The 128,173-nt window shown below is 32.9% G+C and overlaps 4 protein-coding genes and 1 long non-coding RNA gene across 6 annotated transcripts; 4 read left to right on the top strand and 1 right to left on the bottom strand.

Annotated features, from left to right (window-relative positions):
* The first annotated feature begins 16,009 nt into the window (after positions 1-16,009).
* Positions 16,010-73,785, top strand: LOC127714304 (alpha-N-acetylgalactosaminidase-like). 2 transcript variants are annotated; one of them, XM_052220365.1, is made up of 8 exons: positions 16,010-16,173; positions 26,857-27,034; positions 27,686-27,857; positions 29,376-29,461; positions 31,413-31,574; positions 32,971-33,114; positions 71,083-71,148; positions 72,011-73,785. In XM_052220365.1, the coding sequence occupies exons 1-8, from the start codon at positions 16,022-16,024 to the stop codon at positions 72,290-72,292; spliced, it is 1,242 nt and encodes a 413-aa protein (XP_052076325.1). In that variant the 5' UTR covers positions 16,010-16,021; the 3' UTR covers positions 72,293-73,785. The 2 variants fall into 2 exon arrangements, with proteins under 2 accessions (XP_052076325.1, XP_052076326.1); XM_052220366.1 differs by lacking the exons at positions 16,010-16,173; positions 26,857-27,034; positions 27,686-27,857; ... (1 more) ...; positions 31,413-31,574; positions 32,971-33,114 and adding exons at positions 52,237-52,452; positions 64,066-64,237; positions 64,914-65,085; positions 66,965-67,050; positions 68,730-68,891 and having other exon boundaries at positions 70,939-71,148.
* A 9,282-nt stretch (positions 73,786-83,067) lies between these two features.
* Positions 83,068-88,345, top strand: LOC127713954 (uncharacterized). Its single transcript, XM_052219905.1, has 6 exons — positions 83,068-83,878; positions 84,759-85,221; positions 86,231-86,317; positions 86,981-87,015; positions 87,756-87,846; positions 88,217-88,345. The coding sequence occupies exons 1-6, from the start codon at positions 83,631-83,633 to the stop codon at positions 88,343-88,345; spliced, it is 1,053 nt and encodes a 350-aa protein (XP_052075865.1). The 5' UTR covers positions 83,068-83,630.
* Positions 88,346-88,692: 347 nt separating this feature from the next.
* LOC127714467 (uncharacterized) lies at positions 88,693-90,324 on the top strand. The gene is made up of 4 exons (XR_007987742.1): positions 88,693-88,777; positions 89,537-89,571; positions 89,807-89,894; positions 90,282-90,324. It is a non-coding gene; the product is annotated as an uncharacterized LOC127714467 (long non-coding RNA).
* A 5,144-nt stretch (positions 90,325-95,468) lies between these two features.
* Positions 95,469-103,672, top strand: LOC127714234 (endoplasmic reticulum chaperone BiP-like). The gene is made up of 6 exons (XM_052220276.1): positions 95,469-95,613; positions 96,479-96,587; positions 99,449-99,928; positions 100,343-100,730; positions 101,373-101,522; positions 101,965-103,672. The coding sequence occupies exons 2-6, from the start codon at positions 96,481-96,483 to the stop codon at positions 102,763-102,765; spliced, it is 1,926 nt and encodes a 641-aa protein (XP_052076236.1). The 5' UTR covers positions 95,469-95,613; positions 96,479-96,480; the 3' UTR covers positions 102,766-103,672.
* An 11,065-nt stretch (positions 103,673-114,737) lies between these two features.
* On the bottom strand, positions 114,738-116,455 carry LOC127716336 (uncharacterized). Its single transcript, XM_052222503.1, has one exon. It carries the CDS (start codon positions 116,401-116,403, stop codon positions 114,931-114,933), a length of 1,473 nt encoding a protein of 490 aa, XP_052078463.1. The 5' UTR covers positions 116,404-116,455; the 3' UTR covers positions 114,738-114,930.
* Between the last annotated feature and the right edge of the window lie 11,718 nt (positions 116,456-128,173).

Below are 128,173 nucleotides of genomic sequence, written 5' to 3'. Positions count from 1 at the left end.
AAGGGATAAAGTGTCACTAAATCGCATTTTTAGTAAAAATATTTTTATATTTGTATAGGTTTACCTTGAAAAAAGAATAAATATTTACAATTGATAGTACAACCATTACAGTTGAAACTTTCGTTCATTTCGTAATACAAATGTTTTAAGTAGAGGCTTTAACGGGTTTACAATTATTATATTTACTTTTGCTAAAGTTCATGCTATCATATTTAAAGCGACTTCCTTTGTATAGTTTTCAAAATTTACACAAAAAGTTTAGTTTTAAAGGATCACACAAAGTGTAAACACACTCTTAGAGAACGAAGTATCTTTATTCAGCCAGATTAAGGTGTTAACGAGAATTAACTGCAAAAATGCAAAATACTTTTCCACTTCTTGTTCGAATTGTTTTATACAACATTTTCATGGGTTTCATAGGTAAGTACCAATACTTAATAAAAATTCAAAGAAGGTGGAAAACATGAGAGTGTTCTTAATATATATAGCGATTCGAACGCTCCAAATGTAAAGTGTTAATTTCCTTTTTGCTTTTTTAAGTGTAAACCTCGTATCGAAATTTCTTCAAAAACGTATCTCAAAACGACATAATCATGACCAAAGTTTTAGTTTTTAGGGACAAATTTGGACAAATCAGAAGTATATGCAAATTGGTTTTTTATTGATTGAAGAAAAAGAATTGCATGTTAAAAAAATAATTGATGACCGGTTTTTTTTTTTTTTTTTAACTTTTAAGTTTTTAAGAATTGTTACAATAATCACTACATACAAAACTGCAACCTATAAAATGTTACTATTAAAAACATATGTTCTCATTATATTTCAAAAATTAATTATGTAAATAACTTCAATATTAATAGTCGTATTTAGTAAAAGTATGATACAAGAACGTTTATTTTTGTTCGATTGTCATTTTATTTTGAAACTTTACTTGTTTAATCCATCGCAGATGACACATTAAATGACACGAGTATTATTTATTAAGATTAAATACCAGCACATAATGTTTCTGAAGCATTTTCCAATTAAATCCTATACATGATTTCTTTTTGAAAATGATAAAAAAAAATAAGGTAAAAATAACAGTACAATATTTTCCATCGTGTTGATTAATGGAATCATATATATGGCGAAGAATAAAAGGTACAATTCACAAGAACTAAATAATATGACAGGAATTTATTCCGTATACAAATATAAATTGATATTGATAATAACATTGCATGCATTGGATATTTAAAATTTTGAGATATTCAGATAATGACATGGTTAATTTTCAGGCGCAAGCATAACTATCCGAACGATTGATGGAAGCATAAATTATTTGAAGTTATCAGATTATGGAGCGTTTTCAAAGGCGGATTCCTCTATAACATTTCAAGTTCAAGGTTGTGATAACGCTCTCCTAACGTTGCATGCAAGTTCAAGTTTGTTAGGTCCAAATTATTACACAATAATAGGCGGATGGGGCAATACGCGATCGCAAATAACGAAAACGGTGACCACTGATTAATTAGTGGACAATTTTTACAACAGCAGTGGTCTTTTGGATTGTTATAGTTTTCAGAACTTTTGGATTAGCTGACAGAAGGGCAGGATCAGAGTAGGCAGTGGTAATACACTCAATGATAATGTCTTTTTGCTTTACGACGACAAGTGTGCATTTCCCATTCAAGAAATTGTGATCAGTACAGCATGGTGGACAACACTGGATTGGATATTTCATCCACAAGGTTTGTAATGTTACACTTGTCCTAAAACAAGTTGTGGATAGTTGCATTTGTTTATGGATATTGTTATATGAAACAATGATTTTCAAAATAATTTATTGCGAAAACGCTTCAATTGTTATGTTATTTTTCTCAAAACTAGTATACCAAAGTAACTGTTACGATAAATCTACACGTTTTTAATCTTCAAACTCACTTCCTGTTTGATATCACCACGAGTAAAGGGTTTAAACTCATTTCCTGTTTGCCATCACCACGAGTAAAGGATATAAACCCTCTTTCTGTTTTTCGTCATCTGGAGTAAAGATATAAACTTATTTCCTGTTTTACTTCGATTCATCTGGAGTTAAGGGAATAAACTTAGTTTCTGCTTCCCATCATCCCGACAAAAGAGGTATTAACTTCCTTTTAGTTTCGCATACTCTCGACAAAAAGGAGTAATATTTCTTTTTTTTTTCAACTTCAGATATTTTATTTCACTAATATTATATTTGTTTTAGAGTGATATTTGTTAAGATTATCCTTGAGGCTATGAATACGTTGTAATCTTCCAGTAAGAGCGATGTTATCCGCCAGTGTTGACTAATGAAAGTGTGTCGGATAGACTAAAATATATATGTAAACGTTAGCAGATCATTTGTTTCAGAGATTAGACAACAAAAACATATAGTTTAAACAGACTTATTATGAAGAATACCATTATTAATTTTAGAATGTTTATAGTTTACTCGGGAATATTCACATTGTGCATTATTCATAATCCGCCATAAATGATATTATTCAAACTTAAAATTGTCAGTAAGTATTAAAAAAATAATAAACGAGAAAATCTTAATGTTCAATATAATTTTATTACGAGTTTTCAATGTTTCATTTTGTAGCTTTCACAACACAAGCAGCTAGCAGTCTTAATGGTATGATAGAAGCGTCCTATGTAAAAATATCCGATTGTCCAACGTTTGAAGTTATATTAACTTTTAAAGAACCATTGTCCACAAGATGTGCTGGTAAATGTCGGTTAATTGAGAACTGTAAGGGATATCAATATAACAAAGAGTCTGAAGTGTGTATATTGTCATCAGAGACTGCCATTAATGGGACATTAACGTCCTATTACAGATTAATCGAGTAAAATATCGAGTAAAATATCGAGTAAAATATCTGCGTTTGGTCTTTTTTTATTATTTTAATTTTTTCCTTTGTTTTTCTTTGTTATTTTTTTTCAAATTGTGTTTTTTATTGATCACTTAGTTACATAGTTTGTATAAGTTTTATTCTTTCATTGTGGATTGCACAAAATTGTATAGTTTGGTGTGGTAGATCATGATAGAAGCTTTAGAAAAACCATACATATGTCAGACATATTATGTTAGTGCGCCAAATGTGCGTTTCGTCTACACAAGCCTCATCAATGGCGCTCGAATCAAAACAAGTGGAAGTCCAAATAAATTTTGAAATTGAAAGTGATGATGACGCTCCTATGACAAAAAAAACAGTAATAATTCGCCATTTCCATTGTTATTTACCATAATGACAAAATAAAACTTAAAACCTTCTGTAAGCTCTTTCAACCAACGTGAAATCATAAGTTGAAAGTTTGAAAGCTGTAAATCTAACAGTAGAGTTTGACTATTTTTAATTATATTGGGGTGAAAAAGCTTTGACAGAGACACATTTTGTATGAAGCGCGGAAGAGCTTCATATTAAAAATGTGCGCACGAATCAACGCTTTTACAACCCTTCAAAATTATTAAAAGGAGCATTCAAATCTTTTTATAACATTTTTATGCTACGACCATGAAAATAAGAGTTATATAAAGCTGTTCGTTTGTTTTTCAATGCATTATTTAAACAGTGTCACGGATAGCTTGTGCAGTCATTGCAGTTGTATATATACGGAAATGTAGTATGAAATGGGAGTACCGCACGGTTATCACTAGCTAATCAAAATACTGATTCTAAAGAAACACACATGTGAAATAATTATAAAATAAAACATAATTGTGGAGTGCCTCGCGATTTTTGACGGCCAATCAAAATTACACATTCTAATGAAATAAACATATAATGTAATTATATCAATTTACAAATTAGGTACAACCGGATATAAACGAATATTATAATCGTAGTTTACTACTTCTCAGGTAAAGAAAAAAATAAAAAATACCAATTCATATAATATATAGCAAAAAATCCAAGTTCGTGAATTGGACAGATACGTGAAATGTGAAATCTCGATCAATGGATTAAGAAGAGGTATTTAAAGAAAGAAACAATGCAAAATAGCCAAAGAAAATACTTGAAACTTAATTCTTAATAACTGTATAATTGTTAACAGAAACATAAGTTCGAATACACAATATTATACAGTATCAAAGAATGTTTGTCGTTACAAAACGCAAATTCAATAATCTGTTGATGAATTATCTGCATATGACGCATACAAACACGGTAAATTATTAGTTGTTAAGTCTGAATATGAACTTTTTTTGTCGTGTAAAAGCAACCAAAACGAGTTACAAAAGGCTACCGTTTTGTTAAGTACCTGAAAATTAAGTAATATAAAAGTAAGGAGTGGTATGATTGCCAATGACAACTCTCCAACAGAGACCAAATGACATAGGAGTAACCAACTATAGGTCACCGCATGGCCTTCAACAAAGATAGTTAACTGTAACAATACAATCTGATTAAAATACAAACCCTGTATTCTAAGCAGATTGTTTACAATATCGATATAATGAAAATCAAATATGAATAATCGATCAATCGGATTGTATCTATGTTATTTTCATGATAGAAAACATTTCCTGTTTCACCAGCAAACCGGAAGCGGACTTGATTAGCCATAGTACATATACATATACTGTACATGTCGTAGTCTAAACTGAAACAAAGAATAAAAGAAGATGTTGGGGAAACGCCAATGAGACAAAAGCTGTACGACATGGCGTAACGATAATAAAGAGAATAATCTTGTATCAGTGAACGCCACACACGACTGTAAAACTGCAGTTCTTAGACAGTGCAGTCCGATGTTCATTATTTTATCTGTCACTTTAGTAATAATCACAAAATGACAAACCAAATGACACTTTAAATTAAAATGCTTCAGATTAACCTGCTACATAAAATATACTAGCATGTAATGCTATTGTGGCATTTTCCGATGAAATTCGGAATGTTATTTTTTAAATAAATTTTTACATTTACGTATATCAAAATTGTATTAAGTCACATGACCGTCGCATTTTTGCGCCTGTCCAAAGTCAGGAGCCTTCGGCCTTTGTTCGTCTTGTATGTTTTTTTTATTTTAGTTCATGTATATGTTTTTGGAGTTTAGTGTGACGTCCATTTTCACTGAACTAGCACACAATTTTATTTAGGGGCCAGCTGAGGACCACTTCCGGGTGCGGGATTTTCTCGCTGCATTGAAGACCCATTGGTGGCCTTCGGCTGTTGTCTGCTCTTTGGTTGGGTTTTTGTCTCTTTGGCATATTCCCCATTTCCATTCTCAATTTTATAATATAACAATAGTTAACAAAAAACAATGAACATTACACAGGAAATAAACTTTACAAGAAATTATCAGATTAGTGATATTTTATTTACCCACGTATCCATCAAGTTATACTATAGTATGAATTACATATATCAAACATTTATAGCATACGCTTATTCAGATGATTAGTATCTAATACATAATTAGTTTAGGGGACAAAAATAACTATTCAAACATTTTATGGAACCTTAGAAAATTTGAATCTACCAAATTATGGAGCATTTCTCAAGGAGGTATCTTTTCTCAAATTTCAAGTTAAAGGCTGTAATAACACTTTTGTCGATTTGCATTCAAGTACTATTTTGCAAGTACCTTATTATCACATTGTCATATGTGTCTTATCAAATGTATGATCAACAAGAAAGAAACATATGATTACTGAAAAACAAGTTAACTACTATTTTTATAAAGGAATTATGTGTTGTAATAGCTTCCAGATATATTGGATTAACTGGAAGAAATGCAAGATTAGAGTTGGTACCGGTAATGAAGTTGGGGCTAATGCCTTTTTGTTCTATGGTGACATGTGTGTAATTTTTTATTCAAGGACATTGTAATCAGCACACACTGGGGAGCATACCCGAAGGTATTTAATGTTTCAGTTAATTTAAAGTTGTAATCAAATAGTCAGTTTCGATGTATGTTGACGTTTGTTTTTGTAGCAGTTCAGTGTTTCTGTTGTTCCGTCGTTTTCCTCTTATAGTTGATGTGTTTCCCTCGGATTTGGTTTGTGACCCGGCTTTGTTTTCGCTTAATCGATTCAAGACTATTGAACAGCGGTATACTACTGTTGCCTTTATTTATATTTGTACAACTTTTTTTTCTTCAATTGAATATTATCAAATGTACATATGATTTCTAAACAGATAAAAGCATGGCTCGTGTTAACAAAATAAGTACACTATCAACAAACTGCTAAAATAAACATACATGTTGATTTAATTCAAATTTCTATCCAGTTTTCGTTAGTTTCTACCCGTCTGTTTGATCAAGGTTTTCTTACATCGTGATATTTATGGTCTCCACTTTCTAATAATCTAGATTTGAGATTGCAAGCTTCTTTTTGATTTCATGTCAACAAATAGATGCCTCTAATTAATTCAACTGAGGACGTGCTCTTCTCAAAAAGAACTTCCTTAAGATATCAGGAAGTTATATCACATTAAGAACACGCAGTTTCGATTGCTGATTTGCATTCTTATTCTTTGTTGTACTTGCAAATTTTTTGCAGTTTTCTATTCAGTGTTTTTGCAATGGTGTCGTAGGATCCGTTTTGATTTGATTGTACCTTTGTTACCTTTGGCCTTTGTTTTAGAAGGTAAACTGTGCGAGCGATTATTGTATGTTTAACGTTTTCGAATATGGTTTGATTATGCGAAAGGATGGTTCTTGGCTACATACAACTCGCTCTATTTTGCGCCTGTATCTAATAAGGCTATCTGGATTCTTTGTTGTTCGTTGTTGTTTGCCTTCGTTATCTTACTTCTCTAATTACCATTCGGGTGCTGGTTGTTGATGTAGTCTGTTTTAATCATTCAATTATTTTTGATTGTTCATTCAATCATTTTAAAGTAACATATTAGGAATAATTGAGATTTTCCTAAATTTGAAAAGAGTTAATCAATTTTTTTTCTCATAATAATGCAAAAGGAAATGATGAAATTAACGGAATACGAAGTTTTAAAATGTAATAGTATCTGCTCTATATTCTTACTGTAATTGATAGGCTAAGTAAGCGATCTTTTTTTTTTAACTTTTGACAATTCTAGGGTTTTAACAATTGACCTTCCGCAGTCGAAATTAATATACATCTCCAATACTACAGAGGTGATTTACGAAACGTCTACATTTTATATCAAAAATATATAATTTGAAACAGCACCGTTTAAAGCAGAACAAAATCAACTTAACATATTGCACAAACACTAACCATTCAAAGATGCAATCCAAACATTGATCAACTGCCGTTTTGGAAATCAAATATTTTCTACTTTAATTAGTGTCGGTTAGAGTGTTGAGTATGAATCACGTCTCATTTTAAAGTATGGCCATAACTATATCGGATCATAACTTAAAATGTCAACCGGATGTTACATCGTCCAGAAAACAGAAAATATACTTCGTGCTCCGACCCAAAGGTAACGGAATGATTGATGTCTCACCATGTCATCCATTTTAAGATGTTCGCTACCATTGTTTTAATGCCCAACTTAGGGGCATTATGTTTTTCGGTCTGTGCGTCCGTTTGTTCGTTCGTGTGTCCGTTCGTCTTTCGTCCGTCTGTCCCGATTCATGTTAAAGTTTTTGGTTACAGTTTTTGTTCAAGGTAGTTTTTGATGAAGTTGAAGTCCAATCATTTTGAAACTTAGTACACATTTTTCCTATAATATGATCTTTCTAATTTTAATGCCAAATTATAGTTTTGACCCCAATTTCACGGTCAACTGAACATAGAAAATGATAGTGCTAGTGGGGCATCCGTTTACTATGGACACATTCTTGTTTACTTTTCGTAAGATATTCGGAATCCTCTGATTTATCCATGTAGTGCCCATAAAAACTTATGCCCGCTAAACTCTACATTTCTTTTAATACTTTAAAGGATATAGTATAAAAAGCTTTTTTTACAAAATCTAATTTTATAGTTGTTTATGATTTTACACCTGCAAGTCGTGACTATCCTTTAGAATAGTTACTGACATTTAGTGCAATAGATATTATACAACAAAGAAACTACATTGATTACAATGTGTCCAAAAATCCTATATGAACTATGCAATTATTCCAATAAATGTTCAAATATACAAGGTTAACATATACATTAACGGTATTGACTCTTCCCTTTAAAAATAACAAGATTTATTTGTTCTGAGAAACCAGATAAATGGGGTTTTCTTTTCTAAACTTTATAAAAAAAACTTACACAACGGTACATTTGTTATGTGTTCGCCAACTGTTTGTTTTTCGAGTATGCATATAAATTAGCTTAATAACTAAAACAAAGGGATAAAGGGTAACTAAATAAAAAAACTTTGTGTTTGTATAGTTTTAACTTGAAAAGAATTAATGTTCATAATTAATAATGCAACCATAACAGTTGACATTTTCTTTCATTTAGTAATATAAAGGCTTCAGGTGAAGCTTTTAAGGATATTCCAAATACTTTCAATTATTATATTTACTTTTGTTCAAGTTCATACTATCATATTTAAAGCGACTCCCTTTATATCAGGAAAACGAGGATTTGATATATATATTGTTAAAGTTAAAACAAACATATGGAGTAAAATTTGGAATGGTATGTCGATTATTTATTCAAAGGAATTGTAGGTTTAGTTTTCAAAAATCACACAAAGTGTTTAGTTATAAAACATCACACAAAGTGTAAACACACTCTAAGAGAACGAAGCATCTTTATTCTGCAAGATTAAAGTGTTAACGAGAATTAACTGCGAAATGCAAAATACTGTTCAACTTCTTTTTCGACTTGTCTTTTACCACATTGTCATGGGTTTCATAGGTAAGTACCTTTATTTCTCAAGAATTTATAAAAGGTGGAAAATAAGACGGTATTATTAAAATAAATAGCGATTCGAACGCGTCAAATGTATAGTGTTATTTTCCTTTTCGCTGTTTTAAGAGTAAATTTCATATTTAGATGTCTTCAAATACATAACTCAAAACAAAATAATCATGACCAAAGATTTTAATTACAGATTTGGACAAAACAGAAGATATGTAAATTGCTTTTTATTGATTGAAGAAAAGGATCTCCACGTTAAAAAAATGATGATCAGTTTTTAAACTTTAATTTTTTTTAAATCGTTTTTCATTAATTAGTACATACAAAACTGCAACCTATAATTTTGTAATATTAAAAAAATATGTTTTAAATATACTTCAAAAATTAATTATATAAATAACTTCAATATAAATAGTCGTTTTAAGTAAAGGTATGATTCAAGAACATTTATTTTTGTTCGATTGTCATTATATAAATCACACATAGCTGAGAGGGTGATAGAGCAGATTGTTACCCCGAAGCCAAGGTTGACAATGTGTTTCCGAGGGTTACGAACCTGCTCTATCACCCTCTCAGCTATGTGTTATCTAATTTGTTATTCTGAATGTTCTATCATTATTGTCTTTAACTGTTTAACTATGATGTCACGTACAAAACAACGTTACAGGTATTAGAAAAATCAACAGAAGTGAAGCAAGATGGTTTTTTTTTATTGTGACAGTCTATGAAAAAGTTCTGAGCCAAAACGTAAACTTGAGCATTGTCTTTAATTATTTGATGTAAATTCAATTCATTATTCTTTGAACTATCGATTTTTGATTGGTCTGCACAAGAGGATGACATTACAAAAATTGTCTCCCGCTCAGCCATGGGATAGAGTAAATTATCTCCCTCGTACTAGCCAATCAAAATCTGGCATTTTAACGTGAAGTGTACTAATACATTTCGATCTCTTCTTGTGTAATCCATCGCAGGTGACACATTTAATAAAACGAGTATTATTTATTGTTCATATTAAGATAAAATACCAGCATATAATGATGTTTCTGAAACATTTTCAAAAATTAATCCTATAAATGAATTTTTTTATGAAAATGATAACTAGAGGCTCTAAAGAGCCTGTGTCCCTCACCTTGGTCTATGTGCATATTAAACAAAGGACACAGATGGATTCATGACAAAATTGTGTTTTGATGATGGTGATGTGTTTGTAGATCTTACTTTACTGAACATTCTTGCTCCACACTATTATCTCTATCTATAATGAACTTGGCCCGGTAGTTACAGTGGAAAATATATTGTAAAAATTTACGAAAATTTACAAAATTTATGAAAATTGTAAAAAATTGACTATAAATGGCATTAACTCCTTAAGGGGTCTTGACCTAATGAACAATTTTATCCTCATCAGATTTGCTCTAAATGCTTTGGTTTCAGAGATATGAGCCAAAAACTGCATTTTACCCTATGTACTATTTTTAGCCATGTCGGCCATCTTGGTTCGCGGGCGGGGTCATCGGACCCATTTTTTAAACTAGATACCCTAATGATGATTGTGGACAAGTTTGGTTAAATTTGTCTTACTAGTTTCAGAGGAGAAGATTTTTGTAAAAGATTACAAAAATTTACGAAAAATGGTTAAAAATTGACTATAAAGGGCAATAACTCCTTAAGGGGTCAACTGACCATTTTGGTCAAGTTGACTTATTTGTAGATCTTACTTTGCTGAACATTATTGCTGTTTACAGTTTATCTCTATCTATAATAATATTCAAGATAATAACCAAAAACGGCAAAATTTCCTGGCAGCAACCCAACAACGGGTTGTCCGATTCATCTGAAAATATCAGGGCAGATAGATCTTGACCTGATAAACAATTTTACCCAATGTCAGATTTTACCCCTATGTTCTATTTTTAGCCATGGCGGCCATCTTGGTTGGTTAGCCGGGTCACTGGACACATTTTTTAAACTAGATACCCCAATGATGATTGTGACCAAGTTTGGTCAAATTTGGCCCAGAAGTTTCAGAGGAGAAGATTTTTGTAAAAGTTAACGACGACGGACGACAACGGACGACGACGGACGACGGACGCCAAGTGATGAGAAAAGCTCACTTGGCCCTTTGGGCTCGGTGAGCTAAAAATATAAGGATTAAAAATAACAGTACAATATTTCCCATCGTGTTAATCAAATGAAATCATATACATATGGCAAAACATAAACAACAAAGAATAATAAGTACAATCCACAAGAACTGAAAAACATGCCAGGGAATCATTCCGTATATAAATATAAATTGATATTGTATTACATTGCATGCTATATATATTAAAATTGTTAAGATATTCAGATGATGACATGGTTAATTTTCAGGGGCAAGCATAACTATCCAAACGATTGACGGAACCAAAGATGATTTGAAGTTATCAGATAATGGTGCGTTTTCAAAGGCGGATTCCTCTCTAATATTTCAAGTTTACGGATGTGATAATGCTTTTATCAATTTGCATGCGAGTTCAAGTTTGTTAGGTCCATTTTATAACATAATAATAGGTGGATGGGGTAATACACGATCACAAATATCGAAAACGGTGACCACTGAACAATTAGTTGACCTTTATTACTACAATGATCTTTTGGATTGTTATAGTTTTCAGAACTTTTGGATCAGCTGGCAGAAGGGCAGGATTAGAGTAGGCAGTGGTAATACACTCAACGATAATGTCTTTTTGCTTTACGAGGACATGTGTTCATTTGCCATTCAAGAAGTTGTGATCAGCACAGGATGGGGGACAACACTGTATTGGATATTTCATCCACAAGGTTTGTAATGATAAACGTTTCCTTTTATTTAAACAAGTTGTGGGTAGTTGCATTTTTTAATGATATTGTTATCTGGAACAATGATTTTCAAATTATTTATGCGAAACACTTTAATTGTTATGTCTTTTTTTAAATGAGTACACCAAACTGTTACAATAAATATTCACGTTTTTAATCTTCAAACTCACTTCCTGTTTGCTATCACCACGAGTTAAGGGTATAAACTTACTTCTTGTTTGCCATCAACACGAGTTAAGGTTATAAACTCACTTCCTGTTTTCCTTGATCTGGAGTAAAGGGTATAAACTCACTTCCTGTTTTCTTTCATCTTGAGTAGGGGTTGTAAACCCAATCTGTTTTCCATCATCTCGAGTAAAGGGTATAAACTTTCTTCGAGTTTCGAATACACTCCATCAAAAGGAGAAATCTTTGTTCAGATTATTCTTCATGATAAGAATACGCTGTGATCTTTTTTGAGTTTCCGTTCATCTCAAATAGAGTATCTAAGATTCTTTTAGGTCTTCTGTCATTCCAACACATTTCTTGAAAGAAAGTACTTACGATATCATTCATATTACTAATTTGCATGTTTAGACTTGCGCATGCCCTGTTGACCTTCCATATTGCTAAACAAGTCAATACTTACAGTAGTTTTTGTTTGAATCTACGTTGATCAACATGTACATAATTTAAACATTCCAGTAAAATCGATAATGTTATCCATTCTTGTTGTCTTATGAACATGCGTCGGGTATATTAAAATCTACATTGCAAACGTTAGCATATCGTTTGTTTCAGAGATTGGACAAACAAGACATATAATTTGAACAGAAAATATTCTGAAAAAAACCATTATCAACTTAAAAAATGTTTATAGTTTATTCGTGAATATTAACTTGCATGGGTATTTTTATTTTCATTTATTTTTGCATTGTACATGTAACCTTGTGCATTATTCATAATCCGCCATAAATGATATTTGCAAACTTGAAATTATCAGTAAGTATTCGAAAAAAAACATAATAAACGAAAATATTAAAATTATCAATATATTTCATGACGTTTTTTTAATGTTTTATTTTGTAGCTTTAACAGCACAAGCAACAAGCAGTTCTTATGACATGATAGAAGCATCCTATGTAAAAATTTCCGATTGTCCAACGTTTGAAGTTATATCGACTATAAAAGAACTTGTGTCCACAAGATGTGCTGTTAAATGTCGGTTAATAGAGAACTGTAAGGGTTATCAATACAACAAAGAGTCTGAAGTGTGTATATTGTCATCGGAAACAGCCATTAATGGGACATTAACATCCCTTTACAGACTGATCGAGTGAAACCATTGTCGTTTCGGGTTGTTTTTTTTTTTCTCGTTTTTCATTTTTCCTTCTGTGATAAATTTTGTTTTGAAATTGTATATTTTTATTGATCACACAATTACATATTTACTAAGCTTTTACGAGTCCTTTTGTGAATTGCACAAAATTGTTTACTTTGGTGTGGTAGACCATGATTGCACCTTTAGAAAAACAAACATATGTCAGTCTTTTTGTTTTAGTGCCCCAGATGTGGTGCGTTTTGTCTACACAAGCCTCATCGGTGGAACTTAAATCAAATCAGTTGGAAGTCTTAATAAATTACAAAATTGAAAGTGATGATGACGCTCCTATGTCAAGTTAAAAACTGTTATTCACCATTTCCATTGTTATTTACCATAACGACAATATCCAACTTGAAACCTTCTGTAAGCTCTTTCTATCAATGTGAAATCATAACTTGAAACGCTAAATCTTACATTAAAGCTTGATTTATCATTGAATTCAAATATAAGAAAATATTCAACTCGTGACCGATTAACACAGATCAATAAATTATGCGCTCCGCCCTTTCTCGAATAATGTATGGTTCGGTCAGTCGTTGAATAATTTTCTACATTTTAATTTTTGGATTAGTTATTCTATAACTATCTGAAGAATAAAAATTCTAATTTCAAAGTCACAGTGAGGCCTTCAATATGGAGCAAAACTCCTCCTCACTGGAAGTTCAAGACGGAAAAGTTACTTTTAACTGGTATAAAAAGGGCTGTCATCAATAAATTTCAACAGTTATTTTATAGCAATAAAGTCTGCTTCATGTTTACATAAACTACAAGTTATTTGTTCGCCTTGATGTGTTGTGCTTGTAACTATGCCATTTAAAACCAAAAGAGTCCATTCGTCGATAAAAGTCCATGATACTAGTATTCTAGGCGTAGTTCGTCGAGTGCTTTTTGTGCTTTGAATCGCCGTTCCCAAATCGTACAGTTTGATACGTCCTCTGATTTTGGATTTTGCGATGAAAAAACATGATTACTTTACTTTTACCTGAAAAAACTTGTAAGATACTCCTATTCATGGGAAATGACATACTCAATAGTCAGTAGTTCGGTACTGACATAATTTATAACAAACATTTCTTAAATTGACCGTTCATAAATTTTGAAATTATAAAGAAACTGAGGTTACAACTCCCTCTGGCAAAGTTGACCTTAAATGGATTTGGCTATTTTTGTCATATAGCTCTTCAACTGTTTCGGTTCTTATACATCCTTGACTTTCAAATTTTCGTCTTTGAACATTCCTGGTGAAGGCAAATCCTGAAAAGCGCTTCGGACGCATTCAATTTATAACGTGTTGTTTTCATTTTTATCAATACTAATAAATGTAAATGTTTTATATACTTCCGTGGGATCAGCTCATACCTCAAAAACATGTAGGCGCAACATAAAGTTTTCAACAATAGACAATTTTAAGCTCTAATAATCCCGAGTCTATAATAATGTCAATACATGAAATTGTCAAGAGTCTATATATTTTAAATAACAAATAAAAAAAACATTGAAATATGGCAAAAGAGGAAGTTTTTTTTTTTTTAAGGGGGGGGGGGGGGGGCACGTGAAATGTGACGAAGTTAAAAATAAACTCTTTTTTTTAATTGTTCCTCTTCTAATCTGCATCAATGGGTTTTAAAAAGAGGAACATGTATTTTAAGAAATGCACAATGCACATCATCACAAGAAAAATACTTAAAACTTAACTTTTTTATAACTGCATTATTGATAACAGAAACATAATAACAAACAAAAAGATACTAAACAATATTATTCAGTATCAAAGAATGTTTGCCGCTAACTAACCCAAGTCAAAATACTTAAGCTATTGGTGAATGATCTGAATATGACTCGCATATTAATACTGTTCTGTTAATTCTCAGTTGTTAAGCCTGAATATGAACTTTTTATTCGTGTTAAAGCAAACAAATGTGTTAAAAAGGTTTCCTGTTGTGTTTAGCATCTGATATAAAAATAGGTACATTTAGTATGATTGCCAATGATCATAGACCAGTGACCAGACGACAAAGAAGTAACCAACTCTAGGTCACCGTACGGCCTTTGACACTAATAGTTTACAATATAATCTGATTTAAATACAGGTCATTAGTCTAAACTTGGACACACATGATCTGTATATTAATATTTCAATATAATGAAAATGAAATAAAAATAATCGAGTAATCGGATTGTATCCGTGTTATTTTCATAATAGAAAAGGTTTTCTTTGTTTCACCAGCAAACCGGAAGCAGACTTGATTAGTTCGGATTAATGTTATTAAGGGCAGGTCAACGTTTTTTACGTTTTAAAGGCGTGATGTGCAATTTCTTTAAAACAAAGTGATACATACATGAAGGAGACCAATAAAATATGATGTCATATAAAAATAAGAAAATGTGGTATGATTACCATTGAGAAAACTTTCCACCAGAGACCAATGAGCAAAACCCATACCGCATAGTCAGCTATAAAAGGCCCCAAAAATGACAAATGTAAAACAATTCAAAAGATAAAACTAACGGCCTGATTTATGTACAAAACAATGAACGAAAAAACATAATTATGATATACAGCAACAAACAACAACCACTGAATAACCGTCTCCTGACAGGATCATACAGAATGTGGCGGTTAAACTAGTTTCCTGGCACCAAACCCTTCCCATAACCTTGGACCATACGCTCTAATATCGGTTGCTGTACTTAACAGAACAAACAAAATCAAAAACATGAAAATCGTCGTGATTTTTTGTATGTATTTTAAACGTGAACGGATAACTTGAAAACAGGGTTTAAACTTAAAATGAATAATATATATTCATAAATAGTTTACCTATACTATTTCACAAATACACAACTGATCAACCGTTAACTTATTAAGATGTTGACCACTGTCCACTTCAAAAACCACGTGATAAAATACATCAATACTATTTTTAATACGGATGTAAACACTGGTAAATACCTATAATTTGGTCGTGTACATGTATTTTTTACTGTATTGTACAACAATGATGTGGTCAGTGGTTATACTGTGTGTTTTGCTACCGTTTACTAGTGGTTTAGATAATGGTTTGGCCAGAACTCCACCTATGGGTTGGATGTCTTGGGAAAGGTTTAGATGTAACGTCGACTGTAAAAATGACCCGGACAACTGCATCAGGTAAGATTTTATAATAGCAATCTGGTGCATCTATTGACTAAATCATAATACGTTAGCGCATGATACATATCGTTCACAGGGGAGAGGGAGGAAAGGGTGTCACGCGCAATATGCAAAGAGTTCTCATTAGAAATCTAATTTTACGTCCTCGTAAATATCGGACGTGACTGTGTATTTATACTGCGTCGACATGTATTTCTATTCTAATGATTCTTATATAAAGGTATACACAGACGTGCCACTGTTATGGTGAATCTTTTTGGAATGTCAAATATATGAATGGGTTGTTATTTCATGGAGGTAATATACCGATGGGTTGTTATTTCAAGGAGGTAATATACCAATGGGTTGTTATTTCACGGAGGTAATATACCAATGGGTTGTTATTTCACGGAGGTAATATACCAATGGGTTGTTATTTCACGGAGGTAATATACCAATGGGTTGTTATTTCACGGAGGTAATATACCAATGGGTAGACATGCACAAATGTATATGTCAATATGTCATTAATTTTCATCTACTGTTAAGGTGTCTGTAAAAGAAAACTGTGTTCTGATCATTTTATCTCATGCATTCTATGAATCACGGACTCCATGTTGTCATTGAAATAAGATGTAATGGTAGCTGTGAAATCTATACTTTTAAACGAGAAGACCTCATTTTGTGTGTCACTTCTCGTCCTTCCCCAATAAATTAATCATCATGCCTCTGTGTCCTATAGGTACCATGCATAGACGCATTTGTCATCCATTCTTATGATTATTCACTTTGGGTTATTTTGGAAGAAAAACGAAGAAAAAGGCGTCCGGATATTGTTTCCGTCATCAGACCGACTTTTAAGTCATACCCAAGACTTCCGATTTTAAACTTTAAAAGAGGGGGTAAAGGGTTATTATCGTGCAACGTGTTTTGCAAGTTTTTATTTCACGTGCAGCCGTGAAAAAGGTTCGTTATTCATCGTGTTTCTTGAAATCGATAAAAAGATCAATGTGCAAGAAATTTTTAATTGTTCGCTCATCGTGAAATGGCAATTTTATTTCGCGTTCTTCCCGTGCAGATACTCCCCTTTACTCCCCTCTTTAATCTCAATTTTCATAATTACGCGGGGACAGGACAATTATTTTCGCGTTATTCTGCATGTATACTATGTTTATAATCCTAAAATATATAGAGAATCTCTATATAATATAGCAGTGATCGCCGTGGAGAAGAAACTTAATGATAGTTAATAGCAAACACACTTTATTTATATTATATGTATGTTCATAGTATACAGAAACGCGAAAATCATGGAATTTAACAGAGAGAATAAAAATAACGGACTTTGGAAAAAAGGAAGAGGGCTTAAAATAATTGTCCTGTCTCCAAGTGCCTACATGTATGACTCAGTTTGATACCTTTTCTGAAATTCTCCAGACATAAAATCTTTTACAAAAATTCATCCTACAACAGTTTACATACTTTCAACCAAGCCCTAAATACCCGCGATTTCGCGGGTGTGTTCTAGTACATATATAAATGGGTTGTGATCTACTTAAACATATGTGATTAGGGAGGACTTTTCGCATAAACCAATATGTAAATGGGGGTGTTTTTCAAACCCCAGCCGGAAGTCTGTATCCAAATTTGTAGGTTTAGACCCCCCCCCCCCCCCCTTTCCCCCACACACACCCCGTTCCCTCTCCGTGAACGAGAAACATTTTCAAACGCGTATATTAATAGACATCCTTATAGAAATTTATTATTTAAAAGGGAGAGTTATTCTTTTATGAATTATGATAAGCAGACATTATCTACAAAGTGACACCGCCCCGCCCCCCTCGAGCGTTTTGTTTTAACTAGACAGATTCCCATTGGAAAAGATAGATCATTCCTTTTAAGCATCAATATAGATGTCCATTACGTTTAAAAGAGATAGATTCCTCTCTGGCATGATAATATACAGACATTCTCAGATCTGTACTTAGTGTTATTTGTTGTTGTTAGGAATGAGGGATGGATATATACCCTGCCACGTCCTTTCTGTGTGTTTTTTCATGTTTGTCTTTCTATCGATCTGATGAGTGAAGCCTTTTTCAACAGATTTTTGTAGTTTAATCTTATGTTGTGATATTACACCACTGTACCAGGTTAGGAGAGGGTTGAGCGCTCAAAAACATGTTTAACCCTACCAGATTCTTTATGTGCCTGTGCCAAGTCAGGAGCCTGTAGTTCAGTGGTTGTCGTTGGTTCATGTCTGTCATATCTGTTTTTCGTAAATTGTTTTGTTGTAAATTAGGCCGTTATTTTTCTCAGTTGAAATGTTTCATATTTTTCATGTCTTGGCCTTTTATAGCCGACTATACGGTATGGGTTTTTCTTATTGTTGAAGGCCGTACGGTTGCCTATAATTGCTTGCATCCACTTCATTTGAACTTTTGTTGATAGTTGTCTACTTGTCAATCATATCACATCTCCTTATTTTTATATTATATACACAGACTGAAAGTGAAAACCTAGGGATTTATTGTTTCAAGGCATTATGTAAAGGGAAATCCCCTTTGTGCATCAGTAACTACTCCACACAGAAGAGTTATTTCAATATTCCTCCGCGATTGACAATGGTTCCCTCGGTGAACTTGTGCTTTCATGGAATAAGTCAGCGTAACATACAGTTTCGCGCTATGTTAGCGGACAAAACATTGTCTTAAACTCTCTGTCAAATTATATTTTGAATAAAGCGCGGGTTTAGATCTTTATTGCCTAATACATATGTGATGAAATAAATCAAGAGTGGATATCCTCGTTAGGCTCGTGCAGCGTACTTTACTGGAATGCGGAAGGTTATTGGTTAGATTCCCGTATGTGTCAAACCAACGACTGTAAACTGGTATTTACTGATTCTCAGCTAAGAATGCTACATATGAGTAAAAGCAAAAACTGGTCGGCTCAGAGTCACACTATTGTTTTAGAGTAGGATGAGTTGTCTTTCGTGTGATCTAGCACTTTCTTAATCCGCGCGTCGATCTTGTTTAAAGCAGGGTAAATTCATTTCTCATAAATACGTTATTTTCCTGAAAACGCATGTGATATTTGCCGAAGGACGATAATCAATCAATCAAACAATTAATAATGCGCAAGCGATTATAAAGCAATGAAACAGTTTCGCGTACAAATAGGAAAAGGACATACACAGAACGTATATACGTACGTTTTGTATTACACGAATTAATAACCATATTCTACCCCAAACGGACGGTCTTTTGGAAACAACAACATACACAAACGATAATTTCATATTTATGATATGAGTTCACAGAGTTTAAGGATTGATTACTATTTGAAAATATGCCCTGAATACCCAAAGTTCTCGAAATCTTTTTGTCTGTGGTGGTCCTTGAAGAAAATCTGCTGGTACTCACTATTATTTCTACTGCAAAATACCAAAATATTGTCAGTCCTTTGAAACTTTTGGTATTCAAAACTGTATCTTACGTGAGTATGACTTAATGAGCAACTGAAAGTGTATGTATACCTGTTTGTTCATTGATTCAAAGTTTCCGTACAATTAAAAGCTTATACTGTTAAAAAGATTGAAAATAATATTAACATATTTACATTGCATCAATTTTTGCATCACAATTTACTTTGAAATATGGGTAACATTATTAAAGTGAAAACTCTTCATTTCATATTTTTGTTATCAAAGTTTTGGTATCATTTACGTCCTAGTGAAGAATAAAATAATGTCCCCAATGAAGTATGGTCCGTCGGACAAAAGGTGAAGGTCCGATAAGGGCTAATTTTGGCCTAAAATTTGAAGTACATCGGATGGACAAATATGACATTTTTTAAACACTTAAGTGTCTTCTTCAGTCGATTCAATTAGTTATAGAAAAAAAATTGAACTGACTTTTGGTCATTAAAGACTCTCAAATTCAAGCGTAAATATGAAAAATCTATCAAATGTGCCAAAAAACGTCACTTTATAGATGATTTTTGTCTAAAATGGAAGTGGCCGCATTCGTGTTCAGCCCCAACCTTTATATCTGTTATGTATCATCATCAAATACCACATATATCTAAATAATTATTAAGACTGAATACAAGTGCGGCCACTTCAATTTTAGACAAAAACCGTCTAAAAATTATAGCACAAATGGTAATTAATTTGTGATTTCAGTAATTTTGCATGAATGATTGATGCCAGTACCAGATGCATTTGCAGCGCAATGTCAAAAACAAGTCAATATATATTTATATAACAAAAGTATTTTCCAATGAAAATGCTATATTTTAGGGCAAAAAAGGCCTACTCCTTTCATATAAAATATTGTCCACGGATAATGAAAAACTGTCCAGGACAATATTATTATGAAATAGTGTCCTTGTCCATGGAATTTTGTCACCTCCCTCTGGACAATATTTGGAAAAATCAAAGACAGTATTTCAATGTGAGATTCTGTCCATGACAATATTTCACTCTGAAATACTGTCCCCGAAAATATTTCTTAATATTGTAATGAATGTGATTTGATAGTCTCCCTTTAAAAGTTCCAAATTAGAATTTTCTTAATTAAATGTTTGTTTTATGTTGAATTTGATTAAGACATACTAAAATACAAAGTAGCTTTATCAATTTAACTATAAAAGTATTCAAATTTTATATTACATTATATATTTGATGAATATTAATTTATTCAATTTTTCTTCAATACCACATGTTTACATGTATCTTTATCTTTGATAGACATAAGTTTTTTATCTAGCACATAATCAAGAGTTGCATCATTCGGAAAAAGTTCATTCTCCTATCAAAAAAACTCTCCATATGTATGTATGAGCAGGCAGTATCCTGCCACCTTTCTCACAAAAATTCCACTGAGTTTATTTTCAGCATCTTATTTGACAATTTTTTGGTACGATTGACTAACGTTTAAAACACAACGTGGTCTAGAAGTCTATAGTTACATTTACTATATAAACTAAGTTTTTGAATTACTATTTTATTTGAATTCATTTGACTTGAAATACTTTTCTTTTCAATTTTATTTGGAAACTATTACGTGTTAATTCCCTCTCATTTTTTAACTTAACTGTTCTTTTTCATTTCATCTGACTATGTTTTATTTGAATGTTGTACATTTGTAAATAAATTGTTGAGTTCTATTTGATGTATGTCTTTGTTCAGCCAAAATCTGATATCAGGTATCCCGAGGATCGAGTAGAGACGACGTACTAGCCACTACACGTCCCGGGAGGTGTCACCCCGAACCCCTCCTGTTACAATATAATTATGTCTTCCCTGAGGATTCCTCTGCCATGAAATTGTTAGCGTTTCGGGATATTCTAAAAATATTTTTCATGAAAAGTATGTGTATAATCATAAGTTGCTACATAAAATAATTAAGCAGGTTTGTTTGCTAGCATCAACAAATGATATCATTATACAAAATACTAAATTTCTATAACCTCCCTTTCATGAGACAAAATTTCATGACAATCCATCTATGAAATATTGTCTTAATATACAACCTTGGATAACCTCCCTTTGACAACACAAAATTTCATACGATTCATCTATGAAATATTGTCTGTATATTGACAACATTTTATATAGAAATTGGTCCTTTTCTGGACATAATTTATAGAAAAGGACAAATTTTTTTCATATAAAGTCATGAAATATTGTCTTGAGGGATCTTGGGGACAATATTTCATAGGACAATATTTTGCTTTACACATGCCTGTTTTTTTTAAGTGACTATTTACGTTTATTTATTTACAATAACTGCCATACTAATTTTTTTTTTTCTTGTTGAATTAACGACTAAAAAAGACTATTCATGTCTGCAAGAGAGCCAAATAGTATACCCAACTCTTGTACATATTGTATATGCAATGACTATTTTTCAAATTTCACCTACTATTTTCAACTTGTCATTTTGCACGACTCCTTATAAGTACAAAAATGTATATACAAAATGTAAGGAAACGTGGTATGATTGCCAATGAGACAACTATCCATAAGAGTCAAAATGATATGGATTTAAGCATCTATGGGTCACCATATGGCCTTCAGCAATGAGTACAACCCATACCGTATAGTCAGTTATACAAGACATCAACATGATCAGATGTAAAATAATTCTAACAAAAACACCAACAATTTTTATGACAAAATATAAACGAAAAACAAATGTGACAGAAAGCAACCTTACAGGGGCCTGTTTACCGAAACTGTCCTAAATCGGTCCTAAGAATTTCTTAGGACAGAAGTAAGGATAAAGTTAGGACCGACTTACGACATGTCTCAGCATGCACATCGAAGCTTTCTTAGGATTATCTTAGCTAGGATGTCCTAACCGCTGTCCTAAGTATTGGCGTAAAAGAAAATAACAAATTAAAAATGAAAACATGAAAATATTGTATCAAATTTAACTAATAACTATAATTTTAAATAAAAGATAAATAATTAGAAAATAATTATTAGTTTTAAATAAAAGGCGATAAATACTTTTTATATTATAATTGTACATTTAAACTCATAAAAAAAAATAAGACAAAAAATATAACTACGTTTTATATAAGAATTGAAACAAACGAATTGTAAATAGTTAAAATAAAATATATAATCGGTAAAATCATTATATGCTTTGAGTGAGCTGAATTCGAAGTGTCACGGTTTCATACTTAAAAGTTCAAAGGCAAATCTCGTGCATCTTTCATATAAATACTGAGTCCAACTATTTTATTACTGCAAATATCATGCGATAATACGTGTGAATATAAGAGACGGAACTCGAATTCCACCGATGCAAAACTACAGACTCTCCTGGACGACGTGGACAAGAGTAACACTTTGCTTTTTGGTAAATTGTCAAATGTTGCAACAAATGGTGCTGAAAAGAGCGATAGGGATTTAATATGCATTAAGGGAACTATCATTTGATTTTTATGGGGGGGGGGACTAGGATGAAATTTGAAAAAAGGCAGGACAGGAGTTTGGAGTATAAAAAAAAGGCAGGATGAGCAACTTTACAAAAAAAAAAAGCAAGATGACAATTTATGTAAAAAAAAGTCAGGATAAACTAATAAGATAAAGGCAGGACAGGAGTTTGGGAGTAAAAAAATGCAGGATGAGAAACTTTGCAAAAAAAAAAGCCAGGATGACAATTTACATGTATGTAAAAATAAGTCAGGATAAACTAATAAAAAAAAGGCGGGACCAAATAGAGTGAAAAATAAACAGGAAGGATAGAGATTACAACAACAAATCAAAGTACTGAAGTACTGAACATCGGATGACCGCAGGTTCTTGTGTATGGTCAAAAGCACATGTCACAGAAACAGATCACATCTCTATACCTGAAACTGAGGTTAATTTACAGAGAATTTTTTTTCTGATACAAGTTCCTGCTTGGATGATGAATAAATGACAGGAAATTCAACCTCACCGTAATAACTATTATATTGTAGTGATACAAATCAGTATACCTTAGACTATTATACTAATATAATAATAGTTCCAGAGAATACACTGGTTTGTTGTTATATATTATATTAATATTACGGTTGCATGTATATATAATTTTCATCTATTTGTATATCATTCTATTCTACTATTATTATAGTGCAAGTGCATGGTGGACACTCTTCTGTAAAAAAAATCAAAGCCTTAAAGGCTGTAAAAGCAATTGCTGCCATGTTAATGTTTTGTGGACTTTTATTTTTCATCCATATATATAAGAATTAAACCTGACAGGACAGGAGTGTTGACTAGTGAGAAGCAAGACGGTTTTAACTTTATATCAATAAAAGACTTTAGCAGGAAATCAATTTAAATATGTTTTATATTTCACAAGGAGACAACAAGTTTACCAGGCTAAAGTTGGGGTTAATTATACATGTGCTGAAACATATAACTAAAAAAAATCAATATGGATTGTCCCCTGGTAGTGTTTGTAACTGGGCAATAATTTCCTTTATTGATTTAATTTTAACAATTTTCATAATTAATTTAAATTAACCATTCAATTAAAACATTTCAACTTTCCAGACGCAAATGTTGAAAAACGGGCAAGAAATAAAATATCTTACAAGACATAAACATGTAAAAAATAAATATATATTTCAGCTTACTAAATATATTTTCATAATGTTACTTTGACATCATTTCTTAAAACTAAGTCCCAAACATAATTGCTCAGTTGATATGTGTCATCCTTATGCGATACGAGATAACTATAATTCTGATGCAATCCCGAAAAGGGGGGTCATCACAAACAAACATGACATTAAATTGTCATTATACGAACTAGAACAAACAGCTCTATGTTGCTTTGATATTTATCAATTTTCAGGAAACATGTGAAATAAATTTCAGGTCCATTTCATTATAGTGCCTAACAAGATTGTGTGAGGTAGACGAAATTGACCTTAAAACGATCGTATTGTCTTTTGATGTCCAAAAATAGGCAGATCGGACATATAAGGACTTTATCTAATGACTACATAAATTTGGGATTTATTATTATTATAATATTCTAATGAAACTGAAAATTGTATTTTTTTGTTAGGATAATTAAACAACAATTTTACCTGGCGTAGCCGTGCATAAAATGTTTTTCTGCGAAAAATGGCGTATTTAATGGAATAGAACGTTAATACAGTAAACTTTCTCTTTTTTCTCCGATATAGGCTATCAAAAATAATTTATCTAATGTGTATGTGGAAAATTATGTGAAAAGATAAAAAGTGGCAATTGTTACCTTTCATACCTTAAGTTTCATATGCCGCTATTATTGTTGTTGTTACCAATTATGTAAATCAATTGTATCTGATTTTATGCCCTTTATGGGCCCTGTAATTTGGAAAATACAAAAAAAAAAAATCTATTCATTGATAAAACGTAATATGGACTGGTCCAGTGTCCAGTTTGCAGGTCATTTAATTCACTGTACATATTCATGCACGCTCTGATTTAATCAATATACTCGTACGAAAAAGCATGAACAGTTTGAAGGTAATCTAATAATAACTTAATCCAATCAAATTGCATAAGATTCAATAACAATGTCCAGTCCACATCATAATGAGTAATAGGGGTAAACTTGGTAGGGAGAAAATGACAGATATTTCAAGTTAATATTTATGCAATAACGAATTAAAATTTGTCAACCAAAAGTTTTGCTACAATTTCAAAAACATGTCGTTCTGTATGGGTATAGTTTTCGGATCTTTCATTAGCGTATTTAAGGCTATAAAAAGTTTGGGCTTCAAAAGTTCACACAATTATTGACTTTATACAGAAAATTCGTCCTTGTAAAACATTTAATAGTTCACAAATGATACGCGATTTTAAAGTAAAATTATTTCTTAAAACACTGCAAAAAATTTCATTCATATTGATAAAGTGGTATCGTCATAAAGTGCGTTGAAATGAACAGTGGTATAGCAAACATCGAATTCCCTCACAAAATGTTATCACACACTAAAGTAAGGGGAGTCAGTTAAGTTTGTTTATTTTTAGATTACAGGTAATCATTTGACATTACGTATACAACCTGTGTGACCTGTGTAGTGATTTTGATTTTACGATAAATTCATGAATGAATGAACGATAATTTTATACCGACCGTGCAAGGGCTGTATAGCCAGTCAAGGTCGTTAAAAACTTCCATTTGATAATTTTATGAATGAACATGAGCACCTGACCTCTTTCTTACACACCAATTAAACATATAAAACCGTATTTAAAAGGAGATAATTCAGTCAAATTTTCAGTACTAAATCAACAACTGAAATGATTCTATTTTTTGATGAAACATCGTACGAACGGAAAACGGAATCGCAGGTATAAAAATGCACTTTTTTCCCTTGTAATGACCGCGGATCTATAATTTTTATAGATCGGTTGAAATCCCAAAACTAATTTGCATAATGGAAATTTAGGCGATAGCAATACATCGGAATGACCTGAAGGTCATCCTCTGTAAAAAAGCAGAACAACATTTTTCATCCTAGCCCCCCCCCCCCCCCCAACAAACCCCCGTCATAAAAATCAAATGGTAGTTTCCTAAAGTAAATGCAACCAATACAGGCCATACTTGTTTATAAAATAACCATCCTAAATATATCCTAAAGTTAGGATCATCCTAAGACCGTGTTAAGACACCTAAATTGGTATCCTAAAGTTAGGGCAATTCCTAGGATTTTCCTAAGTTACGACATGTTTGATAAACCCACTTAGGACTAAGATATGTCCTAAGTTGGTCTTAGGACACGTACTTTTCCTAAGACTGCTTCGATAAATAGGCCCCTGGCTCCTAACTTGTGACAGACACATATAGACTGGCGGGGTAAAAGATGTTTGTTGGCGCTCTTACCTGTGCCAATTGTGTAACTGCAGACCATAAGAACAAACTGTAAAAATCCGTCAAAATGGATTCATTCCTCAGGTTGGTACGAAGCACACTGTACAACTAACCTAAAGACAAAATACACAAAGTACCGATCTAAGAGTACTCGGAGTTACTAAATGTACGTTCAAACCCAGTAACAACCTTGTTCATGTTCTTCAGTATACCGGTATATGTTATATGGATGTTTTCGTACCTTGTGTTCCCCAGTGCAGCGTATTTGTTACATAAATAGCGATAGTGTCTGCATTTTAAAAGATATTTTAAACTGTATTTTTAGTGCCAAGCTGCTTATGCAAATGGCAGATAGAATGGCCGCAGATGGCTATCTGGATGCGGGATATGAATATTTATCGGTCGACGACTGCTGGATGGCAAAAGAAAGAAGTCATTTAATGGGAACGCTAGTAGCTGATCCTGAGAGGTTTCCAAATGGTATGAAAGCAGTTATTGATTACGTAAGTCAACCAAGTAGTGTTCATTCTGCTTTGATAATAAATATAATACTGAATTGGAAAGTTTTTCAACAAGTCTTTTGATATTCATTAGAGGGGTATTGCACTTTTTCGCGGTGTTGGATATAGGGGGTAAAATAGTAGAGACGGGGCTAAAGGGGGTACTAAAGAGGGGATGTTATAGTAGTAAAAAAGTTGGATTTGAGGAAACTAATATTCCTGTGTCACTCCCTCATTACTTAATTTTACTATCGATCCAAAACTAATGAATGCAGTATGTACTTTGATAGTATAATAAATGGTGTAATTTCAAATGATACAGGATACGTACTACAGTTTATACTTATATGTAACTAGAAGATAACATTTTTAATAGACAAGCGCCAGGAATTATTCCTGTCATGATCCCTCCAAACCATACTGAAATGAGTAAACAGATTACACATATAGTATGGCATGGTCTAAGTAGGTTTTGCTACCGTTCCCCCGGTAAAGACTCAATATCTAGACTGAAAACACTAAAACATCTAACCCTAGAATATTTTTATCTCTAAATATAATATCATCTGTACAGTAGAAGGAAGGCTAAATGTAATGGCGGAGTATTTTTTATTTCAAATTTGGTTAATCGTTTTTGCTTCTTTTTCAAACCAGGTACACTCAAGAGGTCTCAAGTTTGGTATTTACGGAAGTGTGGGCAATAAGACATGCAAGGGTTACCCTGGAAACAAATATCACATGGAGCGCGATGCCGCAACATATGCTGAATGGGGCGTTGATATGTTGAAACTTGATTGCTGTAACCCAGGGCCAAACTTTGTTACAGGTATAGCGACTTTTGTTATCGAGGCTCCGAGGATATGAGACTGATATAATAGTTTGAAAATATTGTCTTCTATATAAGAGTACAGCAGACAAACAGAATATAAATCGAAAAACGGTTGAATTGATTTTTATTGCTGAAAGTCAATTTTGATATACATGCATTTTCGAAATATGCAAATTCAGAAAAATTAACGGTGACCGTCATAAGATGTTTTTTTTTTGTATGTTTTAGTTTGAATTGGCACTTTGATTGGAAAACAAAAAATGTGTGGTTCGTTAATTTTTATGACAACTATTTATTTTTGAATTGAAATAAAATTTATTTACAAGCGGTTTGGAAAGGTCATCTTTGGTTTTATTCAATATTTTAACTTATTTACTAGTGATCATAACTTACTTATAAATACAAAAAAGAATATGTCTGTGGACACAAATGTTTCCTTTCAAGCTTTGCAATTTTTCAAGTTAAAAAAGACCATAACTCTAGAACGGTAAATGACTCACTGCCCAAACTCGAACGGACGGACAAGGGTAACACTTAATGTCCCGTTGCCTACGGCTGGGGCATAAAAAAGGGTAAATATCTACCGGAAAACCAAATAGCGTTTCCTATGTTTAAAACAATAGAAGATGAAAACCACTTTCTACTGTACTGTCAAAATAAAAAAAAATCCATACAAATCTGTTCATGCTAAATCCCTTAAATCCAAACAAAGGAAACAAAACGGTTCCTTTATAAAATAGAGGTGGAAGATGCCAAAGGGATAGCTAACTTTTAAGTCGAATACGAATCGACGAAGCCCGGGCAGAAAACGAAAAACGACCTAAAGGCAAACAGCAGTCCATACAACAAATAATAGAAAACTGAAGACTTAGTTAGCATAGGCGGATCCAGGGGGACCCGGGGAGGGGGGGGCAAAATTGGGTTAATAATATAGGGAATCACTGAAGTATGACTGTAGCGGACCCACTCTTAAGGTAGTCAGTGCCCCCCCCCCCCCCCCCCCCCCCCCCCCTTCTCCACTCTTTATAAAAAGTTCTGGATCCGCCACTGCTTAGCAACACAAACCAGATCTTGAAAAACTATTTAGAGACGGGGACCGTTAAAGCCATATTAAATGTTATTGTTATACTCATATGCGTACGTCCCTAAATTGGTTTCCGTTCTCTAATTTTATTTTGCTTCAACTAAATGTTATGAAACTTATAAACAACGCTTTTACCACAACACATATCAAGTTCGAATTTGGGTGGCATCACTTTAACCGTTCTCGAGTTACGCCCTTTATAACATAATATGCAAACGGGGGCATCATTTGTGTGTCATGGACACATTCTCCGAATATTTACATATACAAATCCCTACACAAAAAAAATCGCAATGGTTGATTTTTGCTTCCAATTATAAAGCTTCATTTATTGGAGGAGTACACTATCGTTTGAAAAAGGAAACAGGAATAATGAACCTATTTTTTTTGTTTAATGAAGAACATAACTATTTCTAATGTATCGATTTCAGGTTTTGAACAGATGGGATTGTATCTCAACAAGACCGGACGACCAATCTTGTATGGTTGTAGTTTAGCTATCTGTATGGGACCAAAGGTGATTTTAATGTAAAATTACGACCAAATATGGAACTTCAAGCCTCGTTTATTACGATGCGTATATTTTGCGTCTTCTTACAATAAACGCCCCATCATGCGATTGATCGATTGATTGATTGATTGATTGATTGGTTCTTTGATTGATTGGGTTGACTGGGTTACATTGTATCCCCGCAAAGTAAATCGTAGCTATATTTTAACGATTACTCTTTTCATACATTTAAGCAAACGAAAAAATGTTTATAATCAGTCAAAAAATTCGTCAGTTCAAACTGCCGTTTTAGACTACATGTATATTATCTAGAGATAAAACACGATACTTAATCAAATACTAAAACATAAAAACACTATAAACAAAGTTTTATAGCGCGTTTAAGAATTAAAATAAAATTTTAATTTAAAAAAAAACTGGTATCTTTTAAAGCTGATATCATATTTTTAATTGTATGTATAGTTTCATTTGATTATTCCTTCTTTGTTGTATTTTAATGTCAGAAGTTGTTGTTTTTCTTTTCACTTTGAAAAAAGTAACGCTTTATTTTAGTTCATTTCACTTGGATTATGACTGTCAGCAAAGTTTCACAAAAATCTTTATATTCAAACATTATTTTGAAAGTTTAAAATTCTTAACTTTCTCAAACGTATCAAAATGTAAATGTAGATTTGACGTCATTTATTATTTTTTATATAAAAAGGAGAAGGGCAGGAATTTACACATTTTGCAAATCTTTCTTATATTTTCAATTTTGTACATTTTTTATTTTCTGCTTCTCGTTTGGCACAAACAGATATTATTTTCTGTTCTAATCTAACTCAAAATGTTTATCCACCATTGACATATAACCATAGTTGTCATCTAAATCGTCCCCATATTGAGTAAACATGATTTTTATAGTTCGTTCTTATGTTGTACTGTTACACCACTGTTCCAGGTTAGGGGAGGGTTGGGATCCCACTTACACGTTTAACCCCGCCACATTTTGTACGTATGTGCCTGTCCCAAGTAAGAAGCCTGTAATTCAGTGGTTGTCGTTTGTTGCTGTGTTACATATTTGATTTTCGTTCATTTTTTTGTACATTAATTAGGCCGTTAGTTTTCTCGTTTGAATTGTTTTACATTTGTGATTTCGGGGCCTTTTATGGCTGACTATGCGGTATAGGCTTTGCTCATTGTTGAAGGCCGTACGGTGACCTATAGCTGTTAATTTCTGTGTCATTTGGTCTCTTGTGGAGAGTTGTCTCATTGGCAATCATACCAAATCTTCTTTTTTTATATATTTACCAGTAAATATCTTAGATATGCGATCATCACCAAACTCTCCAATAACGAAAAACATTATTATGACAACAATTGCATGATTTGGCAATTTTAAAAAAGATAATAAATATGTTTTGAATACGTCATTTGGGCAGCAATCCAATTAATTTCTTGACCTTGGACACACACATAAAGATGTGACAGGATTGAGCTAGTCTTTTTTTATATATTCTCAACCCTCCCCCTTTTAACCTCGATCAATATATTTACAAAACGTACATGAAGACCGTACTTTGACCGTATCTTGACCTTTAATGGTTTACTTTTATAAATTTTGACTTGGATGGAGAATTGTCTCATTGGCACGTATACCACATCTTCTTATATCTAATTAAAGAAACAAATACAATAACATCCAGTACAGTATAACATAACTGTCAAGTCGTTTAGATAACGGTATAAATGAGGGTGTGGATGGGGCTTACCGAATAAAGAATAATGGGCAACACATATAAAGAATAGAGAAAAATGGACCAAAAATAAAGAAAAGAGAAGAGAAAAATGGGATGCTAAGATTTAAAGAATAAAGAATAATGGGCAAACAGTATAAGGAATACAGAAATGAAGGACCCCATCCAGACCCTTATCAATGGTAACAAAATACATAAATTTAAGTGTCGCCTCCTTTCAGGTCGACTACAATTTAGCCAAAAAATATTGTAATATGTGGCGCAATTATGAAGACGTAGAAGATAGCTGGAAATATGTCTTTAACATCATTGAGTTTTATGGGAAAAACGACAAGAAGTTCCTGGAAATCGCGGGACCTGGTGGATGGAACGATGCAGATGAGGTTAGGTTTATTTACTATCATGGTGTTTGCATGTTTTATTTTTTAAAAAAACGTTATTCATCAAAACAAATAGATAGTTCCTTTCTCTTTTTTTACTGTATATTCCAAACAGGAATCGCTTAAGGATGTACTCAGGTCAGGTTTAGGAATTTTTCAGATGTTCGGACTCCTTGTGTTTTTTCCTACGATACATGGTAAACTATTTTCCCAATATCACCCACTATTCTTTTCATAGAAGACTTCAATAGGTTATTAAAAGGCCATTACCTGAAATTTTTTAGCAGATTCTAGATTTTTTCTTACGATTTGAGACCCAAATAATGCCAATGCTAAATATAAGATTAAAGTCCAAGTCAGTCTTTTTCCACCATTTTTAAAAAATCCAATATCTCAAAAAGGATAGCAATAAAAAAAAAAGAATTCGCAACGCTGTGTAGGTAAAATCTGGATCCGATTCATACGGAGGAATCGGATCCAGATTTTTCTTACCCACCGTTACAAACTTCTCATTAATTTTCCTCGAGGTTCGGATCCCTCAGCGGTTTTAGTTTAGGTGGGCGAGTGGTCCAGAGCGCTCTTCACGGTACAGGCGGTGTTGTCACGATATCCCAATAACATGAGTTCGAATCCCGGCGAGGGAAGATGCAGCAAATTTGCAGATTTTACATGGTTGTGCAATTATTAATATAAAATGTTTTTTCAGTCGTATATCACCTTCACTGGTGATTAAATGGATGGATCTGTCGTAGAGTTGTCACTTGTTTAGAAGTTCTTATATATGGATACTTTGTGTGACACTCAAGTGAATAAAATGCTTGACTGTAATCTATTTACATGAAAATACCGTACATGAAATCTAATCAATTACAATGGTGCGCATGCGTTGCATTTTTTAACAAGTTTAACAATAAGGTTTGATTGTTTAATTTCAGTTCAGTAATGGAAAAAAGTGATACGGTTAAGTAAAATATGACACAATACCTACATGCACTTGATAATACTAAAACCAAACGAAAGGTCTTCAATTGCTGTTTTTCATCTCAAAGTTACATTGATGTTTTTAAAACAGCCATCAACTTACAACGACTCAAAACGGCCCCTAGCACTGGTTATGTGCTTAATGGCTCTTTTTCAACATTTCTCTGATGTTCAATGTTTAAGGATCAATTTATCTCATCATTGATTGGGTGCAAATCTTTTTTCCTTGTTTCTAGCTTTCCTACCGAATTTCGGTGGTTCTCTACGGTCCTCCACCAATAAAAAACTGACAGCCACCAAATAGCTCAAGTTTGAAAGTGGCATTAAACACTAATCAATTAATTAGTTAACTGGTTCTAGTTACATGCATAAAATTTATTTTTCCTGGTGAAATTGATAGTTTTTCCTTCAATTGTAGCTGATAGTTGGTGATTTCTCACTAAGTGCCGGACAGCAGCAGACACAGATGGGATTGTGGGCTATAATGGCGACACCGTTGTTTATGTCGGTAGATCTCAGGAACATTGATGAGTCAGCAAAACAGTTGTTATTAAATAAAAAGGTATTGGCTATACATCAGGACTCACTCGGTATTGCTGGTAGAAGAATTTGGAACATGGATGACTATGTAAGTACATGTATTGTCATGCGAAATGTTATTTGCTTGAATAAGTTTATATTAGGTATTTTGTCACGGTAAAACATTTTCTAAATTCTCTTCATAGGCGGACCCAGGGGGGCCTGGGGGGCCGGGCCCCCCTTTCGTGGGAAAAATTTGGTTGAATATATAGGGAATCACTAAAGCATAGCTGTAGCGGGCCCCCTCTTATGGCAGTCAGTGGGCCCCCGTATAAACAGTTCTGGATCCGCCACTGCTCTTAACAATACTTCTGTATACTTTCATGTAAGTTCTCAATGCACATATCTGGAAAATATCCCTTATCTAGATTTCCTCTTCATATGTTATATATAAAGCACGCCTTTTGCGAATTAACTGATTTAATTCACGAAAAGCGTATCTTTGCGTGGTTAAATATGTTAATGAGTAAGACGTGGCTATATGTGATTTGTAACATTAATGGGCTATGACACATGTCAAAGGTTAAATCCTGACCAATAAAACTAAAATGCACCTTTCGATATGTCAATCAAATAATGGCGTGATATTATATATGATTTCCAGAAAAATAACTCATGCAGCAGATGTCATTTGGATTTGTATGTCCGATAAAGGTACGTTTAAAACTAAAAGAATTGTTGTTGTGAGATTCATACTAAATAGTCATTTATGTGTTATTGAATATTTTTCCCTCCCGAAATTTTTGAAAAAGGGGTGTGGTTGGGAGAGAAAAAAAAGGAGAAAGGGGGGGGGGGGGGGGGGGGGGGGGGCAGACGGGGCAATGCAAAATTTTACTCGATGTTTATTTGCCCTCAAATCCGAAAAAAAGACGTGTAGTTTCAAAGGATGTTGTGATAAAAAGGAAACATTTCCTAATACCAATTATAAAATAATCTTCTTTCATTCCCAAGAACTAAGCAAAGATCGGTTAATTGATTACAATGGTTGCTTGTTGAATGCGTACAAGGTCCAGGGACAAATGTTTGAAGCATGATCAATACACGGAAATAGACCTTCAGAGGCGGAATTAAGGGGGCAGGGAGCCCCCCCCCCTACCCTTTTTTGTGGGATTGATTATATAGGGAATCACTGCAGCATGACTGGAGCGGGCTCCCTCTTATGCAGTCAGTGGGCCCCTCTCATGAAAATTTCTAGATCCGCTACTGACCTTTATAAAATAAAGAAAATTACAGAACATCAAGTGCCATATATCTTTCAGACTATTATTAATTTCGACATGATAAAACAGGTATCCAAGCAAAATAACTGTAGGAAAATGTATAGTCATTTCTATTTCATTTTGTTTTAATCTTTCATTTAATACTACCCCAAAGAGGTGGAGCCAGACTGTGCATCAACAACTTTTGAGATGGAAGTTAATGCACTGGTTAAAGGTCCTCCCATTCTTTGCTATTTAAACAAGAAGCCATCAACGGCGGGATTGTAGAGTGTAATAACTAAACAATCATTCAGTTAACGCGCTCCTCGAAAAATAACAAGTTAACTCACTAAAAGACCAGAGGAAATTCATGTTACAAATTAGTTATACCCCACTCTAAGAGTGTATGCAATTTTCAAATCACCTTGTTCGTCCGTTCTCTGTTCGTCAAAACATATTTTCATCTCACTTTTCTCAAAAACTACTGCATATAATGGCGTTTTATTTAGTCAACAGCTTGAAGATGATGATTTGAAATGTGTAACCTCTTTTTGCTGAAACTTCGAATTGTTTTTGTTTTATTTTAGATTATGAGCAAAAATCTCATTCATTCTGACCTTAAATGTTCTTCTCTTAAACTGAGTTTCACTGTGCGTACTGTTGTACGTTTGTTTTTTTCTACATTGGCTAGAGGATTGAGATTTCAAAAAACATGTTTAACCCCGCCGCATTTTTGCGCCTGTCCCAAGTCAGGAGCCTCTGGCCTTTGTTAGTCTTGTATCATTTTTAATTTTAGTTTCTTGTGTATAATTTGGAGTTTAGTATGACGTCCATTATCACTGTACTAGTATACATATTTGTTTAGGGGCCAGCTGAAGGACGCCTCCGGGTGCGGGAGTTTCTCGCTGCATTGAAGACCCATTGGTGGCCTTCGGCTGTTGTCTGCTCTGTGGTCGGGTTGTTGTCTCTTTGACACATTCCCCATTTCCATTCTCAATTTTATTTATGAATAAAAAGGGTAAAATGAGCACAAAAAGTTTAGCAACAAATACTTTTAATTCTACATTTCAAAAATAAATTATTATGTCTTATATAACAACGTTAGGGCCTCGGTGGCCAAGTGGTCTAAGTAGTTACTACTGTAATCACTAGCCAGTCAACACTGAGATTGTGAGTTCGAACCCCGCTCGTGCGGGTGCACTCGACTCCAATCTTAATTGACTAGGATTGTCATTTTTCCTATCGAAGGTCGGTGGTTTTCTCCGGGCGCTCCGGCTTCCTCCACCAATAAAAACTGGCCGCCACGAAATAGCCCAAAAGCGGTGCTTAAAAGTGGCGTTAAAACACCAAAAATAAAATAATAAATAAATATATAACAACGAAGAAACTACTGAAACCAAGAACATAAACCATAAAATGTAATTTTTAATTTTAAAAATAAAATCAGTATTAAACACTTATTTACACAACTTTGAACTTATTTTATTTATTTTTTTTGTAATTAAAACATATGTTGCTAAACATTTTTTTTCAGTATATTTACTTTTTCAGGCTGTTAAACTGGAAAGTTGGCTCCGACCATTAAGTCCTAAAGGAAGATATGCAGTGGGAATATTTAATAAGAATGTTGGTGGTTTGCCTCAGATGGTCAATCGGACCATGTCGCAACTAGGGCTAACGGATGAAAATGGGTACACCATGAAGGAGGTGTTTACTGGAATATCGTACGGACCATACAAGTTATCAGACTCTCTTGTTATCAAAATACCTGCTACAAATCTATTTCTGGCTGTAGCTACTCCTGTTACAGAAAAGGAACTCATTGTGTCCTGATGTTGAAACACTACAGCCACTAAGTGGTACATGTATCTATCTATACTATTAAATGAGAAGACCTCATTTTGTGTGTCGCTTCTCTTCATTCCACAATAAATTAATCATCATGCCTCTGTGTCCTATAGGTACCATGCATAGTCGCATTTGTCATCCTCGTTTATGATTATTCAGTTTGGGTTATTTTGGGAAGAAAACGAAAATAAAGGCGTCCGGATATTGTTTCCGTCATCGGACGGACTTTTAGGTCATAGACAAGATTTCCATTTAGGACTGTTTTAAAAATAAGCATAATTTTAATATAAATAATGTGTATTTGCTATTTACTATCAATTCCAAGTTTACTATCTACAAATGTACGGCGGTCACTGATATGTTATATAGAGAGCAATGGATAGTAAACTTGGAATTGATAGTAAATACCAAATACACTTTACTTATAGTATATGTTCATAGTATACAGAAAAACGCGAAAATAATTGAAATTAACAGAAAATGCCCGCGATTTCGCGGGTGTGTTCTAGTAAAAGTTGATTTAAGATGAATGTTTTATAAGGCAAGGTGGTCCGTGTAACACTTATCAATTCAAAATTTTAAAAAGTTTTCAAGTTTTAGATTTTTGGAATTTTGATCGAAGTTTTAAAATATCAAAATTCCAAATAATATCTGAAAATTTTAGAAATTTTGAAATGTTCACCAAATAATTAAAAATTTTAAAATTCTAAATATCGTTTTTATATTTGATAGTTTAGATATTTTATTAAACTTTAAAAGTACTAAACTTAACGTGCAGTGTAAAACCATTCAAACGGGAAAACCAACGGTCTAATCTATATAAAAAACGAGAAACGAGTAACACTTATGAAACACATCAACAATCGACAACTACTGAACATCAGATTCCTGACTTAGGACAGGTGCAAACAATTGCAGCGGGTTTAAACGTTTTAATAGTACCAAACCTTCACCCTTATCTGAAACAATAGTGTAACATCACAACATAGAAAGACACACTATAAAATATCAATTGGAATGGCTTAACTCAATCAAAAGACGTAGTGACCAAATGAACATACACTGAACGAATAAATTTGATCTATGATACAATGTAAATACAAAGTTAATTAAAAATAAGGGATGAATAATTATAGTAAAAGTATTATACCGCTGTGCAATGCTAAACCATTTCAGAAAAACATCAGCTTTGAAAAAAATTACGCCATTTGTAATATCAAAATTAAACACAGGTAAATGAAAATAATTTTGCAGATAAGTATACTTCTTCTTCTGTCTGTATAACATTACGTTTAGGAACACCAAGAAGTTTCTTGTATAACAATTAAACTACTAGTATTCTAAAACTTGGTAAATGTGGGGTGAATATCAACAATTAAACTATAATATTGGTGCTCGATTAAACTTCGTGTTCTTCATGTACAGGTGCCGAAAGTGTTATGTATATACAGTATAAAAGGAGAAAGGAAATAATTTTGATGTTCATAGTACGAAGAAGTGAACATTTATAGTAATTCCAAACACTTATCAAAGCTGGAATATAGACCACTCTTAACATTAAATAACAAAAAAGCATTACAAATAGTGTCAACAGGTCAAATTAACAAGTACGATTTGAGAGCACTCGCAGTTACTGACAGCTAGATAAAAGCCAAAACAATTAATAATAAAAATGTATGCATCAGAGACTAATGCACTAAAACCATTTATACACGCCGAATTTAAGAGTAAGATCAAATATTAGTAGCTTGGAGCCAGGATCCTGTTGTAAGGTATCTGCATAAATTCACCATAGATACAAGGATGGAAATTTTGTATTTGCACCAGACGCGCGTTTCGCCTACAAAACACTCATCAGTGACGCTCGAATCAAATAAAGTTAAAAAGGCCATGTAGATAAAGTCAAATAAAATTTAAAAGGCCAAATAAAGTAAACGTTAACATCCAACTCATTTTTAATCTGAAAGTATGTCTGTTGGTTTTTGTTAGTCGTTTGGGTTGCTTTCTCGTTGACTTTAAAAACCTCAAATCTCTCTTTATTCATAAATATACTCTATTACAGATATATCAATGTTAAAGACGCTGTTTTCTGCTTCCGGATTGCTGACCTGTATTCAACTCATTTGAACGAAACTATAAAACTATTTAAAAAAATACACCTCATGCCAAAAGAATATAAATGTTTAGCTTTTAAGGTCCACTAAACTCTATCAGTGATCTCTTGGTAGTAAGTGTGATCGCTTGCCAATGAAACCATTACTTATTATAAAATCTCCCCACTTTAAAACATAAGAAGATGTTGTATGATTGCCAATGAGAAAACTTTCCACAAGAGATATCAATGACGTGGGTGTAGATGTTGTATGATTGCCAATGAGAAAATTTGCCACAAGAGATATCAATGACGTGGGTGTAGATGTTGTATGATTGCCAATGAGAAAATTTGCCACAAGAGATATCAATGACGTGGGTGTAGATGTTGTATGATTGCCAATGAGAAAATTTGCCACAAGAGATATCAATGACGTGGGTGTAGATGTTGTATGATTGCCAATGAGAAAATTTGCCACAAGAGATATCAATGACGTGGGTGTAGATGTTGTATGATTGCCAATGAGAAAATTTGCCACAAGAGATATCAATGACGTGGGTGTAGATATTGTATGATTGCCAATGAGAAAATTTGCCACAAGAGATATCAATGACGTGGGTGTAGATATTGTATGATTGCCAATGAGAAAATTTGCCACAAGAGATATCAATGACGTGGGTGTAGATGTTGTATGATTGCCAATGAGAAAATTTGCCACAAGAGATATCAATGATGTGGTTGTAGATGTACATGTAAACAACTATAATAGTTCATCTTCAAAATATAAAAACAAGTCAAACGAGAAACTCAAAGGCCTGATTAATGTTAAAACAATAAACGGAAAAACAAATATGACAGACAGCAAACAATAACAACCAAGTAATAAAGGGCCACTGACTTGTGATAATCATATTCATAGTGTGCAGGGTTAATCGTTGGGCCTGTTTGCGAGCACTCAACCCTCCAATAACCAGGAACAGTTTTTATTTAGGGGCCAGCTCAGGACCACCTCCTGGTGCGTGGTTTTCTCCTTGCGTTGAAGACCCAATAGTGGCCTTCGGCTATGTTCGGCTGTTATCTACTCTTGATCTGGTCGGGTTGTTGTCTCTTTGACATACAGTATTCCCCATTTCCATTCTCAATTTTATTTAAATAGCAAACAACGTAAGAACAAATTGTAAAACACAGATGGAAAAGGCTCAACTCAAAAAGATCAGCACGGAGTATATAACCAATTAACAAAAAGACGCTGAGTTCTCATAGCTACATGTAGTTCAAAGCTTAGTAATTACAGTTGATGAATAAATACTGTTGGCACCGACCAAAATATAAATAAGTACACATCCGATTAGTAACCAAAGTGAAAAGTGGATTGAGTGTTACAGCCAAGCTTTATTTATATGATGTGTGAGTACTGAGATCTTCGCAAATTACATGAGTAGCTATTTGCTTCGAGAAGCCTTAAATTTTCATTTGTGAAAAAATATTTAACATAAAATCATTTAACACTCATCATTCTTATTTTTTTATGAAACATTGTTGGATTCTTAATCTTAACATGTTTGTTCCAGAAAGTAAATGAAAAAAATATATTGTTTTCTTTCTAAAGTTGTGGAGAAAAAATACATTAAAGACTTTGAATCTTGCAATAACATTTTTTTTATAAAGAACAATACATGTGTTTCTAGAACCCCTCCCCCAACAAAAAATAAACTGTCTGTGCCTTTAACACTCTTTCAAATACCAAGTATGAATGTGACTAAGTTGGTGACTTTAATTCAGTTCAGTTTTCCATTTATTGGTTACTTACCAACACTATTTTTGAGAATTAGATTCTTGGATTGTAAAATAGCAGACCACAATCTCGGTCTATATCTTTATTCAAATATACAAATTTTGAGACAGGAAAGTGATTCATTTGTAATATTATTCTTTTAAATTGTGATAATTATGTATTGTATTGTATTATTTCAACTTATTTAAAAAATACAGAACATTTTTTGTATAATTTTATTGTTTTTCAACTTTGACAAATAAGGGGAAGCAGCTCCTATAACCTTACTTTTACTACAAAACATTTTTATAAATTACACCACTTTCCGCAAAATATATTTTTGTATAATTTTAGTATGTTGTTCAAAGATAGTAACAGACTTGTTTTTCAGAGAAAAACTTTGTGTTGCAATTAGTTGTTCACTAAATTGACTAGACTATATATAACAAATATTTCTAAAATTGTTCGTTTATAAATTTTGAATTATAAAGAAAACGAGGTTTCAACTCCCTCAGGCAAAGTTGACCTTGGATGGATTTGGCTATTTTTTAGGTACTTTTTTGTTTTATAGCTCTTCAACTGTTTCGGATCTTATGCATCCTTGGCTTTCAAATTTTCGGCTTTAAGCGTTTCTGATGAAGGTAAATCCAGAAAAGTTCTTCGAACGCATTACATTTATGACGTGTTGTTTTCATTTTTTATCAATATTAATAAATGTAAATGTTTGATATACTTCCGTGGGCTCAGCTCATCCCCAAAAAACATGTAGGTGCAACATAAAGTTTTCGGCATACACAATTTTAAGCTCTAATAGTCCCGAGTCTATAAATGATGTCAATACATGAAAATTAAGCAAAAGCTGTCAAAAGTCTATATACAACATGTATGTAATAAATAACAAATAAATGAAACATTAAAGTATTGCAAAAGAGGAAGTTCTTTCTTTGGAGAGGCACGTGAAATGTGACTAAGTTATAAAATAACTCTTTTTTTTTTAATTGTTCCTCTTCTACATTGTAATCTGCATCAATGGATTTAAAAAAAGATATATTCAAAGAAATGCACAATGCGAATCGTCACAAGAAAAATACTTGAAACTTAACTTTTAAAAACCGTATTATTGATAACGAAACATAAAAACAAACAAAAAGATACTAAACAATATCATTCAGGATCAAATAATGTTTGTCGCTAACGAACCCAAGTCAAATTACTTAAGCTGTTGGTGATTGATCTGAATATGACTCGCATATTAATACTGTACTGTTAATTATCAGTTGTTAAGTCGAAAAATAATTTTTTTGATCGTGTTCAAGCAAACAAACACGTTAAAAAGGGTTCCTGTTGTGTTTAGCATCTGGTATAAAAATAAGTAGATTTAGTCATTTAGTATGATTGCCAATGATCAGAGACTAGAAACCAGACGACAAAGAAGTAACCAACTCTAGGTCACCGTACGGCCTTTGACACTAATAGTTTACAATATAATCTGATTTAAATACAGGTCATTGGTCTAAACTTGGACACACATGATCTGTATTTTAATATATCAATATAATGAAAATGAAATAAAAATAATCGAGTAATCGGATTGTATCCGTATTATTTTCATAATAGAAAAGGATTTCTTTGTTTCACCAGCAAACCGGAAGCAGATTTGATTAGTACGGATTAATGTTGTTAAGAGCAGGCCAACGTTTGTTTACGTTACAAAGGCGTAATGTGCAATTTCGTTAAAACAAAGTGTTACACACATAAAGAAGATCGATAAAATATAATGTCATATAAAAATAAGAAGATGTGGTATGATAACAAATGAGGAAACTCTCCACCAGAGACCAATGAGCAAAACTCATACCGCATAGTCAGCAATAAAAGGACCTATAATGACAAATGTAAAACAATTCAAATGAGAAAACTAACGGCCTCATTTATGTACAAAACAATGAACGAAAACAAATTATTTAACGTCCAGTGTCAAATATTTCATGCATTGGTTGGTATTGCAGTCATTATAATTTCGAGTACGATTATCAGACTCAACATTCAACCAATCAAAATACTGAACTTGATGTTTCGAGAACATATGTTGTACTCCGATTACTGAATAAAGTCGTATGGCCAAAAGTCCAGGGCGATAATATTTATAAATGTAATGTTGTCATTTTGTTTATTTTCTTTTGTATCTTATTCTGACATCGGACTCGGACTTCTCTTATACTGAGTTTTACTGTACGTACTGTTGTGCGGTTTTTTTTTCTACATTGGCTAGAGGTATAGGGGGAGGGTTGAGATCTCAAACTAGAGGTTCTAAAGAGCCTGTGTCGCTCACCTTGGTCTATGTGCATATTAAACAAAGGACACAGATGGATTCATGACAAAATTGTGTTTTGGTGATGGTGATGTGTTTGTAGATCTTACTTTACTGAACATTCTTGCTCCTTACTATTATCTCTATCTATAATGAACTTGGCCCGGTAGTTACAGTCGAAAAGACTTTGTAAAAATTTACAAAAATTTACAAAATTTATGAAAATTGTAAAAAAATGACTATAAAGGGCAATAATTCCTTAAGGGGTCAATTAACAATTTTGGTCATGTTGCCTTATTTGTAGATCTAACTTTGCTGTACATTATTGCTGTTTACAGTTTATCTCTATCTATAATAATATTCAAGATAATAACCAAAAGCTGCAAAATTTTCTTAAAATTACCAATTCAGGGGCAGCAACCCAACAACGTGTTGCCTGATTGGTCTGAAAATTTCAGGGCAGATAGATCTTGACCAAATGAACAATTTTATCCTCATCAGATTTGCTCTAAATGCTTTGGTTTCAGAGATATGAGCCAAAAGCTGCATTTTACCCTATGTACTATTTTTTAGCCATGTCGGCCATCTTGGTTCGCGGGCAGGGTCATCGGACACATTTTTTAAACTAGACACCCTAATGATGATTGTGGACAAGTTTGGTTAAATTTGTCTTAGTAGTTTCAGAGGGGAAGATTTTTGTAAAAGATTACAAAAATTTACGTAAAATTGTTAAAAATTGACTATAAAGGGCAATAACTCCTTAAGGGGTCAACTGATCATTTTGGTCAAGTTGACTTATTTGTAGATCTTACTTTGCTAAACATTATTGCTGTTTACAGTTTATCTCTATCTATAATAATATTCAAGATAATAACCAAAAACGGCAAAATTTCCTTAAAATTACCAATTCAGGGGCAGCAACCCAACAACGGGTTGTCCGATTCATCTGAAAATTTCAGGGCAGATAGATCTTGATCTGATAAACAATTTTACCCGATGTCAGATTTGCTCTAAATGCTTTGGTATCAGAGATATAAGCCAAAATCTACATTTTACCCCTATGTTCTATTTTTAGCCATGGCGGCCATCTTGGTTGGTTGGCCGGGTCACCGGACACATTTTTTAAACTAGATACCCCAATGATTATTGTAGCCAAGTTTGGTTAAATTTGGCCCAGTAGTTTCAGAGGAGAAGATTTTTGTAAAAGTTAACGACGACGGACGACGGACGCCAAGTGATGAGAAAAGCTCACTTGGCCCTTTGGGCCAGGTGAGCTAAAAACATGTTTAAACCCGCCGCATTTTTGCGCCTGTCCCAAGTCAGGAGCCTCTGGCCTTTGTTAGTCTTGTATCATTTTTAATTTTAGTTTCCTATGTATAATTTGGAGTTTAGTATGACGTCCCTTATCACTGAACTAGTATACATATTTGTTTAGGGGCCAGCTGAAGGACGCCTTCGGGTGCGGGAGTTTCTCGCTACATTGAAGACCCATTGGTGGCCTTCGGCTGTTGTCTGCTCTATGGTCGGGTTGTTGTTCTCTCTGACACATTCCCCATTTCCATTCTCAATTTTATTAATCCAAAAAAGTCGTATTTCCATCTTTTCATTTCTTCTGTATTCCAATCTTTAGGCTTATGTGCATTCACAACCAACTACGATTTATTTATGTTCTTCTTCGCTATACTCATACGAACATAAAGATTGTCTTAATAATACGTAAATAAAACAAAAAGCAATGTGGGATGAGAAATTGTACTGATCAGTTTCGACAAAAACAAAGGAAGGTAGGATCTTCTAATCACAGAATTATAATCCCAAATTTTGAGAAATTTTAAGTCTATTTTCTAAATTTTGTTTAATGTAACCATCTTTAGCCTTGTCTGTCTTCCATCTATCGTGAACTTTCAAAAGCCTGTCGGGAACAGAATTACTAGCAGCTGCTGTAGCACCGCCGCTCCTTAAACTATGTAGGCCAAATAAAGATCTATTTAGGCCTATGTCAGAAAGTGCATCTAAAATAATTTCCCTAGTTCGAGTGTAAGATAAAGGCATATTCTTGAAGGCTAGTTTATGCTTATCAATAGATTTAAAATACGACAGAGCTCTAAAGATGTATTCGTCGCTTCCAACGGGCAAACTTGCAACGCGAAAATGTTTCTGTAGCATAGAAACTGGACAAAGGTCTGTGCCAGTTCTAGAAATTAATATAGTGTTACCCTGTCGATATCTATCCGTCTTACTTTTTTGAATGTTTATTTGTAGATGAGAATCGTTGAACGTTAAATCAGAAGATCGGATGTGTGCCAACTCATCGTATCTTAGAAACCCAGAAAAACCTAACAGCATCATAGCACAGATCCTCAACCCTGGCAAATTGTCATTTTTGTCGAATTTTGCAATTATAATACTCTTCAAAATCGTAGGGGTGATGGGTTCTTTCCTATAAAGGTTTAGATAACAGTCTTATGCCACCTTCTAATACCATGTCTAGTAATTTGTCATTTAATATACTGTCGAATAAATTAAGATCATGTTCCCACTTAATTGAATAGTACGCTGCGGTTAAAACGGCAGTGGAAACTCCATATTGAATTAAGTAGTTAAGATAAATAGCAACAGTACAAACGGTGGTAGGCAAAAACGGCAGATTGTACTTTAAGCACCAGTATTTGAATCTTTTAAAATATCCTTTATATTTCTTCAAAGTATTTTCACTTTTTGAAGCAGTTACTACTGAACATAAAGAAACTGTTAGAGCTTTCAAGTCAAGATTTGAAAATTGCTTTAAGGATTCCAAATGCGAATGTTTGAATCTAGTAAACTGAAAAACAAATTTAAATGAAATTAATTATATCTAAAAAATCATATAGTGAAATACTATATGTAAATGAATTTATTCAAAGATAATCTCGATTTTGATATACAAGTATACTAACAGACTGAATGTGTTTAGATAAAGATAAAACAAAATTAAATTAAATGGTATTTTGAGAGGGCCCAAACGCGACTTATCTTTGTACAATTCGTCAAAACATGATGAAATAAAGTGACGCCCAAACGGGACACTAGTCATGCGTGCTAGAGGCCCAAGCGGGACTTATCTCTGTCGAATCAAACCGAACAAAATAAAACAGAATAATACCCAAACGGGACGTCGGTGCATGCGTGCTAGAGGGCCCAATCGGGACTTATCTCTTCAAAATAAATCAAAACAATGCCCAAACGGGACTTGTGTAAGTGTGTTAGAGGGCCCAAACGGGACTTATCTCTTCACTACAGAACAATTACGGAATAAATCTAAATAATGCCCAAGACGGGACTTATGTATGCATACGAGAGGGCCCAATCGGGACTTATCTCTGAAATAAAAATAAAATACTAAATAAACCGAAACGGGACTTTAGTAAGTGCACAAGACGGTATAAACGGTTTTATTTCTATAAAATGCATATTAAATGCAACTCCAATTCTGATTATGCTCAAGAAGTACGTATCGCAAAACAAATTCTTATAAATGCTATGCCCAAACGGGATTTGTCGCACACTACTAGTATAACACCGACAATGATAATACCAAACGGGACTTTTCACAAATAAACTCAGTATAGCAAAACCATTATGGGCTTTGCCGCAAAAATAATTCAAGAAAAGAAATGTTCAAACGGAACTTGCCGCAAAATAAGCTCTAGGAATAACAATTCTTAAACGACACTTCAAAAATGACAAAACCCGATCTTGTCGCAAATTGAATGATAATATCAGACGGAAAATAATAATTGAGGAAAAAAAAGAAAAAAAAAAATACAAATGGATATGGAGTGATATACTTACTGATTTAACTTTAATCGATTTTTTATACGAGAACGTTGAAAGTTAATGGATGAAAATGCTGTTTTTATCCGAACCTTGACAAAAGAATACAGATGGTTTAACATACTCTACAAAATCCTTTACAAAAGATTTGTATTGGTTGTTCGATGATGACCACAATATAGGCCAAAAACATGACGAAGTCCATTTCGGAACAACGATAGTACCCTTTCTTTTACAAATTAACATATGATTCAATGTTCTACCTACAAGATGAACAGGCGGAACTAACCAACAGTTATAAGTATTCCACGAAAACCCGAAAGCATCAACACCACTTGTATCAGGACACCAATATGCTGAAAAGAAAACAGGTAATTTGTGATTGTTGTAGTCGGCGAAAAAATCGCAATCGAACGGACCCCATAAAGAATTAAAATACTTGAAATACACATCTTTCACATACCAGTCATTAAAGTCAAACAGTTTGCTGTAAAAATCTGCAGTGGTGTTAAGCTCCCGGGGAACCCATTCTACTTCAAGGGATATTCAATTGTGAATACACAAATTAAATATTTTCAAAGCGATTTCTTATAATTCTAATCTCATGCTCCCAGCCTGCACAATTTTAACTTTGATTGTCTGTATAAATTTTCACCAAACGATTTTGAAAGTCAGGCAATAAGGAAAATAGGGTAATAAATACTGCTGAAAGTTCTCTGAATGTAGAGCTTTTCTTCGCCTCGTCGGGAGTCCACATTTTATGTACAATTTTATTTGACGTTTGAACAGCAAACCCCGCACAAGCGAAGCCGCTTGCATCAGTAAAGACAATTCTATCTGGCAGAAATGAGACGGGAAAGAGATATTTCCTGGGAAGTGATCTGTGTGGCACCGTTAAAGTCCACAATTACTCTAAAGTCCACATCACCGCTAAAGTCCACAACAAATTTCCGCTAAAGTCCACAACGCCGTTAAAGTCCACAAACTTTCCGCTAAAGTCCACAAAATGACCTCCGCTAAAGTCCACAAAAAAACACCGTTAAAGTCCACAATAACAAGTTCCGCTAAAGTCCACAAAAAAACACCGTTAAAGTCCACACAACTTTTTTTATTATTATTAAAAAATCAATTCGCTTTTTTTTAATCCCGATGGTATAGATCTAATAAAAAGCATGGACTTCTGTTCTTGGAAAGTATTTCTTATCCGCTTGAATTATATTTTTGATAAATGAAAAGATTCTGATTTTGATCCCCATAAAAGATCTTTGCATGTATTGTGATTTTCTATGAATCAAAGGGACCGTTTTGGCTGCTGTGGAGCATAACAGAAACTGAATGGATTTCGTCTTATGTTTTATAGATATTTGCGAAGATATTTGCAAACGAAATTTCAATGTCAAATATAGGCTCCAAGATAGACTTTAAACCATAAAGTTCTTGTTTGAAATCAAAATAATGATAAATAAAAGAATTCCACACATGAATTTTGTGGTGCTAAGCAGATTTCGATCACTCATTAGTTTGCATGTTTGTTTGGTTTTCAAAAAGGAAAATGTATTTGTTTCAGAATGCTTTGAAGATCAATTGAATAGATTATACGCAGATGCGGTTCTGTATTATGTCTTACCCATGATAAGTACAAGTATAAAAGATTTGCGCACATTTTTAGAATGAAGCGCTTCCGCGCTTCATACAAAGTGTACTTCGGTCAACGCTTTTACACCCAAATGAATTTACAAAAAGAAGCATTCAGTTCTTAAATACAGGCATTTGTTAAAATCTTAAACTTATATTGTTACAATTACATGAATAAAGAGAATAAGCGAAAATTCAATCAATTGAAATGAATTATTTATTTTCTTTTTTGGCACTCTCGCCCACAAGGAACATTAGATTTTTTACATTTACATGTTTTGTTCACGCATATTCCTTTCCATTTACATTTTTTAGTAAAGTTCCTAAATATTCGAAAAACTTTTCTTCCCACATTATGTTTACTTCCAATAACTTCAATTTCAGCGAGCATAATTCAATTTCGTGTATTACAGACATGCTAAATACAGAAGATTACCATATCATATGAACATGACTTCTTTGAATAATTTAAATTTCAAGTTTTTATTTCAATTGCAATTGAACTTTTAGTATTAATTTAAGATTTCAGTTATGTTGATCTGTAATGTACATTTGTATCTAATACACAAAATAAGGCAGACCGTACGCGTACAGTCCGACCGTATGCGTATTTTAAAAAAGTACGCATTCGCTCCAGACCGTACGCGTACAGTCCAAATAATAATATGGTCTGAAACATATATGTTGTAGGTCACTATAAAACAATTTGAAGATGCAAATTTGATAAAAACACTCATAAATAAAATTGACTGAACTTGCATAAACTAGGTTTCAGATTTAGATGTAATCACTTTATTTGAAATACAAATAATGTTGGAAGATAAGTTTTTAGAAAATTTAGGAACTTTACTACATAAACCGTCAAGCCAGCTGTTTACTTGTGAGAAGACTGATAGAACTAAACTGAAATGCTTAATATGTAGTTTTGACAGTTTCTCAGATATTATAAGTGATATTAAAGTCATGTATACATCTTGTGTATTGAATGGATGTAAGATGTTCATGACTGTCTGTCTGGTCTGTGACATATTTCCTTGACCTTCTTTAATGGTTCATTAGTCAAAGTTCTTATTTCTTGATGATGTTTGCTTCCGAGATACTTTAAGCGATAGTTAACTTAATTTGGTATATCATGGGATGAATTTATACGGCCTCCATGTCTGTCTGAAAAGATTTATCTCACCTTGACATCATGTTCATTGATCATTGAATTGATAATTTAATGTATTGCTTGTTGTAAAAAAAATGTTCACTTTCAAATAACTTCAATTATAAGCACTAAAACAGGGAAGACATTTAAGTGTGTCCAGTCTTGTTTTAATAATTCTGTAAACAATGTAGGTTCTTAAATACGTTAATCCGATAGCAATTATCAATACAAAAATATTGGGATGGAGAGTGGTCTCATTGGCAAACATACCACATCTTATTTACACAATACATGGGGTCATGATGATGTACCCTATCCTCCCCTTTTTTACGAGGCAATATTTTGTCAAAGTTCTGATTTCAAGCAATTTATACAAATAACGTTTACCTATCTATTCCTGGTCATCTATACTGATATTTTTACTTATTTGTGCTGTTTTACTATCCAGCTATTTTTATATCGGCAAACTATATAAAAGTTGAAAAAATAGCTGGAGGGGAGTGCAGGATACATTATTATGACCCCATGTCCATGTGCTTATGTTTAGTAAAAATTTATTTAAAACTAGCAAACTCGAATTATTATAATATGTCGAATTTCTTGTCGGTGCTCATGTTTTTAAACATCAACATAAAAAAAAACCATTATTAATAACATGTCCCGAGGCTTTTGCTCTGTACATTTATAGTGACGTAAAAAAGTGATTATATACAAAGAATAAGAAAAAAAAACAGTACTTGAAGAATGCAGTAATTATGTAATAACTAACGAATTTACTATGACTAGATAACTTAGAAATGATGTCCAAATTGGCCTGTTTGATTCATTGATCGGATCATCATAATACAAAGATCAAATTAATGGAACAAAATCTTCTACATATACTGTACTTTTTTTCATTTATCAAACTGATAAAAAATAACTACCAACAACAAAAGCCCATGCTTTGTATTGTACTACCGGGATAAAAAAAAAAAGCGAATTGATTTTCTAATAATAAAAAAAGTTGTGTGGACTTTAACGGTGTTTTTGTGGACTTTAGCGGAACTTGTTATTGTGGACTTTAACGGCGTTTTCTTGTGGACTTTAGCGGAGGTCATTTTGTGGACTTTAGCGGCGTTGTGGACTTTAGCGGAAATTTGTTGTGGACTTTAGCGGTGTTGTGGACTTTAGAGGAATTGTGGACTTTAACGGTGCCACAGATCTGCAATTATTCTTCCAAAAATTTAATTCTAGGATTGCTTCGTTGGTTAACTGAATACGAAAATCCCAATAATCGCTAGCGCCGATAAGGATGAGCATATTCCTGGACATTATCCTGCAAATGTTTCCAAAACTGGGAATAAAAGAAATTATCTTGCCAGTAACTCGTGCTAATTGTCTAGCGGTGATATTATTGATGTTGCTAAAATATCATCTATAGAAGTTTTAAAGCGCTCAATCTTATTTTCAGGTATCTCCAAATTAAAAGTGTCCAAATGCCAACGGAACTAAAGCCAAGTTAAAACTTTTGTGGGGTCCCAAATACTTTTTTCATGATTCGGGAAAAAACCCGCCGACAATAAATCTCGCTTAACACAATCCTCAAAAGAGGACTCAATCCCCCAACCATCATCTAAATATATGATCATACGGTAACCTTGTGATCTCCAGTGCTTAACTAGTGGCCTCAAAACTTTAGAAAACACATGACCAGCTGTAGATAAACCAAACGATAAACATCACTAAACGAAATATCGAATGCCGGTTGGAAAAACCCAACAAAAACCTAAAAACTCTTGATGATCTTCATGTATATTAATATGATGATATCCACATATTAAATCAAATTTTATCATAAATCCTGGATTTGATACAAATTGCAAAGCCTCAGTAATGTGATCTTTCACCTCACGAATCATACCTGTTGACAATAATTCTATAATTGACGATTCAACAAAAGATGTGTGTTTCATAGCTTAACTGTTGTTCTTTAAAAAAGCTGACGTAGGCAATTTGTAAAAAGGTATAAGGTATCCAAATTCGACAACGTTATGAACAAAGGTATTAGCATTTAAAGTATATTTCCAAAAGTCTAAATTTTCTCGTAAGTTATCTACTCTAAACGAGCTAGCTGAGGAGCACTCAAATTCAAAATCTTGATCGTGACTTATAAAAGGAGATAACTTGTACTTAACTGTTTCATCACTTTGCTCCTTAAGAACCAATGGTCTCGGCTGGTTGGAACCTTCGTCTCTTTTGGGCAGTGATAGGCCCAGTGACCCTCGCCTTTGCAGTAGTAGCACCTGTCTGTTGGTTGTGATCTGGTGAAGTAGTCATTCTGGTTGTAGATACCGGTGCGAGATCCTGTGCGGGTTTGTGTTCCTTGTCCAATCGGGTATTTGTAGTTTCTAGGTACTTCTCTTGTAGATGCTGATGAAGTTTTACGAAAAGGCTCATCTTGAATCACTTGAGAGATCTCTGGTTCTGGAATATAAGGAGCAGGACGGGTCCTTACTTTGTCACGTCTCTTAGCTTTAGCCCGGTAGTCGGCTTGTCTTAACTTAGTTGCGTCGTCGGTCCCCTCTGTAATTGGGTCGTCTGTATATTCGTCCACGACGTCCCAACCGTATTTGTCGGCTATTAGAAGAGTCTTATTTCTTTCCTTTAGGGCTTTGATGCTCTTTTCTAGGTACTGAATGGCTAAAGCCGGAGAGTCTTTCTCTATGAGTTTAAGGGTCTTTTCAAGTTCTACTAAACGTTCACCGTTAAAACTAAATTGTTTTTCATTACCGTCGTACCTGAATTTAGGAGTCTGTTTTACCAGAGGTACACTTTCAGCTTCTTTAACACCAATTCTCGTGTCAATCTCCTTGAATAGCTCTTCTTTGTGCTTTCTCAAAGTCAAAGCAAGGCTCTGGGTAAACAGCGATAAAGCATCCTCAGGTGAAAATCGAGTAGACCCTTCACGTTCTTCACTGCGTTCAATTCGTATAGGCGATTCCGGTTCAGGTTCAGGTTCACTCGTATTAGCAAGGTCAGTATACGTGTCGATCTGATCAGTGAATTTTCTCGACAAGAGAAAAGGCGCGAAATCCCAATATATATGTATGAAAACCGAATTACCGAGTCTAAGCGTATGCGAATATTTATACGCCAAATTAAGAAATGAATTTATTTATTCATTTATTAAAACCCACGTGATAAGATACAACAGAAGATTATTACATTTACATGATGCGTCTCTTCATATATCAAATTGATTGACATCTATCCTGAAAATCAATACTATTTTTAACGGATGTAAACACTGGTAAATACCTATGTTGTGATCGTGTACATGTATTTCTTAGTGTATTGTACAATACATGATGTGGTCAGTGGTTATACTGTGTGTTTTGCTACCGTTTACTATTGGTTTAGATAATGGTTTGGCCAGAACTCCACCTATGGGTTGGATGTCTTGGGAAAGGTTTAGATGTAACGTCGACTGTAAAAATGACCCGCACAACTGCATCAGGTAAGGTTTTATGATAGTGATCTGGTGCATCTATTGACTAAATCATATGTAAGCGCATGATACATATTGTTCGAGGAGAGAAAGGGAGGGGAGACGGGGTCCCACGCGCAATATGCAAAGAGTTGTCACTAGACATCTAGTTTTACGTCCTCTTAAACATTAGACGTGGCTGTGTATTTACACTGCGTCGACATCTATTTCCACTGCGTCGACATCTATTTCTATTCTTACGCTTCTTGTATAAAGGTATACACAGACGTGCCGCTGTTACATTTAACCTTTTTGGAATGTCAAATATATCAACAGGGTGCTATTTCACGGAGGTAATATACCAATGGGTAGACATGTACAAATGTTTATGTCAAAAGGTCATAAAGGTTCATCTTCTATTAGAAGTGGGACATTTAAAGACGTATCGTATCCCTATCTGATACGTTGACGTATCTGAACGTATCTATGGGTTAATAGTATATATTTATTTCCCGTGCCGGAGGGAGATATGAAGATTTGTTCACCCAAGAATATTCATATTTCACGAGGGCTCTGCCCGAGGGAAATATGATTTTTCGAGGGTGAGCAAATCTTCATATCTCCCGAGGCAATGGGAAATGAATTTTTTATTCCACTGCCTATGCTTTGTTTACTACCAATACATTAAATATTATTATGCATACATTTTTTTCTTATCCGCTTGTTTTTGTAAGTCAAACTAAACACGACATACTCATTGATAAACAGAAAGAATCAACATTTAATTATAAGTCTTTTTGTTTATCGTCTGAAATAAATTTGAACATGATAATGATTTTTGCTATCGCTATTTTAAGAAGAATAAGAAGTTCAAAACGTTATGTACATTAACCGCGCGTAACGTTGCACGAAGTAATCCCGACATTTCAGAGGGGAATATGATCCTCAGAATGGAATATGAAGATTTGTTCAATGACACGTGGGATAGTCTCAACCAATCAAATATTGATTAAACTATCAATATGTTTAAACAGTGGAATAATACATGTATATGGTTTTTTTTCTATGTTAGATATCTTTCGGTCACCAATACTCTCTTTTTATGACATGATAGTTTTTAATTTATGTATAATCGTTTATATCTGAACAATCGAAATTTAAATAATAATGCAGATGTAGTTAATGATGGAGTCAAAATCGTGGTAAAAATATCGAGAATAGGGAAAAGAATGGGAAAATAGGGAAAGAGTGTTGCAATTTTTTCAGTCTCTTTTATTTTAAATATTTGGAAAAAAGTATTGCCTGCCAATTTACAAATTCATTATTATTGGTATTAGTAATCAATCCGACACAATCCTCATTTATAAGCAATAAAGTACGTGTATAAATATTGTTCACGTTAAGGTTTATGACCCCTTTTGTAGTCCTGTGTAGTACGAAATGTTCAAGGTGAAATAATATCAAAACAGCAAAGACAACGAATAAAAGAGATCTGCCATTTCGTACATAAACCAAAAAGAAAATTCATTCAAAGAAATAGTATTTATGTTTTATTGCATTTTATAGAAAATAGGGATTTTGTGGCAAATAAAGCAGAAAATCTACAGACTTCAATACAGATATTTTCGTTATATAATTATAAATATAGATTACTCACTTGTTTGTCCATGATGTGCTAGCGTTTAATTTTGACAAAAAGTCATAAACAACCTTTACATTCCAAAAATCCTCGTGCTGAGTCACTAAAGTCGAGCGCACACTAGAAGGTGTACTTGAATTGGTCCATATTTATATTTGTTTTAACCAATATCTTTATTGATAAACTTGTTTAAAGAAAATCATTGCTAGTGTGAGCCAAAATTTGTTCCTGTGAAAAAAGTTCCAGTGGAACTAATATCACAGGAAATATGTTCTGGGAGAACTTTTTTCACAGATGATTTCTATATAATTTGTTCCATCTCTATAAAATAAGTTCCACACTTTACCTGGTGAAATATGTACCGGGTTGGTGAAATTTGTTCCTTACCTGGTGAAATAAGTTCCGGATTTATGAGATTTGTTTCTTATCTGGTGAAATAAGTTCTGGGTTTGTGAGATTTGTTCCTCGCCTGGTGAAATAAGTTCCTTGTCTGTGAAATATGTTCCACTGGTTAAACAAGCTATCTTATATACTGAGCATTTGTCATCAGTGAGTTTAAAGTTATCATTCAAGTGCATTATAAAAATAAGTATTATATCAATAATAAAAAAGTAAAAAGTGTAAATCATCCAATTCGGATCTTGTGGAGTATAGCAAATGTTTAGTTATATATTCCGTAAAAAATATCAAAATGACACTTTTCAGCCAGAAAAGAGTAGAATAAGAAAAATCAATTATTCAGAAAAAAAGTATAGTTAAAGATGAACATATGTACTTATTTGAAAAGGACAAAGTGACTGATCAGTCAAAAGACATTTAAAAACAAAAGACACACTCTTTTGAAACTGTGCTATGACCTAAGTACATGTATGACTAGAACACGGGGCCATGACAGTTAATAAAAACCAAGGAGGAATACCACATAAAACATAAATACAAGTTATGATACATTACCATCGCTTTTATTTCTTATCTTCATCCTTTAGTTACAGTCATGCCTTCAATTGCAAATGTATTCCATGCAAGCACACTCAGTACAGCACTCAGCTTGCATTATAATTTAAATGTAACAAGAAAATGTTTCGCTTGCAAAGGTACCCATTTTCTGTGAAAATAGGTTTGAGCGGAACTTATTCGTTGATTTCTATGAAATATGTACACGTTCGTTTAAAACAAATATCATAGGAACCTATTTAACTTTTTAAAACTCTTAATATCAATTGGAACAAAATTCATAGAGCTATGATTTTTGTTCCTGAACTTATTTCACTTTTGGTCATAACAATAGTTCCGGAACAAATTTTACAGTGCTGGAACATATTTTCTGTGATATAAAGTCCGGTGGAACATATTTCCTATGAAATTTGTTCCGGCGGAACAAATGTCACGCCTGAACAAATTTTTTGTTACACTAGCACTACTTGTAATAATCCTCTATCTAACACGCACCGAATTATCAAATATTAGAGGACAAGGGAAAGGCTGTGGATTTTCTATAAAATGTCCATGTTCAGCATTGAAACAACAAAAGGGTACACAATCCTTCACTTTTTGAACTTCACGCCTGGGTAGTTCTAATGATTCAAATATCAATATAGTATATAGATTGACACGAAAATCACGTGATTGTTAAATGTGTGTAAATGTTAGCTTCTGAAGTCGTCAATGTAATGTTTTCATAATTAGGTCTTTCCACCTTTCCGTGGAAAGACCTATTGGTTTTCTTCTGATTATTTTTTTTTTCTTCCGCCTAATTTTTTTCTTGCGGTGTATTTTTGTTTCAAAAGATGTGGCTTAGTTTTTTGGTATATGATATCATACAGTCTATACGCTTTTGAAACTGACCCTGTTTAACCGAACACTTTTCTTTGTAAGAGTTATCTCCCCAAACACTGTTTTTCTTGTTATGAGATCTCCTCCGCAACCGTAAATGAAAGCGACAAATTAATTTTTCCAAATTGCTCGTTATATCCTCAGGATGTTAGGTTTTATTTAGACCGAAGCTTTACGAAGACTCCATATGAGAGTTATTTCCCCTTTTGTATTTGATATATGTGTAATGTATTTGTAACTGGAAAACCATAAGTGATAGAGGCCAAGGGTCTTTTGATTTAAGGTCCTTGGTCCATAAAAATGAAAATGAGGTCGAGGTCAAAGGTCAAGGTCATGTTAAAAATTTTGATTTTGGCTTGTTATCACTAATTTTCAGAAATCTTATAAGATATCGACAAATTTTTTTACAGAATTGTTAGTTGCGACATGTTGTAACACGTAAATTTGAGTTGAAAGGGTACGGAGACATTTAATGGGAATTTTCTCCCCTTTTATATTCAAAATTACATGTATGGTGATATAACTTATTCATCTTATAAAATTGAGACCTAGGGTCTTTTGATTTGAGGCCCTTGTTTCATGACCTTTAAATTGGGGTCAAGGTCAAAGTTTAATTTGACGTTCTATTTTTTTTTTTTTCTTCCGCCTAATTTTTTTCTTGCGGTGTATTTTTGTTTCAAAAGTTGTCGCTTAGTTTTTTGGTATATGATATCATACAGTCTATACGCTTTTGAAACTGACCCTGTTTAACCGAACATTTTTCTTTGTAAGAGTTATCTCTCCAAACACTGTTTTTCTTGTTATGAGATCTCCTCCGCAACCGTAAAAGAAAGCGACAAATTTATTTTTCCAAATTGCTCCTTATATCCTCAGGATGTTAGGTTGTATTTAGACCAAAGCTTTACAAAGACTCCATATGAGAGTTATTTCCCCTTTTGTATTTGATATATGTGAAATGTATTTGTAACTGGAAAACCATTAGTGATAGAGGCCTAGGGTCTTTTGATTTGAGGTCCTTGGTCCATAAAAATGATAATAAGGTCAAGGTCAAAGGTCAAGGTCATGTTAAAAATTTTGATTTTGGCTTGTTATCACTAATTTTCAGAAATCTTATAAGATATCGACAAATTTTTTTACAGAATTGCTAGTTGCGACATGTCATAACACGTAAATTTGAGTTGAAAGGGTACGGAGACATTTAATGGGAGTTTTCTCCCCTTTTATATTCAAAATTACATGTAAGGTGATATAACTCATTCATCTTATATAATTGAGACCTAGGGTCTTTTGATTTGAGGCCCTTGTTTCATGACCTTTAAATTGGGGTCAAGGTCAAAGTTTAATTTGACGTTCAATTTTTTTTTTTTTTTTCTTCCGCCTAATTTTTTTCTTGCGGTGTATTTTTGTTTCAAAAGTTGTCACTTAGTTTTTTGGTATATGATATCATACAGTCTATACGCTTTTGAAACTGACCCTGTTTAACCGAACACTTTTCTTTGTAAGAGTTATCTCCCCAAACACTGTTTTTCTTGTTATGAGATCTCCTCCGCAACCGTAAAAGAAAGCGACAAATTTATTCTTCCAAATTGCTCATTATATCCTCAGGATGTTAGGTTGTATTTAGACCAAAGCTTTACGAAGACTCCATATGAGAGTTATTTCCCCTTTTGTATTTGATATAAGTGAAATGTATTTTTAACTGGTAAACCATAAGTGATAGAGGCCTAAGGCCTTTTGATTTGAAGTCCTTGGTCCATAAAAATGAAAATGAGGTCAAGGTCAAAGGTCAAGGTCATGTTCAAAATTTTGATTTTGGCTTGTTATCACTAATTTTCAGAAATCTTATAAGATATCGACAAAATATTTTACAGAATTGTTAGTTGCGACATGTTGTAACAGGTAAATTTGAGTTGAAAGTGTACGGAGACATTTAATGGGAGTTTTCTCCCCTATTATATTTAAAATTACACGTATGGTGATATAACTCATTTATCATATATAATTAAGACCTAGGGTCTTTTGATTTAAGGTCCTTGGTTTATGACCTTGAAATTGAGCTCAAGGTCATAGGTAAATTCAACGTTCTAGATTTTGACCTTTGCTTTTACCTCATAAGTATACATGATAAAGCCATGGGACTTTTTGCATTAGGTTGCAAGACATTTGAACTTGAAAAAGCCAACCGGAAGTGACCTTTTGTAAACCGGAAGTAGCTATTTTTTGTATTTAATTAATGTAAAAGTATATAGACCAATATATTTTTGGAATCAGTGTCAAGTAAACTATCAAACAATACCAGAAGTGACATTTTTCAAACCGGAAGTAAAAAATTATCTCCCTTATTTATATCTTTTTGTATAGAAACCATATATTTTTGGAATCAGCGTACAATAAGCTGTTATTTGACTCTGGAATTGACATTAAAAACCAAATTTTAATATTTCATATCAAAATAGATCCTTACTGGTGGAAAGACCTTCAATTGTTCTCTGAACAATTGGTTTTTAATTGTATTATAGTTACTGTAAATATATATCGTAGATACATCACTTTAAGGGCAATACATGTTATTAAGTCAGGATTTTGACATACAAGAAGAAGCAAGTATGTAAACATAATACATGCAGATACGTCAACGTATTAGATACGGATACGATACGCCTTTAAATGTCCCACTTCTATTAAGATGTATGCTAAGATTTCTGATAATTTTATCTCATTATATGAATCACGGATCCCATGTGGTTAACAGCTCATTGAAATAAGATGTTAATACATGTATGATAGCTGTGAAATATTTATATAATATAAATGGGTTGTAATCTTCTTAAGACATATGTGAATAGATTCACGCATATGCTTTTCGCATAAACCAATATGAATAGGGGTGTTTTTCAAACCCCAGCCGAACGTCTATATCTGTACCCCCCCCCCCCCCCCCCCCCCCCGCCTTTCCGTGATATTGTTACCACTTGTTCACTGAGTCACATGTCTCTAAAAAAATCATTGTCAACCGCGGATGAGTAATCCCTATAGGCATCATTATAGAATTTCATTATATAAAAGGATGAGTTTTTCTCTTAAGAATCGTGATATGCAGACATTATCTATAAAGTTACTCCCCTCTAGCGTTTTGTTTTAACTAGACCCAATTAGATACCTATTGTCAAAGATAGATCATTCCTTTTTCAGCATCATCATAGATATCCATTACGTATAAAAGATATAGATTCCTCTCAGACATCATGATTCACAGACATTCTCAGATCTGTACTTAGTGTCTTTTTTGTTGTTAGGGATGAGGGATGGATATATACTCTACCACGTCCTGTCTGTGTTTTTGTTTGGTGTTTTTCTTTCTATCGATCTGATGAGTTAAGCCTTTTTCAACTGAGTTTATAGTTTGTTCTTATGTTGTGCTGTAACACAACTGTCCCAGGTTAGGGGGAGGTTGAGCGCTCACAAACTAGTTTTACCCAGCCACATTCTTTATGTGCCTGTCCCAAGTCAGGAACCTGTAGTTCAGTGTTTATCGTTGGTTCATGTCTATCATATTTGTTTTTCGTAAACTGTTTTGTTATAAAATATGCCGTTAGTTTTCTCAATTGAATTGTTTCATATTCATGTACGGGCCTTTTCTAGCAGACGATATGGTATGGGTTTTTCTCATTGTTGAAGGCCGTATGGTTGCCTATAATTGCTAACATTTGAACTTTGGTGGATAGTTGTCTCATTGGCAATCATACCACATCTCCTTATTTTTATACGACCACAAAAAATTTTTGCGGTCGTATATTGGTATGACGTTGGTGTCGTCGTCGTCGTAGTCGTCCGAAGACACATTGGTTTTCGCACAATAACTTTAGTTTAAGTGAATGGATATCTATGAATTTTAAACATAAGGTTTACAACCACAAAAGAAAGGTTAAGATTGATTTTGGGGGTTATGGTCCCAACAGTTTAGGAATAAAGGACCAAAAAGGGGCACAAATAAGCATTTTTCTAGTTTCATGACAATAACTTGTGGAACAGTGTATGGATCTCTCTGAAATTATACCACAAGTTTCCATACCACAAAGGGATGGTTAGGATTGGCTTTGGGGGGGGGGGGGGGGGGGTTATGGCTCAAACCGTTTAGGAATTAGGGGCAAAAAAGTGAGAAAAAACAAGGGTTTCCTGGTTAATGGACAATTACTTAAGTACAAATTACAGTGGAAGGGAGCTCCCTTACACTGCTTTTAAATTATGTATAAAGAATTTTTGTATTGTCTTCAGGTGATTAGCTGTCAATTCATTTTTTAAAGTTACTATTCTAATAATTTAAAAAATGCTGATTAAGGTAAATTGATTTTAACTATGATAATGTACGTCATTTTCTATTTTAAGACTTTTATGATGTATTTAAATGGGTTATTATGGTTGCAAACTCCATTGGAAATTTGAATTGAAATTATGACCATGACTGAGGGAAAGATTTTTTTTTTGGAAAAAGAGGGGGTGGGGGTTAAAAAAAATTGGGGGGGGGGGCAATTTTTCTCCCCTAGATTCCAGAAATTAAAAAGAAAATCGTTCAATTTTTTTTTTTTTTTAAAGGGGGAGGGGGCGGTCAATTCGCAACAGCATAGTGTATTGCACAAAAGCAAAAAATTGAATATAAATTCAAATCATATAACCAATTCTAAGTTCTTTGACTATTTTGACTACAGTTATTCTGTGTCAGAAACCTATTATGTCAAATATTGAGTTTTAATCCAAATTCAGACCTGTATCAAGCACGAATATTGATGATGAGATAAACAACGAGCGAATAGCCTCGTTAGGCTCGTGCAGCGTACTTTACTGGAATGCGGAAGGTCATTGGTTAAATTCCCGTATGTGTCAAACCAACGACTGTAAACTGGTATTTACTGATTCTCAACTAAGAATGCTACATATGAGTAAAAGCAAAATCCGGTCGGCTCAGAGTCACACTATTGGTTCAGAGTAGGATAAGTTGTCTTTCGTGTGAGCTAGCACTTTCTTAATCCGCGCGTTGGTCTTGTACAAAGCAGGGTAAATCAATATGTCATAAAAACGTTATTTTCCTGAATATGCATGTAATATTTGCCGAAGGACGGTAATCAATCAGAAAATCAATAATGCACAAGCGATTAAAAAGCAATGAAACAATTTGGCGTACAAATAGGAAAAGGCCATATACACCATGCACGTTTGGTATTCCAGGAATTTCTTTGCAAACAACAACATATTACATAAACAATAATTTCATATGTATGATATGAATTCACAGCGTTTATGGTTTGATTACTGATTGAAAAAACAATTATCTACAATTTTTGCAATGTAGCAACAAAAGAAAAAATACTTATGTGAGGATGGCTTAAGGATGTACTTAAGTCAGGTTTAGGAATTTTTTGTCAGATGTTCGGACTTCTTGGTTTTTTTCCTACTATACAGGGTAAAATATGTTGTTTGCCCCACAACACCCATTTTTCTTTTCATATAAGAATTCAATAGCTCATAAAAGGTCACTTAACAAAATTTAAGCAGATTCTAGATTTTTTTTCTTCGATTTGAGACCCAAATAGTACCAATGCAAATATAGGGGGGGGGGGGGGGGGTTATGGCTCAAACCGTTTAGGAATTAGGGGCAAAAAAGTGAGAAAAAACAAGGGTTTCCTGGTTAATGGACAATTACTTAAGTACAAATTACAGTGGAAGGGAGCTCCCTTACACTGCTTTTAAATTATGTATAAAGAATTTTTGTATTGTCTTCAGGTGATTAGCTGTCAATTCATTTTTTAAAGTTACTATTCTAATAATTTAAAAAATGCTGATTAAGGTAAATTGATTTTAACTATGATAATGTACGTCATTTTCTATTTTAAGACTTTTATGATGTATTTAAATGGGTTATTATGGTTGCAAACTCCATTGGAAATTTGAATTGAAATTATGACCATGACTGACGGAAAGAATTTTTTTTTGGAAAAAGAGGGGGTGGGGGTTAAAAAAAATTGGGGGGGGGGCAATTTTTCTCCCCTAGATTCCAGAAATTAAAAAGAAAATCGTTCAATTTTTTTTTTTTTTTAAAAGGGGGGGGGGGGGCGGTCAATTCGCAACAGCATAGTGTATTGCACAAAAGCAAAAAATTGAATATAAATTCAAATCATATAACCAATTCTAAGTTCTTTGACTATTTTGACTACAGTTATTCTGTGTCAGAAACCTATTATGTCAAATATTGAGTTTCAATCCAAATTCAGACCTGTATCAAGCACGAATATTGATGATGAGATAAACAACGAGCGAATAGCCTCGTTAGGCTCGTGCAGCGTACTTTACTGGAATGCGGAAGGTCATTGGTTAAATTCCCGTATGTGTCAAACCAACGACTGTAAACTGGTATTTACTGATTCTCAACTAAGAATGCTACATATGAGTAAAAGCAAAATCCGGTCGGCTCAGAGTCACACTATTGGTTCAGAGTAGGATAAGTTGTCTTTCGTGTGAGCTAGCACTTTCTTAATCCGCGCGTTGGTCTTGTACAAAGCAGGGTAAATCAATATGTCATAAAAACGTTATTTTCCTGAATATGCATGTAATATTTGCCGAAGGACGGTAATCAATCAGAAAATCAATAATGCACAAGCGATTAAAAAGCAATGAAACAATTTGGCGTACAAATAGGAAAAGGCCATATACACCATGCACGTTTGGTATTCCAGGAATTTCTTTGCAAACAACAACATATTACATAAACAATAATTTCATATGTATGATATGAATTCACAGCGTTTATGGTTTGATTACTGATTGAAAAAACAATTATCTACAATTTTTGCAATGTAGCAACAAAAGAAAAAATACTTATGTGAGGATGGCTTAAGGATGTACTTAAGTCAGGTTTAGGAATTTTTTGTCAGATGTTCGGACTTCTTGGTTTTTTTCCTACTATACAGGGTAAAATATGTTGTTTGCCCCACAACACCCATTTTTCTTTTCATATAAGAATTCAATAGCTCATAAAAGGTCACTTAACAAAATTTAAGCAGATTCTAGATTTTTTTTCTTCGATTTGAGACCCAAATAGTACCAATGCAAATATAAGGTTAAAGTCCGAGTCAGCCTTTTCCCGCCTTTTTTTTTTTTTAGCTTAAATATCTCAAAAAGTAGCTCCATAACCTATCAATATTTTTAGCTTATTTTATACCATAACTAATGCTCTTCTGGCTGATAGTATCAATCTTAAATTCTAGATTTTTTTTAATTTCACCTAAATACATTGTTAATGAGCAACTGAAAGTTGAGTATATACCTGAGCAACTGAAAGTTTTGTATATACCTGAGCAACTGAAAGTTTTGTATATACCTGAACAACTGAAAGTTTTGTGTGTACCTGGGTTTTCATTGATTCAAAGTTTCAAGACGTTATTCGTACAATTTATAGCTTATACTATTAAGAGGGTTGAAAATAATGTTTTATATTAATATTGTATTAATTTATGCATCACAAGTTTTGGTACCATTTACGTCTTTGTCTGTTTTTTTCATGTTTTACTTTTTACGTTTATTTATTTACAATGACTGCCATCTATATTTTTTTTTCGAGTTGATACGACTAATAATACTCTTTATGTCTGCAAGAGAGCCTTATATTACCCATCTCTTGTACATGTTGTATGCAGAGACTAGCTTTTCAATTTCGCCATATATTTTCAACTTAATTGTCATTTTGCACGACTTCTTACAGTTACAAAAATGTATATACAAAATGTATATGATATGAAATAAGGAGACGTGGTATGATTGCCAATGAGAAAACTATCCACAAGAGTCCAAATGACCTGGATTTTAACGGACATGGGTCACCATATGGCTTTCAACAAAAATCCTATTCCGTATAGTCATCTGTAAAAGGCCTCGACAAGATTAAATGAAAAACAATTCGAACAAAAAATACCAACGGCCCGATTTATGACAAAAAAATAATCGAAAAACAAATGTGACAGACAGCAACCTTACAAGCGTCTGACTCGTGACAGACACATATAGAATGGCGGGATAAAAGATGTTTTCCCCACTGCAGCATATTTGTTACATAAAAGCAAGCGTACTATATATAGCGATAGTGTCTGAATTTTAAAAGATAATTTTACCTGTATTTTTAGTGCCAAGCTGCTTATGCAAATGGCAGATAGAATGACAGAAGATGGTTATCTGCAAGCGGGATATGAATATTTATCGGTCGACGACTGCTGGATGGCAAAAGAAAGAAGAATGAGAACGCTGATAGCTGATCCTGAAAGGTTTCCAAATGGTATGAAAGCAGTTATTGATTATGTAAGTCAACCACGTCGTCTTCAATTGTTTTGATAATAAATATTCCTGAATTGGAAAGTGTTTTTGATATTCATCAGAGGGGGATGACACGTTTTCGGGATGTTGGATATAGGGGGTTAAAAAGGTAGAGATGTGGGCTATAGGGGCTATAGGAGCACAAAAGTTGGGATGTTATAGTGGTAAAAAAATTGGATTTGAGAAAAAATACGCAAAAAAATGGGATTTGGGAAACTAACATCCTTGTGTCACCCTCTCATTATTTGATTTTACTATCGACCCAAAACTAATGAATGCAGTATGTACTTTGATAATAGAATAAATGGTGTAATTTCAAATGATACAGTATACTTACTACAGTTTACACTTATATGTAACAAGAAGATTACATTTTTAATAGACAAGCACCAGGAATTATTCCTGTCATGATCCCTCCAAACCATACTAAAATGAGTAAACAAATTACACATATAGTATGGCATGGTCTAAGTAGGTTTTGCTACCGTTCCCCAGGTAAAGACTCAATATCTAGACTGAAAACACTAAAACATCTAACCCTAGAATATTTTTATCTCTAAATATAATATCATCTGTACAGTAGAAGGAAGGCTAAATGTAATGGCGGAGTATTTTTTTATTCCAAATGTGGTTAATCGTTTTTGCTTTTTGTTCATACCAGGTACACTCAAAAGGTCTCAAGTTTGGTATTTACGGAAGTGTGGGCAATAAGACATGCAAGGGTTACCCTGGAAATAAATATCACATGGAACGCGATGCCGCAACATATGCTGAATGGGGCGTTGATATGTTGAAACTTGATTGCTGTAACCCAGGGCCAAACTTTGTTACAGGTATAGCACCTTTTGTTATCGAGGCTCCGAGGATATGAGAGGAATTGAGACTGATATAATAGTTTGAAAATATTGTCTTCTATATAAGAGTACAGCAGGGCGGACGTTTTTGAAATATTTCATCGGCATTGATCAGTTGGTCAAATGTAAATATTTATCGCCACGACAAACAGAATATAACTCGAATAACGGTTGAATTGAACTTTATTGCTGTAAGTCAATTTTGATATACATGCATCTTCGAAATATGAAATTCAGAAAAATTAACGGTGACCGTCATAAGATGTTTTTTTTTTGTAAGTTTCAGTTAGAAATGGCACTTTGATTGGAAAACACATAATGTGTGTGGTTAATCTTTGGTTTTATTCAATATTTTAACTTATTTACTAGTGGTCATAACTTACTTATAAATAAAAAAATAAGAATATGTCTGCGGACACAAATGTCCCCGTTCAAGCTTTGCAATTTTCCAAGTTAAAAAAAGGCCATAACTGTAGAACGGTAAATGTCTCACTGCCCAAACTCGAACAAACGGACAAGGGTAACACTCAATGACCCGTTGCCGACGGCGGGGGCATAAAAAAGGGCAAATATCTACCATAAAACCAAATAACGTGTAACGTTTCCTATGTGTTGAAAAACAAAGAAGATGAAAACCACTTTCTACTGTTACTGTCAAAATTTAAAAAAAAAATACATATCTGTTTTGTTCATGCTAAATCCCTCAAATCCAAACAAAGTAAACAACAAGTTTCCTTTATAAAATAGAAGCGGAAGATACCAAATGGATAATTAACTCGTAAGTCGAACACGAATCGACGAAGCCCGGGCAAAAAATAAAAACGACCTAAAAGCAAACAGCGTCTATAAAACAAATAATAGATAACTAAAGACTTAGCAAAACGAACCCCACATTGAGAAACTATTAAGAGACGGGGACAATTAAAACCATACTAAATATTATAGTTATACTCATGTGCACATTCACATTTCTACAACATGTCGATCACTAAATTTTGGCATTTCACAAGGTCATGCTTTTCTCTGACTGTTAACCACGTCTATACACTAAATTCATAGGATGTTTGATGTGTACTGATTAATATTCTAATCTTAGATACATATTTTTGAATTATTTGCTATTGGCTTTGAACTAGCTGTCAGTAACTGCAGGTACTCTCAGATCTGTACTTTGTGTCTTTATTTGTTGTAAGGGTGCCATGTCCGGTCTGTGTTTTTGTTAGATGTTTTTCTGTATTGTATCGATCTGATGAGTGAAGCCCTTTTCAACTGACATTGATTGAAACAGGATCTGAATTTTAATCAGATTGGTGTGATTATAAATAATGAAAATTATTAGTATTGTGTAGATTAGTTAAAAAGCACTAGGATAGACGCATTGTGAAATTATGCGTTTAAATTATTGGTGATTGACCATTAATATGCATGTCCCACTGTCAGCGTAGAGGCCATTAAGTGTTACCCGTGCCCGTGTCCGTCCGTACCTACGTCCCTAAATTGGTTTCCGTTCTTTAACTTTAGTTTACTTCAACCAATAGGTTGTGAAAATTATACACAATGCTTATTACGACAACACACAGATCAAGTTCGAATTTGGGTGGCGTCACTTAAACCGTTCTTGAGTTATTCCCCTTTATAACATAATATGCAAGCGGTGGCATCATATGTCCCATGGACACATTCTCCATTTATTTACATCTACAAATGCCTACAAAAAAATAAACCGTAATGGTTGATTTTTCTCTTCCAATTATAATAGTTTTGAAGGAGTACACTATCGATTGACAAAGGAAACAAAGTAATGAGCCTATTTTTTGCTAAATGAAGAATATAATTATTTTTAATATATCGATTTCAGGTTTTGAACAGATGGGATTGTATCTCAACAAGACAGGCCGACCAATCTTATATGGTTGTAGTTTGGCTATCTGTATGGGACCAAAGGTGATTTTAAAGTTAAGTTACGACCAAATATGAACCAGTTAGAAATGAACTTCAATTCTCATTTATTACGATTCGTATATTTTGCGTCGTCTTGAGATTCCCTTCATCAATAGATTTCGTCAGAAACAATAAACGCTCCCATCATGCGATTGATTGATTGATTGGGTTACATGGCATCCCCGCAAAGTAAATCGTAGCTATATTTCAACGATATCTCTTTTCATAAATTTAAGCAACGAATTGTTGTTTAAAACCGGTCGAAAATTCGTCGGTTCTAACTGCTGTTTAAGACTGTTTTATCTAGAGATAAAACGCAATACTTAACCAAACTTGATACTAAAACTTAAAACACTATAAAAAAATTAACAACACGTTTAAGAATTTACATAAAGATTTTAATTTTTGAAAAAATACTTATATCTTTTAAAGTTGATATCATATTTTGAATTGTATGTATAGTTAATTTGATCATTCCTTCTTTGTTGAATTTTAATGTCAGATGTTGGGTTTTTTTTTTTTCTTTTCACTTTGAAAAAGTAAGGCTATATTGTTGTTCATGTCATTTGGATTATGACCGTCAGCAAAGTGTCACAACAATTTTACATTCAAACATCGTTTTGAAAGTTTAAAATTCTAAACTTTCTCTAACGTATCACAATGTAAAGATAGCTTTGACGTCATTTTTTTAAAATTATTTGATGTGGATAACTTTTAACTATAGACAATGTGATATGTTTGGTATACATCAATGGTACAACAACCACAAAACAAAATTAGCCCAAAAGACCCAGATGACTACATGTAGTTTTCAACAATTGACAGGTGTCCAAATAATATGTTAACCTCTCTGGGAACGACCATTGGATATTCTGGGGGAGAGGGGGCAGGATTTTATACCTTTTGCTAGTCTTTCTTATATTTTCAATTTTATACATTTTTATTTCCATCATCTCGTTTGGCACAGACAAGAAAACAATTTTCCGTTCTAATCAGCTCAGAATGTTTATCCATGCACTATTGAAATATTATACCTATAGTCGTTCTCTAATTAAATCGTCCCCATATCGGGTAAATAAATTTACCAGAAAATATATTAGATCTGCGCTCATCACCGAACTCTTCAATAACGAAAAACATTATTATGTCAACAATTGCATGATTTGGCAATTTTAACCAAAACAACCAAATATGTTTGGAATACGTTATTTGAGCAGCAATCCAATAAGGTTCTTGGCCTTGGACAGACACATAAAGATGTGACAAGATTAGGCTAGTCTTTTTTTATTATTTTCAACCCTCCCCCTTTTAACCTCGATCAATAGATTTACAAAACGTACATTAAAGAAACAAATACAATAAAATCCAGTACAGTTTCACATAACTGTCAAGTCACGTAACTATCAGTATAAAAGAGGGTAAGTGTGGATGGGGGTTAACAAAATAGAGAATAATGGACAAAAAGTATAAGGAATAGAGAAAAATGGACCAAAAAATAAAGAATAGAGAATAATGAGGTGCTAAAATATAAAGAATAGAGAAGAATGGGAAAAAATTGCAAAGAATAGAGAAAAATGGCCTAAAATATATATAAAAAAATACAGAAATGAAGGAACCCCATCAGGACCCTTATAAAAGGCCAGTAACAAAATACACAAAATTTAAGAGTCGCCTACTTTCAGGTCAACTACAATTTAGCAAAAAAATATTGTAATATGTGGCGCAATTATGAAGACGTAGAAGATAGCTGGCAATATGTCTTTAACATCATTGAATTTTATGGCAAAAACGACAAGAAGTTCCTGGAAATCGCTGGACCTGGTGGATGGAACGATGCGGATCAGGTTAGATTTATTAACTATTATCATGGTGTTTGGAAATAACGTCATTCATCCAAACAAATCGATAGTTTCTTTCTCATATTTTTTTACTGTTTATTCCCAACGTTTCTAGACAAGAGCCGCTCAAGGGAGCTTTAAAAACTGCATGGTCATATTTCTTACCATTTATCTTTTTTGTTTTGTTTTATTAATATTTTTATTTTACATTTCTCATTTCTTTTTGTTTCAATTTTATTTTTTTTCTGCTTTTTGTGTCAAGCTGCTGCCTCATTGATCCCACAGCATCTTATTTATTGTGTAAAAACTCACATCGTGTATCCAGTTCCAAAATCCGCGGAGGGATCCGAATACCGAGAAGCAATTAACGAAATGTTCGTAACGCTGGGTACTCGGTAAAATCTATATCCGATTCCCACGAGGCATAATTCCTCCGTAGAAATCGGATCAAGATTTTACTTGCCCACCGTTACAAACTTCTCATTAATTTTCCTCGGGAATCGGATCCCTCCGCGGTTTTGTATAGATATATATATATATAAATAATTATGCGGATACACTGTGTGAAACTCGAGTGAATAAAATGTTTGACTGTTATCTATTAACATAACAATGCCGTACATAAAATCAAAACAAATTACAATGTCACGATGGTGCGCATGCGTTGCCTTTTTAAACAAGTTTAACGATAAGGTTCATTTGTTTAATTTTAGTCCAGTAATGAAAAAAAAAAGTGATACGGTTAAGTAAAATATGACACACAATACCTACATGCACTTGATAATACTAAAAGCAAACAAACGGTCTTCAATTGCTGTTTTTCATCTCAAAGTTACATTCAAGTTGATGTTTTTTAAACGGACATTAACTTACAGCGATTCAAAACGGCCCCTAGCACTGGTAATGTGCTCAATTGCTCTTTATTAACATTTCCTTGATGTTCAATGTTTAAAGATCAATTTATCTTATCATTGATTGGGTGCAAATATTTTTTGTCGAGCCTGCGAATTCTGTCACAGAAAGCTCGACATAGGGATAGTGATCCGGCGGAGGCGTCGGTGGTGGCGTTAACTTACTACTTAAAAGCTTTATATTTTAGAAGGTGGAAGACCTTGAGGCTTCATACTTTGTAAATATATGCCTTATGTTATGAAATTTCCGTTTGTCATATGTCCATTGACCTTGACCTCATTGTCATGGTTCAGTGACTACTGAGTTTAAGATGTTTTGTAATGTTAATTTCTCTCTTATAATGAGTAATAGGATAACTATATTTAGTATGTGCGTACCTTGCAAGGTTAAGTTTTCGTGGTCAAGTTCATATATCAGATACTACATGTATAAGCAATAGGTCTACTATATTTGGTGTATGAAATTATTGTAAGGGTGTATATATCTGTCTGGCAGGTATCATCTGACCTTGACCTCATTTTCATGGTTCATTGGTCAATGTTAAGTTATCATAGTTAAGTTGGTTTCTTAGATACTATAAGCAATGTGTCAACTATATTTAATGCATAGATTGATTGTAAGGTGTACATGTCTGTCTGGCTTGGTTCATCTGATCTTGACATCGTTTTCATGGTTCATTGGTCAATGTTAAGTTTTCCTGGTTAAGTTTGATTCTTAGAAATTGTAAGCAATAGTTCAACTAAATTTGGAATATGGAATGATTGATTGTAAGGTGTACATGTATTTCCAGTTTGGTTTATCTAACCTTGACCTCATTTTCTTGGATCATGTTAAGTTTATGTGATTCTCGTAGTAAAGCTTTATTTTTAGGACTATCAACATATTATCAATGGTCAGTAAAGCAGGCGAGACATTTTAGCGTGTGTACTCTTGATTCTTGTTTCTAGCTTTCCTACCGAGTGTCGGTGTACTCTACGGGCACTCCGGCTTCCTCCACCAATAAAATCTGACCGCCACGAAATAGCGCAATGGTGCTGAAAGTGACGTAAATCACCAATCAATAAAGCAATGAACTGTTTCTAGCTACATGCATAAAATTAATTTTTCCTGATGAAATTGATATTTTTTCTTTCAATTGTAGCTGATAGTTGGTGATTTCTCATTAAGCGCCGGACAGCAGCAGACACAGATTGGGTTGTGGGCTATAATGGCGGCACCGTTGTTTATGTCGGTAGATCTCAGGAACATTGATGAGTCAGCAAAACAGTTGTTATTAAATAAAGAGTTACTGGCTATACATCAGGACCCACTCGGTATTGCTGGAAAAAGAATTTGGAACATAGATGGATATGTAAGTGTTTAAATACCAAATCCAAATAAATTTATAAGTATTCTGTCATCGTAGAACATTTTCTTATTTCTCTTAACAATACTTCTGTATACAAATTTTAACTGAGTTCTCAATTAGTTTGAGAATGGAAATGGGGAATGTGTCAAAGAGACAACAACCCGACCAAAGAACAAAAAACAGCCTCAATGCATATACCTGCAAAAAAACCCACTTATCTGGATTTCCTCTTCATACATCAATTATACAACACTATAAGTGTGGAGTATAATTTAAAATCACCTTGTTCGTCCATCCGTCCGTCCGTTCGTCAAAAAAATATTTTCATCTCACTTTTCTCAAAATCTGCTGCATCTTGTTATTATAAAACACCTATAAGGTTGCATGGGTGCTTTATAATAACAAAGTGGTTGCATGGGTGCTTTATAATAACAGAACATGGCTTTTTATTTAGTCAGCAGCTTGACAATGATGAATTGAAATGTGTAACCTCTTTTTACTGAAACTTTGAATTGTTTTTGTTTTATTTTAAATTATAAGCCAAATCTCATTCATTCTCTTATGCTCGTTATTCGTGATACAATGTATAGTATATGCAATTATCTTTTTTAAATGCAACTGACCTTTAATTTTCTTTATGAATCAAAAAGGTATACTGAGTACAAAAAGTTAAGCAACAAATATTTTCAATTCTACATTTCAAAAAGAAATAATATATTAACAATAAATAAATTATTGAAACCAAGAACATTAATCATAAAATACAATTATTAAACATTTATTTCCACAACTTTGGATATTTTTTTTTATTAAAGCATAATTTTATGTTGCTAAACTTTTTTACTTAGTATATTTACTTTTTCAGACAGGTAGACTGGAAAGTTGGCTCCGACCATTAAGTCCTGAAGGAAGATATGCAGTTGGAATATTTAATAAGAATGTTGGTGGTTTGCTTCAGATGGTCAATCGGACCATGTCTCAGCTAGGGCTAACGGATGAAAATGGGTACACCATGAAGGAGGTGTTCACTGGAATATCATACGGACCATACAAATCATCAGACTCTCTTGTTATCTTATTACCTCCTTCAAATCTATTTCTGGCTGTAGCTACCCCTGTAACAGAAAAGGAACTCATTGTGTCCTGATGTTGACACAATAAAGCCACTAAATTATATAAAAATTAACCTTTTTCCCATGACTGGACTAAAATTAAACAAATGAACCTTATTGTTAAACTTGGTAAAAATGCAACGCATGCGCACCATCGTGACAATGTTTTTGGTAGGATTTTATGTTCGGTATTTTCATGTAAATAATTCACAGTCGAACCATATATTCACTCGAGTTATGAATGTTTCATAAGGCATGGTGGTGCATTGAATTTTGAAAAAAACTCTTAAAAGGGTGAGACCTCAATATTACTACCTCCTTCAAATCTATCTCTATCTATAGCTACCCCTGTAACAGAAAAGGAACTCATTGTATCCTGATGTTGACACAATAAAGCCACTAAATTATATAAAAGTTAATTTATGATGAATGTTTTATAAGGCACAGTGGTGCATTAAATATTAAAATACTGACAGAAGAGTGCAACCTCAATATTACTACTTCTTCCAATCTAATCTAGCTATAGCTATTTGTGTGGTTTGCGATCAAGACAATAGTCTGTATTTGATTTACCAACAAAGGTAGACGTTTTAAAAGCAATGTTGACGCCATAATAATATTGGACCCAAACCACTATACTCATTACAAAGCCGTAAGCATTTTATTACCAAAAAATAATCTGGACGATCCGGGTACAGGAAGGCCGCGATACCTCTTACAAAATGTATTATTAAAATATGACTAACTTTATTTTCTCATTTTTACGCAACCAAAAATTACAACAACTCATTCCCTATGTGGTCTCGTGGTAGCATATGCGCCTAAATCGCAAAAATAATGCTTTTGTTTGATTCGTCGCCGAATCAATCCAAAGACTTTGAATTTTGTATTTACTTTTTAACTGTCAACCAAATTATAATCAGAGTAGCAGAAAAAACTCTGTCTGGTTGGCTGAAAGCCAGAATTGTAATAGTCCTAGTGTCACGACTTGCTTTCTAAAGAATAAAACTTTGCCAGCACGCATGTGCAGGTCTACTTCAGTCTAGTATAAACTCGTAATCACACTCTTGTTTTTAAAATGACTATTTTTTTCTTTCAGACTAATAATAGAATGAATCGTGACTGTTGTATTCTCGACTGCTCATACTCAACTTGTTGACATTAGATCATGATCTTTGATGACATAATATCTTGGGATTTAACACGGATGTGTGTTTGTATATGTGTGGGTGGTTGGGTGGTCCAATAAAGTTTTCGGAGAATATCAGTATTGAGATTGTGTGTAGGCGACGTTCCTATGTATTGTTATATTACTCGCAACTGCTTTTTGAAAAAAATATTAACAAAATGAATTCATATACATATATTAACATAAATGTTTTAAGAAATTGTAAAAAAATCTATACTTATCAAATAGAATATTATATTTAAATACCAGGCTTATTTAAATTGTGTGTTATGATTTCATAGTTTATGACAACTTAAAATATATAATAAAAAACATTTGTATATAACAACAAGAATAAAAGAAAAGTTTTAAACTCAAACTACTAAGAAATTGTTGTTTATAGAAATAAGTAGATGGGGTATGAGTGCCAGTGAGATAATATTAGTTACATAGTGTGCTAGTGACCTAATACGGTATATATGGGGTCAGTAAATTCAATATGGGGTGAGAGCGAAGCTCGAATCCCCATATGGAATTTACTGACCTCATATATACCGTATTACGTCACTAGTAGACTATGTAACGAATTTATCTTACCGACTATCTTAACGTGTGAAATTTAGACTAGTGACCTATCAAAATGAGCAAGTCTTCAATACCGTTAGCATTAAGAAACTACTCCCATTGATCTTACAAAAACAGATGCCAACAATAACAACTTGTTAGGTTTAAATGTGTTTTATGAATTTATTTCAATCTTCATCATCAATTTCTTCGTCTGTTGAAACCTTTAAGATTTTTTCTCAGTACCGTTTTGTTTTTATAAAGGGACGTAACACCACTACTAACCGTGTAGGAAATAAGCCCCGCCTCCCTACTAACCTAATATGGAATATACACGGTAACCACACGGACGCTTTTAACCAATCATATTCCTAGAAATGTATAGGAGGTAAGATAACTCTCCATCCAAGTCACAATGTGTAAAAAGTACGGCCTTCAACACGGAGCCTTGGATAACACCGAACAGCAAGCATATATTTGCAAGACCTTAAAAATAAGTTTTTTAAGATAAGGAAAACAACAAATACCTTAAAAGAATCATTTTTTGTTGCATATTTTCTGCACACACACCCTTCGCACCCAAGTTTTGATTGGTATACCCATTATACTTTGCTAAATACAGTTATATGCACATGTACAAAATTAATGGGAAACTATCTGTTTTCTTTCTCTCACCATGCTCACTAAACTGACAGATCAATTTCTAATGTGTGCATCCTTGCTTTTAATAACTGTGACATTCAGCGCCATATTAGAAAAATGGAATACATTGGTCTTATTAAAATGTCTAAGTAATAAACATACAAACATAAAAAGTTGTTGAAAAGGTCATTCCCGGCCGTGATTGGAAAGATTGCATAGGATGCAGAAATTAACTAGAAAAACAAAATCTGCCAGAAAAAAAAATTAATACGATGTAAGTGTATTTTAGTGTGGAAACTTAGATTTAGAACAAGCAACTTTAATTTTAGCCCACCTAAAAAGGAAAACAAATAATTCTTTTGGCCAACTGGAAACATATTTAAAAAAGTTACCTCCATTATCATAAGCCTGTCCTTTATTTAAACATAAATCTAATGTAGGAATTTCTAATTTGATCACAGTCAACCAAGTAGAACTTATTTTCAATGGCGTTTATCTCTTTTTATGTGTCATACCACGAAATCACTCACTCCAACTTAGAACAAAAGTAGCCCTTCTTGGACAACAAATAGTGCCTCAGTCTGATGTCATTGTTTACTTAAACTAGCAAAAACAATTGCAGAATGAAACTTTTGGTCAAAACGAAATATACATGTATTTTTAGAAATAAGGACATGTGTTATGATTGCCAACGAGAAAAATAACTATCCACCAATGCAAAGTTCAAGTGTAGTGGATGTAAGCAGTTATAGGCAACCGTACGGCCTTCGACAACGAGAAAACCCCGTATCGTATAATCGGGCTATAAAACATGTAAAAGGCCCCGGCATGAAAAATATGAAACAATTCAATTGAGAAAACTAACGGCCTAATTTATAACAAAACAATTTATAAAAAACAATTAAGACATGAATCAACGACAAACACTGAACTACAGGGGCCGTGTCAACGAAGCGGTCTTAGGACTAGGACGTGTCTTAGGATGGTCTTACGGCACGTCTTAGTCCTAAGTCAGGTTAACGAAAGTCTCCTAAGTTAAGATGTGTCCTAAATTTGGACTTAAAGTTAGGATATATGAATAGGTCACGTGTCTTAGGATGGTCCTAGGATAGTCCTAAGAGTTATGGTGTCCTAAGTTGAAATAAAAACAACAAATATGGCCGCTGTGTATGTTCATTTTATTCTTTCATTTTTACAGTTTATATTATGTTTTTATTAGTATATGTTAAAACCTTTATTTTGTGTTTTTTTTTCATAACAGATGAGACCCCCAACCCCTAAAAAAAACACTAACAAATAACCTTTAAATATATAAAGAAATGCATCAAAATCTATTTCATTTCATTCACTACATATTGTATTAATTAAATAAACATGTTAGGATGGTCTTAGGACCATCGTAGTTAGGACTGTCCTAAGATAGCTTTGTTTTACATCCTAAGACATATCTCAGACACGTCCTAAGACTATCCTAAACAATGTCCTAAGACATGTCTTAGGACATATCTTAGGATACTTTAATTGACACGGCCCCAGGTTCCTGACTTTGGGCAGGCACACAGAGAATGTGGCAGGAAAACCCGAAATTGTATAGTCTGGCTATAAAAGGCCCCGACATAGGCACACAAAGAATGTGGCAGGAAAGCCCGAAATTGTATAGTCTGGCTATAAAAGGCCCCGACATAGGCACACAAAGAATGTGGCAGGAAAGCCCGAAATTATATAGTCTGGCTATAAAAGGGCCCGACATGAATAATATGAAACAATTCAATTAAGAAAACTAACGGCCTAACTTATAACAAAAATTACAAAATCAATATTTATTCCAATAAAAACAATATTCAAATATCTAATTACAGTGTTGAATTGGTAACCTTTTAGAATAAGTTTATTCAAAAGATTGATAAGTTTACCCGGATCGTATCTAAGTTGCCGAGCTCGGTAAATACCATCACCGTAAAATTAAGGATGTGAAATTAAGTTTAATATAAATTTATTCAGTATAAAGTTTGAAATAAGGGGACGATCATTTGATTTTTGGGCGGGGGCGGGGATGTTGCTGGAGGATTTGTTTTAGATGGGCTATTTATTTTTGTAGGCTAAAAGGACACTGTCAGATTATTCATTTTTCTGCACTGTTGAAGCATGATTTTTCATTTTCATGAAAACAAGAAGGGACTGATTATTTATTTTCACAATTATATTTATAATATTTGAAAATACACGATTTTAAATTCATTTTTTTTTATTCTTAAATAACATAGTCAAGTCATTATGTACCATTTAATCAGAATAAATCATCATCCTCTGGAAATGAATCTTCTGAATTCCAAACTGCATATATTGCATAAGTACAAACACAATATTGGTTAAAATGGGATAAGGTATTAAAGCAGTGCGGAAACTAGCCTCTCTAAAAAGTTATGAAAATAAATATAAGGGCCGAGCGGAGCTAGGCGAAAAATTACGCAAAATCGTGCATTCTGAGTGTTTCCTAGACCTTTTCTTAATCTGAAACACAAGTTTTGTTTTAATTATTTTTTCGCCAATATTTTGGTTTCAAAGCAAAATATATAGATTCGGTGTAAAACTTTTAGCAAAAAAATTTTGGCAGTATATTAGAGAATTCTTGATTTTATAACGAAAAAAATATCATCGAGAAAACGTAAGGGTTATTGAATTTCTCAATTGAATGGAATTTAGACGTTTTTTTTTCATGAGTTTAGCCTTAAATTGTAATTCATAACAGCACAGACACACATTCGCTATTAAAGGGGCACCATTGGACTATTTTGAGCCAACATTTACGTGTTGAATAAGTTGCATTAAAATATAGGATTAATGCGCTCCATGGTATACTAAATCAAGATTTCCAAAAAAACAGGTGTTATTTTTATTACCAATTGACTTCCAAACGGTCGTTTTCACTACAAGACTTTAAACAATTTGGTTGAAAATTGACCTATAGAAAGGTCATAGTTATATAGTTACGATACTGTTGTCAGGTAATTAAAAATAGCATTTTTTTTTAATTAATATTGATTCACTCATAGGGTCTTTGCATCGGAAATAAACACATTAATTCCAAAACCAGTTGTTGGCATGATACGGGCTATGTTAATTATTTTCATATATTTTATCATGATATGATACTAAACCCCTAACGGGAGATATTGTGCTTGATTTTCGTATGATGAAGACATAATCTTTCAATCAGTTTAAATTTTGTTTCATTTGTAAGTTGGCGTCTGTTTTGCTGAACTAGTACACATATTTATTTATGGGCCAGCTGAAGCCCGCCTTTGGGTCCGGATTTTTCTCGCTGTGTTGAAGACCCTTTTGTGGCATTGGGTTGTTTTCTTCTCTTTGGTCGGGTTGTTGTCATTTTGGCACATTCCCTGTTTCCATTCTCATGCCATTTTCAGCACTTTTGTGCTATTTCGAGGCGGTCATTTTTTTTTAATTTGTAGATTTGTAGCAGATGTCGGAGAAAACCACTGACCTTCGGTAAGAAATATATAACATGAAATGAGAAAGGAAAATACATAGACACAATAACAAACTGCAAACACATTTATGAAATGAATAAAAACACATCTTATAAAAAAGATCTATCACGATTCAATTAAATCAAAAGTCTCGTGTATATACAATGTAACAGATACGTATATCGTTTCATGACTAACGTGGCTTCTACAGGAAAATGGATTCATTAATACTCCAGCCAACATGGCTTCTATACAACCGCGATACCAACCGAAGATTAATGGCTAAATACTGCAAACAAAACTTCCATTAGTAGAACGTAATCTGCATTTAAAGTATCCAACTTAGAAATAAGTTATTGCGTGTGTGTGTCCATCAGTAGGTAGTTTTGTTTTTTTTTTTGTGGGGAAAAGGGGGGGGGGGGGGTTGACGCTTTTCCAAAGATAGCAATATATACATTGGGGTAAGAAGAGAACAACAGTGTTAATATACTTACTCCTAACAAAAAATGAAAAATACGTAAAAACATATATCAATGAAACATACAGAGTTCAAACAAATTTATAACATATACATGTATACATTTCACTCAAATACTGTATTAATCATCAATATGCCACATCCTTTATCTGTGATTTATCATAAATTCATGATCATACGTTCATCCCTGGAAAAACAACCTTCTAGCACAAAACAAAAATCCATTTGTATAAATAGTATTGTGTATACTCTATTTATAAAACGGGAAATCCCAGATTTCAATTTTGAAACTAAAATTTATATTTGTCCGCCGGTCTCTGTTCAAATTATAATAACTTTCTTCTTTAGATATATTTAATTTTCCACCCAAACGTTAGGTTAATTTAATATCCTTCATGTGTGTATTCATCATTCTTAACTTTAGCTTCCAGTGGCGTAGCTAGACCATTTTTAAGTGTACGCCCGAACCTCAGCGAAATCCTTCGGAATTAAACTCATGCGTTATAAACATAAACAAATATATACTATTTCTGTCAAAACAAACTCAACATACTTTGGGGACTAAATAATATGCTTATTTATTTATGTTTAATTTATTCATTGTGTTTATTTGGAATATAATGGTTATTTGTTTTAGATTAAACTGTCCTATCCAGTTACTGTGAAATATGTTTGAAAATAGATGTGGGGTATCACAGTCAGTCAACACAAAATTCGAAACTTTAGATAGTAAAACAGCAAGACTTCGTTTTAATGTTACCATTCTGTAAATTATTTTGATTTCTATTCCCCGACTTTTCTTGCCCAAATTTCGTGAAATTATAATGAAAACACGAAAAAAATAATATTATTGATAGATGGTCTGGTGTAAAATAAAAATGCAGAACCAATATCGTATTTCAGCTTCAATAGTTATACTAACCAAAGAAAACTTTAATAACAAGTACATCATGTAACATTGTCTCAAACAATCAAAGTAAACGTTGATACATATTGGGAATAAATTAAATAAGTTACCAGAACTATTAGACTAGTCACTGTATATGCAGTGCTATGCTAGAAGCAGACAGCTAAAATATCGACAATCAATATCTAAATAACAAAATATATGTGTAATGGATACACAGTCAGTATTCGACTAGTACAGAAAAGACATTTTCCTGTTTTTGCGTGATGCAAATGTTTCTATAACTCCCTCTACGTTAATTGGGATTTCTCGGTGAATATGCATTAACCCTAATGCGGATAGTCTCTCCTGGTGCATAGTAGTGCGTAGGTACGTCTTTACCCTACGTAAAACACTGAAAGATCTTTCCGCAGTAGCTGTCGCAACGGGCATGGTTATCAGTACGGTAAGAATGTTCCAAATACATGGATACAAGACTTTTCTTGTCATGTTAAGAGTTTCACACAGAGAAGAAGGTTTCTGTGCAGACAAACCCCAACGAATGATCCAACGATCAACTTCGGTTTTAAAGAAGTCCAAATCTCCAGGAATGTCAGTCCTGTAAGCTGTAAATAATTCATCAACTTTAGCATCTGTGATTTGATTTTTGGTAGCTTGTGAAGGTAACAGGCAGTTGGCTTGAAATCTTGGCTCTGTAACAATAAGTCTCTGTTGTAGTTCATTAATAAGATGGTCCAAAAATACATAATAAAGTACTCTTCGCCAATAATCAGAAGCACTATCTGCAGGAACATTGGCACGGTTTTGCTGGCGACCGACTCGTCTTGGACAAGATGGCTCAATATCATGCTCATTAGCGATTTTTTTGGCTTCTTCAAACAAAGATTCCCATATTGTGTCATCTTGTCTCATCCGTTCAAGCTGAGATATCACAACTCGACATTCATCTATAGCTGATAACATGTCACAAGATATATCCTGTAGAAAATATGACAGATGAACAACACAGTTGAGGATATGCTGACATACAACTAAGCACACGATGAAATCAAACCGGAGAATAGCAGCTCTAAACATCCCGGCTTTATCATCACGGTTATTCCGAAGATGCTCCAATGAATCTACAACTACTGGAAAAGCATGTTTGAATGTTGTTAGAGCATCAGATCTGCTAAACCATCTTGTTTCACAAAGCTTCTTTAACTTTGTTTTTTGTTCCATTGCCTCTCTAACAACCGCATTCCCAGTGAGTTCCTCAGAAAAGGCCTGTAATCTTTTTGCGGAGTATTCAAATGCAAAGGCTATCTCCTGGACTGTTGCCATCATTGTCCTTACCACAGGCTCTTTACAGCTATGCACGATTGCTAAATTCAAACAATGTGCTTTGCAATGCACATAAACTGCATCAGGTGCGTGGTTACGAATAAGTGCTTGGACACCATTATGTCTACCTGACATATTACTTGCCCCATCATATCCCTGTGCTCTCAGTTTTTGTAGACATAAACCATTTTTATTCATAAATTCAAGTAACAGATTTGCAATTGCTTCTCCAGTTGTAGCTTTGGCGTGCAGGAACCCTAAAAATAATTCACGGACATTAACTTCATTGTCAATAGTTTCTGTAAATCTAACACATACTGAAAGCTGAGTTTGAGTCGCTTTATCTGTTGTTTCATCAGCAAGTATGGCAAGAAATGGTGAGTTACTACACGATTCCTTAAGTTGGTCTAATATTTGCTCTGCACATATGTCGATCAATTCATTTTGGATTTCCGGGGACGTATATTTAACTAACGTTGCAGTCTCAAGATGCATAGCTAAGACGTCATCCGATTTGGCAATTGTCTTTAGTGTTGCCATAAAGTTACTTTTTTCTTCAGCATGCCCACGAAGTGGCATATTTTGATGTCCACACAGGATGATTACATCAATTATTTTTGAAAGAATATGTCGGTTTTTTGTTACTGTCTCTTGATGAAAGGATGACAGTGAAGAAGCTATTGACTTTGATTTTGAAGTTACAACATCCAAAAAGTCTTGTCCCAATCTTACACAATCATGGTGAGCAGAATCATTTTGCAGATGTCGTTTTACTAAATGTGACAAGTTTGACCAGTCATTTACAGGAGACGAAAGTCCAAAAGATTTTATTTTCATATCACGTTTGACAAAAAAAGTACAATAAACGCAGTATATGGCATCCTTGTTGATAGAATATCTCATCCATGCGTTTTCTTTTAACCAAGATGCATTTAAGCGTCTCATTTTTCCACCGATGAGCCTGAAAACATAAATATTTATTTTATTTATTTTAAATTGCCGTTATTGAAGAGACATTAATTGTCGAAATCCGGATATGGTGTACAAATTTTTGCACCTCATGTTTGCGGTATACCATCTTCTCCGCAAGTTTATTGTTTTCTGTTTGGTAGTGGATCCATGTTACATCTGGTGATCAATTTATTTGGCAATCGCAAATGGCAGTCAGCAAGGTTTAAAAAAATCCGTTGTTCGACCTGTTAGTCAAATGCGTTTTGTTAAAATATACTTTTCACTTTTTTGGTCTTTTGGAAAATGTTGTTTGTGCTGTATTTAGACACCTCTACCAAGAAATTTGTTTTACATGCACACGTGTAAAAATTGCGGTTTTTATTGCGGTTTTTATCCAACGCAATCATAGGTTTGAACGTTGTTTTTAATTAAGATTTGTTTATATATATGAAAAACTGAAAGCTGCGATTGAAACCAATTATATTTTAGAATAATACCTTGCTGGAAACTTGAAACTGCTCATAGACTCCCATTCTTTCTGGAGAATGTCTTTTTTTATCTGACAGTCTTGAATGCTAGATTCTTTTAGTTTACAAATATCAATATAGCTTGAGCAGTCACTAGTACTATCAGCACTGGCAGAAATGTTCGAATCCGCAACGGCATTATCTTTAGGCTTTGAAGAATCGACAGAATGTTCATCTTCCAATGGTATCTGGGCAATTGTATGCTTTGACGAAGTAGCAGTAGATGATATTGGCTTAAAAAATTCATCTATTTTTTTCTTCGACATTTAACAAAAAGTAGAGACTTTACCAAAAACTAGATACGAATCAATGAAACAAAGTTTTGTGGTGATGTCATATATTGAATGCATGGAGACATGATCTCATATATTTTAATCCATGTGCGGTGGGGCATATATGAGGATAAAGCAGTTTTAAATTAAATTTGACAGCTTCAAGCTTTGTATTGATTTATGCAACTATTTATCGATATTTATTATCTAGACTTCAGTCACTCACACTTATAAGATAAAGATCTTTAATAAAAGCTTTGCTTAATTAATTTTTCCAGTCCAATCGTTTAAAAAGGTAGATTTGTCACTCTTTTCTTCGTAAAAAGTCACAGAAGAAAGAACTACAAGGCTCAAATGTTTTTGACCAACTCTTTTAATTTATTTAGATAAAAAAAAAATTTTCCCCCAAATTCAAGTGTACGCCCGGGCGTTTTGACGTAAACGTAGCTACGCGCATGGCTTCTTCATGTGCAAATCTCTAGGTCAATATATCAGAGGTCGGATGGGAAATATTCTGCATATGCCCAAATTAATATTTAAATTAGGTTAAGTTGCGACGGCGGTTTTCATTGGCTGCTAAAAGGATACATGGTGCTCTCAAACTCCCATCATCCAATGCTGCATCCTATAGCGTCTATCTTCCACATTTCTTACCACTGCGATAAAGAAAAAGCTATATTTTGTCGACATTTTGATAATATATCCGAATAGATATTGAGAGTCTGTGTATATATATATTTCCTCTTTTATACGGCATCGTATTTTTGAGACAAACTAGCAAGAAAACTACGACGATAGCGTATTTTTCTGTCTAAATCTTTTGGTACCAAAACCAAAATTATTTCTGAAAATAGATTTGTATATATTTGTAAATAATTGTTGTACATAAAACGAGACATAAAGTAGCCAGCTAAGTTTTTTATTGATACAGAATATAGTCCTTTTGACTGTTACGTCTTAGTGTTTTGTATTTGCCTGCAGTTGAAGGAATTTTGTAGTATTTAAATTTTTTAACATATTTGATCGATATTGTTTCATACTTATATTATAGAAATGTTTAACACTAACCTTAATAAAGTTTTGAGAAGCGTTTTAATTGCAGGGGATTCCAACCTGAAGCAGCTTGTACCAATGTTTGAATACCCAGTTAGAACACTGTGCATACCTGGTGCCAAAGTACAGAATGACCGGAAAGAATTCTATTCCCAACTGATGAGTGCCATGAAGACAGAAAACCCGGACCAGATTGTTCTGCATCTAGGTTCGAATGATGTATTTGGTGATGTTGAATCAACTTTGAGGTAAGGAGGTTTAAAAAAAACAAATACAAAAATTTATACCGGTAGTCAACTTTCGATTTGTGCACTTCCCTTAAAATCCCCTTTAGTATGTAACAATACACCTAATCGCTATTTGTCCGCCATTACTGGACATCACAAAGGTTCCCGTGAAATTTTGACGCCACAATGGAAAAGTGATTGTTGTATGACATCAAAAGTTAAAGCGGCGCAGATTCTCAGGCCCACTGGCGCAGATTTCCAAATATCGATAAGGTGTATGGTTATGTTATTACGTCACAGTAAAAACGGATTGTTCAATGACATAATTTATGCCGATTGACCCCGAGTCAACCAGTGTTGCTCATTCATTAAAAAACAACTCGAGATTGGTGTATTGTAAACCTGTTTGCTGATACTATATAAAAATAAAAGAGATGAGGTATAATTTCCCATTAGATGACTATCCACCAAAGTTCAAATGTAGTGTATGTAAGCAATCATGAGGTTCGTAATAGGGGACCTTCATGATGAACAATGTTAAAAATTCTTGCCAAATGATGTTTTTGGTGCGTTACCATGATTACGATAAAATTTACATGTTTTGTGATAAAAAAAACTGAATGAATTTGGCCGAACACATTAAATTCTTTCCCAAAATAACGGTAACCGATAATTATTTGAGATCTTTGACAAATCATGTAATTTGATTGGCTGATTATTATTGATTTCAAAGAAACATTTGTTATATATAATATAAAATTACCTAGTTTCTAATGGTAATGAATTTGGCAGGTATAGCTTTCCTTTTAATTATAAACAATAGGTTGAATAATCTTATTTACTATAATGAATATGATGAATATTATTTGCCTCATGTACAAGTTTCTTATTTTGTCTTTAGATCTTATAGATTCCTGATAGAGAATTTGCTGCTGAAATTTAAATCGTTGCAAATAGGTATTTGTGGCATACTTCCCCGTGCAGTAAACCACTATGAGAGTAGTTATTGGAACATGTCAGCATTGCCAAGACTGCAGAGAGATGTCTTTAAGTTGAACGCTGGTATACAGTCTTTAACTTGTGGTTACAGTAGATGTTTTTTTATTGATTATGCACAGCTCTTTAAACCTGCTGTTCATCTTGGAAGGGACGGACTTCATGTAAATAGAAATGGAGCTTTTATTTTGAAGATGACTATAGAGAACTATTTAGCAGAGAGACAAAAGTGTGTTACATCCGTGACTGCAACCTTATCTCAGGTACAGGTACCTGATGTAGAATCTTTGTCACCCAAGATGACCTATGCAGAAGTGGTGAGACTACCAGTACCTTCTTCTGATACAGGAAAGAGACCTTTTGACACGGTATTTAATAGATTGTGTATAAGAATAGATAAAAGCATATTTGTATTTGTCTATCACTATCTTGCATGTCTGACAAATAACTTGTTAGAAATTAACATTTGATTTTCTATGATATTTTTTAAATGGTCGCCCTGGCATTTTAATTCAGGTTTTTAAATGCAGGCTCTGCCTTTGAAAAAAATAAAAGCACATTTGTTCATTGTACATATTGATGTACTAGATAAGAAATGGAATTATAAACAAATCATAACATGATAATGACATAAGTATTACAAAATAATGGATTTACTTTGAATATTTTCTTTTTGTGAAGTGTTTATTATAGTTAACACAATTGAAACGGTTTCCTTACTGTTTATGCAGGAACATATATATTGACGGGACTTGACACTACCTAATTGTAGCCAATTTTATCGTCGTGTCATAGGTAATAAAGATACGATACGGAAACGGACATGTTTCAAAAACGTACTCGCTATTATCCTAATAATTTCTGATAATATCAATAAAATGTCATTCAAACTAGTTTTACAGTTGTATCAAACTTGTATTCTGTCACTTCAAGTTTGTTATAATTGCATTCATTTTATCACAGAATGGTACAGAATGCAAACGGTATTAAAAAAATGGCGCCAATTGTATTCCCAAATTCAAAAACATTATAAAACACTTCACATCAAATAAATCACACTTATTTTGGTCATTTTATATGACAAAATATATCTACTTTATGATAAAACTTGTATTTATTTACGATTAGAATTATGTGATTACTTTATTGAGCAGTTCCGATAAATTTTCAGTCAGACGCCACCAAAATCCATAAATCTTGCGAAGTCTTGAGGAGTCCGAGATTTTATCAATTTTATACTGGAAAGCCTATCCGATTCATTTCCCGTTAGATATACTGTTCCCAGGTTTATGTAACTGCTGATTTTATATGATATGTACATGTATTAACATTTGTCTTTGATTGATGTTGAGAATTACATTTGAATGTTTATTACAGGATGCTGAACATCAGAATTCCTCAAGAACCCCTTCTAAGAGGAAGAGATTGTCTTCAGCTGGGGCAAGAAGATCAAATAATAAAAGAGTAAGTGAAAAATTAAAATTTGTACTATTTAAAATAGAAAATATCATTTTATAATACAAAACAAAGATAATATCATAAAATCATAGATTCTCTATAAGTTCATAAGCAGCTATGATAGACCCTAATTTAAAGTTATAGGATAAATTGCTAATAGATAAAAAAAAAAATATAGGGCTGCTAACATGCATTTTATTGACATTTCATGGGAAAATATACCTGTCATATTTTATATGTATTTTGAATTAATAAAGATGGGATGTTAACAAAGTTCGGTGCTATATTTTTTAAAAGACTTATAACTTTATAGTATATAAATAAGTTAAAAAATCATAACTGATTAAAGGTTTGTGTCCTTGTTTTTAAGATGTAAGCCATTTAAAATTTGGTGGGAATTTATTCTCTCTAGATTTTCCATACATTTAACATTAGCACCTTTTTCTTTTAAAAACTATGTAAAATAAAAATAAAAGGCTTTTTAAACTATATGTTATAAATTAGGAAAAGAATAGACGGAGTTAGCATTCTAACTTTTTGATGGAACTACATGTGAATAAAACCAGAGGATTACCAATATCTGTCAAAAACAAAGACTAGCAAACATCCTTAAATGATTTGAACAAAAATTATATAACTTTATTTGTTTTCATTACCTTCTTAATTTAGTCTCACAGAAAACCAAGAGGAACTTATAAAACAGGGTTTGTCATCGTTGCATTATTGTGTTACCTTTTAATGTGTTTTTGTTATTGTAATTACTCGAATGAAGAAGTTTTTTGATTTACAACTCCATTGATGTCTTACTAACATGAATGCATGATGTTGAACAAAACTTTGAAAGTTAATCGTTATAAGTTGAAGTATTCTAATTAATTTTAAATGACCACTAAATACCATGGCATGCCTATAAAAAGTTGATATTTTTTTTCTTTTTGTAATTACTTGAATGAAGTATTTTTTGTGGTTTAAAACTTCATTGATATCTTACTAGCATGAATGCATGATGTTGAAGAAAACTTTGGAAATTTATCGTTATAAGTTTAATTATTCTAATTTTATTTTAAATGCATGGCATGCTTTTTAAAAGTTGATATTCAAGTGTTTTAAATGCTTGCATGTTAAAAAAAATTCCAACAAAACTTCATGAGGCAACAACAATTTTAGTGTTTCTAATTTTAAATACTATCAAGGAGCTTTTACTTTAAAGGATAGGTTATATAGAAGTCTGAAAACAAGTACACATATGATGTATATATAAATACTATAGCACATTTGAATTTATATTGTATTGCAGAAGATTCATTTGTACATGCTTAAAAAAAGGTTGAAAACAATGAAATATGAATAACAAAATCCTTTAATCCAAGATTGTACCACAACTTAAATCTCTTCATAGTTTTAAACTGTTATATTTTTCTAATTCTACTTCCACTTCTTATAGATACAGTTTAAAGAGGAATGAAATAGTCCTAGATGTTACTGAGGATCTGGCTGTTATCTTGTCATCCTCAGTCATTCATAGTTTCTATCAGGTATTGTTTTGTTTACTTAAAGACTTATGCTGATATTGAAATGCAGAAAATTAAAATATCATTTATCTTAACATTTAATTTTTTAATCCCTACAAATTATATAGAAAGATTAATGAGACATAATTTTTGAATTCAAAGGCAAAAACATTTAAAGAATACAATAAGTCGCAAGTACAATGTTGCTTGAATACATTTGTTACTCTATCCTTAATACTTTCTTGTGCTTGATTTTGTTAAGTTACTATTTCTATAAAGCTTAAATTATTCAATTACCCTGTAATATCATAGGAAATGTACTGAATTATTGGACTTGAATATTCATTTTATTGCAAAAAGGAAGATATTTGAATAATTATTGCATTTATTTTAGACTGACACGAAAAAGCAATCTGTGGAATCCTTACAAGTGAAGCAATCAAAGAAAACAGCTGTGACTAAGAAAGAAAAAAAAGTAATCTTGTTACAGTTTCTATTCAGTTCAAATATTTACACCAAATAATAACATTACTTAATTAGAATTTTTTTTAAATAATCTATGTAAACGTTTTGAATTCGGTGTATTTCTATCTTGCATCTATATTAATTTTTTAATAGATTGAACAGAAAAGGCAGATACAATAGTTTTTGTACTGACATGATTATTTTCTGCTTTTAAACATTATTTTACTGTCAGTATTTTGTTTTTTTGTGGGTGTTTGATTTTTTTTACCAGACATCCAGAGGAAGGTGGTATTTAATCTTGTTTACCTACAGATATTGAAATTTGCAAATCATACCAGATTGATAGATGTATGATATATCAAAAGTTGTTCATTTAAAGTTCAATATGCAATATTGTTTCAGAGAACTTATAATTGTCCTGTTTGTCCAGTAATATGCTCCAGAGAAGATTTTCTGATAGACCATGTTATTTGCTGTCATGCTAAAAAAGGTTTGGTATTAAAACTTCTTATAATTTAAGTATTGTGCTTTTCAGTTATGATATTTTTGGTATATAGAATGATTTTCGAAATCACACAATAGGCATTTTTACATTATAGTGGTCAATATTAGGATTAATATAGGATTGAATGAGACTTCTCAGGACCAGTATGAGCAGTATTAAAGTGCCTTCCCTGGGTATAATGTATTATAATAGGAACAGGAATGAGTATATATTAATTAAGCACATTTAAAAATGTATTTAGTCCTCACAGAAATCCGTTTGTATGTTTTCAAATATGCAGATTACTTCAGTCCGTTTATTTTACTATATTATAAATATTCAGTTATCACACATACATATGATATAACAGGAACTATAAAAACAATTGTTACAAGGCAAGCAACACCTCACAATTTTAGACAATGAACTGAACATACATGGACTAGATACCCTTACAGTTTGTTTTTATTACTGTTTTTTTTATATTGAGATAAAAAAATAATTTACTAAACTGAAAATTCTGTATTTCAAGAATGAATATTATTTAATCTCAAAAATATGGATTAACTTTGGTGATCCAAAAGAGTAAACAATTTCTCATAGGCACTTTCTAAGTTATTTAAGATATTACTGGTATTAAATATATTTAAATTTCCTATGCTTTCACACCTCTAGAAAATGAATGATATGTACAGTCGAATAGGATTGCTGAATGCAAATAGATATGTATATGTTAAAACTTATGGTGTCTTTTTTTTTTTCCAGGCAAAACTCACTTAGTCAAAGATCTTTCTCTTCAGGTTTGTAATGTTTGGAATTCATTATTTCTGGTGATAATCATTTGAAAATGTGGTGAATTAGTTTTTGTAATTATTTTGTGCGGTATAAAAGAAATGTTTGAATTATTGGTTGTTTCTATATACACAAGGAAAAAAGAGAAGAAATGCATGTACCAATCTGACAATTTATTACTTATAGATACCCTTTTACAAATTTATTTAGGTTTTTGAAAAAAATACTTTTTTATTTTGCTAGGTACCAATAACTGAGGAACCTGTAGAGGAGCTTAGGAGTTCCTATGACGAGAATGATAAACACATAGCATATGGTAGTGTATACATAGGTAAGAGTGTTTTAGGAATTTTAATGTATTGGATGACATAATCTTTTCCACTATATTTAATATTGCAATAGACTTATTACAAATGAAATAGTATGGGCTTCACTCAAAAAGATGCGTCTTTTTTCCCTTGTGCATTTTGTGTATCTTACCTTTCAAATTAGGGTGCTATTTTATTTTTTCCTTGTCTACAGTTACATTTTAAAGCTAGATTGCAACATTTATGCTCTATTATTAATATATTATTTGTGTGCTATGTCCCTATTTAAGCTTAATTTTCGAAATCACACCACTTCCAGTCATATATTGATTATAAAATTCTGAAGCCAGCAAATCAGCTAGGTCTAGGTCAATTGAACAAACTTCTAAGCAAGTCCTTTATTGTTACAGAGGGTTATGAAGTGGATTGTATTATTCCATCACAAACAGATATATAGGTCAATGGTCTCATGTGTAATATGTATAAAAGAGACCAGGGTATGTTACTGACAGTCTTATTGGTCTTTGGTCTTCTGTTTCATTGTGGTATAAGAGTCCATGTGTTAATAACATATGTATAGGTCCATGGTCTCATGTGTAGTGTGTATAAAAGAGACCATGGCATGTTACGGTCTAATTGGTCCATGGTCTTATGTTTCTTTGTGTGTTGAAAACAGATACATAGGTCAATGGTCTCATTTGTAATGTGTATAAAAGAGACCTTGGCATGATACAATCTAATTGGTCCATGGTTTTATGTGTTATTGTGGTATAAATGTCCATGATGTGTTAATAACATATGTATAGGTCCATGGTCTCATGCGTAATATGCGTAAATGAGACCATGACATGTTACTGACAAGTCTAATTGGTCCATGGTCTTCTGTTGCATAGCTTTATAAGAGTCCATGATGTGTTAATAACAGATATATATGTCCATGGTCCATGGTCTCATGTGTAATATGCATAAATGAGACCATGACATGTTACTGACAGTCTATGGTCCATGTTTTTATGTTTCTTTGTGGTTTAAAAGTCCATGATGTGTTATTAACGTATATATGTCCATGGTCTCATGTGTAATATGTATAAAAGAGACCATGGCATGCTACTAACAGTTTAATAGTTCTATGGTCCTATGTTTCGTTGTGGTAAAAAAGTCCTTCATGTGTTTCTAACAGATATATAGATCCATGGTCTCATGTGTAATTTGCATAATAGCGGAAATGGCAGAGTCACTCAACAATATCTAGTCTGATTAACCATTTTACAGTCTTAATAAAAAAAAAAGTGCAAGTACGCCCTCTACGCCCCCCCTTCTGGATCCGCCACTGACCAGTGCTGATTATTCCCTCTCAAGGTTATAAACTTTTTTTTTTAAATTTGAAAAATGTTATCATCATGATTATTCACAATCCTAACCACAGCCCAGTAAAATTTTCCTCAAAAAAGCCATCATTAATTTATAGCAGACAAATTTTCTGTGTTTATTCATTCTGGATCTTACAAACATTTTTAGTTGTTGTAATTAATCATCTCAGAGTTCTCGAAATCTTTTTTTTCCTGGTGGTCATTGGGACCACCAAGACTAAAAATCTGGTGGTCCTGTAATTTTACTTGAATTTATCAAACCCCTATTAGTTAAATGAAAGTCATTGCTCAATATATATAAACTCCATCCTAGTTTCTATGTTATATATTTGGTTGTTTTCAATGAAATTTTGAACTTTGCATTGTTCACTAATTTTTATACTTTGTCAGTTTGATAACATGTTTGATTTCATTTTTGTGTTAGTCTCATGCATTATACTACCTGTAGAATACCTGTAGAGTCGTTTAAGGGCTCAAGTGTAAGGAATTTCAATAAAAATTTGTAATAAAAATAATTTATCACTAAAACTGGTACATAACATCTTCCCAATGATGATCAAGTTGTATTTTAAAGTTATCAACGGTCTTTGCAGACACAACATTTTGGGTAAACTGTTCCAATTGTTTATAATTCGTTAGGAAAAATGTCTTTTACGAAATGATGAATTACATCGAGGCTTAATAAGTTTAACAGGTTGGGTGGACTCAAGTAAGGAAAAGTGGGGTATTCCCTGTTTTCATGTTACACCCCAGTTTTCTGGTGTTAAAAAAAAAACCAGTATACAGGGACTTCTTTTTTCCTATTTTATGGTATGAAATCTACAAAAGTGCACCTTTTACATCTGATAACAATGTTTTATGTTAGCAGGTGTTTTTATTAGTTCAAAAATCAAACTAATTTCAAGTCTATTTGGTACTCAACTCACAACAAAACAACTCCTTTGTTCACCAATTCATACCTTGATCATCAATAATTCAATTATGAGATGACAAAAAGATAGGTTAATCAATTGGGCATTTAAATTCAATGAATAGAAACTTTCAATAGAAGTGAACATAATTCAGTAATGGTCAGTTACACCTGGAGCATGCATCTTGGTCAGTTGATTCCTAAACAAAAGATTTGTATGTTTTTGAGTTCTAGAAAAAGAAAGGCCTCACTTATTCATGCTTTGTTGTTCATGAAATACTCTAAGTATTTACAAATACTACTGATTCATGCCATAAATTGAAATAGAAATTGGAAGTCCCTGTAAACTGGGATGTTCCCTGAAAACAGTGAATACCCCACTTTTCCTGACTTGTTCCCAACCTGTGTCCACTACAATCATTTACAGTGAAAAGTGCATTAAAATTAAGAAATAAAAGAAGTCTGATGTTTATTCCTCAGCTGCAATTTTTGTAATATAGAAAAAAATGTTCAGTCTCTGTCTGTTCAAATACAAAGTCCTCTGGTTTAGCACCCACTCTGAACGAAATGAGCCATGTGGATGCCATGATGACTTTTATGTCTGGTTATTTTTCAAAAGTATTACCGTAATTTTAAGCTAGAGGCTACAAAAGTTAAATTACAGTAGTATCCAGTTCAAAAACTATCTGGATACCAAAGAAACCGACGACTGGTTCTTTTTCAAAAGTAGTACCGTAATTTTGACCTATACAGTTAAAAGTTTGTTTACATTAGCAACCAGTTCAAAAGCTATCTGAATACCGAAAAGATGTGAAAACAAAAGTGAACAACCACCAAAATATTGTCGGTCATCAGGACTGCCACTACACATGCAATTTTCGGTCCTGGCTGATTTTTGGCAGTCAGGACCGACGATTTTCGAGAACACTGTCATCTTACAAGTTACATAGAAGATATATATAACTGCCCTCCATTAGTTATGCTTACTTAACTCAGTTTGTATAGCAGTGGCTTACTATGCCAGGGTTTTAGGTTCAAATCAAGGCTGAATCAGTAATTTACTTTATCAGACAAATCATGCTTTCCGGTTACAATCGGTGTCTAACTAAAAAAATCGTAAGGGTTCCGCGGAACCCAGTGTCTCGCCTACTTTTGCTGTTAATCGCAGGCTCAACAAAAATGAGGAAAAAAAATAATAACAATATTACTTTCGATACAATCTTTTGATTGTAAGAAGCTTCTGTCCCAATTTGGTAAAAATCCAGGATAGTTTATGAATCTAATAAATGTTTTAAATCTTTAACTGCAGACTGTATGTAATGTTAACTGGAAGAAAAACTAAGTCCATTTATAAGTAAAATACTGATAAACAGGTACAAATTTTTTTTAAATTTCCTTCAAGATACTAGCTTTTGATCATAAACAAGCTTCTAACCAAGTTTGGTACAAATCCAGGATAGTTTAAGAAAGTTATTAAAATTTTAAAAACTTTAACCACAGAGTGAATGTAATGTTAACTGGCAGAAAAACTAAGTCCATTTATAAATTAAATACGGAAAAAATGGAATTTTGTTATTTACAAATTTACTTCTGGATACTATCATATGATCATAAACAAGCTTCTGTCCAAGTTTGGTAGAAATCCAGGATAGTTTAAGAAAGTTATTAAAATTTTAAAAACTTTAACCACAGAGTGAATGTAATGTTTCCTGGCAGAAAAACTAAGTCCATTTATAAGTAAAATACGGAAAAACAGGATTTTTTTTTTTACAAAATTTAATTCTGGATACTATCTTATGATCATAAACAAGCTTCTGTCCAAGTTTGGTAGAAATCCAGGATAGTTTAAGAAAGTTATTAAAATTTCAAAAACTTTAACCACAGAGTGAATATTTGTGGACGCCGCCGCCGCCGACGGAATGTAGGATCGCTATGTCTCGCTTTTTTAACAAAAGTCGAAGGCTCGACAAAAACCAAGGGTGTTTAAAAGTAAAACCTACAGCCAGAGTAAGTGTTGTTGATATTGCCCGTATGTCATCAGGTATGTTGACGCGGGGGAGTGTAGCCGTGCTTCCCCTTCGGTACCTCGAATGACCAAATAACACTGTTATTATCCGAATAACACTTGAAATTTTAATATTAGCACATATTGATGACTTTTAAACATTGATTATTAAATGATATTATATTATAAGTGTATTTTATAACTTAAAAATGATTTACAGAAAGCAGGTAAGTTCATAAAGATCATTATAAATATAGTGTGTACATCCAACATGGCGACCAAGGAAATCACAATGGGAAGAATAAAAGAATGATTGCATAGGATCCCTCAACGTGTTCATTTTAGACCACAAAAGTGGAGCCCTCACGCCACTTCATGGCATTACCCCTTCCCCTTAGTCTCACCTTGTCAATACTTAACCATGTGCTTGTGGATTACTCGTTTAGCTGAGTTGGTAGAGCAGCGACTTTCTTCTGTGCAATGGGTCACAGGTTCAAATCACGATTGGTTCAGTAATTCATTTTGAAAAGCAAATAATGATCCCTGGGTTACGTATTATTACTATTAATCATAGTGAAGTTAATCATATTAAGTTAAAAGTCATGTACAGCTGTGGGAGCGGTACAGCCTCTTTAAAAGGCAAATCCTATTTATTGTCGCGCGATCTTTTTATGCCTTATCCTAGTCTTTTCTTATATTTCTTCAATTCATTTATGTCATTGTTTGGGGTATCTGTAGCCGTAGATAACTTCAGTAGGCGACGGTATAAAACTATGCAAATAACTTTTGTAAGGGCTTTTTAGAGAAATCCAATTAAAAAAAACATCACTGTAAGTTTCCTCTGCCACTAAAATACCTAATTGTTCTCCTTCTTCTGACTTGGCACCGCTTAAAAACACAGGGGTTTCGAGATGCAGGACCGTCGCCATCTTAATTACAGCTTCACCATAATGCATAAGTATCTGCATCTCCGATTGGCTCCCTGAAAGTGACGTATTAGATATCTTTATTTGGCATTTGCAGGATATTTCCCAACTATCTAGTGTATAGTCTACAGTCCAGGTACATTCGATGTATAAATAAACTATTTATGCATGACGTCATAACACTCAAATATGATGAAACCTCGATCGATTTGTTTACATTATTTCGGCGCAGAATTTAAAGACCACGCGTACTTATTAATAACACGTTACCCTTAATGAATCAACTGCGAAATAAAATAACAAGCTCAGCAAATAAATGAATGCCACGACAACTTATACAATGAATAAGCAAAGATAACAATTACATTCTTTAATATAAATTTCATTTTACTTTAATTCAATATCAGTCTTAAATCAAAAGTTGAACTTTAAAGAGAAACCGAACTAAAACTACGATATTCTACAGCCTGTGTTTCAAGAAGAAAATTATTGAAACGGAATTATAAATAAGAAGAAAACAAATTGATAAAAGTAAGTTAAAGATTTTAAACTAAGTTACATCTACGTTATTTGATCTTTGGTCACGGTTCGGTGGATAGTTGTTTTTAATTTCATTGGCAATCACCCCCACCCCTTTTTTCTGTCCTTCTTTTCTCCTTTCACGTTTTAAAAGAAGGGACATGGAGAGTGTCACATTATATTTGAATCTTCGATAATTCGGCCATAAATATACATTTTTTACTTAGATTATGAATTTTATCATTTCTTGACTTGCTATACTAGCTAAAAAAAATTTCCGCTGTTTATTATTAGTTTTCAGTTTACACTAGTAATCACTCTCAGCGTTTAAATGGTCTTATAGCTTACTATGCCGTTTGGGTTTAGTTCATTGTTGAAAGCCGTACGGTGGCATTTAGTTGTCAACGTCTATGTCATTTGGTCGCAAGTGACGAGTTGTCTCATTGGCAATCATACCATAATTATAATTATCCTTGTTTTTATGCCCCATTTATGGACATTATGTTTTTTTTTCGGTCTGAGCGTTCGTTCGTCCGTCCGTTCGTTCGTCTGTCCCGCTTCAGGTTAAAGTTTTAAGGTAAAAGTTTTTGGTCAAGGTAGTTTTTGATGTTGAAGTCCAATCAACTTGAAACTTAGTACACATGTTCCTTATGATATGATCTTTCTAATTTTAATGCCAAATTAGAGTTTTGACCCAAATTTCACGGTGCACTGAACATAGAAAATGATAGTGCGAGTGGGGCATTCGTGTACTTTGGACACATTCTTGGTATATCAGATTCTGCTTTTAAGCGACTTCCTCTAAAACTATTCATTATGAATCTATATGTAATATATGTTTTTGTAAATATAATTACTGATTTTTAATCATTTACAGAAATGAAGTTATATTTGATTGGAGTTATCACCCTTTTGGGCCTCTTGTGTGGGGACGCCGAAGATATAGGAACGGTGATTGGTATCGACCTCGGAACTACTTATTCTTGGTGAGTAAAGATATGTGACATTTTTATAGTATAAGACGATGACATTATATTTTCCCGTCATTTACTGAAAGTATGTTTTTGGTGCATAAGAAGAAGAAATTTAGACATACAGTAAGAAACTGGTCATACAACTTTACATTCTATACATTTTTTATAAAATAAATTTTGAACCCATTGTTGTTACGATTCTAATAAAATAGTTAACTGAACCAGCATAATAGAGTAATCAAATATTGCCTGGGAAAAAATAGAGCGAACAAACATTGCCTGGAAATAATAGAGTGATCAAACATTGTCTGGAAATAATAGAGTGATCAAACATTGTCTGGAAATAATAGAGTGATCAAACATTGCCTGGGAATATGTTTATTAGTTTAGAAGAACGACCAAACATTGCCCGGAAATATGTTTACTAGTTTAAAAGAACGATCAAACATTGCCTAGAAATATGTTTATTAGTTTAGTAGAACGACCAAACATTGCCTGAAAAGATGTTTATTAGCTAATAAACCTATTTAAAGGCAATGTTTGATCACTCTATTTGAAAGAATAATTTAATACTATAGTGTAAAGAGTGTACATTGGCGCCATTATCAGTCTTTTACGTGCTGAAATTATTAATCTGAAGCATTACCCAGAAACTTGGGACATGAGAAAATTTTATTTCAAATGGAACAAAAATTACTCGCCAGCATATATCTTTGAATAACAATGTGGCTAAATTTGAAGCAATCACGTGACTGGATAAATTCCACCTTAATTCCAAATCCAAATCAAACGGCGATTTAACCAGCGAGATTCATGATATACGGGGATCTATCTCGACCAAGCCTTCCCTTTTCAATTTCACAATTTGATAAGATGAGACCCTATTAGTTATATGGTTTGATACTGGCCTCATCACGTATGGGGGGTCACTTTCTATTATTGGGTGTACGGGGATGTGCCAAAAATATGGGTCATAATTTTGCCAGATTTTATATAGAAATGACCCTCCTTTTTAGCTCACCTGGCCCAAAGGGCCAAGTGAGCTTTTCTCATCACTTGGCGTCCGTCGTCCGTTGTCGTCGTCGTCCGTCGTCGTCCGTCGTCGTTAACTTTTACAAAAAATCTTCTCCTCTGAAACTACTGGGCCAAATTAAACCAAACTTGGCCACAATCATCATTGGGGTATCTTGTTTAAAAAATGTGTCCGGTGACCCGGCCAACTAACCAAGATGGCCGCCATGGCTAAAAATAGAACATATGGGGTAAAATGTAGATTTTGGCTTATATCTCTGAAACCAAAGCATTTAGAGCAAATCTGACATCCGGTAAAATTGTTTATCAGGTCAAGATCTATCTGCCCTGAAATTTTCAGATGAATCAGACAACCCGTTGTTGGGTTGCTGCCCCTGAATTGGTAATTTTAAGGAAATTTTGCCGTTTTTGGTTATTATCTTGAATATTATTATAGATAGAGATAAACTGTAAACAGAGTATAATCTACAAATAAGTCAACTTGACCAAAATGGTCAGTTGACCCTTAAGGAGTTATTGCCCTTTATAACCATTTTTCGTAAATTTTTTGTAATCTTTTACAAAAATCTTCTCCTCTGAAACTACTAGGACAAATTTAACCAAACATGTCCACAATCATCATTAGGGTATCTAGTTTAAAAAATATGTCCGATGACTCCGCCCGCGAACCAAGATGGCCGACATGGCTAAAAAATAGTACATAGGGTAAATGCAGTTTTTGGCTTATATCTCTGAAACCAAAGCATTTAGAGCAAATCTGACGAGGATAAAATTGTTCATTAGGATCTATCTGCCCTGAAATTTTCAGACCAATCAGGCAACAGGTTGTTTGGTTGCTGCCCCTGAATTGGTAATTTTAAGAAAATTTTGCAGCTTTTGGTTATTATCTTGAATATTATAATAGATAGAGATAAACTGTAAACAGCAATAATGTACAGCAAATTAAGATCTACAAATAAGTCAAAATGACCAAAATTATCAATTGACCCCTTAAGGAGTAATTGCCCTTTATAGTCATGTTTTTACAATTTTCATAAATTTTGTAAATTTTTGTAAATTTTTACAAAATATTTTCCACTGTAACTACTGGGCCAAGTTCATTATAGATAGAGATAATAGTAAGGAGTAAGAATGTTCAGTAAAGTAAGATCTACAAACACATCACCATCACCAAAACACAATTTTGTCATGAATCCATCTGTGTCCTTTGTTTAATATGCACATAGACCAAGGTGAGCGACACAGGCTCTTTAGAGCCTCTAGTTATTACACCCTTTATAAAAATGCATTTACGTTTGATTGCTTGACATATCATACATAAATATGCTATTGAGAATCTTACATTATTAATGGTCAATCATTATATTAAATTAGATCAATTCATTTGAAAGTCTACCTTTTAAATAAGTTCCAAAATGAACCCCGGAAATTTGTCTCCTGATTTGTATATAAGTAAAGGTAATTCTTTCTTAAGTTTTTATATAACTAAAGGTACTGATTTTCAGTGAATGTTATATTAAAATGGGTACATTTTTTTAGGCAAAAATGGCACACCCTATGAATTCGAAAAAATATCGAAGTACACCCTCCCTCCCCCACCCCAACCCCCGTGGACCCCATACGAATCCATAGACGGGAGTTACCACGTGATGGCCTAACCCAATCATTACGTCACTAATTTAACCGAGATGCGAAAAAGTAATATAGTATGTTTTTAATAATAACATCTTAAGTTATAAAAAACAAATTTAATTGTCATTTCATCTTTTGAATATAATTTTTCTTTTCTGTTTGTTTTTACATTTTTATGAAGTTTAAATAATGTCTTTATCACTTTTTAGCGTCGGAGTGTATAAAAACGGAAGAGTTGAGATCATTGCAAATGACCAAGGAAACAGGATCACCCCTTCTTATGTAGCGTTTACAGAAGACGGTGAACGTCTGATAGGTGATGCTGCCAAAAACCAACTGACGTCCAATCCGGAGAATACGATATTTGACGTAAAACGTCTGATTGGTCGGGAATGGGATGACGAATCAGTCCAGAGTGACATGAGACATTATCCTTTCAAAGTATTAAACAAGAACAACAAACCGCATATAGAAGTCAAGGTTGGAAATTCCACTAAAGTATTCGCTCCAGAGGAAATATCTGCAATGGTTCTGAGTAGGATGAAAGACATTGCCGAGGGATATCTTGGTAAAAAGGTAACCCACGCAGTTGTTACTGTCCCCGCCTACTTCAATGACGCCCAGCGACAGGCTACCAAAGATGCAGGAAGAATTGCTGGTCTCAACGTTAAAAGAATCATCAACGAACCGTAAGTATCTAGTTTAAGAAAAAAAAATATTAAAAAAAATACCAAACTATAAGGAAAATTCGAAAGAGGGAAGTCCATAAAATCTGACATAATCCAAGACAAAATAAGGTTCAGGTTTTCGACAGTGTATCAAACAAAACTTTTTCCAGACTTTCGGATTAAAATTATTGAATGGAAAAGACACTGACGATACGATGAATAATTTTTTGAAGTATTGTCATTTTCATTTTAACAATTTTTGCGTAGAATAAAATCCGAAGTAATACTTTGGGCCAATTGCTTTGACTGTTACGATTTGCCAATCGATTTTCTAAGGTTTGATTTTAAAACATGTTCTCTGCGTAAAACACTGTTGTTATCGATTGCAAAATAGCATTCTTTATGTCTTCATATCGTCTTAATGTTTATCTTTAGAACTGCAGCAGCTATTTCATATGGTCTCAATAAGGAAGGAGAGAAGAATGTCCTTGTTTTTGACCTGGGAGGAGGAACTTTTGACGTTTCCATTTTGACTATTGATAATGGAATATTTGAGGTTGCCGCTACAAATGGAGACACTCATTTGGGCGGTGAAGATTTTGACCAAAGAGTTATGGACCATTTTGTAAAATTGTACAAAAAGAAAACAGGAAAAGATATTAGGACTGACAAGCAAGCAGTGCAAAAACTTAGACGTGAAGTCGAAAAAGCAAAAAGAGCCCTGTCGTCTGCTCATCAAACTAGAATAGAGATTGAATCACTATTTGAAGGAGAAGATTTCTCCGAAACAATATCAAGGGCGAAATTTGAAGAATTGAACATGGTAAGTTGTAGACAAAAACAAGTTGTAAATTATTTGTCGTTTTACATTTTTATGATTTACCGGAGACAATCATAGATAAAGCCGTCAACTGGACCGGTCAATACAAACAAGGAAAATGAAAGCGAAAATTTCAACAAAACGGGAGAAAAGTATGATTCGGAGGGCCAGCGTATTTACTAGACTAAGTATTCATTCAATAATGCGCATGATATTTGTGTTACTTTCACTTTGAATATGCAGTGTTCCAAGTAATAATGAGTCAGTAAAACAAAATAATGTTTTCATTTTCAATGCTGCAACGGTAGGTGGCATCTTTAATTCAATCCCAGCATATGGATAACTGCCTTTAAATAAAAGGATATATGTTGTATATGTATATAAAACAGCAACCTACCAACACAAGTTATAAGAAAAGAGGATGCTGTTAGTTTTCCAGTGGCGGATATTACACAATAATCCGACCAATAACATGCTTTAATGTCATTTAACTATTTTGTGAATTGTTTTGATTTATACGATCGACACGTTCAATCGGATTTTTAAAGTTTTTCAACCTTGGAAGATTAAAAAGTAAAAATTGGCACAGTATGACGAGTCTTCGGCAACATATATTAGTTAATTTATTCCTTACTTTCGTTTTAGGATTTATTCAGATCTACCATGAGACCAGTTAAGAGAGTTTTAGAAGATGCTGATATGAAAAAATCTGAAATTGACGAAATAGTTCTTGTTGGTGGATCCACAAGAATTCCTAAAATTCAACAACTACTCAAAGATTATTTTAACGAAAAGGTGATTTATCTTGTATTTAGAACAACATAGTTTGTAACATGTAAAATATAATTCACCATATAATTTAACAAAACACATAGTTACTCAAATAGGTGAATTACTTTAAAATTTTGGAAATATGAATTATAATTATGCATCTTTATCTAAAGGAAGGTATGCATATCAAACATACAATGTATATGAGTATATGTTTATAAAACAGTAAGCGAAGAAAAAAAATACACTACAGCCATTAATTGAGATTTTTTAAATATACGTGCAGTCTTCAACGATCGACAACTGTCTATACAATATGTTTTGGGTTTGCTTTCAACTTTTGATAAAGCTTTCCTCTTATAAAACATAGTTTTAAAAATAATACTCTCGTTATACCTATATATGAAAAGTTTGATACATGTTTAAATATGCAAATTAATATAATACCAACACTACTTTTATACAGGAACCAAGCAGGGGAGTTAATCCAGATGAAGCAGTTGCATATGGCGCTGCTATCCAGGGTGGTATACTTAGCGGAGCAGATGAGACCAGTGATCTTTTGTTGATGGATGTTAACCCGCTTACTCTAGGTATCGAGACAGTCGGCGGTGTTATGACTAAACTGACACCACGTAACACGCCCATCCCAACTAAGAAGTCACAAATCTTTTCAACAGCTGCCGATAACCAACCGGCTGTAACAATCCAAGTTTTTGAAGGCGAACGACCGATGACAAAAGACAATCACCTACTTGGAACATTTGATTTATCGGGTATCCCACCAGCACCACGAGGTGTACCTCAGATCGAAGTCACGTTCTCAATTGACGCTAACGGGATTTTAAACGTTAGCGCAGAAGATAAAGGAACGGGACAGAAAAACAATATCGTTATACAACAGGATGATAACAGACTTTCACCGGAAGATATAGAACGTATGATATATGATGCTGAGAAATTTGCTGAAGAAGATAAAGCTACTAAGGAGAATTTAGATGCTAAACATGAATTAGAAAGTTTGACATATAACTTGAAAAATGAAATTAGTGATAAAGAAAAACTTGGAGGAAAATTGACTGACGAAGAAAAATTGACAATAGAAATTGCAGTCGAAGAAAAAATTAAATGGTTGGAAAATAATTCAGATTCTTCAGCTGAAGATTTGAGAGAACAGAAGAAAGCTTTAGAAAACATTGTTAATCCAATTATAAGTAAGATAAATCAAGATTCACCTTCTTCAGAAGGAGAAAAAGAAGAATTTTAATGAGTTTGTTAGTCTCATAATACCTCTGTCTTTCACTGCCAGTATATTTTATCATTTTACATTTAGTAAGTATCATATTCATTCATATGCAACTCACATTGTCATTCATTTTGTTTTTGTGATAAAGAATTATTGTTAAAAGCGTGTAAGTTTGGATGAAATCAATGTTTGTCACGTATTGTGTTTAAACATGTGTAAGAGTTGTTTTATGTGTGCGTTTAGCGCAGCAGACGTGATAATTGTATTAAAACCAAAAGGCAACAAAATTTGCATGATGTGATTTAATTAAGACAATCAGTTTTATATTCATTTTTTTAAGAATATCAGAAATCCAAAAAATATCTAAATGAATAGATCGTTTGATGAAAAAGTAACCATAGAGTCAAACAAAGATTCTACTAATCCCTGTAGAACATAAAGTTCTTGTATTTCCAGCTTGTGCCAGGAAAAATAAAAATTTAAAAGTTGCAATATTTCAAACCTCAATACTTCCGTTTGATAATTAGATAGTCTTAAAATTTTCATTCTCTGGGCATTAAAATAAAATTTATCATTGAAAAAGTATAATGTCCCTTTACTTTTCATTTAGCCCTTCTAGGCAGAGTGTATTATATGTCTCTGATCAAGGGAACAGTAAATATCTTACCGGAATCAAATACAGTCTTTAGCAAACGATCTATGTCTCAGTATCATACTTGTTAGATGGTCCATTTAAGTTATCTTTTACTTACATGTAGTTCTATTGTGTGTAGTATGTAATGTTTGCATTGTTTATATATTTTTATGTATTTCATGTATGCATGATTGACCTCGTTGTGTATCGGTTATTTGAGAATGAAAATCAATTCAAATGTCAATAAAATGACTTTTTTGTTATTTTAATTTTTAATAAAAATTTACGTTTATACTTATTGATTTTATTTCATTGCTAGCCTTTAACTTAACATTCCATTGAATAATGTACGTTTCCTTGATTTGTTTCCTGTTAAGAAAAAGACGGTGTGGGTTATACACTAATGCGGCTGTATCTAAACGTCACAAATTTTAATCTTAGATCTAAATGACTATTTCAATTCAAAATTTGTTTATAAATATGTTTGTTTTAACCGAACTTATTAAGCGAGGGTTGGTCTTTAAGAAGAGGTTCAATTTAATAAAACTCAATCGCACATTTCTTATCCGACACGACCCTCAGATCCCGGTCGACCCACTTTCGTAATTGATTCTTGTCCAGTGAGTACGCATGTAATATTTGCCACATAACGATAAGGGGACAATCACTCAATCAGCTGTTCCATCAGTATATTGTTTTTTTATGTCTCTGATGGAAAATTGTCTCATTGTGACCGAATAACATTTCCTCTTTTTTAGTTTATGTCTGATAGAAAAATTGTCTCATTGTGACCGAATAACATTTCCTCTTTTTTAGATATTAACGGGAAAGCGTTGAGGTTTGATTTTTATACAAAGAGGTCATGGCCTCACTGTGACTTTGAGATGAAGAACAGCAATAAAAGCGCTATTCCTTTGCTTTTTGTGTTTTTTTGTTGTTGCTGTGCATGTACTGATTTTGTGTCATGGATGGATACCCCATATCCTTTGTTTTTCTATTATAAACGCTTTAATGGGGTATCTTACCGAGGGAAAACACAAATAAAAAATCTTTTTTCGTTAATAAATATCCAAATGATGGAATCATTTTTATCTGAAAGAAAAGTGTTCGTAACATTGTTACTTAACTTTAAACTGAGGATGTGCATCAATTAAAACGAGAAAACCAACGGCCTTAGTCAAACAAAAAACAAATATGTAAGTCAGCAAACCAACGACAACTATTTGATTAGAAGTTTCTATAATAGGACAGGCATCTACAGAATGTGGCGGAGTGAACAACGGTTGTGAGCGCTCTACCCTCCCCATGTTCTAAACATCTTTTGTACAATTGATAATTATTTCTTTTATGAGTTTTTAAAAGCACAGAGATGAGTTAGGCTATTTCTAGGTCCCTTTTTGTCATATAGTTTCGGGTTTAGCATTTCTAATGAAAGTAAATCCAGAAAAGCGCTTCGGACGTACAAAATAAATATAACTTTATTATCATTTTCTACTTGAATGATCTACTCACCTATGAAACCCATGGCAATTTGGTATAATACCAGTCGAAAATTAGTTGAAATACGTTTTGCAATTTCGCACTTACTTCTTAAAATTACTGGATGAAAATAAATCTTTCCAAAAGAATGCGAAATCGGATTTGGTAACCTTCCAAAAATATTAAGTAGATAACTAAATCCTAAACTTATATTGCAGGGTCTGTTTCATTTATCATTTAACATTCTACTCAACATATTTTATGATTTCAAAATTTTCAAATCACATTTGTCGGATACAGAAGGAAATGTAAAAAACGGAATAAAATGAGTTTGAACAAATTTTAAAGTAAATACCCATATAGAAAGGACTATATGACCGGCTTTATAATCACACTATGGAAAACCTGTATAGTGCTTCAAGTAAATGTCAACAACGTAACTAGTTTGACATCATAAGTCAGCATAGGCGCAAATGTTAGTTTCGGACATTTTTAAGCTTTTTGTTCGCTTTACAATAAAAGAAAAAATGACAAAGAAAAAATGTTCAGATGAATGTTTTGTCTACTATTGAAGAAATAACATTCATCCGTTGCTACGAAGAACGATAATTCCATAAAGTCACCATTAGCCTAACAAATAGCCAATCATTGACATAACAAAAAGCCAATCATTGACATAACAAATAGCCAATCATTGACCCAACAAATAGCCAATCATTGACCCAACAAATAGCCAATCATTGACATAATAAATAGCCAATCATTGACATAACAAATAGCCAATCATTGACATAACAAATAGCCAATCATTGACATAACTAATAGTCAATCATTGACATAACAAATAGTCAATCATTGACATAACAAATAGCCAATCATTGACATAACAAATAGCCAATCATTGACCCAACAAATAGCCAATCATTGACATAACAAATAGCCAATCCTTGACCCAACAAATAGCCAATCATTGACATAACAACAAGCCAATCATTGACATAACAAATAGCCAATCATTGACCCAACAAATAGCCAATCATTGACATAACAAATAGCCAATCATTGACCCAACAAATAGCCAATCATTGACATAACAAATAGCCAATCATTGACATAACAAATAGCCAATCCTTGACCCAACAAACAGCCAATCATTGACATAACAAAAAGCCAATCATTGACATACCAAATAGCCAATCATTGACCCAACAAATAGCCAATCATTGACATAACAAATAGCCAATCATTGACATAACAAATAGCCAATCATTGACATAACAAATAGCCAATCATTGATCCAACAAATAGCCAATCATTGACATAACAAATAGCCAATCATTGACATAAAAAATAGCCAATCATTGACATAACAAATAGTCAATCATTGACATAACAAATAGCCAATCATTGACATAACAAATTGCCAATCATCGACATAACAAATAGCCAATCATTGACATAACAAATTGCCAATCATTGACCCAACAAATAGCTAATCATTGACCTCATAAACAGCCAACCATTTACCTGACAAATACATGTAGCCACTCATTGACCTAACAAATAGCCAATCGCAATTTCACATCCCATTGCAGGATAAAGAGACCTAAAAATAGCCAATCATTGACCCAACAAATAGCCAATCATTGACATAACAAATAGCCAATCCTTGACCCAACAAATAGCCAATCATTGACATAACAACAAGCCAATCATTGACATAACAAATAGCCAATCATTGACCCAACAAATAGCCAATCATTGACATAACAAATAGCCAATCATTGACCCAACAAATAGCCAATCATTGACATAACAAATAGCCAATCATTGACATAACAAATAGCCAATCCTTGACCCAACAAACAGCCAATCATTGACATAACAAAAAGCCAATCATTGACATACCAAATAGCCAATCATTGACCCAACAAATAGCCAATCATTGACATAACAAATAGCCAATCATTGACATAACAAATAGCCAATCATTGACATAACAAATAGCCAATCATTGATCCAACAAATAGCCAATCATTGACATAACAAATAGCCAATCATTGACATAAAAAATAGCCAATCATTGACATAACAAATAGTCAATCATTGACATAACAAATAGCCAATCATTGACATAACAAATTGCCAATCATCGACATAACAAATAGCCAATCATTGACATAACAAATTGCCAATCATTGACCCAACAAATAGCTAATCATTGACCTTATAAACAGCCAACCATTTACCTGACAAATACATGTAGCCACTCATTGACCTAACAAATAGCCAATCGCAATTTCACATCCCATTGCAGGATAAAGAGACCTAAAAATAGCCAATCATTGACCCAACAAATAGCCAATCATTGACATAACAAATAGCCAATCCTTGACCCAACAAATAGCCAATCATTGACATAACAAAAAGCCAATCATTGACATAACAAATAGCCAATCATTGACCCAACAAATAGCCAATCATTGACATAACAAATAGCCAATCATTGACCCAACAAATAGCCAATCATTGACATAACAAATAGCCAATCATTGACATAACAAATAGCCAATCCTTGACCCAACAAACAGCCAATCATTGACATAACAAAAAGCCAATCATTGACATACCAAATAGCCAATCCTTGACCCAACAAATAGCCAATCATTGACATAACAAATAGCCAATCATTGACATAACAAATAGCCAATCATTGACATAACAAATAGCCAATCATTGATCCAACAAATAGCCAATCATTGACATAACAAATAGCCAATCATTGACATAAAAAATAGCCAATCATTGACATAACAAATAGTCAATCATTGACATAACAAATAGCCAATCATTGACATAACAAATTGCCAATCATCGACATAACAAATAGCCAATCATTGACATAACAAATTGCCAATCATTGACCCAACAAATAGCTAATCATTGACCTTATAAACAGCCAACCATTTACCTGACAAATACATGTAGCCACTCATTGACCTAACAAATAGCCAATCGCAATTTCACATCCCATTGCAGGATAAAGAGACCTAAAAATAGCCTAATTCGAAAGTGCACCTTGGAACTATTTCAGTAACTGTAATAGTTCCAAAGTGATTTTAGCTATTTTCGTCCGTGTAATATAAGTCCCTCCGAAAAAAATCAAAGAAATTGATGTACTCCTAACCACAGGAGGAAGTTACAGAGAGACGAAGAAGAAGAAGAAGATACGCCAACTAAATTCTCACTAAAATACAGATCATGTGTCCAAGCTTTGCTTACAAGGATCTGACAACACTCAGATTTTCTGTTCTTGTAGTTATTACATCAGCCAATTAAAATTCAGCTTTCAAATTGTTGAAGGTGGATATCTATTCGACAAAACAAGAGGATCCCGAAATGTCTTTAAAACAGAAAGTAGTAGAATGGAGCGTTTTCAGATCCTTGAAAGCAAAGCTTGGACATAGGATCTGTATTTTAATCAGATTATGCCTACTAATATCTTTTGCATGCGGCAAAGAGACAAAAAGGCAACAAACATAAGACAATAAATAACACTGAAGCTGTGATGTATGTTTTCTACAGCACTCGCACCCACTCTGCTGTTCGTCACATTAATTCTGCAACTACATTATATTATCAGGATCCGAGTTTTACTCAAGTGTGTAGTTTAGATAATTGATTAAATTCTACTGTCAAACTAAAACATAGAAATCTTACTTATTAGACCAAAGAGTAACACCTTAATAATGGACATATATTTTAACTCAAACATGTAAACAGATATTTTTTGTGATTTGTTTTATTCATGCAAGATCTATTTAGATACTTAACTTTGACTGAATTGCATGAACATGCATTATTTTCTTTTTTGCAATGAGTTTTTTTTTAAACCATGTGCATTGCACTTAATTTATTTTAGACATATCAAATCACAGATGTGTTCTGTAATATTTATCCTAAAATCAATTGCCAATTTTAGTATGCGCATCCTATCTATATTCTTGGAATTACCTTCATCGGGTTTGTTCAAAACCCAAGGTGAAATTTCCTTATAACACATCTAAATTCCAATGTTTGTTACTTGCAGCTTTATTTGTTAGATTTTGGTTTGGTGGATGACGATTTCTGGACACCTGTGTGGTGTTCTCTATTACTTACCATTCATAAGACTTTTAAGTGTTTGGTTTATGGAATTAACATCAAATACAAATATTCTTGGCAGCCTTGTTTTATATGTTTGTAATCTTCATTTCTTAGATATTTAGAACAAGTGACAAAAGGTTTTTAAAATGAAAATCCATGATCAAAATACTCCTGCTGATTTCTAATGACTATTTGTATTGTTTATTCCTCTCTTCTAGTCTTTTATAACACAAACATATAAAACATTTGGACATTTTTGTCAGACAGCCAAAAAAAAACATGCACACACAGCAGTACCCACTGACACAAAATATAAACAAATTGGCACTATGAAGGCTACCTCAAGTTCAACTAAGTTTGTGGTCTCGATTTCTGAACGAATAAAATTCTATAACCGTCTAAAGTGTCAAAAATTGACAGTTTTTTACGATTTTTCAACGACTAAAGTTCCATAACTCCTCACTGTCATATCAGAAATGTATAAGAAACAAAAGGGAGCTTATTTCAATAGATTTAAACAAGTAATTAAAATTTCATGAAAACTGCTTTAAGCGTTTTTGAGTTAATGTCCAACAACTGGAAAATCACCCTTTTTATTAAAAAGTCCCAAATACTCCAAAACATAAAATCAGAAATTTTGAAAAAGCAAAAGGGAACTTATGTCAATATATACAAACAATTCAACAAAGGTTCATGAAAATTACTCCAAGCATTTATGGCGAAAAAACTGGAGAATCCCCAATGAATAAAATCCCATAACTCGGAAACGTAAAATCTAAAATTTATAAAAATCAAAAGGAACCTTACGTAAATAAATATAAAAATTTCACTCAATTTCAGGAACATTGGTAAACAAGTTTTTAAGTTATTGTCCGAAGTGTTGACAACGGACGGACGGCTGTACAAAGATATACCATAATACGTCCCGAAAACAGGAGTGTAAAAATTGAAATCTAGATGAAATAAATACAAATACATTGTACAAACATATTTTAATAAAGACATATTATATTTTATACAAATTTTGTCCATATAAGGCCGTCTTGATGGATTTAAATAAATTTTTGGTGTTTAGCACACAAATTTGCAGTGTGAGAGAGAAAGGAGAGAGAGAGAGAGAGAGAGAGAGAGAGAGAGAGAGAGAGAGAGAGCAAAAAAAGTTATATATTAATAGGTTTCGTTTGTAGTGCATGTTCAGACTAAACAGACTTCCTTTAATTAGTGGTTGGGGTCTGTCATTGTTTCTAGTATAAATCAGCTAAAGCGGCCAGGGCTTTTATACATTTGTAACTAATTCAAAGGCATAGATTTTGTACATTGTTAAAGTCCGTTAGGTGACCTAATGTGAAAATGAACGATAGTCATATATTTTGACATTACTAAAATTTACCAAGATTTATAAATGTGGCAGTGTTCAGTTGGAATTTTGACGTAATTGCAGTATACTTAAAATACATTAATAAAGAAGATTAATGTAAGCAAAACTGAAAAAAAAAATATTTTAGCGGGAAAAAATGTGATTTGGATGGTTACGGATGAGTTATTGCTCTGTTGGAATAAAATGTCTATCTGCCACTTTTTTAATATTAATAGATTGTAGCATTATTATATATACAGGCAGATTTTTCATGGCAAATATCCTTTAAACATTGATTTTAAGTCATATAAGTCTCTATCAAACAGAATATTATACTGTCACAGACATTTGAAAATTCCTAATCAATCACTGATTTATCCTATTTATCACTGAACTCTTGTTCCCACTTTACACAAAACAACTGTATTCTGTATTTCCTTAACTTTGCTTCATGGTACTAATACAGAGAAGTTAGCAGAAATTTTACACGTAATTTTATATCTTCTTTTCGTGTCCAATTTATTTTATATTGAAAAATGTCAGTCAAAATATTGTGTATATTTCCCCTTCACGACCATTTCAAGATTGTTTTTTTTTTTACTTGTTTTAGGTCAAGAATTAGATTTTAATACTTGTCACTGGCCATTATTCAACTTACAAGAAATTAATCAATGATTTAGTAATGATATGAAAAGCCTGAAATTCAGGAAGACCGAGGAACAGATTTTAACTTATCATGGCTAATGTAAAGAAAATTATTTATAATGGTGGTATAAAAACAACTGTGGGATCCAAGAACTTCCTATCGTAGGTGGACATGTAAATGAACGTTAAAACAATAATTAGCCCTTCATTATATCAGATACCAAATAAAAGCTTTGGTTTCTGCTTTGTTAAAAGTATACATCTGTACTCATGATCAATACCTGACTTGTATGTATCATTATTGAATTCTATTTTTGTCATTTATTTAATATTTCCGTCTGTAAGTACTATCTCGTGATTTCGATTGTTTTTCTGTCTTTGTTTCAATCAAACAAATGTCAAGGTTTAAGTATTTCCTACAATTGTTGTGAAATAAAAACAAAGACTTCAGAGCCAAAAATTATGCGATTTAATGTCTCGTGTATTTGATGGAATGCCATTAAATTGATATCTCCTTTCAGAAAAAAAACAATAAATGTTGCTGCATTTTTGTTATGTTAGCTTAAATATCGTTACAGAAGTGTGTCAACATGCAAAGGGGTAATCAATAAAAATGACGGCTTTGGTGGCCATAAATAATTGACCATTTCTCACACCATTTTAAAACACTTTACAACATGAAAATAACGCTTATATATATATGTCATTGTATGTGACAAATTGTATTTTGCTACAAGTAATTCTTACAATTAAAACGTATATTTATAAAAGATTATTTCGTTCATTTACACAGCTGTTGACGGCTTGTTTCTCTCCAAGTCCTCTCAAATCTCGTAAAATCTAGAGGAATTTAATTATGACATAAGTAAAACCTACGAGTTTTTTATCCCGTAACTATACTTTTTAAATTATTATATGGTCAATATTATAAGGTCTGCAGATTTTGGTAGCCATAATGCGGCATAAAATATTCCTCTTAATTGAATAATGACTGCATGTTTCCCGTATACTTTAATGTAACCAGACTCCCATTGATTTTCATTACAAATACATGTACAAATCTACATGTAGTACATCTTGATACATGTAATATGAGTGAAGACTTAAAGGTAAAGTTCATTCTGAATTTTTAGTAAGTAACATGTACAGGGGTTTAATTGTATTTTCATGAGGACTGGTACTTTTCTCATTTGTAGGCAGTCCTTCTCTATACACATAATGGCTCTGCTTCATTTGTTTAAGTTCGCACTAGGCCTGGTTAGCCCTAATACGCGACTGGGTTTAATCAACTAAAAGCAAAACAAGTTGAACCAGCTGAATCAATGCAAAGATTCATCACGAAGAACACAATCATGCAACATGTACTTGCATTTGTAGCCTTCGAATATCCCAAGATTATTCTGTTGATGATGTATGTACACGTACAATCTTTTTTGACACAACCGAATTCATCTTAAAATCATTTCTCTGAGCTAATCTTATCAAAAATGGAAATAAGAAATGGTACATGTTTGATTTCTTTGTCAGATTTATTTTATTTATATTACTTTAATTGTGTTCCTCAATTCACAGTTGTAACGAAATCCGCTCAAAGGGGCCGTCTTAAACTTGCAGTGAGGTAAGAGTTTGTTTGCTCCGTGTTGAAGGCCTCGCTGTGACTTTGAGATGAAGAACAGCAACATGAGCAATAAAAGCGCTGTTCCTTTGCTTTTTATGTTTTTTGCTGTGCACATACTGGTTTTGTGTCATGGACGAATAAATTACCCCATATCCTTTCTTTTCTATTATTGTATTCTATATCGCCATAGTGTGATATGCTGCATTACCATTATGATATGGTACATCAAAATATATTGTGATAGAATAAGTAGATATTATAAATTATAATTATAATAATGAAAATTGTGTTGGATTATTTTTGGTTGTTGCTAAAATGAAATTGACGCAACTGTTATATAAGGGTGCCACATGTTGAGGAGGATATGCTTACCCTTCTGGAGCACCTGAGATCATCCCGGTTTTTGGTGGTGTTGGTGTTGCGCAGTCTTCAGTTTTCTATGTTGTTCTTTTTTTTGTTTTTTTTTTGTGTACTGTTGTTTGTCTTTTGGTCTTTTCATTTTTGCAATGACGTTGTCCGTTTAATTTCAACTTATGAGTTTTTGAATGTTCCTTTGGTATCTTTTTCCTCTCTTTTATATAATTAAGCATCTTATATTCCTTCTTCTTAAAAGAAATGTTTGTATTTTTTTTTAAACATGGTTGTTGTTACTGTATTTTGACATACACGACACACAGTGAAAGATAATACGACATTTTAACCCCGGTGGTTCATTGTGAAGTTTCTCTCTAAAACGCATCACATTTGATAAATTCCTTTGAATAACGAGCACGTCCTGGCATGTAGCAGTAAATTCAATGAGCTGTCAAAAGAAAGAAAGAAGATACCAAGGTTGCATTGGAAAATCAGCCAAAACAGACAATACCAAGGCCAAAAATAATCAGATGCTCCGCAGTGCGCAGCTTAATACGACCGCATAGGTCGAACCTTCAACAGTTGGGGCAAGTATGGACACAACATTCAAGCTTGATACAGCACTGAGTTTGGATTGTGATTAAATATTTGAAACAGCATAGGTTTCTGACACAGAATGAATGTGAACTTAAAAATTTGAAATTGGACATTTACGTATGATGGTCATAGGACTCCTAAAATTCAATTTTTGATGAAATTAAACAAAGTTTAATTTGAACCCTTTTGACCTCAATGTGAACGAATTGGACAACCAGGCCCAAAATTAAATATCTAAATCCACGGTTAGATTCAGCATACCAAAGAACCCCAGAGAATTTAATTTTTGTTGAAATCAAACAAAGTCTAATTTTGAACCCTTTGGACCTCAGTGTGTACCAATTTGAAAACGGGGCCAAGGATCGAAAATATAAATAGACGGTTAGATTCGGTATATCAAAAAACTCAAAAATTCAATATTTGATGAAATCAAACGAAAATTTAATTTTGGACCCTTTGGACCTCAATGTGGACAAATTTAAAAACGGGGCCCAAAATCCAAACACACAGTTAGATTCAGCATATTAAAGAACCCCAAAATTTCAAGACTTTAAATTAAACCCCATGATTGCAATTGGTCAAGAAATATGCAATTAATACAAAGTATTAAAAAAAGTATTGTTTTTGGCCCCTTTTTGCTGGCCCTTAATTCCTAAACGGCTAGAGTCATAACCCCCAAAATCAATCAGAATCTTCCTTTTATTTGGTATAGAACCTTATGGTACAATTGCATAGAGATCCATAGACTTTCATGTATACTCAAGTTATTGTCCAGAAACCAGAAAATTCATGTTTTGTGCCACTTTTTGGTCCCTAATTCCAAAACAGTTAAGAAAATAACCCCCACAATCAATCCCAACCTTCCTTTTGTGGTATAAAACCTTGTGGTACAATTTCATAGAGATCCATACACTTATACTCAAGTTATTGTTTCGAAACCAAATATCTTCGGACGACGACGACGACGAGACTACGCTGATGACCACCTCGCCATACCATTATACGGCCGCAAACATTTGTGGTCGTATAAATACGACAACGAGACAAACAACAATATCAAACACTAAGGAGAAAACTTAAAACTCCGCAACACGAACCCCACCAAACACCTTGGGTGAACTCAAGTGCTCTGAAAAAAAAAGTAAAATAACAAAAATACCAAGGAAAATTAAAAATGGAAAGTCCTTTATCAAATGGCAAAAGGGTTAGCAGTTCCTGATCTACATGTGGAATATTTTTATAATGCTTGATATCCACGATTATCCCAAAATCAACTACAGTGAGATTGTAGGCTGAAAAGTCGGCATCTCTATTTTCTATAAAATATAATTTGCCTCCTCTACGCAGTCGTAGATCTTATAGGGAATCCTGACATTGCCCGGCGTTATTGAGATGATAATGACAACGAAACTTAAGGAAATAAGCATACTGTATAGTCTGAATACTACACATGTCATTCTCAACTTCCCTAAGAAGTTCGTAAGGTATTAATAAAGAGTTCTGTTCGAATATCATAACATCTACTAACATTATTTTCCACTGTTGAACAATGCTTTTCTTCTGGATTGTTTTCAGTTTAAGTATTCGGTGATCTATATCCAACACATCCATGGAACGGAACAGTTTTGCGGGAGTATATTTCGATATAGAATACTCGATGATGCGTAACGCTTTATTGTACTGTTTTGTCTTATAGAAAAACGAAGCTAACATCAGCCATCCAGAAACAGCGTCATGATAGATATTCTGTTGTAATGTACTAAGACAAGATCTATACTGTGTGTATTGGTATTTATTACTGCATGTACTGGTCAGTGGTAAAGTCTGGGCACGTATTGAACACGCGATTGACATAAAGTATGTGTATAAGTATTTTATTGAAGATTTCTGACACGAAACAATCTTTTTTGAAATTTTACATTTTTTTCCTCTAATTTTCATCATACTTGTGACCAAATTATTTGCAGATTGCAATTGAGACGAATTAACTATTGTAACAACTTCAGGTACATACAATGAATGTGGTTCGATATGAAAATTCGGCATTGATTGATGAAATTTAGATATCTGATCGGAAAATAAAAGGCATCGCCAACCATAACTATGTAGTGTAAATAGTTTTTCGTAAAGTATATCACGAGCACGACCCTCTATCTTGTTCTCAAACATGTTGTTGTCAGGAATGAAATAATGCAGGCAAACTGAATACTTGACACAATAAATCAGTCTTCTTAAACATCGCATAAAGCAAGGTATAAGACTGTTAGGTTTCCATGCACATTGGGGTAGTTCTTCGGATATCCAGAAAATAATTGTTTTCAGAAAATATGAACAGAGTAAATCTTTACATTCAGAATCAGTAGCAACAACATCTTTCAAGAGAATTTTTAAGAGGGCATAGCATATTAATTGAGTGTGTGTAAAGGTATTTATAAGAAGTTTTTCCCCAACTGAAAAGGATATTCGCCATTGAAGATCTTCATTTGGAGATCCCTTTACTCCGATCGGTACAAAGAGTACACCGTGTTCTATAATACGTTGTTTCACATTATGACTTGGCCATTGATTGCTTGGTCTGGTTGTCCACTTTGTTGCGGTTGATACCCAAGTTTTGCAATGAAGACATGAGGCCACATCTATCAGTCCATTTTGGTCAGATATACACGGTCCATGAATACTAAGTGTTTTGTCACTAATCACTTGTTCTTGTCTAACTAACGCGCTTGATAAATAATATTTACCATTAAGTTGTACAAGGTTTGGGGACAAACCAAATGTATTATTGACACGCAATAGAGTAAAACCAGGATTCACATCATCTGTATCCATTGTCAAATATCCAAGATACGAATGTGAACTGGATTTCACAGTATGAACCTGTCTTCTTTTATCAACAACCATAAGATCAAAATCGCTGCCTCGCATCTCAAGTCCTTCCCCGAAACTTCCACTTGTAATAAATGTCATCTTTTCATCACTAAACAAGTTATCACGGACGGTGTTAATCCATCTGAGCTGTTTAACGTGATCTTCTGTTCCTACTATATTCTGACACAGATAACGATACAGTGCTATTGATATGTTTTTTGTTACGTTATCTGTAATAAGAACTCATTGGTTACTAGAAAAATAAATTATCGTACAACTATGTTCGAATAAAAATAAATAATAACTTTTATGATAGATTTATCGTATACATATACATGTATAGTCTTTCCTTGAAAGGTAAATCGAGTACATTTGATGTGTGACATGTAAAAACATGTATTTGAATAAAGGTTGGATTGTGAGTCATGGAAACATTGCAGAGTTCGTGTAAAACAGATCCTCTTTATATCATTCTCTATAATGTTTGCCCCAAGAGTGCCTTTGCTAAATTCGTTTTTTAAACGTTTTATCTAATCTTCTAAATGTAATTCTTTGAAATGTCTTTGCATGACTCAATTCTGTCCATTGTGAATACTTTCAGTGCATAAGATACCTTGTGAGAACTTGACCCCTGTCCATTTTGAACTTAAACTGAGTCATTGAAAAAAATAACTTTAATTGTGTCAGATCTTGTTCATATTGTCATTTATTTTGCAATGAAATATTCATGGAAATGTATCGAAAAATCTTCTTTTTTTTAAAGTGTTACAAAATATCATAGTTTACAGTTGTAATTTTATTTCCGACTGACCACCTGATATGTTGATAAATGACAACTTAGCTTAATTAAATTATTCTTCAAATGTAAGAGAGAAATCTTCTTATAAAGTGTTGAAACTGTTGAGGCAAAAAGTAAAATAACAAAAATACAGAAATCCAACGAAAATTTAAAACGGAAAGTTCCTTATCAAATGGCTAAATCAAAAGCTTAAACACATCAAACGAATAGAAAACAACTGTCATATTACTGACTTGGTACAGGCATTTCCTTATGTAGAAAATGGTGGATTAAGCTTATTTAAATTGTTGCAAAAAAGTAAATTGTCATTTTTGATTGTTGTTCATTTTGTTCTTTTGTGCTGATCGGTTAACCAATGCTTTCTTCAATATAACAAATAAAAATATATGACACATGTATTGCACAATTTGGTATAAATATAATTAAGTATTTGTTTCCAATATAAAAAATAAAAATATATGACACATGTATTGCACAATTTGGTATAAATATAATTAAGTATAAATGCATTACCTAGCTGCAACAGTACTGTCAACCTATTTAAAGTTTCTTATCCTCGTTTTACATTTCAAAAATGTGAAATTTATCCAATTTCCCCGTTTTTAATATTCATTCTGGTATTTCTTTTTCATAAAACACCATTTTCTCGTATGTTTCTAAAAAAAACATTCAAATTCGACTTGTAACTCCTATTCGAACTATACCTCCAACTGTTAAACTCGATATGTAACTCTATTTCTTACTCAAACTTTAACTCAATCCAGATACATCTTACGTGGTTGTTAGCATAACTTTGATATATCCAGTATTTCTTATATAAATTTTCTTTAGTTTCAAATTATTTGTGATAAAACATACTAAAAATGTAAATGATTTCGTAGAAACATATCCTTAAGATATAACATACCAGCCATCTTGTTTAGTTTGTTGAGGAAGAAATGCAAAGTTTGGTTTTAAGTCAAATCTGCTGTCATTTCCTTTTCTATTTAAAACGTCACAATAACATCCACACAGTACTTCACAATATTTTGTAATAAACGAGTAGGTTAAAAAATATTAACAAAAATTACACATGTTACAAAAGTGCCTGAATACAGATCAGAACGTGTAATTTTAGTTCTAATAATATTAAGGATACAGCATTTGACGAAACCAGAACTTGAGTTCTAGCAGGGTCGAATTGTGATGTGAAATGGAAAGATGATTGCATCTTTTTTCCCTTATAAATCGAACGTTAACCATGGCGTTCTTAAATTTTAGGACTCTTTTAATTTGTTGAAGACCATGAATGGTCTTCAATGTTTCAGCATACATGGATAACAGCAGTACTACATTTGCCGAGCTTTTAATGTTGCATTTAAAACTTGACATATCATTCATAAATTCGTTCATATTTATCAGATTGTCATGTTAAGATGCATAGGTCTATAGAAGATCATATAATTGTAAAAGTAAATCATTGTGGACATTCAGTCCCCGTGCATGCCATTCTTCCAGATTTTAGTACTTAAGAGTTTGAAAGACTTTAATACTTTTTTTGAGCTGTACAACTTCAGTACTAGAAAATTAATAAGAATCGTAAATAAAGGCAACAGTAGTATACCGCTGTTCAATAGTCAACATTCGATTACGCAAAAACAAATCCGGGTATAAAACTTAAACCGAGGGAAACAAATCACCTTAAAGAGGAGAACAACGGAACAATAGAAAAACTGAACTATAACAAAAGCAAACGCCAACACACGTAGAAATGAACTGTGGGATAACAACTGCCACATTCCTGACTTGGTACAGGACATTTTAAGACAAATGTAGGATTGAATCTGGTTTTATGGCTAGCCAAACCTCCCGCTTATATGACAATGAAAAAAAACCCGCTAAAATGACAACACTACGTGACAGGAATACAATACAAACAAACGCAAGAACACTCAGCACAGAGAAATACATAAATAAATAATATAATAGTACAACATGTAAACCACAGAATAACAACAGACACCTCCCATGAATGTACGACAGCACACCAGGACACCACACACGAAATATAAACTGCGCGTAACATGAATGGATCAACGTCACAAAAATGACGTATTTTTGTGACATTTATATTATCACAGGCAAATTTCTAAAAATAAAATAAATTTGTTTTATTATAGTATACCAGCTATGATTGAATAAATTGTGTACAGTTACAATTTTGGTATGAGGAATTTTCTCTTTTCTTTTAATTATGTCCTCATTGATTCGCTTTTGATGACAATAACATTTTATATAATTGTTTGATATCAGACATTTAAAGAAATATCCTTGCAGTCTAATCTACTGTTTTTATATAACAACTGTAATGAATATTCTAGGTGTACCCGTTAATATAACAATTACTGTAGATACCAACATGGATGGGAAGAAAGGTGAGTATATTATAAGTTTTTGAATTACTTTATGCTTATGCATTCAGTCATGTATGACTGAATGCATGTATCTCTGCATTAATTTATGCGTGCACACAATGTACATGTATAAAGATTGAATATATTAATGAATGCATGTATTTAGGGTTAGGAGATGTGGTATGTTGACAATAAGATAACCATCCAATAGAGACCAAATGACGTAGATTTAAACAAACCTAGGTACGGCTTTCAACAGTGAGCAAAACCCATACCATATGAATGTATGTTGGAATCAATGCATCACTGGTAAATTATGAAGTCAGGGATTTCGTTACCATAAAGTACTTAAAACTTTTACTAAATTCTTTCATAGATACAAAGATTTTATTAATAAATTTGGCTGTACTTGTTAAAAACGATATTTCAAATCCTAAATGTTACAGTAATTTTTTTTTGGGGATGTATAAATACACATCCACATTTATTTTCTATTTAGAGATTTTTTTATCCATATATAGCATTATACATATTCATTATAAGGTTAAATCCTAACTATCCTACTGCCTGTCGATACTTTTATTTTGGCATTGCACAAGCCATGTATTATTTGACTGTCCATGGCGTTAAAATACTAAATCCCTGGGATATGTTTTGATTGATTTTAGTCTCTGATGCATGATTTGTTTTATTATTAATTGTTTTTTGGCTTTTAACTAGCTTTCAGAAAATGCAAGTACTCTCAAATCGTACTTTCGTGTTAATTTGACCTGTGTACCTTATTTTATTTAACGCCATTTTGTCCCAGGTTATAGTTTGGTTTTTTTTTTACATATTGTATTCATATTGTGTCATAGATCAAACTTATTCGTTTGGTGTATGTGTACTTGTTTTTGTTAAGTAGCAGTCTGGCTAAGAATCATGCAAGGGGTGATACATCCATAGTCTAGGATATTTTTTTGGTATAGTTTAATTGATTAAGCCCAAGTCAAAATTATGAAAAACGATATTTTGCACACTAAAATTCATGCTGTTGCTATGGTAACAACTCTACCTTAGCAACAAGGTGTTTAATGGCCTTAAAGACCCTAAATGTGCATTGTTTTTGAATTAGAAATAATGGAACAAAGATCAACTCTTTTAGAAGTAAATATTTAATGTTATAATATATAATGATCAACTTAAACAGAAAGCAATTTAAAAGATGGATGCTAGCCAAGAAACTTGGTTACCATGGCAACGAATTTGTCAAATATATCATTTAACGAAAAATCACAAAAAATGGTAGTTTTCAAACTTCATTACCACCCTAGACCAGATGAGTAGAATTAATTTGATCAAACACACTATTGCAGTTGACTCTTATCTACAACATATCAAAAATAAAAATATGTAGCCTAGCACAGAATTTTCAAAAAAAATTGATCATGAGATTCATGACTACATTGTTTTTACCATATTTAGTTACTCTTTTTCTTGTTATTTTTTAAAATTATGCTTTCTGTATACTACCATAGCCACTTTTTTCTTCCAGTTTAAGAATAATATTTTGCTTGTATATTATTTGTAAAGCTATTTAAAGACACAAGCTAATTACATTTCATAATTGGTACCGTGGGGTAGGGTTGGGCGGGGTTGGTGGAATTAAAAAAGATAATTATTTCCTTAAAAAATTAAGAAAAAAAACACAAATTCAACAGTGAGCAGAAAATAAATTGCACTCACAAACCCCCACTTCCTAGAAACACACAAAAATGATTAGTAAGGGCAATTGTTTAAGGGATAAATAAAAGATAATTTGGTTGAAAATGTATTTTCAAGGTTAATTAGACCCATTTTTAGAAAATTGTATAAAAAAAAATGAAAATTTGTAGACACTGTACTAGGTAAATATTGAAAAGTACAATGTTATTAAATTCTGGCAATATGGTTTTTGTAATTTGCAAAGAATATTCTGTAACTTTTCCAGAAGTTATTGATAAATACAAAATACTAGTCTGGTTCTCACATGTTATATTGAAGTTACTTCTATTATGAAAAGTCTTTAGTGATACCTGTATCTGCAAAATAAACTATCAAATCAGAAACTATCTAAATGTCTAAACAAACCAGGTTTTCCTAACAAGCACTGATATCATTATTAGACTTGAACTTGACCTATATTTTTCAAGAAAACAGCAGTTATCATTTGAAAACCAATAGTTGAGCTGTACAAAAAATTGCATGCAATCAACATGGAGTACAATTACCAAATCCATCCAGCACCACATTAATTCTAAACGTCAAAGATTGTCGATTTCAACCTTGGCATCCATTTTGTCACAATTAACAACATATTTTAACACCTAACGAGAGTTGAAACACAAGTATTTAATACAGAGTATTTCAGAAAACAACATTTCTGAAGAAAAAAATCACAAAAACAAAACAAATCATCGGATTTGTATATTTTTAATCAATAATGTTTATCAGAACAAGTAGCAGTATGAATGAGTTATATAGTAAATAAATATTAATGGTTATCAAAGACTATTGTTTTGACCCAAATTTGTAATTTTATTCATACACAAATCAAGTACCAGCTGTTCAAATCTGAAAACAATAACTATTTCAAGAAATTCTGATATACAAAATGCAACAGTATTATAGACAAATTCATAAAATATAAAAAAAACATCAAGGTCACTTAATATGCAGGTCAATATGGCCTTATTTCTCAGCATCTCTTGATTTAAAATAAGATCTATCTGTTTACCAAGTTTCAGTCTAATAGTACCATAAACTTGAAAACTTCAGCATGAAATATTACCATTTGTTACTAGCATCCATTACCACAACATAAGATACATCAGTATACCAAGTTTAAATTCCATTTCATTTACTTACAGAAATTAGACATTTGGTTCATATTTCTATCTAATATGTATCTGTATCAAGCAGTTTATTATTCCAATTATTAGTATCATTTTTACCTTAGTAAAATGGACTGAAATTTCAAAACTCAAAACAAGTTAATAAAGAAGTCAATTTGTTAATAATTCATCTAATATCGACTAGTAACAGAAAAATCTCACAATAGTAAATATGCAGTGGAAGAGGCAAAAATTCTCAGAACCTGATTTCTTGATTCACACAAAATGTAAAATTCAATTTTAAGGAACACTCATGAAACATAACATCAAAAACAAGCTGTTTAAACAGTCTGTGATTGCATATCACAAATCTTTATTGATACAGCAAATTCAATTTAACTTCGCAAATAGCACAGTTGCAGTATAAAAAAAGTCTAAAAACTTGTCATTTTTAGTTACTGAAATATTGACTTCAACACAAAGCGAGGTCAGAGTTACTCAAGAATGGATTGTAGGTCAATATAACCTTGTGTATCCTGTTTTTATTTTTGAATACTATCAAATAAAAATCTTTCTTTACCAAATTTCTTTAAATTAACATTTGAATTTAATATTTTGAAATTTCCAAAATATAATCAAGCAAGGCTAAATATGTCCCTTTTACATTTTCTGCTGGTACATAGAAATGATACGGAATATAATTTAATAAATTATGCATTAACTCATTCATTGCTGTGAACATTGTATTAAATCACAAGCAATAACACAAGTATGTGTTCAAAAGGCGCACACTGTTCAAATGAAAATTTTAGAGGTACAGTTTGATTAAAATACAGATTCTGTATCCAAGCTTTGCTTATAAAAGGATCTGACAATCTCCTTTCTACTGTCTGCTATGGAAATAATTACAACAACCAAGATATGAGGCAGACTTAACTGTGTCTGTTGTATTCATTATCTCTAGTTCGATTGGATAGATGCGTTTGACATAGTCACCAAAGTTTGAATTATTTAGTGAGAATACATCATCTATATAGCGGGAAATAAAGTTGAAAGATATTGCTAAATTCTTGTCTCTCTTCCTTATAATTTCCTGTATGAAGTCAGCCTCATAGGAATAAAGGAAAAAGTCGGCAAGAAGAGGGGCACAATTGGTTCCCCTGGGAATGCCGATAGTTTGTTGAAAAATACACGACCTCCAATCGAAACAAATATGTTGTCAATCAAGAAATCAAGCATCTTGATAATGTCAGTGTCAGAGATTTTTTTGTTTGAATCAGAGTGATTCTTTACAAAGTAGGATTTATTTCTCCCTAAGACAAGATACTTGTATCTACGTTGGTAATTCTTTTTATGAAACAAAGCAATGTCAACTCTTTCAATTTGTCTTTTAATTTTGAATGGGGAATACTTGTGTAAAGTGTAGAAACGTCAAATATTTTAATATTATTGCAAGATGAAAGAATTTTAGATTGTATGTACTATAAAAGATCTTTGAAATTTTTAAGTATTCACATCTGATTCACGCCACCTCTAGAATAGGCAGTTTAACAATAACTTTAAAGCCCGGCTTTGATTGCTGATAGAATTTATGTTAATAAATTAGAAAGAGGTTGCGTGGAGCACTTGGAAGACCCAGCAATATACCGTTGTTTGTAAGGACACTTATGTAGTTTAGGTGTCTGATACAGTGATGGAAGATCCAGTTCTTCATCTTTGGGAACATAGAACATTCTATGATTATCCAAGATTTCCTCTTTGGTAAGTGTCGTTGGGGTATATGTTGAGTTTCCAAGTGAATTGTCCATGCCTAATTCATTTATCAAGCAGTTTATGTAATGAGATTTACACACAAAAACGATGTTGTTTGGGGCTTTATCTGCGGGTACAACAACATGAGTCTTATTTTGTTTTGATATATTATTTTTCTTTTTCTTATCCAATATGGATATCTTAATATGTTTCATATCCCTTAACAAAAGCTTCAACTTGTATGCCAAACGTTTTGGCATAACTGATACAATTGATAATAGCCGGAGCAACTTCCTTCATATGATATTAGGATATTAGGGTATGCATCCATTACTTAACTATGTTTACACGTCCCTCAGTAATACTCGTGATACAATCATAACATACAAAACAGCATCCTAATATGACCCGTCTGTATAAATTGTCTGATACATGTGATAGTTTACGATATAAATGTTCAATTACTCTTTTATTTTGCAGGTAATTCATAAAAAACCTATAGTTGCGGGTATTGAAATCGGAACAAACAGACACAGTTATGAAGGATATCTTAGGAAACAGTTTATTAGGCCTCAGAGTATGGAAGTGTATTTGGAAAATAGAATACCGAATCGTAGACCGCTCTTATGTGTCTTGTTGCAACCAAATGGAACAGTCCATTCTATTGGAAACGAAGCGTTATACAACTATGAACAAGATGACAAAACAACATCTGACTGGTACTTTTATGAATGCTTGGGAGGAACACTTGACGAAGACAAGGTAAGTACATAGGAACTATATAGAAAAATTGCAAGTAGTTTTCATGTTGTCTCGTCAATAGTGATGACTTATATAAAGCACTTTGAGTATTTTGTTTATTTATATGTTAGCTTTTATAATGTGCTTTTTCCCGAACTGATTAGTCCAACTCTTTCTAACTGATTTCAACAGTATGTGTCTATGTTTTTGTACCAGCACTGACCCATTTTCACTGAGCTAATGACATCTTTAATCTTGAAATGGAACAGGAGATACACAAGATCATTAAAAGAAAAAAAAATGAAAACTTAAGCAAATATGGAATATCGATCAGCTACATAAGACTCAACAGTTTTCAGATAGTGAAACTCACACTTTGTAAAGATTCAAGTTCTAGATCACATTTGCGAATGATGTGAGTTGATATAACAAATAGTGTCGTCTTTGTCAATTAGATTGATGTGGTCAAATAAATTCTAGGAAGAATTGATAGTGGAGTGACTTTAATCATAACATTCAATTTTTAATGCACCCACCTAACACACGCCGAAATTATATACCATTCGAAAGCTAAATATCTGAACTTTCTGTTTTGCCCGGTCTTAAAAAAATTGTACGGTGTAATTTCCGTGAAATAAAGATCAAAAGTCAAGGACGAAAAAGTGAGAAAAACCAAATGTCAGCTTGATTGCATATTCTGTTTCCCCTATAATAAAATCATGTAAGCAAACAATTTAAACTTTCGTTAGAGAGAATGGCAGTCACTTATTAAGCTCATTAACGCATGATTTTGACAGACAGTACATTTTCCCTGAAATTCAAGAAAAAGTGATTAAAATGATTAAAAACCGAAATATTTGTTTGTGATGCAACAGCTTATCACCCGAACCTAAATAAAATCTTTTAATTAAATCTTAAGAAGTATTTGACATCATCAGTTTCTTTTAATAATGCTTACTTATAATCAAACAGCAAATCAGAACAACTCATACAGTTGCCCAAAATACCGCCTTCTGCCGAAAAACAGCTTTTTAGCACTTATTCCGTTTCAACATTGTATGTAGTCAATTAATCATTCAAAAAATAAAGTTATACACATGTGACAACATTTTAAAGAAACAAATATATGCGGGCACCATGCTATTGCTTATAATTATTACGATTTAGATGTCGAAACTTCGATATTTTAATGCGCATTGTAACTGCTAGACTGAAACAAAATATCGACTTTAATGTTTAATATGTAATTTCATTATAAACAGTTATATAGTTTAAAACATTGTTTTGTTTATATAATGTCAACCATAAAAAAGGGATTAAAAATATAAACACAAACAAATAAAAAATCAGTTAATGAAAAGTAAAGTTTCATAGAGTTCACTTTATATAGAAATTCGAAAATGTGTCTTCTGGCTGCTTTATCTGCATTGTTAATTTAATTTTTTTAATGCATACATTCATCGGCGACAGAAAAGGGTGTTAAAATCATCACTTACTAGACATTGTAATGATCTGTATGCCCATTCTAAGTAAGAATACGTAGTCGTCAAGTATCAATGTTGCAGCTACATTGACTTTAAATTAATTTTTTATCTTACCTTTTTATAATTTTCTGTTAATGGACTTCGCCACATTCGATGTATTTTTCTGTCCCAAGTCAAGAGCCTGTTATTCAGTGGTTGTCGTCTGTTGCTGTATTACAAATTTGTTTTTGTATATATTTTGAACATAAATTAGGTCGTTAGTTTGAATTGTTTTACATTTGTCATTTCGAAGCCTCATATAGCTGACTATGCGGTATGGACTTTGCTGATTGTTGAAGGCCGTACGGTGATCTATAGTTGTTACTTTCTGTGTTATTTGGTCTCTTGTAAAGAGTGGTCTCATTGGCAATTACACCAAATCTTCATTTTTATATTTAGAAATTTTTCAGAATCTAAGTCCCAAGTATATTGTTATGCTATTGTTCCGCACGTTTTCAAGTAGTTATATATCCTTTGCGTTAATAATTTTGCCTCTGAGCATTCTCGATTAAGATATATCAAGAACAACACTCAGGTTTTGTCAGTTTGTTTCAACTTATGACTTTTAATGTTCCTTTCATATCCTTTGCCTCTCTTTCAGTTATAAAATTTTTCAAAAAATGTAGTTAAATCTTTAATGATAACGAATTGGTTATATATCCCCGTAAGCAAATTTAGTATCTTTTGCTGATATGTTTTGTTGCGTTTAGTCCTCTTTACTTTAAAGTGAGGCGCTGTTTTTTGTGGTTTTCACTACTTTAACTTATTGTCTTTTAAGTAAAGTGATACCCAGGAAACAATTTTAACTCAGAAATCAAGAAAGTAGTCCACAAAACACATCATCGAAATGTAGAAATGAACACTATATAAAGTCGTGAACGATTTAATATAGCCAGTAATGGTATATTCAACCTTTCATGTATTTGATAACACAACTTCTAATAATTCCTATAGATACACCGTTAGTTGCATGTGTGTTTTGAAAGCGTATGGTGAAATCACTCAAAACAGAATGTAAAATAAAATAACAAAAATACCGAACTGCAAGAAACATTCAAAACAGAAAGTTCCTTATCAAATGGCAAAATCAAAAGCCAAAACACATCAAACGATTGGAAAATAACTGTCATTCGAAAAGTTGACGATCGATATTAAACTCCTGAACACATTTAACATGCCTAAACGTTTTTTTTTTTAAAGCAGCAGTATTTTTCTTGTTCGTTTTTATCACGCAAGACCACAAAGTGTTTAGAACGCTAGTTACTTATTTCAATGTTGCTATCGATTTAGTCGCAAAGTAATGTTTGCACTTTAACATGACTTTAAGAGGTAATCCAGTTTGACTTATTTTTTACTCAATTAGCTCGTATATTTCTTTTCAATATGGACAAGTATTGCCCTCCCTGATATTGACAATTAGCGATGTCTTTATCTAAACAAAGAAAAGCAAAACTATCATCATTTGCAGATTGTAGTTTTTTGGGCAACTACAAAAACTTCAATAGAAGAATATTGTTTACCAATTGCATCTAAAAATTATGATAAAATATTTCTTGACATAAAAACCATACATTGATTACATTTTTTAGCATGCAAATATCGATCCCCCAAGAAATATTTTGCTTTTAGAGTTTGTTTTTCATTTTTAAAGGATTTGTTAAGAATTGCAAT

The sequence above is a fragment of the Mytilus californianus genome, unplaced genomic scaffold, assembly GCF_021869535.1.
Source record: "Mytilus californianus isolate M0D057914Y unplaced genomic scaffold, xbMytCali1.0.p SCAF_9, whole genome shotgun sequence".
Taxonomy (NCBI): domain Eukaryota; kingdom Metazoa; phylum Mollusca; class Bivalvia; order Mytilida; family Mytilidae; genus Mytilus; species Mytilus californianus.
This window is presented reverse-complemented; position numbering and strand designations above follow the sequence as displayed.

Bases quoted from the DNA above. Each gene is read 5' to 3' on its own strand.
- LOC127714304 (XM_052220365.1), top strand. From the start codon at position 16,022: ATGATGTGGTCAGTGGTTATACTGTGTGTTTTGCTACCGTTTACTAGT. The intron at 27,035-27,685 runs GTAAGTCAACCA...TTTTCAAACCAG, and splicing joins TGAAAGCAGTTATTGATTAC to GTACACTCAAGAGGTCTCAA. The intron at 31,575-32,970 runs GTTAGGTTTATT...CTTCAATTGTAG, and splicing joins GATGGAACGATGCAGATGAG to CTGATAGTTGGTGATTTCTC.
- LOC127713954 (XM_052219905.1), top strand. From the start codon at position 83,631: ATGTTTAACACTAACCTTAATAAAGTTTTGAGAAGCGTTTTAATTGCA. The intron at 83,879-84,758 runs GTAAGGAGGTTT...TTTTGTCTTTAG, and splicing joins GATGTTGAATCAACTTTGAG to ATCTTATAGATTCCTGATAG. The intron at 87,016-87,755 runs GTTTGTCATCGT...CACTTCTTATAG, and splicing joins AGAGGAACTTATAAAACAGG to ATACAGTTTAAAGAGGAATG.
- LOC127714234 (XM_052220276.1), top strand. From the start codon at position 96,481: ATGAAGTTATATTTGATTGGAGTTATCACCCTTTTGGGCCTCTTGTGT. The intron at 99,929-100,342 runs GTAAGTATCTAG...GTTTATCTTTAG, and splicing joins AAAAGAATCATCAACGAACC to AACTGCAGCAGCTATTTCAT. The intron at 101,523-101,964 runs GTGATTTATCTT...ACTTTTATACAG, and splicing joins AAGATTATTTTAACGAAAAG to GAACCAAGCAGGGGAGTTAA.
- LOC127716336 (XM_052222503.1), bottom strand. From the start codon at position 116,403: ATGGATACAGATGATGTGAATCCTGGTTTTACTCTATTGCGTGTCAAT.